Source organism: Macaca fascicularis, chromosome 9, assembly GCF_037993035.2.
Source record: "Macaca fascicularis isolate 582-1 chromosome 9, T2T-MFA8v1.1".
Taxonomy (NCBI): domain Eukaryota; kingdom Metazoa; phylum Chordata; class Mammalia; order Primates; family Cercopithecidae; genus Macaca; species Macaca fascicularis.
Genome location: NC_088383.1, coordinates 59,436,561 through 59,579,968, shown reverse-complemented (window position 1 = coordinate 59,579,968; position 143,408 = coordinate 59,436,561). Strand labels below are relative to the sequence as shown.

The 143,408-nt window shown below is 44.1% G+C and overlaps 4 protein-coding genes across 13 annotated transcripts; 1 reads left to right on the top strand and 3 right to left on the bottom strand.

Moving 5' to 3' along the window:
* Nucleotides 1-22,766: 22,766 nt before the first annotated feature.
* LOC102138698 (survival motor neuron protein-like) lies at nt 22,767-24,255 on the bottom strand. The gene has a single exon (XM_005565121.5). It carries the CDS (start codon nt 24,236-24,238, stop codon nt 23,354-23,356), a length of 885 nt encoding a protein of 294 aa, XP_005565178.4. The 5' UTR covers nt 24,239-24,255; the 3' UTR covers nt 22,767-23,353.
* A 5,104-nt stretch (nt 24,256-29,359) lies between these two features.
* Nucleotides 29,360-42,311, bottom strand: LOC135964895 (WASH complex subunit 2A-like). The gene is made up of 7 exons (XM_065520023.2): nt 42,224-42,311; nt 41,658-41,831; nt 39,352-39,479; nt 37,082-37,168; nt 32,974-33,075; nt 30,654-30,785; nt 29,360-30,276 (listed from the first exon to the last, which is right to left on the bottom strand). Exons 1-7 carry the CDS (start codon nt 42,309-42,311, stop codon nt 30,181-30,183), a joined length of 807 nt encoding a protein of 268 aa, XP_065376095.1. The 3' UTR covers nt 29,360-30,180.
* Nucleotides 42,312-47,114: 4,803 nt separating this feature from the next.
* Nucleotides 47,115-111,815, top strand: WASHC2A (WASH complex subunit 2A). Of its 10 annotated transcripts, none has more exons than XM_065520744.1 (31): nt 47,115-47,197; nt 47,310-47,432; nt 48,910-49,074; nt 58,003-58,065; nt 60,077-60,250; nt 63,401-63,494; nt 64,836-64,897; nt 66,151-66,198; nt 69,158-69,268; nt 69,808-69,895; nt 70,520-70,591; nt 71,628-71,746; nt 72,217-72,274; nt 73,492-73,551; nt 73,940-74,113; nt 75,905-76,032; nt 78,228-78,314; nt 82,311-82,412; nt 84,642-84,773; nt 88,395-88,564; nt 92,164-92,266; nt 96,353-96,505; nt 98,009-98,191; nt 103,425-103,553; nt 103,682-103,762; nt 104,370-104,492; nt 105,473-105,535; nt 105,893-106,105; nt 107,722-108,330; nt 109,178-109,355; nt 111,114-111,815. In XM_065520744.1, the coding sequence occupies exons 1-31, from the start codon at nt 47,195-47,197 to the stop codon at nt 111,251-111,253; spliced, it is 4,008 nt and encodes a 1,335-aa protein (XP_065376816.1). In that variant the 5' UTR covers nt 47,115-47,194; the 3' UTR covers nt 111,254-111,815. The 10 variants fall into 10 exon arrangements, with proteins under 10 accessions (XP_065376816.1, XP_065376815.1, XP_073857741.1 ...); XM_065520743.1 differs by having other exon boundaries at nt 103,682-103,789; XM_074001640.1 differs by lacking the exon at nt 66,151-66,198.
* A 26,111-nt stretch (nt 111,816-137,926) lies between these two features.
* On the bottom strand, nt 137,927-140,645 carry LOC102140335 (protein FAM25A-like). The gene is given in 3 exon segments (XM_074000850.1): nt 137,927-138,023; nt 138,025-138,142; nt 140,542-140,645. Coding segments are annotated over 3 exon segments (291 nt in total). The 5' UTR covers nt 140,618-140,645.
* Between the last annotated feature and the right edge of the window lie 2,763 nt (nt 140,646-143,408).

Genomic DNA, 143,408 nt, shown 5'->3' with positions numbered 1-143,408 from the left:
GTGGGGCGGCTCTGGGGCCAGGGATGACCGTGACCGTGGTTGTGGTAGCTCCAGGACAAGCACGTGGACCCCAGGAAGCACTGTGAAATGGGCTGGCTCTGGAGCCAGCCAGGGGGACAATTGCAACAGATGCTCAGAAGCACCACTGGAAGCTCCAATGTGGGCGCCCCTGCCAGAAGCAGAGAGGGGTACAGAGAAGCTACAGAGAAGCCCTTCTGATGGGCCAGGGAGCAAGCGGACTCCTTCCAGGCTCCAGGAACACCAAGAAGCAATATGAAACCTGTTCATGAGAGGAGTCAGGAATGCCTTCGACCAAAGAAACGAGACCTCCCGGTGACCAGAGAGGATATGGGGAGAACTACCAGCTGCTCCACTAACCACACACCCTCCAGTGATGCCTCTGAATGCTCCCGAGGGGTTGTGGTGGCCGGGCCAAGCCAGGCAGGAGCCGGAGTCAGCCGGGGGGGGCGGGTAATGGAGCTGAGGCCATCACCAGTCTGACAGTGAACCAATATGGCATGCTGTATAAGTGACTATGCTGCCTGCCACCTTCTCACCAACTGGCCTCCCATCTGTGTTGAATATGAGCCCCTTACCCCCGGAAAAAATAAATTGCATATACAGTTCATTAAATGGAATGCTCCATGCAAAAGGGCTGGGCGCAGTGGCTCACGTCTGTAATCCCAGCACTTTGGTAAGCCGAGGTGGGCAGATCACCTGAGGTCGGGATTGTAAGACCAGCCTGACCAACATGGAGAAACCTCGTGTCCTCTGAAAATACAAAATGAGCTGGGCATGGTGGCTCATGCCTATAATCCCAGCTACTCAGGAGGCTGAGGCAGGAGAGTCACTTGAACCTGGGAGGTGGATGTTGCAGTCAGCCGGGATCATGACATTGAACTTCAGCCTGGGTAACAACAGCAAAACTCTGTCTCAAAAAAAAAAAAGAAATGATGAAAATATCTGGACATGGTGGCTCACACCTGTAATCCCAGCACTTTGGGAACCGAGATGGGATGACTGCTTGAGTCCAGGAGTTCAAAACCAGCCTGTCTCACCAAGAAAAAAAATGTATTTATTTATTTTTGAGACAGGGTCTTGCTCTGTCACCTAGGCTGGAGTGCAGTGCCGTGATCTCCACTCAGTGCACCCTCCACCTCCTGGGCTCAAGTGATTCTCCTGCCTCAGCCTCTCGAGTAACTAGGATTACAAGCACCTGCCACCACACTTAGCTAAGTTTTGTATTTTTAGTAGAGACGGGGTTTCACCATGTTGGCCAGGATGGTCTTGAACTCCTGACCCCAAGGGATCTGCCCGCTTTGGCCTTCCAAAGTGCTGAGATTACAGGCGTGAGCTGTCCCGTCAGGCCTCGTAACAGGTTTTTCTTTATGGCTGCTGCCTGCCTCTTTCCTGGCTCACTTCTTCGTGTCCCACCCAGTGTTCCCTGTGCCTCCAGATAAAGGAACTTTCGCCAAATCCTTGTCTCAGGGCAGCTCCTAGGGGAACCCAAACTAGGACATTTCATGCCATTTTTATAAAGCACAAAAATAGGTGAAATTATTCTGTGCTATTAGAAGTCTGGGTGATGATTGCCCTCGGGTGAGAGGAAGGTAGAGACTAGATGGGGACAGATGGGGGTTTCGGGGGTGCTGGTAATGTTCTGTTTCCAGATCTGAGTACCGGTTAAATGACTGTGTTTTATTTGTGAAAATTCATTGAGACATACAGTTATAAAAGGTGCAATTTTTGATTGGATTATTATAACTATATAAAATACTTTTAAAATTATTCAGTTAGTTTTGGTGCAATGCAGTAGTTTTTTGTTTGGTGTTTTGTTGTTTGTTTTTAGAGTGAGGATCTTGCTCTGTCATGCAGGCTGGAGTGCAGTGGTGCAGTCATAGCTCACTGCAGCCTCAACCCCTCCTGTGCTTAAGCAATCCTCCCGCTTTGGCTTCCAAAGTAGCTGGGATTGCAGGCAGGAACCACCACACCTAGCCAGAGTTTTATTTATTTATTATGTTTATTTTATTTTATTTTACGTTTTTTGAGACGGAGTCTCGCTTTGTCGCCCAGGCTGGAGTGCAGTGGCACGATCTCGGCTTACTGCAAGTTCCACCTCCCAGGTTCAAGCCATTCTCCTGCCTCAGCCTCCCAAGTGGCTGGAACTACAGGCGCCGGCACCACGCCCAGTTACTTTTTTTTGTATTTTTAGTAGAGATGGGGTTTCACCATGTTAGCCAGGATGGTCTCAATCTCCTGACCTTGTGATCCGCCCGCCTCGGCCTCCCAAAGTGCTGGGATTACAGGTGTGAGCCACCGCCCCCGGCCCTCAGTTTTATTTTTTACGATGAAGGAATGGTAAAAATTCTTATTCATTGGCTTTTGCAATGAAAATAGAGATCATACATTTGTAGTAAGTAAAACAACAAATGATTTTTATACTTATTTTTCTGATCCACATATGGCCAGAAAATAGGAAGAGACAAAGGCCAGAGGGATGAAAAGATGGTTCCAGGTAGCAGAGGAGAGGACAAAAAAGAGAAGAGGTAGGCGGGGTGCGGTGACTCACGTGTGTAATCCCAGCACTTTGGGAGGCTGAGGCAGGCCGATCACGAGGTCAAGAGATCAAGACCATCCTGGTCAACATGGTGAAACCCCATCTCTACTAAAAATACAGAAATTAGCTACATGTAGTGGTACACGCCTGTAGTCCCAACTTCTTGGGAGACTGAGGCAGGAGAATTGCTTGAACCCAGGAGGCAGAGGTTGCAGTGAACCAAGATCATGCCATTGTACTCCAGCCTGGTGACAGAGCAAGTCTCCATCTCAAAAAAAAACAAAAGGAAAGAGAAGACAGAGAGAGGATATGGTAGACACAGACCAAGGAGAGAGAAAAGAGCAAGTGACAACAAAACATGAATACAGGAAGACAGACTTTTTATCTCCATGCTGTCAGAATGGATGTAAGGATTCCTCTCCAAAGCGGAAATGCATAGGCATTCATGTAATGCCCTCTTTATTCTACATTCAACAAAGACAAATTTCTAAAACCTTGTTTTACATTCAACAAAGACAATCTCTTTTGAGAAAGCAGCAGGGTCAATCCCCGTTTACAAAGGGTAGTGCATCTCTTTTCACAGCATCATGTTTCCATCTGGTGGCCTTTTAGGATATCATGGACAAGGACTCAAGATTTACAGCTAAGGCAGGGCGGATATTTCCTGCTGGCATCTGTCTGGTTTGAGCGTTAAACCCAGGCCTCAGATGGAGAGTCTGCAAGCCTATGGCAGATTGTGAAGAGAGGCGTGGAAGAAGACATCTAAACCAACCCTGTGAATTTCATTTTAGGGTGGACTGAACAACAACATTCACATCAAAAATAAGCATATTATCATGAGATTTATTAACCTTCGTCAGCCACTCCTACTAGGTCTTCCTATAGATATTAATGATTAAAAAAAAAAAAAAAAAAGCACTAACACCCAAAGTAAATTTTTCTGGGAGATTCCAGATAGGCCTATCATGAAGTTGAATTGTTCACTGTAGTGACACTGAAACATTTATTGCAATACATTACAGAACAGGTTTAAACTGCATAGGCACACGTGCACATACACCCACCTACTCCAAACTCATGTCTGAGTTCTCTATTCTTCCTCAATAAAAAACAAAAGCTTTGCTGGTATTTTTTTAAGTGTAATTTAGGGATTTAAGATGGGGCAAGAAAAATATCTGAAAGGCCCTCCACTCCATGCTGTGCCCTTATAAATGATAGAACAGATAGAGAAATTAAATTACTGACTATACCACTTGGCTCGAAGTCATAAAGGGGAGTGCTTGGGATCACAGAAATAAACAAGGAAACTCTTAAGAAGCCATGGGAGAAGCCAAGGCCCAGGTAACCTGAGTCTGCACCCACCTGGGAGTGCTGCTGAATCCTGAGACTCAGGTGGAGAATTGGAAACCAGAAAACTAGTGTGCATTGAAGAAATGCCAGATGTCTGAGGGAGCCCACTGCTATGAAAGAGACATGACAAATAAAGCAAATGAAAAATTTCTATACAATCAAAGGTCAATTAAAGCAAGTACATTTAATACTTTCAGCAAAACAAGGAAAAATGAAACCAAGCAATGATGAAAAAGAACCAGTTAGAGATCTCAAAACTTAAAGCCCAAGTTATTGAAAGAAAAAACTCAAAAGATAGGCTGAGTAACAGCAGAGACACACTGAAGTGTCCTTTAGCAAGACGGAGCATTCAGTTGAGGGAGTCTTGCAGGTTAAAGCACAAAGAAAAAAAGGTGAAAAGGTTAACAGCCATAAAGTCTGGGTGACCGGATTCAAGCTTTTGTCCAGTCAGAATGCCAAAGACAGAGAGAGAATGGGAGAAAGTAGTATTAATTAATAGCTAAAAATTCCCCAGAAGTGAAGAATGCTATGAAAATACAGAGAAAAATGTTAAAAGCTACCAAAGCAAAACAATAGTTTAAATTCAAAGAAATAAGGATCAGATTTTCCTCATTAGTTTCATTAGCAACACTGGATACAGGCCAATGAGGCAATGTCTTCAATGAGCTGTTGGAAAATAACTAATTTATGCTGAATTCTATAACCCAGCTACAGAATCACTTAAGGGCACCCTGAAACAAAGCCATTATTTTCTTTTTTGAGACAGGGTATTGCTCTGTTGCCCAGGCTGGAGTGCAGCGGCATGATCATGGCTCACTGCAGCCTTGACCTCCCTGGCTCAAGCGATCCTTCCACCTCAGCCCCCCAAGTAGCTGTGACTACAAGAACCTACCATCACGCCTGGCTAATGTAGTTCATTTTTGTGTAGAGACGGGGCTTTCCCATGTTGCCCAGGCTGGTCTCCAACTAAGGGGCTCAAGTGATCTGACTACCTTGGCCTGCCAAAGTGCTGGAATTATAGGCATGAGCCACCACACCTGGCCCAAAGGCACTTTTGAACATTCAAGATTTAAGGAAGTTTACCACCAACAGATTCTGTTGAAAAGAACTACTTGAGAAATCCTCCTGCAAGAAATGACATGAATCCAGAGGAAGAAGCAGTGTGACAAAAGTAACACTTCTCTAAGTAATCAGCCAATGCTATTATTTAACACTAAAATATTGATTACCAAGGATGCGTAAAATTACAATTTAGAATTCTCGATTATATCCACAGGAGAGTTGGGGAAAAGAAAAACACTGAGAGGAAGTGAACATTTCTTATCTTGTTCGGAAAGAATCTATATGTACTGTTTACCTTTAGTTTTTGTTAGCCAATATTATGTATGGATATAAAAAATTAAGAGTAACTATTAGAAAAATAGCAATGAAATGTATAAATTTCAAACCAGCAGAGGAAATAAGATGAAACAAAGAAATTTCAATCAACCCAACAGAAAACAAGAATGGGGACAAAAAAAGAAACAGAGCATAATCAATAGAAAACAAAGATAGCCTGGACGCGGTGGCTCACGCCTGTAATCCCAGCACTTTGGGAGGCCGAGGAGGGTGGATCACTTGAGGTCAGGAGTTCAAGACCAGCCTGGCCAATATGGTAAAACTCCGTTTCTACTAAAAGTACAAAAATTAGCCGGGCTTGGTGGTGGGCACTTGTAATCCCAGCTACTTTGGAGGCTGAGGCAGGAGAATCACTTGAACTCGGGAGGTGGAGGTTGCAGTGAGCCAAGATCATGCCATTGTACTCTAGCCTGGGTGACAGGTGAGACTCTGTCTCAAACACACACACACACACACACACACACACACACACACACACACATAAACCCACAAAGATAATAAAGTCGAAACAAAGGAGTGTTCATAATAAATGGGCAATAAGAAAAAAAATCAAATGAATAGCAAATAGGCAATTTATGTGAAAACACTGTTCAAGGAAATTAAAATTGCTAAGAAAGAAAAAATGCTCGATCTCACCATTTATCAAGGAAATACAAATAAGAGGGCATTGAGATGCTATTTTAACTGATTAGATTGACAAGTATTTTTAATGTTGATAACAAATGTTAGCCAGAGTTGGGCAAACGGGTAATCTCATGTCCCACCGGAGGGAGTGCGTATTAGTGCAGTCAATTTGGAGGGCATCTGACATACCCGTTAAAACCAAAACATTTGCATGTGTGTGCAAGAAAGTATAGTCAAGATTATCTTAGCAGCATTACTGGTAGCAGTGAGATATTAGCAATGATCTAAAGGCCCATCAATGGGAGAATAACTACATGAACTATAGTATGTTCCTACCACAGAATACTCTGCAGCAGTTCAAAACAGTAATTTAGAATATTTACTTCCCTTCCTTCCTCCCTCCCTCCCTCCCTCCCTCTTTCTTTCCTTCCTTCCTTCCTCTCTTTTTTTTCTTTCTTTCTCTTTCTTTCTCTCTCTCCCCCCCCTCTTTTTTTTTTTTTTTGATAGAGTCTTCCTCTGTCTCCCAGGCTGGAGTGCAGTGGTATAATCTCAGTTCACTGCAACCTCTGCCTGGTAGGTTCAAGCAATTCTCCTGCCTTAGCCTTCCAAGTAGCTGGGATTGCAGGGACCCACCACCATGCCTGGTGACTTTTTGTATTTTTAGTAGAGACGGGATTTTACTATATTGGCCAGGCTGGTCTCGAACTCCCGACCTCAGGTGATCCACCCGCCTTGGCCTCCCAAAGTGCTGGGATTACAAGTGTGAGCCATTGCACCTCACCAGATTCATTTCTTATAGTATGAGTAGACTTACTGTAACTATTTTAAAATTTTCAGAAGGAAAGGAACAGAAATCTATTTTATATGTGTAAAACCACATAAAACAATACCACCATCTTTTCACAAAGCCCTTTGCCCTTCCCGCTTGCCCTCTTCTTTCTCCTATGCTGTTTGCCACCCTCTTTTTGCCCTCCATCTACCCCAAAACTATTTTCCCCATCATCTTTTTCCCAATCCTCTTTCCTACCTCCTCTTGCCACTCTCTTTTCTCCTCCCACTTGCCACCCTCTCTTCCCTTTCTGTCTACCCAAAAGCTTTTTACCCACCGTTTTTCTTTCTGCACCCTGTTTTCTCACAACCTTCTCTCCCTCCCGCTCGCCACCCTCTTTTTCTTTCTCCGACTTGTCACCCTCTTTCCCCCTCCAACTACCCAAAAACATTTTCCCCCACGGTCTTTTCAGAAAACCTTGTCTCCCTTACTCACCACTCTCTTTTGACCCCTGCTGCTCACCACCCTGTCTTCCCTCTACATCCACCTCAAAACTTTTTTCCTCACTGTCTTTCCCCACTCACCATCTTTTCACAAAGCCTTCTCCCCGCTCCTGCTCACCACCCTCTTTTCCCCACTCCCACCCCTCTCCCACATGCCACCCTTTTTTCATCCTCCATCTACCCCAAAACTATTTTTCCATCGTCGTTTTTCCAAACCTCCTTCCCACCTCCTGCTTATCACCCTTTTCCCCCTCCATCTGCCCAAAAACTTTCCCCCCACTCTTTCCCCACCGTCTTTTACACCTCCTGCTGGCCACGGTCTTTTCCGGCTCCATCCACCCAAAAACTTTTCTCCCCACTCTCTTTTCTCCCCACTGTCTTTTCACAAAACCTTCTCTCCCTCTTGCTCGCCCCCTTTTTGCCTCCTTTACAACTCTCTCTTTATTCCTCCCACCCGCCACCCTCCAGGGTCAGGCCCTGAGTCCTGGCAGTCTGGCCGCACCCCACCCTCAGCAGGGAGAGGCGCAGGGCTGGGAGGGGCCTGGAGTCTTGCCTGGGGCATCACTTTTGCAAATTCATTTTGGGCAGGCCTTGGTTTCCCTGGCAGCGATTCCAATGGAAGCTAGCTTCAAGCCTTGCAACACCTGCATTTCCCGGCCAGGCAGGTGTCACAAAGGCGTCTCTCCTGCCCCAGGACGTGCACGGTGCTTGGCACAAGGGCGGCAGCGATGCCAGCTTCAGCAGCGCAGCATGGCCGCTCAGGTCCAGGCCCCGGCCCGGGATCGCGGGTTCGCGGGTTCGCGTTAGTGCGGCTCTGCCGGGGTGGGCGCAGAGCTTTGGGAGTTCTCCCCAGGCGCTGGTCGGGCGGGGGCTCCCAGGAGCCTCTCGGAGGCCGCAGCGGGCGGCCCATGGGGACAAGCGTCCAGTCAGCTGCAAAGCCGGGGTCACATGTGCGTGCACTAGGGGAAGGCAGCCTGGGGTCGCTCCTTGGGGCCATCTGCCGGCAGGCTTGTTGCTGAGGTGCCAGGGCGTCAGGCAGCGCAAAGCGCCAGGAGAGTGGGGGATCTGCACGGAGGCCCTCTGTGAGGGCACCACCGTCTCCCCAGGAGACAGCCAGGGTGGCACTCTGGCGATGAGGCTGGGGTCCCAGTCATCGCCCGGACACCACTCCCTTCCCTTGTCTCCTCAGCATCATATCTGGGGGCCACCTCCGTGTCTGAAGTTTGCAAGTCTTTCTCCGGAATGGTGAAATTGTGCGCGGGGCTCTCCCTGGGCAGCTTCCTATCGCGGATGCTGCTGTTTCTTGGCTTCTGAGTGTACTGGTCCTGGACATTGGCCCATTCAAAGGCGGCCACGGGGCAGCCCTGGCTCACATCATGCACACTACTGTGCTCCTCCTCGACATCCCCTGACCCATCGCAGCCACCCCAGCACCAGCGCCAGTGCCATCAGCAGCCCCCGCAAGCAACATCAGCGCTGCGTCTCCGTGCCAGCCTGGGACACGCATGTCGTGGGGAGTCCCAACTGTGCGCCACTGATGCACCGTGGTGGGGCTGCTGAATGCACAACCCAGCAAGGAGCCCCGCGGGCTTTGGGGCTGTTGCTGATGGCAGTCCCCTTGTTTTGTTTTCAATCACATATCACTTTTATAAGTACACACACATGAAATATCATTGGAATAACATATTCTTAGAACATTTTTTTAGTTCCAAGTGCATCTTCTGTATCACTTTTGACTTCAAATCATCAGTGCCCTCATTTTTCCACACATTGCTTTCTGTTCCACCAAGAGAAAGGGACAACAGACTATCACCCATGAGCCAAATATGGTCCTTCCCTTGCTTTTGCAAATAAAGTTTTGTTGGAACGCAGTTACAACCCTATGACTGCTTTCAGACCCTGACAGAGTTGAGTGGTTGCAGCTGAGCCTGTATAGCTTACAAACCAAAAACATTCCCTATCTGGCCCGTTGCACACAACATTTGGTGGCCCCTGATTGAGGAGCACAGGAAGTGAAGCGTTTCTTGCAAGCGTGTCCACTCATCCCGGGGATGTTTTGTTTTGGTTTGTTTTCTGAGATGGGGTCTCATTGTTGCTCAGGCTAGAATGCAATGGCACAATCCTAGCTTTCTTCAGCCTGGAACTCCTAGGCTCAAACGATCCTCCCACCTCAGCCTCCTGAGGAGCTGGGACTACAGACACATGTAAGCATGTCCAGGTAATTTTTAAGTTACTTTATTTTTTTGTGGAGATGAGGGAGGGTCTCACCATGTTTTCCAGGCTGGTCTCGAACTCCTGGGCTTCAGTAATCCTCCTGCCTTGGCCTCCAAAAGCTGTGGGATTACAGTTGTGACCCACTGTGCCCGGCCTGCGATGGTTTTTAAGTCCCATTTTTAGGTCCTGTTTTAAGTTTGTAAGTACTTGGTTGTTGCTTTGCAAGAAAACCTGGACTTGCAGACCTCCCTGCAGGGATGAATATGTGTTTGCCTCGCCAGCATCACACAGGCATTCGGCTGCTTTGTTCCCAGCCTTCCTGTGTGCACACTAGCTTTTCAATTCCAAGCTGAATCACAGTCCAATCTTTCTGAAGACATTTAAAATAGCAGCTATACTCCACATGTGAAATAACCACGCCCAAATCTTAATTGAAGTGACAATGCTATGAACCTCTGTGGCTGAGTCTGTATGAGACCAGGTGGGACAGCCATGTCACAGTCGTGATTAGAAGATCCACCTAAATTTCAGGTACATGAAAATGTGAAAAATCAAGATGTGTGTCTTTACATTGATGAAATACTGCAATGCTCCTCCCTTGGGTTATAAGCATGTGTGGTTAAATCAAGACAGTGCGTGTGAAGGCTGAGCCATGTTGGGGACACACTTGGCACTCAGTAAATGTTGTTGAGATGAATTTGATGGAGGGATGGTGACATTGCCCTCCTGGCAAACCCACCTGAGATAAAGCAGGAGAGAAGTCTTGTAGGGAAATCCCATGGAGAAAAGGTCCAGCTGCTGGGAGGCAGGTATGTGGGAGTTGTGGGGAGGAGGTTTCTGGGTATTGTCTGTGGGATGGGCTCTGGAGTTCAGCTGTCATCTCTTTGTCTTATTTATTTGTTTGTTTGTTGATTTATTTATTTATTTATTTTTGATGGAGTTTCACTCTTCGTTGCCCTGGCTGAAGTACAGTGGTGTGATCTCGGCTCACTGCAACCTCCGCCTCCCAGATTAAAGCGATTCTCCTGTCTCAGCCTCCTGAGTAGCAGGGATTACATGTGCCTGACACCATGCCCACCTAATTTTTGTATTTTTAGTACAGACAGGGTTTCACCATGTCGGCCAGGCTGGTCTCGAACTCCTGACCTCAGCTGATCTGCCCGCCTCAGTCTCCCAAAGTGCTGGGATTACAGGCTTTTTGTCTTTTAAGCCTGGCCAAGATAAATGCCTTCTGTTTGAAAAGGATGATTTTCAGAGAGACAGAACTTCCTTCCTGTTTCTAAAGGAAGCTTGGGCCAGGGCCCCTTGAGCTCAGGGGAAGGCATGAGTATGAAAGCGATGGGGGTGGGTGGTTTTCATAGCCGGATGATGTAGAACACATCGTGGAAGGGTGGCTGCAAGTGGCTTTGCTTAGCTTGGCCACCTGGAAGGAGGCTTAGGGTCTTCCATGTGGCCATGGCTTTGAGGGGATTAACCCAGCCTCTTGGTTCCAGTTATGTATGTGTTCTTGAGTCAAATGGGTCTGGGTCTATATCCATGGTGACTCCAGCATCATAGCCAAGCCTGAGTCCTCCTCTGTCTGCAGACGGATGACATAGAGGCCATGCCAGGGATTTCTGTCCCTGCATCACACAGCCAATGTCATGACATTGAAGTGAACAGTGAGCCAGCTGATGAAGGGGTCTGTGGGGGACCTGGACTATAAAAGAGGTAGAGCACTGGGTCTGTCACGCATCTCCTGGGTCCCTTCATTTCCCTTGGCACAGGGAAGTTCCTCTCCTGGGGAGGAGAGGTTTGCACCCTGCCCCTGCTTCTGCCTGCTTCTCTGCCTGGTTGTTATGGCCACTTGGCTCAGCCTCCCTTGCAGCTGTGGCCTCATGGGAAACTCAAAGGCTCAGGAGGATCCAGAAACCAAGACTTTTGGGACATGGAATTTGGCAATGCCCTGGTCAAAACCACCCAGAGGGAGAAATCTTGACAAAGATCTCCTAAGACTGCACATGGCAAAATGTTTCCCAGTCTCCAGCATCCCTTTCCCAGCACTCAAGGGAAGACAAGAGAGGTTAGTGAGTATGTGATCCAGGGCTGCATCTCCTGTGAAATCTTGTGATTTATAAGATCCAGCAAAGGCTTTAGTCACACTGGAAAGAAACTGTGGAACAGGGGATTCCCTGCTGCAGTGCGTGTATTCCAGCACAATCGGGAAAGACTTCAGGAAGAACAAGGAAGCCATGCAGAGGCGTGGCCGACCCAAACACCTTGCGGAGTCTTGGCTGCCGGTGGGAACCAGAAGCAATGGTGTTGGCTTCTCCAAGTCCACATGTAATCGATCTACCTAACTATATATTTACATTTTTTGCTTTTTTAAAGAAACATTTTAGGATATTTTTTTTTTCTTTGAGACAGAATCTCGCTCTGTCGCCCAGGCTGGAGTGCAGTGGTGTGATCGTGGCTCACTGCAAGCTCCGCCTCCCAGGTTCACACCATTCTCCTGCCTCAGCCTCCCTGGTAGCTGGTACTACAGGCACCCACCACCACACCTGGCTCATTTTTTGTATTTTCAGTAGAGGCGGGTTTCACCGTGTTAGCCAGGATGGCCTTGATCTCCTGACCTTGTGATCCACCCACCTCGGCCTCCCAAAGTGCTGGGATTACAGGCATGAGCCACTGCGACCAGCCGAAAGAAATTTTAACCTAAAGATAGACAGAACTCAGGAATCGTCAGCACGCTCTAATGGCCATCAGCCTATCCCTTCTCCCCTGTAATATTAAGCTGAAGCAACATGCAGACATTATATGATTTCATCTGCAAATATTTTAATGTGTATCTCTACAAAAAGGGTCTCTTTTCAAGAAACGTAACCAGAACATTGTTCTTGTGTTCTGTTTAATATGAAGCCTCAGTGTGGTTAACATCAGGACTTGGAGTGATGAATAGTGTTCTCTGAGCTGGTCATTTCCTTTGTAGTGTTTACCCTCTGTGCCCAGTGCTGGTCAGTGGCTGGGACAGTTGGTCAAGGCTGAGCACAATAATTCAGCTCCAGTCAGACTCTGCTGTTTATCTCAATCTCTCTCTGACTTCTGAGACAGGGTCCTGCTCTGTCACCCAGACTGGGGTGCAGTGATGTGATTCCTGCCTCCCAGGCTCAAGCGATTCTCCCACCCCAGCCTCCCAAGTACCTGGGACCACAGGTGCACACCACCACACCCAGCTAATTTTTGTATGTTTTGTAGAGACAGGGTTTCAGCATGTTACCTAGGCTGGTGTCTGTGTCTCTCTCTCTAACATTTTATTTTTATTTATTTTTAATTTTTATTTTTTATAGAGACAAGGTCTTGCCTTCTTGCCGAGGCTGGTCTTGTACTCCTGGCTTCCCGTGATCCTCCCACCTTGACCTCCTAGACTCCAGAGTTTCTAATCAGGAGACACTCACGGAAGATCAGGGTAGGCCTCCTGGGGATGCTCTGGGACTGGAGCCTTGCCTCAGCCTCTTTATTTTTTATTTTTTATTTTTTTTATTTTTTATTTTTATTTTTTTGAGATGGAGTCTCGCTTTGTCACCCAGGCTGGAGTGCAGTGGCACGATCTCGGCTCACTGCAAGCTCTGCCTCCCAGGTTCACGCCATTCTCCTGCCTCAGCCTCCGAGTAGCTGGGACTACAGGCACGCACCACCATGCCCGGCTAATTTTTTGTATTTTTAGTAGAGACGGGGTTTCACCGTGTTAGCCACGATGGTCTTGATCTCCTGACCTTGTGATCCACCCACCTTGGCCTCCCAAAGTGCTGGGATTACAGGCGTGAGCCACCACACCCGGCCTCAGCCTCTTTATTTTAAACCTTGGTCTAAAGTCTTCCGTGACCTCCCGGCTGAGTTCAGATTACACAAGCCCCAAATCCCCTTGTAGCAATAGAAAACTAGTCACAGAATTCTGGGCCTAGCTGTATACCTACCATCTTGCCCTTGAGAACTCAGTGCCTTGAAGGCAAGGGTCCTGTCTTGCTCAAATCTTATCCCCAATACCTGTCACAGCTTGTCGCACATAGTAGGTGCTCAGATCAGTTTTGTGAAATGAAGCAGAGAAGTCAGGGCACCTGGGTTCATTCACCAGAATTTTTTTTTTTTTTTTTTTTTTTTTTTTTTTTTTTTTTGAGACTGAGTCTTGCTCTCTCGCCCAGGTTGGAGTGCGGTGACGCGATCTTGGCTCACTCAAGCTCCGCCTCCTGGATTCACGCCATTCTTCTGCCTTAGCCTCCTGAGTAGCTGGGACTACAGGCATCTGCCACCACGCCTGACTAATTTTTTTTTGTAATAGTTTTACTAGAGACGGGTTTTCACCGTGTTAGCCAGGATGGTCTCGATCTCTTGACCTCGTGATCCACCTGTCTTGGCCTCCCAAAGTGCTGGGATTACAGGCGTGATCCACCAGGACTGGCCCATTCGCCAGATATTTACTGAGCACCCACCTTGTGCCAGCCACTGTGCTAGAATCAAGGAAGACAGCAGTTGTAGAAAAGGGGAGGAAAATCCTTATCTTCTCAGAGCTTACTTTCTGCTGGAAGACAAGGAATAGGCAAGGAGATGGATGAATATATGCTGTGGGACCAAGCATATGCTCCACCCTCACCTTGCTGGATGACCTGGGATATATCACTCCACCTCAGTGAGCCACAGTTTTCCATTTCTGTCAAATAAGGAAGTAGGGCAAGATGGTCTCCTTAGAATTCAAGACATTCCCAGAGGGTCTGCAAGGCTTTGTCAAACATTGAATTGTCTTCCATCCAATATCAATGCTTTAAGCATACTGAGGATCCTGTTTGTTGCTTGGACTTAATTAAGCTCAGGTTGTGTGGGCAGGAAACTCAATGCTCATGTTTCAGGAAAAGCATTGGATCCAGTGATTGCCAAGCCCCGCCCCAGCTCAGTTCAGCTAATCGGGGACCCCATGCTTCTGCATTATCTTTTTTCTGTTTGTAAATGGTCACATCCTAGGTGCTTCAATGTTGAGTTCCAGTTGAATCAGCCCTTCCAAGGTCACTGCCCAGGGTATGGGGCATCCCTAGCCCTGGGCTGTGAACCCCTGTCTATCCTTGTTACTCTCACCGGAACCTAAGGCTCAATGGAAGATAAATGGCAGGGGTCAGAAATGTGGGAGTTTGTGTGTGGGGAAACCCAGGGGCTCCAGCATCACTTCGAGGATGAGAAATCAATGGAGATACATGGGGGGTCTTTGTCTGGGCTGGTGCAGGAGCACTTCTGTTTTTCACAGACAGCCCTCATTCCTGCACAGCCATGATCCTCATTCCTTAGCTGGGTATCCCAATGTTAGAAAGAAAAGATCACCAAAGAGCTGGGCATCGGGGTTCTGGGTCAGGCTGGACTTGCCTCCAATCTCAGCCCTACTGTGGGGAGCAGTGGAACCCTCATATGCTGCTGGTGGGGCAACCGATTTACAAAGACAAGTTTGGCAGTTTTTTGTATAACTCACCCTTATCGTGTGACCCAGCAACTCCACTCCTAGGGATCTACCCAAGAGAAATGAAAACATATTCTCACACAAAAACTTACACACAAATTTTCATAACAACATTATTCATAATACTCAAGACTGGAAACAACCCAAATGTGCACCAACTGAAGAAAGGACATGTAGACATTTGCGGTCCATCCAAGCAACAGAACTTGATTTGTCAATAGACAGGGATGAAGCCACAATGGACATTCCAACATGGATGAACCTCAGAATCATTACATTATGTGAAAGAAGCCAACCACAAAATGCCACATAGTATATTATTTCACTTAGAGGGAATGTGCAGAAAAAGACACATCTGTAGAGTTAGAAAGCAGATTGGTGGTTGCCTAGTGCTGGGGTTGGGAATGGAAGATTGACTGCAAACAGGCAAGAGAAAGGTTTTTAGAGTAATAGAAATGTTCTAAAACTGGCTTGTGATGATGGTTGCCCAAATCTATAGATTTACTGATCTAACTGTACATTTATTGTGAGTAAATTTTATGGTGTGTAAATTATACCTCAGTAAAGCTACTGAAATATGCAAAATAAAACCAAAAACTCACCCCTTGATTCTTCCTAGCTGTGCAGGCTGGGACAATCAACTCCAGTTCCCTGAGCCTCAGTTTATTCATATGTAAGATGGGGGTGTAGTAATGGATCCTCGCAATGAGCATGCCAGGAGGATTCATATAACAGAAAATACATGGAAAGACCTTTGCTGGGAACCTGGCACCTGCACCAGACCCTCACTTATGTGGACTGTTGGTGTCATTTCCATGGAACCAAGGAGACTGTAGCCACAGATCTCCTCCTTGCTGAACGTTGGTGGGGGCTGGTGGTGGCTTTGTTCACTGAGCATTTCCAGTGCTCAGCATTCACTGTGCACTGTAAACATTCTCTGAGATCATGGATAAGTGAACAAAACAGAGCCCCTCTACAGGTGTCCAGCACCCTTTGGGGAATCAGAGGAGAAAACAGGTATTTGCAACGCTGCGTGATGGGCACATGGGGCTGTAGGAGCCCAGGGAGAAACAAACTGGCTAAAATGGGCATGTGAGGGGCTCCTCAGAGGTGGCTACACTTGTGTCCTTGCATGAACCCTGCTGAGCCTGATTCTAAAACGGATCAGGACAGGAAGAGCTTTCAAAGAGTTTCTGTTTCAATATTCTTTTCAGTGCTGAGGAAATAGGCTGAGAAAGGGGTAGGAACTGGCTCAAGCTCTGTGGTGGAAGTGGGATTTGAATGCTGTCTGACCTTGAAACCTGTGTTAGTATGAATCCTCCCAGAAGCAGGCACCAAGTTAGGATGAGATCAGCAGAGATTTACTGGGGATGCACCTATGCAGGTTACAGGAGGGGCCAGGAGTGATCAGGGAGAGCCTTCAGACTGCCATGTGAGAAGGGAGAGGGGTAAGGAAGGAAGGTAGGACAGGAGGAGTCCGAGACATAGCGCAGCTCCAGGAAGGTTTGACCAGATCAGTTGGGAGTCTCTGGTGGACTGTTGACTGTTAGAGGATTACCTTGTCCTCCAGGAACAGGCGGCACTAGTACCCTGACATGCTCGATTCTGGCTGGGAGCAGCCTGTAGGAAGTGTGGCCTCGGTGACCAGGCTGGAGTGCAGTGGTGCGATCACGGCTTACTGCAGCCTTGACCTCCTGGGCTCAATTGATCCTTCCACCTCAGCATCCCGGGTAGCTGGGACCACAGGCATGTGTAACCATGCCCAGCCAATTTTTTGATTTATTGTAGAAGGTCTTGTGTTACCCAGGCTAGACTCAAACTCCTGGGTTCAAGCAATGCACCTGCCTCAGCATCCCCAAGTTCTCAGATTGATGTGAGCCACCGGGCCCGACCACTTGGTTGTATTTCTATTGGATAGTGCTGGTCTAACACAGGTTTTCTCAGCCTCTGCACTGTTGACATTTGGGGCTGAATCATTCTTTGTGTTTTGGGTGGTCTTGTGTATTGTACCATGTTCAGAAGCCTCCCTGGCTGCCAGCTACTAGATGTCAGTAGCACCTAGTTAATCCTCAAGGCATGGCAACCCAAAGTTTCTCCAGACATCGACAGAATCACCCCCCTTGAGAACAGAGCACATGTTGTGTAGCCACAAGAGCCTATGGCTTACCACATGTCCAGCACTGGTATTAAGGACAGGGTGTTAGGGATGCAAACAGGGAACGAAAAGTCCTGCCCTCATGGCACTTACTTTAGTGGGAAGTAGAGACAATGAATAAGTAAATATACAGTGCCCCTGGCAACATGTGCTGTGGTAAACAGTGAAACAGGAAAGGGGACCAGGAGCACAGGGTGGTATGTGCTAGCAGGCTTCCTGTTGTGTGTATTTCATCAGGGAGGCCTCACAGAGAAGTCAAAGAGTGAGGAAACAAGCTGGATTCTGAGACCAGTGTTCGAAAAAGTGGCAGGGGCCAGTGCAAAACCCAGAGGCGCACATCACTGTAAAGAAGGAAGGAGATCTCTATGTAGTGACATGAAAAGACTATTAATCAGTGAAAAATTTGTAAAAGGGGGCCTTGAACTTAAACTAGGAAAAATGATATACATCTTTCTGGTGAGGTGGGTAAACCTTTTTAAAAACAGCTTTATTGAGGGCGAGGCACAGTGGCTTACACCTGTAAACCCAACACTTTGGGAAGCTGAGATAGTCGAATCGCCTGAGGTCGGGAGTTAGAGACTAGCCTGACCAACATGGCAAAACACTGTCTCTACCAAAAAATACAAAAATTAGCCGGGCATGGTGATGCATGCCTGTAGTCCCAGCTACACGGGAGGCTGAGGCAAGAGAATCGCTTGAGTCTAGAAGGCAGAGGTTGCAATGAGCCAACATCATGCCACTACACTCCAACCTGGGTGACAGAGCAAGACTCCATCTCAAAAAAAGAAAGCAAGAAAACTTTATTGAAATATAATTCCCATGCCATAAAAGTCACTCATTTAAAGCCTAAAATTCAACGGTTTTTATTATATACACAGGGTTGTGCAACCATCACCACATTTGCTTTAGAAAATGTTCATCACCTCTAAAAGGAACCCATACCCTGTAACCATCACTCCCAAATTCCCCCAGTCCCCCACTCAACCCTAGGCAACCACTAATCTACTTTCTATCTCCAAATTGGTCTATTCTGGACATTTCACATAAATAGAATCACATATGATTTTTTGTGACTGGTTTCTTTCACTTAGCATAATGTTTTCAAAGTTCATCATGTTCTAAGATATATCAGTACTTCACTCCTTTTTATTATTGAATAATAGTCCCTTGTAGCAATATATCTCATGTTGTTTATCCATCCATCAGTTGATGAGCATTTGAGTTGTTTCCAATTTGGGGCTGTTACATATAATGCTAAGATGAACATTCAACTGCAAGTTTTTGTGTAAACATATGTTTTCCTTTCTCTCTGAAGTAGCTTTGCTGGGTTATGTGGTAACTCTTATGTTTAGCAATTTGTGGCACTACCAAACCCGTTTTCTAAATGGTATGGATCATTTTAGAGTCCCATCAACAATGCATGAGGGTGCCAATTTCTCCACACCCTTGCCAATACTTCTGTCTTTTTGATTAAAGCTATCCTAGTGGGTGTGAAGTAGTATCTCACTGTGGTCTGATTTCCATTTCTCTAAAAACTAATAATATTGAGCATCTTTTTAATGTGATTCTTGGCCATTTGCATACATTCTTTGGAGAAATGCCTATTCACATATTTTGTCTATTTTTAGTTGAATTTTTTATTGAGTTGTATGAGTTTTTATATTACATATTCTAGATAAAAACACTAATGGATATATAAATGGCAAATATTTTCTCTCATTTTGTGGGTTGTCTTTTAACTTTCTTTATGGTATCTTTTGAGACACAGAAGTTTTTAATTTCAGTAAAGCCTCATTTGTCTATTTTTCTTTTGTCGTATTTCAAAAGCTTGGCCTAAGGCACAGTAGTAAAGATTGACTTACATATTTTTCTAAGAGTTGTATAGTTGTAGCTCTTATATTTAGGTGTATTGTCCAATTTCAATTTAATTTTGTATATGGTGTGAGGTAGGGTCTAACTTTATTCCTTTGCATATGGATAACCAGTTGTTCCAGTATCATTTGTCAGGAAAACCATTCTTTCAAAATTGAATTGTCTTGGATCCTCGTTAAAAATCAATTTATTGTAAATGTGAAGGTTTATTTCCAGACTCTTTATGCTAGTGATCTACCTATGCCAGTACCACACTATCTTAATTACTGCAGCTTTGTAGTAAGTTCTGAAATTAGGAAGTGTGAGCCCTCCAATTTGTTCTTCTATTTTTAGATTGTTGGCTATTCTGAGCTCCTTGAATTGCCATATGAATTTTAAGTATGCTCATTTTGCAAAAAGGTTAGCTGGGATTTTGACGGGGATTATATTAAGTCTGTCGATTTGGAGAGTATTGCAATGTTAATACTGACTTCTAATCCATAAATATGTACTATTTTTCCATTTATACCTAATTTATTTCAACAATGTTTTACAATTTTTAGAGCACAAGTTTTGTTCTCTTTTGTTAAATTTATTCCTAAGTATTTTATTCCTTTAAATGGTATTATAAATGGAATCACCATCTTAATTAATTTCAGATTGCTCAATACTAGTGTATAGAAACACAACTGATTTTAATATATTGATCTTTACACTGCAACTGTGCTGAACTGTTTATTTAGTTCATTTAGTTATTTAGATATTCCTAAATATCTTCTAAATAAAAGCTTTATATACAAGATCATGTCATTTACAAATGGAGCTTCACTTCTCCCTTTCTAATCTATATGCTCTTGTATTTCCCCCCTGCTCCGCCATTTTTTTGAGAGAGAGTCTCCCGCGATTGCCCAGGGTGGAGTACAATGGCTCAATCTTGGCTCACTGCAACCTCTGCCTACTGGGTTCTAGCGATTCTCCTGCCTCAGCCTCCCAAGTGGCTGGGATTACAGGTACCTGCCACCACACTAGGCAAATTTTTGTATTTTTAGTAGTGACCGGGTTTCACCAAGTTGGCCAGGCTGGTCTTGAACTCCTGACCTCAGGTGATCCAACCACCTCAGCCTCCTAAGTGCTGGGATTACAGGCATGAGCCACTGTGCCCTTCTTATTTCCCTTTGTTGCCTAATTGCCCTGCTCTAGAACCTTCAGTACAAGATTGAATAAAAGTGGTGAGACTGGACATCCTTGTCTTATTCCTGATTATAGAAGGAAACCTTTAGGTATAATGTTAACCGTGGGGTTTTATAGATATCCATTATCAGGTTGAGGAGTTTCCCTTCTATTCCTACTTTAGGTGGGTTTTCTATTTAATCATGAAGGGGTGTGAATTTTGTCAAATGCTTTCTTCAGTGTCTATTGAAATAATCATGTGATTTTCTTTCCTCTTTTATTCACATATTACATTAATTTTTGTGCATCGAATCAATCTTGCATTACTGGGATAAATCCCACTTGTACGTGGTATGTAATCCTTTACATATGTTGATGGATTTAGTCTGGAAGTATTTCCTCAGGATCTCTGTGTCTGTAATCATAACAGACGATCTACAGTTTTCTTTATGTCTGTCTGGATTTGGTATCAGGGTAATACCGGCCTTATAGGACGAGTTGGGAAGTGTTTCTGACATGGGTAAATTTTTAAATGTATTTCAGGATAGGTAAAGCCTCAGAGTGGGAGAAGGGTATCAGAAAGTAAACCTAGGTGAACAGAGAGTGAACACTTATGGAAGTGCAAGAGTCAGAGAAATGAGCCATACACAAATCTTTTACATTTTTTTCTACCAAAGGATATGAGATATCACTGAACTCACTACAATATAAGCATGTTTAAAGAAGCAGTTGTTTTTAAAGGTGTGGTTTTGTTAGTTATCTCCACTCCATATGCATGATACTCCAGAGGCATCTGAAATCCAACATACTCAAAACTTACCATTTTTCCCACAAACCTCCTGCTTTCCTGTAGTCCTCATCTTGATAAAGAGATGCCTCCTACCATCTCTCAAAATGATCTGTCAATCATTTTGGATTTTCCCCCAACCCCATGACACCTAGAAATGACCAATTCTAGACAATATGACTTCTTAATTTTTTTTTTTCTTTTTGAGACAGAGTCTCACTCTGTCACCCAGGCTGGAGTGCAGTGGCGTGATCTCAGCTCACTGCAACCTCCACCTCCTGGGTTCAAGCGATTCTCCTGCCTCAACCTCCTGAGTAGCTGGGACTACAGGCATGCATCACCACACCCAGCTAATTTTTGTATTTTTAGTACAGACAGGGTTTCACCATATTGACCAGACTGGTCTTGAACTACTGACCTTGTGATCTGCCCGCCTTGGCCTCCCAAAAGGCCGGGATTACAGGTATGAGCCATTGTGCCCGGCCTCTTAATATTGTTTAAATTTGTCACCCATGCCATCTACACTGATTAGGACTTAATTTATGGCTTCATTAGCTCTCAACTGAGCAATTTTCATGGCCTAGTTTTGATCCTCGATTCTTGCCTTTCACTCTTTCAACCCATCTGTCCATGATGCCAATGTTTTTTCTTTCAACTTTGAAAAAAGTTTATGAAAACTAGATTAGGGTATCATATTTTTACATTATTCAGCAATGATGTTTAAGCAAGGGGAGAAGTCACACAAAGTTCTAGAATAATTTTATGTTTGATTTTAGAATGCATTGCCATGAAACCTCAAAAACGAAGGAACTAAATGAGGGAAATGAACTAAGTTAGTCTAAACAGGAAAAATTTCCTTTTTGGATAGATTTCATGTTTTGAGCAGTAGAACTGAGCAGAAATTAGAGGTTCCTATATGCCCCCCACTCCCACAGCCTTCTTCTATCACAACCTGCACCAGAGTAGTACATTTGTTACACCTGATGAACCCCACAGTGACACATCATTTTCACATAAAAATTGAAGTTTGTCATTTACATTAGGGTTCACTCTTGATGGATTTGAACTAATGCGTGATGACGTGTATCCACCATTACAGTACCACACAGAATACATACGCTGTGCTACGATCCCTCTGTGCTTTGCCTATTCATTCCTCTCTCCCCTCAGATCCTGGCAAACACTACACTTTTTACCATCTCCATAGTTTTACCCTTTCCAGAACATAATTCAGAATTTTATAGTTTACAGCCTTTTCAGATTGGCTTCTTTCACATAGTAACACACATTTTTAAGGTTCCTCCATGTCTTTTCATGGGTTGATAGCTCTTTTCTTTATGGTGCTGAATAACAGTCCATTGTCTGGGTATACTACAGAGTTTATTCATACATTCATCTACTGAAGGACATCTTAGTTGCTTCCAAGATTTGGAAATTATGAAAAAAGCTTCCATACACATCTGTATGCAGGTTTGTGTGTGAACATGTTTTCAATTCACTTGGGCAAATTCCAAGGAGCATAATTGCTGGATTATACAGTAAGAATATGTAAGAAGTTGCCAAACAATCTTCCAAGGTACCATGTTGTATTCCCACCAGCGGTGAATGAGAGTTCCTGTTGTTCCCCATCTTCACCAGCTTTGGTGTTGTCAGTGTTTTGGATTTCAGCCATTGTAACCGTCATGTGACAGTACATCACTGTTGTTTTAATTTGCATTTCCCTAATGACACATAATGTGGAGCACAGTTATCTTTTGAAAACGTAGAGCTGATCATGTTATTTCTTGCTTCAAGGCCATATAATGACTTCTCCCTGTCTATAGAATAAAACTCAGACTCCTTAGAAATGCTCCCAATATTATCCATCTCACATTCCTGCCCCATTTTACTTATCTACATACCTCACCTCATCTTTTTTTTAAATTTAAAAAAAATTAAATATTTTTATTATATCCTTTTAAACATACAGAAGATAGAAAAAAGCAGTACAATGAACAGCCATGTCCACCAGTTAGATTCTGTAACATTTTGCCACATATGCATCACATCACATTTTGTTAAACCATTTTAAACACTTTAAGACGCTCTAACACTTCATTCCTAAATACTTAAGTATGCAAATTAAGACAGTCTTTTATAAACTACAACACCCTTCTCATAGCTCATAAAATTACCAATAATTATCCAGTATCATTCAAAATCTAATCCATATTCCAATTTTCTCAACTGCCTCACCACAGTGCTGGCCTCCCACTCTCACCCCAGTCTTTTACAGATGGTTTTTCAAAATAGGGCCCAATAAAATATTTCACATTGCATTTGGTTATTACATAACTTTTAATCTAGAAGAGTTACCCACTCTACTTCCTTTTTTCTTTCCCAACACTGGTATTTTGAAGAAATGAGGCCAGTTATCTTCTATAACGCTTGACATTCCAGATCCGTCTGATTGCTTCTTTAGTGGTGTCATTTAGTGCTGCTCTATGCCAGCATTTCTCCTTAATTTAAGGAATGTGAGCATCTTCCTTCTTTTTGATTTTGTCTGAAACCCATGTAATAGCCAGTATGATAGCCTCTCATGTACCATAAAATTAACATACTTCCCAAAGCATCAGCCTCATCAAGAGAATCTGGACATATGGGAGGTGGTGGGGGAATTTTTGGTGGTCTAGAAGGAAATGGAGGCAGCCAGCATGATAGTAAGTGAGGTGGTGGTGGTGGTGGGGGTGGTGGTGGGCCATTGAATTTTAGACCTGGCTTTCCTGGTCCAAGTCTTGGCCCTGGCATGGGGGGTGGTGGAGGCAGAAAAGAGTTCCACGGAGCAGATTTGGACTTGATGTTATCTGATTTATTTCCAGGAGACCTGGAATTCTCACTTTCATCTGTTGAAACTCGGCTTTCATTTTCATTCTCTTGAGCATTCTGTTCTATATTGTTAGCTACTTCAGAGATTGGGGAAAGTCGATCCAACAGATTTTGCTCCTCTCTATTGCCATATCGAGAGTAAACCACAACACAGGTTTCTCTCTTAAAATCAACTGAAGCAATGGTAGCTGGGTAAATGCAACCGTCTTCTGACCAAATGACAGAATATTTGTCCCCAACTTTCCACTGTTTTAAGGGAGCTGCAGTATTCTTCTTTTGGTGTTTATTCTTCTTAGCAGGTTTTCTTTTAGGTGTGGTTTTTGGTTTACCTGAAGTTTCACAAATGTCACCATTCTTTAGAGCATGCTTAAATGAAGCCACAGCTTTATCATATGCTTTTATCAGTGCCGTATCATCCCAAATGTCAGAATCATCGCTCTGGCCTGTGCCCCGCCCAAACAGCAGGGAATCCTCCTGCTCCCGGACCCCGCCACCACTGCCGCCGCTGCTCATCGCCATGGTAAACTTGCGGGTGCACCTCACCTCATCTTGCAACATCTCTGGTACTTCTATCCTCTAATCACTCGCATCTGCAGCTTCACAACACATCAGCTTCTATGTTGTTGCTCCTGCTCTGCTCTACTTACTGTCACGTGCACACGTGGTTACCTGACAAACACCTAATCATCTTTCAACATTCAGCTCCAATATCAACCATTCCACAGTTTTTATACCTACCCCTTTTACACTACCACCTACATCACATATTGCACCCATCACAATTTCTTTATTTTATTTTATTTATTTTTGTTTTTTGAGACGGAGTCTCCTTCTGTTGCCCAGGCTGGAGCACAGTGGCGCGATCTGGACTCACTGCAAGCTCCGCCTCCCGGGTTCACGCCATTCTCCTGCCTCAGCCTCCCAAGTAGCTGGGACTACAGGTGCCTGCCACCACGCCTGGCTAATTTTTTATATTTTTAGTAGAGACGGGGTTTCACCGTGTGGGCCACGATAGTATGGATTTCCTGACCTCGTCAGCCACCCTCCTTGGCTTCCCAAAGTGCTGGGATTACAGGCATGAGCCACTGCCCCTGGCCCATAACAATTTCATTTTTTCCTAAACTGAAGGGAGCACCTCTGATCTCTATCCCCTACCACAGTGTTTTGCACATGTTGGTACTCATTAAAGCTTTGTTCAAGGAAAGAACAGATAGTTTACTCTTTCAATTGATCCTCAGAGCAAACCTGTGCTATAGGTAAGGTATTATCCAAGTTTTAGACATTAATAAATATTTGGTTACCCTCTGTGTTAGCCAGTTTGTGTTGCTATAAAGGAATACCTGAGACTGGGCAATTTATGAATAAAAGAGGTTTATTTTGGCTGATGGTTCTGTAGACTGTACAAGGAGTATAATGCTGGTATCTGTTTCCGGTGAGGGCCTCAGGAAGTTTACAATCATGGCAGGAGGAGAGGAGCCAGCATGTTACATGGTGAGAGAACGAGAGGGAGAGAGAGAAGGAGGTGCCAGGTTGTTTTTTTGTTTGTTTGTTTTTTGTTTTTTTGGTTTTTTTGAGACAGAGTCTTGCTCTGTTGCCCAGGCTGGAGTGCAGTGGTGTGGTCTCAGCTCACTGCAACCTCCGCCTCCTGGGTTCAAGCAATTCTCTTGCCTCAGCCTCCCAACTAGCTGGGACTACAGATGCATGCCACCACACCTGACGAATTTTTATATTTTTAGTAGAGATGGGGTTTCAAGATGTTGGCCAGGATGGTCTCCATCTCCTAACCTTGTGATCTGCCACGCTTGGCCTCCCAAAGAGCTGAGATTACAGGCGTGAGCCACCGTGCCTGGCACCCAGGTTCTTTGAAACCAGATCTCATGTGAACTCAGAGTGAGAACTCATTCATTACCACAAGGACAGCACCAAGACATTCACAAGGATCCACCCCCATGATCCAAACACCTCCCACTAGGCCCATCTCCAACACTGGGGGTCACATTTCAACATGAGATTTGGAGGGGGGAAAACACCCAAGCCATGTCATGCTCCAAAAGTTTGTTTAGAGGGGTGTTGGCTTCTCACAGGAATCCCGTTCTGATTCACTCCAAATGAAGTCCACCAACGTTTATCCAACTCACAACATACATGCACATACAGGAATCTGCTATGAGTTTTGATAACACTAATAGGAAAGACAATTAATTTGGGAATCTGAATTGCATTGTACAGACTTCTAGTGATCCTAAAAGGGATGGCATTACAGAAAGGAAAGTTGTTTCTTGTAGCACAGCTCTTTTGAGTGTTGTTGCACCATATTTCAAAACAATGAGGAATAGAGTAATACAAGGTGCCAGGCTAGTAATACTGCCGGTGATAGTGGTAAAAGGTCATTGCTATTAAATAAAAGCTAAATTAAAAAGCTGCATTGCTTATATATGACTTTGTATGGAGCTAACCTTAACCCTCTTTCTTTCACTCATTCAAAGAACTGCTTTTATAATTTTGGATAACATGAATTCTTAAAAACATACTTATGCTACATCAAATAAGAGTGTACTATGGAGTTGCCAGTGTGTGTATCCCCGAAGCCAACAGTACTTCTACCTACATAGTTGCAGCTCTAGCAACAGAAGTCAGGTGTCAGGACTGCAAAATGAACAAGACAGAAATAAAGACATGAGTGACTACGCCTGCCCAAGGAATTCAGAGTGTTTCCTTCACCACAGTGTTCTTCCATAGTGTGACCCTGAAAATAACAGGCTGGGGGAGGGTAGAAGGTAACAAACAGATTTGGAAGTTCTTCATCTGTAATGAGAATGGATAACGCAACTGTAAGCCAGAAGAAAAAGAACAAACCCGTTCAGCATTAATTGTGCTGGTGCTTCCACCGTAAGTCTGGGTCCATTCAATGGGGTAATTTCCAATATCCCAAAAGAACCAAGGTTGATAACCCAAAGCGAAAACGTTTCCCTCTAGAAGATAGTTATGCTTCTCCTCAGGAGTAGAAATCACGGTAGCAGAGGACAAAATGAGGCCATGAAATCTGGTTAAGCCAGACTGGATGCCTAGAGGGTAACTGAGGAGCAAATGGAAGCTGCAGCAGGCCAGAGACCTAGCCAGCACTAAAAGCTGGGTCCATGAATGGCTTCTTGAAATGGTGTGTGGTCATGCTTAGCTGAGCATGCTGTGGGACTCATGATGTTGGAAAATGAGAGGGCAATGAAGACTTCAAGATGGGATGGAAAAACAGTAAAAAAAAAACCAAAATAGAAGGGGAACAGGAAACAAAACACAAAAAAAACTGGCCACGGTGGCTCATGCCTGTAATCCCAGCAATTCAGGAGGCCAAGGTGGGAGAATCACTTGAGGCAAGAAGGTTGAGATCAGCCTGGGCAACATAGTGAGACCCTTGTCTGTACAAAAGATTAAAAAAAAAATTAGCTGGGCATGATGGCACACACCTGTAGTCCCAGCTATTCAGGAGGCTAAGGTGGGAGGATCACTGGAGCCCTGGAGTTCAATGGTGCAGCAAGCTATGATTGTGCCACCACACCCCAGCCTGGGCAGCACAACCAGACCCCGTCTCAAAAAAAAAAAAAAAAAAAAAATGGGGGCAGGTAGAGAAAAACATATTTCCAGAATTTTTTACAATTAAAAAATATATCTAGCTATTAGGAGTAATGACACCAAAAAGATTTCTAAATCAATTCCCAAAGCATTCCTCTCATCTCTTCTGAAAAAGAGTCTGAAAAAGTTCTAAAAACACAACTTTCTGAAAAAGTTCTAAAAACACAACTCCAAAGATGAAATTGAAGGTAAACAAGGCAATAGAGCTGAATATGTAATTTCAGTAACTCAGAATTTGCTCCATCCTCTGCTCTAAAAAATCTTAGCTACAGAAGAGCAGTTACCTTTGAAACTTTTGCCCCAACATAAAGATATCCAGAATGTGAAGCTGCCATTAAAAATGTTGACATAGACCAAGTGCAGTGTCTCACGCCTGTAATCCCAGCACTTTGGGAGGCTGAAGCGGGCCGATCATGAGGTCAGGAGATCAAGAGCAACCTGGTTAACACGGTGAAACACTATCTCTACTAAAAATACAAAAAAAATTAGCCGGGCATGGTGGTGGGAGCCTGTAGTCCCAGCTACTTGGGAGGCTGAGGCAGGAGAATGGCGTGAACTTGGGAGGCAGAGCTCGCAGTGAACAGAGATCGCACCACTGCACTCCAGCCTAGGGGACAGAATGAGACTCTGTCTCAAAAAAAAAAAAAAAAAAAAAAAATCCAATGGCAATTTAGATTATAAAACATGGGGAGTAAAATAAAACTTATATTTGTTAAACTAAGTTGTATTTAAACTAAGTATTAAACTTAGTGCGTCAATCTTGAAGAAAGCTCATACCTAAGACTTTTCTTTGAACTCAAATCTAGACAGCTGGGTTCTCTGACCTCACAGAGCTTCTCATGATTTCCTCCTCCAACACCTGCCATGATGTCTCTTCCCACTATTGTTCTGCACTGTGTTACCACAAATGACTTGTCTATTTCAGGGGATCAACATTAATTACAGAGGCTATAAGAAGGAAACCGAATGTAAAAATACCAAGAACTCAAGAACTTCCAACTCCAGAGGAGAATGATATTTTAATTTTAAAAGTCCTAAAGCAGATTGAAAAAAAAAAGTGTCAAAACTCATGCAACACACATGTGAAGAAGACACAATGAAAAACTGCTAGTAATCCTTTTACCACAAGACTGAATGTGGCCTTCAGAAAGCATTTAAAGAAATTCCACTAGGCTATGCTCACACCCCTTCAAATCAAAGAACTCCCAAGCACTTGCATAAGTGCTCTGATCTCTGGAGTCTACAGTCTTGCAAATCCAGGTGGAGGCCACAAGCCAGCAGCAGATTATGCAGAATTTCAGGCCCCACCCCTACTTTCTGAATCAGAACCTGCATTTCACAGGGTGCCCAGGTGATTTCTTAAACATTACAGCTTGAGAATTGCTCGTCAATGTTTAGCAGTGACTAAACACTGGAATCCACTGGAGAGCATCACAAAACTCCAATGACGAGGCTGTACCCCAGACTGATGAATTCAGAATCTCTGGAGCTGGGATCCGCTGTCAGCAATCCTTAGGTCTTTTTTTTCCCCCTCTTTTTTGAGACGGAGTCTCGCTCTGTGGCTCAGGCTGGAGAGCAGTGGCGCGATCTCGGCTCACCGCAACCTCTGACTCCTGGGTTCAAGTGATTCTGCTGCCTCAGCCTCCTGAGTAGCTGCGATTACAGGCACGCGCCACCACACCCGGCTAATTTTTTTGTATTCTTAATAGAGACGGGGTTTCTCCATGTTGGTGAGGCTGGTCTCAAAATCCTGACCTCAGGTGATCTGCCTGCCTCGGACTCTCAAAGTGCTGGGATTACAGGCGTGAGCCACCACACCCGGCCACATAAGCTTTTAATACATTTTTTTTTTGCAATCTGCTTTGGAATTTTTAATTGCTTTCAATAAGAACATGAACATATCTGTGAATTACATATCCACTTCACCTCCTCCTAACTTGCCTGCAATAACACAGGATGATGTTTAATACTCAGGATTTTTAATATCATCATATATATATATATATATATATATTTTTTTTTTTTTTTGAAATGGAGTCTTGCTCTGTCGCCCAGGCTGGAGTGCAATGGCGCCATCTCAGCTCACTGCAAGCTCTGCCTCCTGGGTTCACGCCATTCTCCTGCCTCAACCTCCCGAGTAGCTGGGACTACAGATGCCTGCCACCACGCATGGCTAACTACGTGTATTTTTTAGTAGAGACGGGGTTTCACCGTGTTAGCCAGGATGGTCTCGATCTCCTGACCTTGTGATCCACCTGCCTCGATCTCCCAAAGTGCTGGGATTACAAGCGTGAGCCACTGCACCCGGCCAATATCATCATATTTCTGCACAGCCAAATCTGATTTCCTGCTACTAAATCTGATTGAGTTAGCAAATAAACTAACTTATATTCACTACTGACTTTGATAATAGCTATCCAGATCACAAACAAAAATATTGGTAAGACTCCTTCAAAAAGGAATTTAACCTCAATAGGTAACTCCTACCATGTTTAGCTATAGTTCTAAATTAATGAAACACAGTAGTCATTTAAGAAGATACTACTATATACGGCCATTGGGGTATACGGGACATGCTACCTCAAAATATGACACCTTGGCATCTGAGAAGCAGAAAGGTCTCTCTGACCTTTCCCTGGCCCTTCTCCTCTGCAGCAGGCCATAGAAGAATCCTCCAACCCTCTCGGGAGTAGGTCATAAGACCTTCATTCCAGTCCTCCCTATTCCCAGAGGAAAGGAGCCTCCTTATTTGTAAAGATGCAGAGAATCATCTGACCACACAGGCCTTGCTGAGCTCCCCCAGCTTATTCCCATCAGGTCACACCCCTTTCATCTCATGGTGCTTCTCCAAAACTGTCCGCTTCTTCAACAGACAGCATACAATCGACACAGGATTTCCTGTTGCTCTGAGTCTTCTTTTCTGAAGGCTCCTGTGTCAGGTAAAACTTATCTTCAATAAACTTGCACACTTTTCTCTGGTTAATCTGTCATTTGTTATAGGGGACTTGACCATGAACCTAGCGATGGGTGAGAAATCATTTCTCCCGTAGCCGGCCTAACTCATTAGAAGGAGCATGTATTATCGTGCGGGACTCATATTTATTCCGAACCATTCTGAAGAGATTCATCTTTAAATTATATATTACATTAAATGTCTTCCTTCAGAAAAGACAATCTTGTGAACATCGCCTTTGGTGACTGAATGTCACTAGATATAAAACAGGTAGAAAAAGAAGATACTTGGGATGGCTTTAACTCTTAAATCCCATCAAACACTCCCCTCTTCTTAGGAGAAACCTCGGCTCACCTCCTCATCGCTGCTGAACAACAGGGCAGATGCTTTCTTTTTGGAGAGCTCGGAGGGTTTTGCTTTCTCTTGTCTCTGAGCTTGTAGAGACAATGTCTGCTTCTTAGCAGCTGTACCCCCAAAAAGATTATCCTAGAAAAGCAAATGGCAGAAAGGTAAGACAACTTTATAAACAGAAAACACAGGATGTCTTCCTACATCAAACTGTTAGGAAGTAAGTCTCCAGTCAGGTATACAAATAACACCTCTGGCGGGGAAAACTCACAAAATGCTAGTAAATCCCTAACTACAGCCTTTTCCCACTGCACCCATAGAAGGGAAAGAGATTACCATAGAACTCGAAGGCAGAACAGCTGGGAAGAAGCAAGAGGACAACATGTGAATGAGATCACGGAGTACAAAGAGAAACTGAGCCCCATCCAGTCGCCCTGTGGGCAAGTGCCTCTCTGCTCATTTCAGGGGGTTACAACCTGCAACGGGCATGGGAGCCCCTGCAGCAGCCAGAAACTCACACTGTCCTCTCCACAAATGAGAAACCAGAACAATGGCTCAAAGGAGAGAACTAGGGGTCTGTCTCCACTCCTTTACAGGTAAGAAAGACATACACCTGGGATGGAGGGAAGGCATGCCTTGTGTTTCTCATTAGTTTCAAAGAGATTATATAAAGTGAAGAAATAGTTTACTAAATAAAATTGCTGGTGTACTAGGTTTAAGGGCATTTATAAACTCTTCTGTGGTCAAGCACTCCCCAAAAGTTGTATTTATTAAGGTGCTTTTATTCAGGTAAGGGGAACAAAAGCATCAGAGGGCCTGAGTCTGAGTTCGGATGGACAAACTCTTAACAGCAGGTGAACAGCCCTGGAATGTGAAGATGGATGAAGGGAGTGTCTTCCTGGATGAAGTCTCCTTTAAGGAGAGTGCGGTAATGTAGGACAGGCCAGGAGAGTAATGAGCTGGTGTCCACTGGGGATACTAATGACAAAGCTCACATTCACTATGCACTTACTATGTGCCGGCACTCTGCAAGAGTGTCACACTAGTAGTTACAGCTGCCACAATGACCCTACTCACTGTTAAGCCACGGTGAGTTTAAGGAAGGTTACTTGCTCCAGGTCCCTGGTTTGCCAGTAGTGGAGCTGGGATATGAACCCGGGGTCTGATGGCAAAGCCTATGAGCTCATCACTGCCCAGTACTGCATCAGAGTTAAGGTTTGGGTTGTCTTCTCTCTTATTTCTCTTCCCCAATGTGCTCTCTCCATCCAGGATGGGAAAGAAAGGCCATGGTCAGGACATGGCTGCCATCTCCTTTGTATCTCCACTTGATGCAAGACATTCTTGTAGGTCACTGGGTATAACATTGATCCATCCTCTAGACTAAAGTACAGCTGACCCTGAATGACACAGGTTTGAGCTGCACACGTCCACTTCTGCACAAATGTTTTATTAGTAATATGTTGAAAAATTTTTTGGACATTTGCAACAATTTGAAAAATCTTGCAAACAAACCATGTAGCCTAGAAATATTTAAAAAAACTAAGGAAATGCTAGATATGTCAGGAATATAAAAATATATAAATAGATACTATACTATTTTTATGTTAATCAACTTTATGTTATCCATGAGGCTTCTGGCTAACTGTAAGCTATTAATAGATAAGTTTTTGGGAAGTAAGAAATTATATATGGATTTTTCACTGCAATATGGAAGTCAAAACAACCTCCACACTGTTAAAGGGTCAACTGTATTTCTCAAAGGTGGATTTTAAAAATAAAACCTATAGATTTCACTCCATAAGAACTATGTCAAGAGGCCGGGCATGGTGGCTCATACCTGTAATCCTAGCACTTAGGGAGGCCAAGGCAGGTGGATCACCTGAGATCAGGAGTTCGAGACTAGCCTGGCCAACATGGTGAAACCCTGTTTCTACTAACAATACAAAAATTAGCCGGGTGTGGTGGTGCGCGCCTGTAGTCATAGCTACTCGGGAGGCTGAGGTAGGAGACTCACTTGAATCTGGTTGCAGTGAGCTGAGATCACAGCACTGCACCCCAGCCTGGGTGACAGAGAAAGACTCCATCTCAAAAACAACAACAAAAAGAACTGCGTCAAGAAACTAATGTCTTCTCCATTGCACAGCTAGGAAGATATAAGGAAGAAGTCACTGAAATAAAAGCGGAAATATTTTTATTATATAAACTTCAGGAAGCCTGACCGCTTCCCTACCACCTTTTGCTAGTATATGAGCCTCTGGGTAGAAAGTTAATCAACAACCGTTTTCTCCTAATCTAAATTATCTAGTGTTGCAATAACAATGTTTACCTCTTCGTCTTCATCATCGAACAGGGAAACCGACGTGGGGAGCTTGCTAGGGAGCTGAGACGCACATTTTAACTTACTCGCACTTTGAGAAGAAAACAAATCCTGTTGGATTGAAATTAAAGTTGCTGTTAACAAGAATATCAGTTTTAAAAATATTAGGTGAGTATAAAACACAAGTGACTCAGACATGACGGCTGCCATGTATCTAGGCTTCTTTCCTTAGAGGGAAGGTGGCTCAGACAGAGTCCTTAAAAGGATAGGCCTCAGGGTCTGTGCAGGGTGTGGGCAATGGTGGTAAGGAGGAGGAGAGCCACAGGATCTGATGGCCTTGCAGAGCAAAGAGGCTTCTGTATTCCCACCCCAATAACAGGAGGCAGGAAGAAGTTTTCAAATCAATTTCCTACACCATGCTAAAAAAATAAATAAATAAGAATGGCTTCCCATTACTGTCTAAAGAATCAGAGATTAGACAGGGTCAATAAAGAAACAGGGGCTAGATTCCCAAATTAATGGAGCTACAACTATTTTATTTAGAACACCCTTCTCTCCTAAGATTATGACTTATTTCTTTTTCTTTTCTTTTCTTTTCTTTTTTTTTTTTTTTTTTTTTTGAGATGGAGTCTCGCTCAGTCGCCCAGGCTGGGGTGCAATGGCGTGATATCGGCTCACTGCAAGCTCCGCCTCCTGGGTTCACGCCATTCTCCTGCCTCAGCCTCCTGAGTAGCTGCGACTACAGGCACCTGCCACCACGCCCAGCTAATGTTTTTGTATTTTTAGTAGAGACCAGGTTTCACTGTGTTAGCCAGGGTGGTCTCGATCTCCTGAACTCGTGTTCCACCTGCCTCAGCCTCCCAAAGTGCTGGAATTACAGGCATGAGCCACCGCGCCCGACTGACTTACTTGTTTTAAATAAATAAAAATTAAATTTCTATTTTTAAATGTTTGGTAGTCTATTTAGCTTAACTACAGGTATATGATGTTGCAAACCAGGATAAGACCTGCTAGATTCTAAAGAAACTTTCAGCCTGGCACTGTGGCTCATGCCTATAATCCCAGCATTTTGGCAGGCTGGGGATCACCTCAGGTCAGGAGTTCGAGACCAGCTTGTGCAACATGTCAAAACCTCATCTTTACTAAAAACACAAAATTAGCCAGGTGTGGTGGTGGGTGCCTGTAATCCCAGCAACTCGGAAGGCCGAGGCAGGAGAATTGCTTGAACCTGGAAGATGGAGGTTGCAGTGAGCGGAGATCACACCACTGCACTCCAGCCTGGACAAAAAGATAAAATTTCATCTCAAAAAGGTAAAAAAATGTAAAAATAAAGAAATGGTCAAAATGTTATAAAATATAAGCTTATCCTGCAAAGAAAGACCTGCAAATTGAGCTACATGAAGTAGAAACATAAAATGGGACATCTATTCCCTTGGGAAGAGAAACTTCAATACACAAGAGCCGAACAATTAAATAGGCCAAGAACATATTTTCTAAGACCTATTTGGACAGTTTTTTTTTAAAAAATTATGTAGTCGATGTCTACTCCTCAAATATAGACCTAATGAGTTCACTAAGTGAGATCTCCTCCATACAGTGGTTTTCCCCTGTGCTCTCTGGAGTCCCATGGGTTTACTTAGATTGAAGAGGTCACAAGGGGAATTCCAGGCATCCCGTGCCCCTCCTGCATGTTCCACAATGGCAAGAGAAAGGGTTCTGCTGCTCTAAGAAAATGAAAGTAAACCAAAGCAAACAACACAAACAAATGTCAACATCACAGTTTTGGACCCTTAACTAATACCTTTCTTGGTACTGCAAAAAAACACACTTCCATTACCTCAAATATGTTCCCCCAGAATGACTTCACAGGGAAAGTGTCAGCCTCACACTTGAGATACAGAGAAAGGAATCAGGACTCATTCCTTCGGGTCCAAAGCTTTAACTCTTAGACTGCCTTAGTTTTACTTCTTGCCTCAGAATCCCAACAATATCCAATAAAAACATTCACTCTACGATGACACACAAGGGGCAAAGCCTTTGGGAGGGTTTTCACACAAGTCTGAGAGTTCATTTACACTCCCACCATCAAGAAGGGGAGCCTACGGCCCCTCCCCCATGAACCTGGATGGGCCATTGTGACCATCTTGATCAACAAATGAAGCAAAAGGAACACCATTGACTTCCAAGGCTGGAACACAGAAGGCGACATGGCCTCCATTTGGCTCTCTCTGACGAATCTCCCCTACAGCCCTGAGCCAGCATGGATGAGGCCCGGCTTCCCTGACTACATGCTGGTAGCCACAAAGAGCTAATGAGAGATGTCCCAGGGGCCCCAGTGCCCAGGTACCAGACATAGGAGTGAGCTGATCCTCAGCCCAGCCACCTTCAGACACAAGAGACCCTCAGTGACAATGGCCTAGTTAAGCCCAGTCAACCTCTCGAATTGTGAGACAACAAAACTATTGGTGTTGTAAACCACTAAGTTTTGGAGTTAAGTTGTTTCACAGCAACAAATAACCAGAACACTTCGTAAGTCACTGCAATTGCTCACATATGGTTTTCTTGTCTAGTCGACAATTACTGGATGGCTTATCACATGCCAAGCACTGGTATTAAGGACAGGCTGTTAAGGATACAAACAGGAAATAAAAAGTCCTGCCCTCATAGCACTTACTTTAGTGGGAAGCACAGACAATGAATAAGTAAATATACATTGTCCCTGGCAACACGTGCTGTGGTAAACAGTAAAATAGGAAAGGGGACCAGGAGTACAGGGTGGTAAGTGCTAGCAGGCTTCCAGTTGTGTGTACTTCGTCAGGGAGGCCTCACAGAGAAAGAGTGAGGAAGCAAGCTGGATTCTGGGAACAGCCTTCCTCAGAGTGGCAGGGGCAGGTGCAAAGACCCCGAGGTGCAGGTGTGGGTGATACACGGGATCCATGAGCATAAGATGGTGGAGGCCCCATCATGCTGTTTCTCAGGGCTCAGGGTTGTGACTTAACTGGACTCTGGTTAATTCCCATGTTTTGTACACTAGCCTTCAGTGAAACAATAGCCTCAAAGGTATTCTTTACATCAAGGACAATCACTCTACTTCCAAAGGGTTCCACGTTCATCCTTGCTGTGAGTGCAAAGTCCAACCGTGAGAGCCTAACCTAGAGCCCACAATTTCTTGAAATACGTGTTTCTGCCATGTCCACATATTTTTCTGTAAAAGGGGCTTATTACTTCCCATTACATTCTCATACAGGTCTCTGATCTCCTACAAGGCTAACTTAAAATTAGATCTAAGATGACCTAGGCCTGAGAGACTCAGGAAATGCAGTGAAATTCTAAGAGGTGCTTCTAAGGTGCCTGGAGGGACTGAAGCAACTTGTGAACCAGGTCCCACAGTCTGTTAGCGGTCTCAGTCTCGACAAGACAGATGGCTATGCCAGAATCCTTCCGCTACAGCACTAAGCCATGGTCCAGTTAGTGAGAATGTGAATAAAGGAAGGAGCACGGTGACCTCCACTCTGGTGCAAGCTCCTCATCACATCATGAGCCCATTCATAGTCTAAAAGCTGAGCATCCTAAAGAGAGAGTATTTTCATCACAGGAAATGTAAATACAGTCCAACCCAAAAGTGAAAAGTATTGTAAACATATTGCTTTCTAAAGACCTTAAGCTCTCAAGAGATTATTTTTTTTCATTTATTTATTTTGAGACGAAGTCTCGCTCTGTCGCCTAGGCTAGAGTGCAATGGTGTGATGTCGGTTTATTGCAATTTCTGCCTCCTGGGTTCAAGTGAATCTCCTATCTCAGCCTCCTGAGCAACTGGGATTACAGGCTCGCACCACCATGTCTGGCTAATTTTTGTATTTTTAACAGAGACAGGGTTTCATCACGTTGGCCAACCTGGTGTTAAATTCCTAACCTCAGGTGTCCGCCTGCCTTGGCCTCCCAAAGTGCTAGGATTACAGGCATGAACCACAGCTCCTGGCCTCTAGAGACAATTTTTAAAGAACTGGAGTACTTAACAAAAAGTCTTACAACTCCACTGAGAAAAACCTGATTCAGAAATAGTTTCTATGTCATATTCATAGACCACTACCAACAACTAAGGAAAAGAATACCATACCTCAGAGTCCTCCTCATCTGAAAATAAGCTTTTTTGAGTCTTTGTTTCTGACGAGGGCTTGAGATTTTTGCTGGAAGGTAAGGTAACCTTTGTTGGGGGGGAAAAAAAGAAAAAGAAAAATTAAGCATTAACAAATAAGATACCCAGAAAAGAGGGTTTACTCAATCAACCATTTAGAAAATGCAAGGAGTCTCTGCTATGATAGGCACCAAGCCGAGGGCTCTGTTAAGAGAACAGTAAGACAAACAGAGGACACATCTGGTATATCGGGGGGCAGGACACACTGCCTGGGTAATGGGTGCACGGATGGGACATATGCAGTGAGAGACGGCATGGAAAGGCAGGCTGCCTGATGGGCCTGCCAGGTTCTGAATGCTGGGCCTTAGGTGGTGGGCAGGAGAAAGTCAGGGTTTCGCAGCCAGGACATGACATGATAAGACAAACTGTAGAAAGAGGAGGGATCAGCTGTGTGGGACAGCAGTGAAATATCAAGCAGTCAGAAGGGCTTAAAGACTGCTGGGGACACAAGCACTGGCCAAACTCAGGTCAATCTGAGCATCAAAAGAATGATGGTCCAGCCAACATGGTCAAACCCAGTCTCTACAAAAAAATACAAAAATTAGCCGGGCATGGTGGCGTGTGCATGCAGGCCGAGCTACTTGGTAGGCTGAGGCTGGAGAGAATCACTTGAATCTAGGAGGCTGAGGTTGCAGTGAGCTGTGATTGCACCACTGCACTCTAGCCTGGACAACAGAGCAAGAGCCTGTCTCAAAAAAGAAAAAAAAAAGGAAGAAGAAGAAGAATGATAGTAATGGATTATCATTTACATTGAAGAATGAATCCATGATCCCAAAGAAATACTAAAAGTCGGGGAAGGAGAGGAAGAGGAAACTCTTTATTCAGAAGAATGTCAACCCATAAGAAATACAGAATTAAAAAAGCGGTGGTTTATGCTCCCTAACAGGTTAACCGATTCAGGAAAAGATCATCAATGGATTTTTAAAACACTGAGTGAAAGGCTGGGAGATAACAGATATTCACACTGTGTTCAACTATCACTTTAGAGATCAACTTATCAATGGCAAAAGAGAACAGGATCCTTTCCAGTGAAGCAGTGTGGTGGGCACCCTAACAACCAAGTGACAAACATGTCTGAATGAAGCAGACAGTGGACCTGATGTGTCCTGGGAGATGATCCAATGGGAAGTGCGCAACCCTGTCTGCTTGTACTCTTGCCAAAACTGCTAACCCTGAATCTACTCAGAGGAAAATAATCAAGCAAATTCACAAGACACATTCTACAAGACAAGTGGCTGGACATTAAAAAAAAAAAAAAAAGATGTGGGAGGTGTTGCTCTAGATTAAGGAGACCAAAGAGACAGGACAACCAAACGCAATGCAGACACACTGCCTGAATCCTGGGTTTCTTTTAAAAAAAAAAAAAAAAATCAAAACACACCAAAGAAGTATAAAGCAGGAGTCCCCAACCCTGGGCTGCAGACCAGTCCATGGCCTGTTAGGAGCTGGGCCACACAGTAGGAGGTGAGGTGAGCAGCAAGCATTACTGCCTAAGCTCCTCCCCCTGTCAGATCAGCAGCAGCATCAGATTCTCACAGGAGGGCAAACCCTATTGTGAACCCTGCCTGCGAGGGATCTAGGTTGCAAGTTGCACTCTCCTTACGTCCCTAATGCCAAAAAGGTTGGGGACTGCTGCTATAAACGGCATTTTGGGAACAAGAGAGGAAATTACAATATAAACTATAGGCGAGATAATTTTAAATCTGTATTCTATTTGTTGGGGTGATTTTACAAAGACATTTTGGGGCAAACTGGAGCAATTCTAATACAGACTAGATATTAGATTCTACTATAGAATTACTGTTAGTCTCACAGCTGTTGATCATGGCACTGTGGTTATATGGAAGTCTTTTCAAGAGAGGCTTAATGAAATATTTAGGGGTAGAATGTCACAATGACTACACACAAACAGTTCCATGCAGCAAACAGTTCAAACAACTTGCATGCAAATAGTTCAGGAAAAAAATAGATATGTAACAAGGTTTACATCCGGAAAATATTTGCCAAAACCCTAAGAACTGATCAGTTTGGGTGGTAGTTATTTGGGTGTTCACTGCAATATTCTTTCCACTTTCTGTTTGAAGTTCTTCAATATGAACGTGAAAGGGAACAATACTTCCCTTTGGGTTCCGGATGAATTATTAAAACGCCACAGATCAGTGCTCCTGCGTTAACTCTTCCTTCCTGCTCACCTTTTTTTCTGCTCTTGCTTTATTTTCATCTGTCTGACTCACAGTGGCTTCTGGCAATGCTTGGGCTTTTTCTTTGAACAGATCTCCTTCTTCATCACCAAAGATATTGGCAGCAGATTGAACTTTGCCTTTAAAAATACCAAGGCGTAAAATTACAATAAGGCCAAAAATCCTACCACAAAAAATTCTACCACAAAATTCATAGATTAAAAAATTCTTCTCTCCCGAAGATTAACATAAAAGTTATGTTGTTTCTTGGTTTCTTATAAAGAAATAGTAAGTGAAACTATACTCTTCCCTTGGAATTTTTCAAAGAGCATATTAGCAGCCCAGTTGAAAGACAGAACAAACAGTTTAACCATGAGGCTGATATGCTTGTCCAAGTAGCAGTCTCCTGTGGTTAGAGAAGCTTGGACTAACTTAAAAGGTGAAGAGAAATCTAGAGGAAGAAAGAAACTCAAGAGGACCACCAAGTCAATCATCTAAGGAATCTGAGAAATGAAGGCTCAGCTCCTGCTTTAAAAAAAATCAAATTGGGCTGGGCACAGTGGCTCACGCCTGTAATCCCAGCACTTTGGGAGGCCAAGGTGGGCAGATCACCTGAGGTCAGGAGTTTGAGACCAGACTGACCAAGGTGGTGAAATCCCATCTCTACTAAAAATGCATAAGTTAGCTGGGCATGGTGGCGGGCACCTGTAATCCCAGCTACTCGGGAGGCTGAGGTAGGAGAACTGGTTGAACCCAGGAGATGGAGGTTGCAGTGAACCGAGATCCGCCACAGCACTCCACCCTAGGAGACAGAGCAGGACTCCATCTCAAAAAAAAAAAAAAAAAAAAAAAAAAAAAAAAACCTGTACAAAAGCAAATAAAAGCAAATAAGAAATCCCCTCATAATTCCACCAGTCTACTCAAACAAGACGGACATTGGGAACAGTTCTGCATACATGCTTCCAATTCTCCCAAAGGATGTACTAATGAATTAAATTTAGTTATTTACAAATAAGGCTATAAATAAGAAGATACTCTGAACAATGTGTCTTACCATTTGCGTTTTCCACTTAATGTACCTATAAAACGTTCCCAAGTCAATAAGCGTAGACCCCATTCTTTTTAACAGTCACACAATATTCCACTGAATAGAAGGGCCACAGCTTACCTTACTGATGAATATCTTCACCACCATAAGCACTGCTATACCGAATGGGGCATGTGTTGCTGAAATGAGGTCACTGACTCATGAATGTCTGAAGAGACTAGGAGTTGTCAAAGGAAGCAGCATCAATTTACTAGTGATTCTAAATCAGTTCTCAAAGATATCCACTAAGTGAGAGCCCTGGGGAGCTACAAAAAGCACTACTACCTTCACTCGCTGTCAACTTCACTGAGACCTGGGTGCATTCTGCATCCATTTGCACTCTTTCTAGATTAACTAGGCTATCGTTTTCCCTCACACTTCGGCTTCCATCCTTACTTTCTACATCCAACACTGGAAAAGATTGGTAAGTCCGGACAGCCTGCTTCTAAATGCATTCTGGTTCCATCTATTCCTATGCCATCCTTTTTTATTTTTTCAGCTTGCTGAAATTCATGTGCACCGCAGGGATCTACCTTTCTTTTCTGGAAAAGCAGTCAATGAATCTAAGTCTTTCTATTCCAAGTGTGATCTACAGACCATGAAGCTTGCTGGAAATGTAAATTCTCAGACCCCACCTTGGACCTACTGAATCGGAATCTTCATTTTGACAAAACCCTCAAGGAGATTCATCTGCACATTTAAAAACAAATGATTTACAGGAATGACTTCAGGAACACAGGACTTACATTTAAGAGGAAAAGGAAGGAGAAGGCCAAAGTGGCCAAGGGGATGAAAACCCCATCATCTGAGGAAAGACCAAGGCCACCCGAGCGTTTTGGCAGAGAGAAGAGAAGCTGGGAACTAAACGGCCAGCACACAACATGTTGCTCACGTATTTGACTAAGGTCGGCTGGAAGAAAGTATGATTAAAACTTTATAATTCCCAAGGTCAGAACTAGAAATTAAGCAAAAATTATAGGGAAAAGGATTTCCACTCTCTATAAGGAAAATAATCATACTAATCAGCTTATAGAGCAGAAAAGATTGGTTCACAAAAGAGACCTCCCAGGCACCACACCTATGTAAGTACAGACACAACAGCTCAATGACAGGAATGCTGGAGAAGGGATTCTGGTACTATAAGAGATACAAAACTAGGGGAGCTTAAGTCCTTTTTAGGCAACATTCTTTTTCTGGCTGAAGTCCCAGAAGCAGAGGCGGGAGCAGGTACCTGTTTTGGAAGGTTTGCTGCGGGGTGCCGAGAAAAAGTCGTCGTCATCATCATCATCATCAAAGAGGCCAGTGGGAGGGGGAACGTAGGGGCCTTTCCTTGGAGTGGGCTGCTCAGGCTTCTCGGGCTCCTTCAGTGATGGAACGGAGGCAGCACCAAACACATCCGTGTCTCCTGTGGGCGGAGGGACAAGACAGCCACAGCTGTGAGCCAGTGTGCGCCTGTTGGATTTACAGAAAATAATTATCACCCACCAAGAACTTCTCATTTCAGTTAATCCACAAAGTGCGTTAACAGGGCCAGATAGCCTCTATCCATTACTGCTACAGAACATCTCACCATGGAGAATCACCAGGTCATTCACACACAAAAAAGTCCAAGGCCACTGAGCTCTAGGAGAATAAGAGCTAACATCAGTAAATGAGCTCTTTCTATAAGCTGCTCAAAGCCCTTTGAAGCTCCCAGGTGCTTTCTTGTCCCCAGCCAGGCTTTAGAAAATAATAATTTTGAAAATGAAAAAACAGTATTTGTGTAGTTTTTAGAAAACAAACCTTAAGTTATGTTACCTAAAAATACAGAAACGGCTCCTGCTGGGATTTTCTTTCCAGGTTTGGATGAGGAAGACTCTAGAATGAGAAAGCAAGTGATAACCATTTCACAAGGGAAATAACTTTTCTTGCTATTTTCTTCCTGAAATGTGTGCAATGTAACACACAGCTACTACCAGACCTTTTGAAACTAATTTTTCCTGAACAAGCCATTTTAAAATTCTTTAGTATTTTCTTCTCTCCCGATGTCAGGACATTTTTCTTGGGATTAACAAAATCTGAGCTGTGACTCCAAAGGAAGAGCATGCTGACTGTGATCAAGTCACAGCAGTGGGTCAGCTGGGGGACACCAAGGGAGGTGGTGAGCACAGCTTTCCTTAATATCTTCCTCCTCTTTCTCGGAGTCAGCAAAAAGGTCACAGCCATCATCATCCTCTTCCTCATCACTCATTTGTGTGGTGTGCTGAGTATAAAATACCAAATTAGAACTACTAGTTATTAAGCTAAAGAAGAGATACTGTCACTTAGCGTTTAGGTTCCTCCTTCAAAAAGGTAACAGCTTTTAAAAATAATAATCATAATCATGATGCAGCAAGTTATGAAGCAAAAGATGTGCTGTAACAAATAATACACAAGATTTACTTCAAATCTAAATAAAAATGCATTCTTTAATAAGAATGTAACAAGAATATAAAAAGCAAAATATTAAGATATCAAGATTGTCTGTTACTAGAGAAATGTTTTGATTTATTTATTTACTTTTTTATTTTTGAGGAGTTTCATTCTTGTTGCCCAGGCTGCAGCGCAATGGGGTGATCTCACCTCACGGTAACCTCCGCCTCCTGGGTTCTAACAATTCTCCTGCCTTAGCCTCCTGAGTAGCTGGGATTATAGGCACCCACCATCACGCCTGGCTAATTTTTGTATTTGGTAGAGATTGGATTTCACCATGTTGGCCAGGCTGGTCTCAAACTCTTTACCTCAGGTGATCAACCTGCCTTGGCTTCCCAAAGTGCTGGGATTATAGGCATAAGCCACCATGCCTGGCCTATTACTAGAGAAATATAAACAACATCAGCATAGTCTTACCTTAGTAAGAATACTGAGTAATAGTTAAAAGGTAAAAGCTGTAACAATTAGACAGCCATCCAAGGTAGATCAAGCAAAAAAGTGCCGAATAACAAATCCAGCATGATACGGTGCCCCCTCTATATACAAGCATTTCTATGGAAACATATGTTTATAAAAGCAAAGAAAAAGACGTGGAAAGACACGTTCCCAGAGCATGATCCCAGTTGTCTCTGAAGAGTATGCAGCGAAGGAAAGGACTGGAAGGCTCAAACTTAGCCATATCTGTTAAATTCTAATTTTTCCTAAGGTACACAGTAGTATGTATAATTTAAAAAATTTTTTTTCAATATTTGAATCAGTGAACTGTGCCAGGCATGTTACTAAAAGCACTTTATTATCTGATTTAATCCTTACAACTTTGAGGTTAGCTGCAGCACACAAAATCAACCTGTTGCCTAAGCTAGTGCTTTTAATTACTGTACTGTACTGTTTTGAAAAACTGTTTGTGGCTGGGCGTGGTGGCTCACGCCTGTAATCGGAGAACTTTGGGAGGCCGAGGCAGGTGGATCACCTGAGGTCCGGAGTTTAAGACAAGCCTGGCCAATATGGCAAAACCTCATCTTCACTAAAGATACAAAAACTAACTGGGCATGGTGGCACACGCCTGTAATCCTAGCTACTTGGGAGGCAGAGGTATGAGAATCACTTGAACCCAGGAGGTGGAGGTTGCAGTGAGCCAAGATCATGCTACTGCACTCCAGCCTGGGTGTCAGAGTGAGACCCTGTCTCTAAATAAATAAATAAATAGGCTACCCTATTCAGGAGAAGTTCAGATTTTGAAGTCACAATGTTTCAGTGATAAAGTCCAGGGTGTGGGACATAGATTAAGGGTGTTAAGTACGTGGCCACTGAAGTTGCCCATGACGGTGTTAGATGAAATGCAAGTTTGGTAATTGACTCGCCTCAACTTTACCAACCAAGTTCCAAGTTCTAAAGAGTGTGTGTGTGGGTGTATTTTAATGAATGTGAGGGAAGTGGAAGAGGTTGGTACATGGTGACTTAAAAATGAAGTCCCCTTAAGACACTAAGACTTTTGTTGCAGATAGCAGTCTTACTCTTCGTCCAGGCTGCAGTGCAGTGGTGCAATCTCGGCTGACTGCAACCTTGGTCTCAGGGCTCAAGCAATCATTCCACCTCCATCTCCTGAGTAGCTGGAACTGCAGACCTACGCCACCACGTCCAGCTAATTTTTTTTTTTTTTTTTTGGTAGAGGTGGGGTTTCACCATGTTTCCCAGGCTGGTGTCAAAACTGCCTTGGTCTCCCACAGTGCTAAGATTACAGGTGTGAGCCACCAGGCCAGCCTAGCCTTAGTATTAACAGTTATATGTTACTGTAACATATTGGTTCACAGTGTGGGTTCTTGGGTCTGTCTCTTTCCTGGTTACTTAATCATGAGTAAGTTGCTCCTTTCTGTACCTCAGTTTCTTCAACTATAATCTGGAAACAATATTCCCTCCCTCATAGTCATTGTGTGAATTAAATGAAAAAGGTATAAAGTGGTAAATACTGAACACTTGATAAATGTTAGCTATTACTAAAGGAGAGACCAATATTTAAATGATTACAATACAATGTAATACCTTAGGATAAATACATCAAAAATGACTTTTTTTTTCCTTCATTATTTTACAGCTTTATTACTGATTTCCCTCTAAAAAGAAACCCAAATAAATGTGGAGTTGACTCATTATCTATAGGGTAAGGAATCACAAAGTACCATAGTGACATAACAAAAGCAAAAAAAAAAAAAAAGATAAGCAATTGTTTTACCTTTCAACTGCTGATGTTATGTACGATCTATCAAAAGAAGCATAGCTGTGCATTCATGAGCTGATTGTATTAACCTCTAGAATTTTAGAAACAAGCACATCTAAGCATATGGATAGTCTCTTACCTTACAAAGTAAAAGCAAGCATTTTCTATTTTAAAATTTTTATTTCTGTGTAAAACGAAGAATTCCTAGAGGTCAAATAAGAAAAATATACCAAACTCAAAGCACTATTAAGTCATGAAACAAAGAATACTCTGAGTTAGAAGTCAAGCAATATAATCCACAATTTCAGGTATTCCCAGCAACCATCACATCTCGCAAGTAAGATCTATTTTTTTTAAGTCTCAAATTCCAAAAAAATCAATAATCCATTCTGTAAAATCACATGGAAAACTATGACCGACAGAAGACACCCAAACTTTTGTCATAGTAACAGAGTAAATGCTCTTACTAAAAGCTGCCAACACTTCTATCAGTAGCAACTGTAAGGAGGCCGCTGGTTGTTAACGTTCATATTAGTGGGGATAGTAAGGTTCTTGATTGTGTTGCGGGTAATTGTTATCCCAGAATTGTCCACGCTGCTGATTGGATCGGTTGTCACTTTGCCACTCTCATCTACCGTCCCTGCCTCTGAACTGTTATCTTGCAACCGATTGCCTGTTTATTTGGTTCCCACCAGCTCTGCTATTCCATTACTGAACAATTGGAGGGGACTCAGGAGGGTGTTTCAGGTATTCCTGATACTCCTTGTCATCTTCTGTGAATCTACTAGCAAACATCTCTTCAAAATTTGGAACAGCTTCAGCAGTGTCAGTCATTCTGAAATTCCCAAAGATTTGAGGCAGCTGTATTGTTTAATGTTTAAATCGGTCAACGGCTGTGTCTATCTAGCTTGGGCTGAACGCCGCCGGCGAGACACTGAGAGGCCGCAGGAGAGGTGGCCTCTTGTCCACCACACCGTGGAACTCCAGACCACTCCAGCTCTCCAATGTAGCGCAGTCCCTTCCGCTAGCCATCGAAAATAACGTAAGTCACTTAAGCTGCACTTAGGATAATGAGGTTGTTATTTAAAGAGGTGATAACTGAGGTGACTACAAAAGAAAAGTCGGAGATTGGGTGTGAGCAAGCTGCATGGGGGCAGTAGCATGTTCTAGGTTGAAGGCTCACCCTAGGCCAAGCACCGTGGCAGCTGTTTTACAATATTATCACTTTAATATCACATCCTTGCAAGATACGTAGCTTCGTTTCACTGAGGAAAGCTCAGAAAACTTAAATAACTCGCCCTTGGGCACACATGACTGGAAAGAAAGTGGGATTTTTATTTCAATAAGTAAGTTTGTCTGGCACAAGGGCGACTCAGCAGAGGGAACTTCAAGGAAGTGTGAGACAGAACAGCCGGAGCCCTGAGCTGGGAGAGTGGAGGACGAATTATAAAGAGCTTTATGCCTGTCATAATGAAAAGCTTGTCCTTGAACTTGAAAGCAAGGCTGAGAGGGCAAAGCAGGCCCTACACAGTAGCAGCCAAGCAGGTCATAAAGAGCAAGATGATGCCCAGGCAGATGAGGATTCTCTATCTACAGAGCGCCCGCCTGCCAGCTCCTTCACAGCAGCGGATTTTGCTGCAAGAGAAGAGGCAGCAGGCCAGGCCTTTTCCTTCGCCCACAGCGCCGACGTCGAAGGCTCCCAGACTGGTTGCTCCACTGGCTGCTTGAGGTCCCCTCTCTCCAGACGGGACCCGCCGGACTGCCGGCCCGTGCTGTGGCCGATCCCGCACCGCTGCCTCGGGCCTTAGGCCGCAGCGCCACCCGGCCAACCCGCCTCTGCACCTTTCCCTGGCGTCTTCCCCTCTCCTCCAGCTTCCTCCGCCCCAACCTAGCGTAGAACCCCAAACTCCAGCCCCAGTCCACTTCCGCAGCTTCATCTCCTCAGCATCGCAGGTCGGATCACGTGCAGGCTCTGTCACGTGACATTGGGTCACGTGAGGCCGGCCACGCCCCGGGCAACTTGGCTGGGGCTGGGCTTCCGGGGCTCTGCGGTCCTCTGCGCGTGCGGGTGGCCTCGGAGCCCACCGAGCCGGGCGGCTGGGATGGTGAGGGGTGCGGGCTGAGCTGCGGCCGGGCAGGAGAGGGGCCGGCCTGGGCTGGGGTCGCCGTCCGTGCTGCCCTCAGGCTCAGCCTGTCTTCTCGTTTTTTTCGCTGCAGATGAACCGGACGACCCCCGACCAGGAGCAGGCGCCGGCGTCGGGGCCCGTGTGGGAGCGGCCGTGGTCGGTGGAGGAGATCCGTAGGAGCAGCCAGAGCTGGTCGCTGGCGGCCGACGCGGGCGTGAGAGGCGGGGCCCGGGGACGCGAGGGCGGCAGGGGTGACGCTTGGCCTGCGCGCGGGAGGACCGGGCGGCGACTGCCCCTGCACCTGGCCCGTCCCGTTGCCTGCCCTCTTAGGAACACACGCCCCGCTTAGCCCCCAAGAATGCCACCCTGGCAGTCCCCGGCCCCGAGGGATGGGGCAGACCCTGACCGCGGCCCAGACGCGGCGTTCCCTTCACGGGGTTTCTGGCAATGCACTCAGCTCCATCCAGAGGGGAGATCCGTTTCGGCCACGCTGAGGGATTGCTCGGGCACTAGGGAGGCGATTCCTGTTGGGACCTGGACTAACTGGGGTGGGAGGCAAGCCAGTATGTGGATATCCTTTAGTGGGATTCTTCAAGTCGGGGACCCAAAAAGCTCAGAACTGTTCCAGAGTCCCAGATGAATAGCATTTTTGAATAAGAGTGGTGGTTGATTAGCTCACCCTTGGTCTGTGATCTCTGTAGATTGACAACCAAAGAGGACTTTTAAAAAGAGACAGGGTTTTGCCCTGTCACCCAGGCTAGAGTGCAAGTGGCTCGATCTTGGCTCACTGAATCCTCCGGGGCTCAGGTGATCCTCCCACCTCAGCCTCCTGAGTAGCTGGGACTATAGGCGTCCACCACACCTGGCTGATTTGTTTATTTATTTAATTTTAGTAGAGATGGGGGTCTTGCTATGTTTCCCAGACTGCTCTCCAACTCCTGGACTCTAGTGATAACCCCGCCTCAGCCTCCCAAAGTACTGGGATTACAAGCGTAAACCACCACACCCAGTGCCAGACAAGAATTTTAAATTTTTCCAGAAACAAGATCGGTGTCCCATTAGCTCACTGCCACTCTTTTGATGAGCTTTCTTAGAGTTTTTCAATGTCACGTGGTCTTAGTACTTGTCAAAAGCAGCATTCCGGCCAGGCGCGGTGGCTCACACCTGTAATCCCAGCACTTTGGGAGGTCGAGGCGGGCGAATCACGAGGTCAGGAGTTCGAGACCAGCCTGGCCAACATGGTGAAACTCTGTCTCTACTAAAAATACACAAAATTAGCTGGGCGTAGTGGTGGGCACCTGTAATTCCAGCTACTTGGGAGGCTGAGGCAGGAGAAGTTTAAAGTTAAACTTCCTTTAACAGCAAAGGAGTACTCATGAGTTTGAAAAATAACAAGTATTCGGCCAGGCGCAGTGGCTCACGCCTGTAATCCCAGCACTTTGGAAGGCCTAGGCGGGCAGATCACCTGAGGTCGGGAGTTGGAGACGAACCTGACCAACAAAGCCGAGATGACGCCACTGCACTCCAGCCCGGAGGACAGACTGAGACTCCGTCTCAAAAAAAAAAAAAAAAAAGCATTTCTTTAGCATTCTCACACTCAAAGGTGAAAGGAAATGGGTTCTTTTTTGATATGACATGCAAAATAGATACATGTAACACTGATACTACTGTATGTTTATTTTTTAAAATAGCTACTACAGTTTCTACAGGAATTCTCACAGCAAACTATCTCTAGGACCCATGAAATCAAGAAACAAGTGGACGGACTAATACGGGAAACCAAAGCCACAGATTGTCGCCTGCATAATGTCTTCAATGACTTCCTTATGCTCTCTAATACCCAGTTCATTGAAAATGTGAGTTATTTAGTTATAATTCTTTTTTTGGGAGTAGGAGATACTGTAATTTTAAATAACTTACTGTTAGGTTCCCTCCTAAATTTTGGTGGAAGTATGGTTCTTGGTAATTGCAGTTTTTTTCTCTGGGATTAATGCCTCATTTTTATTTGTAAAGTTTTAAGTCCTTTTTTCCAAGCCTCTAAAAAAGTCTAATGATAAAATTTTCTTATACTTTAGTGCTTCCATCTTTTGTCAGTTTTGAGAGTAGTCAGCAATTGTGCTGAATTTTGTGGCACACTACCTTTGTTGTGGCGTGATCTGTAAGGACAGCTGTATACCTGGTTAGACCCTCTGGACACCAGCATGTGGTTTCAGTTGTTGATTGGGTTCATTATGTTCTGATAAATTATATTCAGGGGATATATATGTCTACTTGGAATATTCTCAACTAAAGTTTATGATGGTTGAACTTATGATATGGAATCAGCTGTAAACAGATTACTGAGCTTAAATCTATGTGTGATTTTTGTCTGTTTACTGAGTTTCTTCTAGATGGTAGGAATACACAGGTAAATTAGATAGAGCCTCTCCCTTGGCAAATAGTGTAATTCCAGCATACAAAGGAAGTAGGTGTGGCTGGAACCGAGTGGAGACTTAAGAGATGAAGATAGAGAGGAAACTTAGGTAACAGACCTGTGTTTCTCATAGGGTGTCCCAGCTTTCTGAATATCAGCGTTCATTTGTGGAAAAAGGATTATTGAAGTAAGCTATCTCCTGAGATTGTTAGATATAAAGTAATAAAATTTTCAGAATCACAAAATTATTTAAAAAGCCTAAGATTTAGAATAGTTAAGAGAACACCAGATAATGCCATGTCGTCAACTTGTGCAGCATGTTTGTGCATTTTTTAGTAGCTCGAGTTAAGTGACACTTCCTGTCTTTTTTTGGAGAGCTATATGTAAAATAAAGATATTAATAAAGGTCTTAGAGATCTCTTTGCCAGTTACTTCCTTTAACAGCAAAGGAGTACTCATGAGTTTGAAAAATAACAAGTATTCGGCCAGGCGCAGTGGCTCACGCCTGTAATCCCAGCACTTTGGAAGGCCTAGGCGGGCAGTTCACCTGAGGTCGGGAGTTGGAGACGAGCCTGACCAACATGGAGAAACCCCGTCTCTACTAAAAAAATACAAAAGTAGCCAGGCATGGTGGCATGTGCCTGTAATCCCAGCTACTCGAGAAGGCTGAGGTAGGAGAATCACTTGAACCTGGGAGGCGGAGGTTGTGGTGAGCCATCGTACTCCAGCCTGGGCAGCAAACGAAACTCCATCTCAAAAAAAAAAAAAAGTATTCAAGTGAAATCAGTAGTTTTCTGATTGTCTACACAGAATGTCCATGCTTGGTCCTGATCATTTATCTTACTGGAAGAGTCAGGGACTCAAGACTCAACTTCTCTGGTGTGCATAGCCCCATAATGTTTTCATCAAGATTAATTTGGTGTCCTTTTAAGCACTCCTGTTCTTTTCATTCTGTACTTTTCTTGCTGGATCAGGTAGTCAGCACTTCCCTACAGTCAGTGCTGCAGCACCAGTCGCAAAGGATATGGGAAGTTTTCTTTTTTCTTTTTTTTTTTTTTGAGACAGAGTCTCCCTCTGTCACCCAGGCTGGAGTGCAGTGGCGCTATCTCGGCTCACTGCAAGCTCCGCCTCCCGGGTTCACGCTATTCTCCTGCCTCAGCCTCCCGAGTAGCTGGGACTACAGGCGCCCGCCAGCACGCCTGGCTCATTTTTAGTGTTTTTAGAAGAGACGGAGTTTCACCGAGTTAGCCAGGATGATCTCGGTCTCCTGACCTCGTGATCTGCCTGCCTCGGCCTCCCAGAGTGCTGGGATTACAGGCCTGGACTACCCCACCTGGCAAGGGACGTTTTCTTTGTCCCCAGTGTGCCTGTACCGGGTTGGTACTAGATTGGTACTAGATTGGTACCAGATCCACACTTCAGTGGGGAGAAATGGGGAACATCATATAGTTTTTCTGAATCACTGTCTTAGGTCCTGTCTTTTCTCCAGCTCTTCTTTTGTAGCCAGGTTTTCGTAGATTCTGAATTTTCCATGATGTAGTTTTTGTGGTTTTGTTTTATTGTGTTTTGGTAATTGTTCTTTATTTCTGTCCACTACTGGGGATTTCCTGTTTTCCTTCCATCTCTCCATCCCTTTAGCCTTGGCTTTTTTTTTTTTCTTCCAAGACAGAGTCTTGCTTTGTCACCCAGGCTGGAGTGCAGTGACACGATCTCGGCTCACAGCAACCTCTGCCTCCCGTGTTCAAGCAATTCTCCTGCCCACGCCTCCCAAGTAGTTGGGATTACAGGCTCCCGCCACCAGCCTGGCCAATTTTTTTTTTTTTTTGTATTTTTAGTAGAGACAGGGTTTCACCATGTTGGTGAGGCTGCTTTCAAACTCCTAACCTCAAGCAATCTGCCCACTGCAAGCTCTGCCTCCCTGGTTCAAGCAATTATCGTGCTTCAGCCTTCCAAAGTGCTAGGATTACAGGCGTGAGCCACTGCGCTCGGCCCTTAGTGTAAAGTCTTGATGCCCCTTCGCCTTCCAGTCTGCTGCCAGAACTCTTCTCTGGATGTGCTAGTTGCCACTGCCAAATCTTAATTACTTCCCAGACCTTCTGTAAGGCCACATGCTATGTAGGTTTTTTTCATTTGTGGCAGAGCATGATGATACTGAGAAAACAGTTGATGCTTAATAAAACTGTGAAAAAATCTACTTGCTGATATATATTTGTAAGTGATCTGGCTTTTTTTTTTTTCTTTTTGAGATGGAGTCTCACTCTGTCACCCAGGCTGGAGTACAGTGGTGCGATCTCGGCTCACTGCAAGCTCTGCCTCCTGGGTTCATGCCATTCTCCTGCGTCAGCCTCCTGGTGGCAGGGACTATAGGTGCCTGCCACCACACCTGGCTAATTTGGCATTTTTAGTAGAGATGGGGTTTCACCGTGTTAGACAGGATGGTCTCGATCTCCAGACCTCATGATCCTCCCGCCGTGGCTTCCCAAAGTGCTGGGATTATGGGCGTGAGCCACCGTACCTGGCAATCTGGCTTTTTAATGTTTTTTTTTTTTTAAATCCTGACATCAGTACTTGGGTATTACAATTCCAGCTTGAATTATGGTGCCATTTGGTTTCATGGTAATTTATCAGAAACATTCAAAGTCAGATAACTTTCTGGGTTTTATTAATTAGCCTCAGAGGCAGCCACAAAGTTGCAAACTGTATTATAAAGTTAGTGAAACAATCTGGACTTTCTAGGGCGAGAACAGTCAGGACTTTCTAGGGCAAGAGAAATTAGTACCATTAGTAAAGGCTCAAGAGGGGACTCGGAGGGAGAAGAAATACTAATTAACATTGGCCAGTGTTCTAGTGTCTAATTAGAAGGCAACACAATTCTAAAGGCTTAATTAATCTGTTAATTTAGGAATTGCATCCTGAAATACCAAGTGCCATAGTTAATGACTTTAGTTTGTTAAATGAACTGGTGAGGGAGGATTTTTTCTTTTTAAAGTCAGTTGTTTCAAAATCTTAGCTTTGTAAAATTAAAAAAAAAAAAAAATTCCAGAATGAAACAAATTAACCCATTTATGCCCAAGGTTAAATTTTTTTTTGTGAGAAGCCAGACCTTGGCAATGACCTTGAGCAGTAAGATATATGTAACTCCCACAAGCTTAGCGTTCCAATAATGGGACACTAGGCATAAATGGATTAATTTTCCAGATCATCTTCCTGTTAATTTATGAAAGGTGAATTTTGGTCATTTTTCCCTCCTTTTCTACTTTTCTATTGAAGAAACAGACGGAGTTGCTGAAACTGTCAAGTACTCAGCAATTAGAGAGAAGGAGGTAAAGCCCAAAAGCCTTATTGGCATATAATTTCCTGCACAGGCTTCTCCCTCACCACCTAGACCTGCTTTGTTTTACATAATGCCTCTTGCTTTTGAGACTCCAGCCTTCTCATTCCTTGGAAATGCCATATGCCCTGCTGCTATGAGGCCTTTGCTTACATTGCTTCCTATGCCTCTACCCTTTGATTGATATCTATCTGTCTTCTAGGTCTCTGCTCAATTATATTACTTCCTCCTGGACCCTCTGCACTAGGCAGACCCCCTGGATAAAAGCACTTGAAGCATCACATTCTTTAGTAGACTTCTTAAAATTGTAATTTTACAGTTATTGATAGGATTTGATGAGTTGAACCCTCCTGCTAAATCAAGCCCCATATTTTTAACAACAAATATATTGAAGGGTCCAGCACAAGCCTGATACTTAGGGACCCAGTGAATACTTGAATGAATGAGAGTACGCATAAATGAAAGGGACCGGGGCTGTGTATAATCTGTTACTCTCCAGCCCTGGTTCCTTTTTCCCCACTTCCCCACTTTCCCCTTTTACCTTGTCTCCCCAGATGAGGATCAATAGCAAAGATACTTAACAGTCCTGGGTATAGCTATCTGACTGTAAATTGATCACAAAACACATGAAGCTATGAGTTTAGCAGGTGAGGATAAAAGAAGTTAGCATTGGTTATCTGCTGGATATAAAGTACTTGAGACTGCATAGTCCTGCTCACCCTGAAAAGACCCCATGGGCTTTAGGTACCATGGGTTTAGGTTTCTTAGATGTCGTGTTTGGCTTTCTAGCTGCAGGCTGCTGCTAGGTGACCTTGGTAGCTGCCAGGTCTTAAAGTCTCACTTTTGAGATTTACTTACCTTTTTGGGGTCCTGACTTTGAAAATTACCAAAGTGATTTCTGATCTATAGAGCAATTAGGAAAAGTAAGAAAAAGAAAAATCATGTGAAATTTCCTCAGCTGAAGGGGAGACTCCCAATGTTTAGTACATATAGTCTAATTCCATTTCCCATGCAGATGTCAGGCTTAAAAGAATTGAACCTACAGTAGGCCGGGCGTGGTGGCTCACACCTGTGATCCCAGCACTTTGGGAGGCCGAGATGGGTGGATCACGAGGTCAGGAGATCGAGACCATCCTGGCTAACATGGTGAAACCCCGTCTCTACTAAAAAATACAGAAAAATTAGCCAGGCATAGTGGCAGGTGCCTGTAGTCCCAGCTACTCGGGAGGCTGAGGCAGGAGAATGGCGTGAACCAGGGAGGCGGAGCTTGCAGTGAACCGAGATCGCGCCACTGCACTTCAGCCAGGGCGACAGAGCGAGACTCCCATCTCAAAAAATGATAATAATTAATAAATAAATAATTGAACCTACAAAAAATCAGCTATTCCAAATTAACCAACCATTGAACTTTTCAGTGTATTTCTTTCTGTTCTTGTTTTGTTTTTTAACTTTAACTTTTTCTAGATGACTGTATGTGTGTGTGTGTATTTGCATTTGCAGCCTACTTTTTTTCTTAATGTGAACTTATTTAACCCGTCTTTGAGACTTTTGTGAACTTAATTTTTTTGTTCTTAAACCATATCATTTATTTAATCTCCCAATATTTATGAAATGTTTCATAAATAACATAAATGTTTCATAAATAAATAGTAAACTTCAGAGAGAAACCACAAGTGCTAAGAAAATGTAACACCTAGCATCAGTAGTTTCATATTTTGCCACGTTTGCTTGAAAGGTGCCAACCCCGCATATTTGTCCTTGACTCTAATCATTTTGGGTGGGGATTCCTTGGTATCTCTGCCTTTTTATTCTTTTTTTATTTTTGAGACAGGATCTCCCTCGATTGCCCAGATTGGAGTTCAGTGGTGCAAACAGCTCACTGCAGCCTCAAACTCCTGGGCTCAAGCCGTCCTCCTACCTCAGCCTCCCGAATAGCTGGCTGGGACCACAGGTCCCAGGCACCACCATGCCTGGCTAACTTTTTATTCTTTTTCCCTAGAGAAGAGATTTCATTTTTATCCCTTATAGATAACCTTTATTGTGTAGTTGTTCTTTTCCTCATTGACTATTACGTATGAATGTTTGTGTGTGTTTATGTGAAAATAAAATCAGGCCTCCATGGAATTGTGGGTCTATTTCTGTCCTCTACTGTTTGTTTTGTTTGTCTGCTATCTGCCAGTATCATAATCTTAAATACTGCAGATTTCTGATGTCTTATTAGGGCAAGTCCCCATATTCTCTTTATTCAGAATTGTCATGGTTGTCAGTCTTTGGCTTTTTACTTTTCTGTGTGAATTTGAGGATTATCTTTTACTTACTTATTTTTTTCGAGATGGAGTTTCAGTCTTATTGCCCAGACTGGAGTGCAATTGCGCTATCTTGGCTCACTGCAACCTCCGCCTCCCAAGTTTAAGCGATTCTCCTGCCTCAGCCTCCTGAGTAGCTGGGATTACAGGCGCCCGCCACCACACCCAGCTAATGTTTATATTTTTAGTAAAGATGGGGTTTTGCCATGTTGGCCAGGCTAGTCTCAAACTGCTGATGGCAGGTGACCCCAAAGTGCTGGGATTATAGGCGAGAGTCTCCCAAAGTGCTGGGATTACAGGCATGAGCCTCCCAAAGTGCTGGGATTACAGGTGTGAGCCACTGCCCCCGGCAGGATTATCTTACTATATTGTGCCACAGAATATTTTATTAGCATTTGATTGGAATTGCATAGAATTATAAATTTGGTATTTGTGACTTTCTGCTGGAAATCATGATACCATGAACATTCTGATGTTTGCATTTATGATAATTTTCATTGGAGCTAAATTTCAAGAAGTAGAATGTTGGGTTAGAGGATATGATCATTTAAAAACAACATTGATCAGATTGGCAGATACTTAAAGATGAGTGGACAGGAGCCATTGCTGGCAAAGATTTGGGTAATGGGCACTTGAGTATGCTGCTGGTGACAGGGAATTCTACACATTTTTGCATAGAATCTGGTAATGGCTATTAAGATTTATTTATTCCCTCTCTAGGTAAAATCCCTCTCTAGGTAAAAAGAATAAATAAATAAATAACCAGTTTCAGCCAGGCACAGTGGCTCACACCTGTAATCCCAGCACTTTGGGAGGCCAAGGCTGACGGATCACTTGAGGTCAAGGAGTTTGATACCAGCCTGGCCAACATGGTGAAACCCCCTCTCTACTGAAAAAAAAAAAAATGCAGGCCAGGCACGGTGGCTCACACCTGTAATCCCAGCACTTTGGGAGGCTGAGGCGGGTGGATCACGAGGTCAGGAGATCAAGACCATCCTGGCTAACACGGTGAAACCCCATCTCTACTAAAAATACAAAAAAAATTAGCTGGATGTGGTGGTGGGGAGGCTGAGGCAGGAGAATGGCATGAACACAGGAGGTGGACCTTGCAGTGAGCCAAGATGGCGCTACTGCACTCCAGCCTGGGTGACAGAGCAAGACTCCGTCTCAAAAAAAAAAAAGGCAAAAACAAATTAGCTGGGCATGGTGGTACGCGCCTGTAATCCCAACTACTCAAGAGGCTGAGGCAAAAGAATCGTTTGAGCCTGGGAGGTGGGAGGTGGAGGTTGCAGTGAGCCAAGATCGTGCCACTGCACTCCAGCTTGGGTGACAGAGCTAGACTCTGTCTCTAAATAAATAAATAAATAAGCAGGAAGGGTAGGAGAGCTCTAAATATGTGCACGTGTTTGCTTATATTTGTGTTAAGAGGCTCAGGAAACGAGCATACACACCAGGCTTAAATTGGGTATTCCAAGGATCAGGCTGGGGGTAGGGAGGGAACTAGTTTAAAATATGTCTCTTTTACATGTGCCTTTATATTGACTTAAAATTTTAAAAATTGAGATAGAATTCACATACCATAAAATTCACTCTTTTAAAAAGTATACAGTTTGGTGGTTTTTAGTGTACTCATAAAGTTTTATAATCACAGCCACTAATGCCAGAAGATTTTCATCAGTTCATTTATATTGACTTTTTATTTCTTTCTTCTTAAGAAATTTTAATTTCATTTCATTTTAGTTTTGAGATAGGGTCTCACTTTGTTACCCAAGCTGGAGTGCAGTGGTTCGATCAGGGCTTACTGCAGCCTTTACCTCCCAAGCTCAAGAGTTTCTCCTGACTCAGCCCCACAAGTAGCTGGAATTACAGGTGCGCACCACCACACCTGGCTAATTTTTCTATTTTTTGTAGAGATGAGGTCGCACTATGTTGCCGAGGCTGGTCTTGAACTCGTAAGCTCAAGTGATCCCCTCGCCTCAGTCTCCAAGAGTGCTGGGCTTACAGGCATGAGCCACTGCACCTGGCCTATACTGACTTTTTATAACATGCGTGTTGTACTTTGGTAGTTTTTAAAACATAAAAATAATTTTAAAAAACAAGAATCACAGTGATCTGGCAGAGCAGTGGGTCTGTTCTGGAAAAGAGAGTCTTGCCTACCCATGCTCTCAGGGTCAGTTAAGTGCTCAGCCTTTCTGGCAAGTCAGTGGTAGATTTTTCTCTCTGCTTTCATACAAATGGGATAATAAACATTTATCAACCATTTTAAGCAACTGAATGAAAATAAGTTTTGCCTTTACCATTTTACTTGTTCAAAATCCTAAAGTTCTTGTTTCCTAGTTGATAAATTATACCAGTTAACATTCTCCGTAACCTGGGGCGAGAATACTGTATCATTGCCCATCAACATTATTAAGTTAAATGAAAAGGTGTGAAAACTGATATCATACTGTTTTTGCAGCTCTTGGTTTACAATGAGGTTAAAGTTTCATCATGTTTCCTAGTCATTTGTATTTAAAATTTTTTTTTTTTTTTTTTTTTGGTGAATGGACTACTCTTTGTTGTTTGTCCATGACCCACTGTTACGGACACCCACTAGTAGTAGTCTCAGCCCTTTGTTGAATAACCATCTCCTTCCCCATCTTTGTCTTTAGTTACTTCGTGTTTAATTCTTATATGGTGATTTATGTCCAATGAGATGCTGACCTTTTAACATTGAGTTTGCTTCCATATTTAGCGTGTATACGATGAAGAAGTGGAGGAGCCAGTACTCAAGGCTGAGGCAGAAAAAACAGAGCAGGTACTTGTATGAAATCACTCTTCAGCTGAGTTTCTGACTTTGAAAAGTGTGATGGAGATCGATGTGTTTTGTGGGAGCTGGGGGATGGTGGGCGGGCGTGGGAAAGGGAGGGACTCCTCCTGACAGCAGCCTAAGAGGGGATTCTTTCTTTTGTTTCTGAAATGTAGTGTATTAACTAATACAGAGATCAAATCCTTGAATTCTGGTATAAGAATAGAGTAGAAGTCAGCAAACTTCTTCTGTAAAGGGCCAGATAGTAAATGTTACAGATTTGGAGGGTCACAGAGGTCATTTTTTTCCTGTGGCTTCCTGAATTACAGATGGACCAACCTTCTTCCTGAGGTCCCCACACCAGAGCCCAAAACATAGCTTAAGAGGTTCTGGGTCACACTGACTTCTTAGCACTCCAGCGGAGATTCCTTTTTCTTCCACTCAGGAAGGCACATGGACTGTGAATAAGTTTATTATTGGAGTAGCTTTGAATTTGTTCTCATTTATTCAGAAAATATGGATTACCTGTGAAGGCTGGTGCTTTGTCAGCAATTATTACTTGTAACAGATGAAGCTGTTAGACTAGGAAAAGGGTATTCGAAACCAGCTATCGTTTTGCCTGTTGCCAGCATTAAAAAAAAAAAAAAAAGTTATTTTATTTTATTTTTTATTTAAAAAAAAATTTTTTTTGAGATGGGGGCTCTCTGTCGCCCGGGCTGGAGTGCAGTGGCACATAATCGGCTCACTGCAACCTCTGCCTCCTGGGTGCAAGTGATTCTCCTGGCTCAGCCTCCTGAGTAGCTGGTACTACAGACGTGTGCCACCACCTCACCTGGCTAATTTTTTTGTATTTATGTAGAGACAGGGTTTCGCCATGTTGGCCAGGCTCGTCTCAAACTCCTGACCTCAAGTGATCTGCTCGCCTTGGCCTCCCAAAGTGCTAGGATTACAGGCATGAGCTACCATGCCCAGCAGATTGTTTTATTTTTAATAGAACTCAAGGATTTGCTAGCCATTTAAGTGCAGTAGTATCTGGTTATACCAATTCAGGGTTTAATTTGAAGGTGATAGGTATTTAGTGAACTATTTTTAAAAACCGCTATATATTTCATACACATTTTCACAAACTCAGTACAATATTAGCTATTCAACTCAGAATCAAGCATATCCAAGTAGAAAAATACACAACCAAGATAAAAAAAGTTCAGTTGGAAAGACTTCAGTACTTGAGATAAAAGACTAAAATACTCATAAAGTTTTTTTTGCCTTTGGCCCTCAGAACAACCTTCTAGAATATTTGTGAGGGGGTGGAAATGACGCTAAATATTTTTCGGTATTTCTCACAACGGCACACTTGTGTCTGCGGGGACTGCCACTGAGAGCTGCTGTTGCAGGAAGAGGACACCTGAGGGAGATTCTCAGCCTGTTGGGGATGTGAACAAACCTTTTTTCTTGAGTGGGGCATTGTTGTAGGGTATACACAGAATATACCAGAGATGAAAATGACCCCTTTTGATGTAGGACAGATTTATAAAATAATTGTAATTGTCCGATTTTTTTTTTTTTTGTCTTTTTAAACTGGTAATTGAAAAATGAGATCTCTGTGACCTTCCTTCTAAGTCTTAACACCTAAAATTACCCAAGGGATAACCAGGGCTTGTGGGATAGTCATGGTGAGTCTGAGAGTCTAGGCCCTCCAGCAGTGGGGAAACAGCGTGCATTCACTGTTAGGATACTTCTCCACACAGTAGTTGTACCTCTGCTTTTGTAGACAATGACCCTGGAGCTCTGGAACCTTGGGTAGTTTGATGCATGTCCAGAAAGGTGCAAACTTGGGATTTAAAACTTGCAGTCTTACTCCAAAGTCTGTGTCAAGGCATTCAGCAGAATTTGACTTTGTTAACATTTTTAAATAAGTTTTTTTGGAGCTTGAGGCTAGGCTTTAGAGAACATTCACAGTATTCTCTTGGGGTGGTATCAGTATGTTGGAGATCCATATTGCACGGTATTTATTTTGTAGGAGAAGACTCGGGAGCAGAAAGAAGTGGATCTCATTCCTAAAGTCCAGGAGGCTGTGAACTATGGCTTACAAGTATTGGACAGTGCCTTTGAGCAACTTGATATCAAAGCAGGAAACTCAGACTCTGAGGAAGATGATGCTAATGGGCGAGTGGAACTGATCCTTGAACCAAAGGTGAAGACATTCAACTTAAATATTTATTGCACACCTGTTATGTTTGGGCTGTGTTACTTGGGCACACGATTAGTAAGTGATGGACTTAACCTCTGGGATGTGAGTATGTCATTTAGTAGTGTCACATTGACTCCACCAGAAAGACACTTTACCCGAGCACTGATGGAGTACTTGTGAGGTGCAAGGCAACATGTCAAGTTGGGGGTGCAAAGATGCAGAGCATGGCCTCTACTCTCAAGGTGTGTGTTGCAGTTTGGTGGGAGTGAGGAGACATTCATATGAGTAACCATTGTAAATGCCCTGAGAGAGAACTGACTTCCAGCTGGAACTTTGGGGCAAAGATGATATTTGAATTGGGGTTTGAAGGGTGGGGAGGCTCAAGAGAGAGAGAGTGTTGGGAACCTGAAATTATGTAGCTTGGACTAAGGAAGACTGCAGAAGAGCTGAAAGGCATTTGGGTTGTTTCCGGTTTGGGCAATTATTAAATACAAATGAAGCTGCTGTGAGCATTCATGTCCAGGCTCCTTCATAGCCTAGTGAGTGTTGGTTGCTTGACTAAGACTTTCTCCCACGTTGTTCAGAGAGAGAATTGGGGCAACACAGAGTCTCTCAGTAGTGAACACGAAGTTACCATGGTGATTTATAGGAAGAGGCCTCGTGACACATAAGGCCTTCCGAATTAAAACATGCCACGGAACCAAACTCTTTTTTTTTTTTTTTTTTTTTTGAGACGTAGTTTCACTCTGTCCTCTAGGCTAGAGTGTGTGATGCAATCTCAGCTCACTGCAACCTCCGCCTCCTGGGTTCAAGCGATTCTCCTGCCCCAGCCTCCCTAGTAACTGGGACTACAGGCACCCACCACCATACCCAGCTAATTTTTGTAGTTTTGGTATAGACAGGGTTTCACCATGTTGGCCAGGCTGGTCTTGAACTCCTGACCTCAGGTGATCCGCCTGCCTTGGCCTTCCAAAGTGCTGGGATTACAGACATGAGCCACCACACCTGGCCTGAACAAAACTCTTCTAGTCATTCTTTAGCTGAACATTTCTCATCCAGTTTGAGCTTTGCTGAGTCACACCAAATTGAAGCAGATCATTTGGCACTGACCGGTACACTTGCTGCTTGGATTTTCACTGTATGTCTTTAAAATTCAGCAGTGGACTCTGGGAAATGTGTTGCCTGGACCACATGTGATACTTCCAAGACAGATAGCACTTTCTCTCTTTTTTTTCCCCTGGCAGAGAAAGTTGTGGAGGTACACTTTTCTTTTGTAGGAGGATCTGGGGATGTCTTCTGAGTCAGTGAGAATTAGTCCAAATTCACGCTGTCTTTGCCTTATACTCCATTGGTTGCTGTGACGTCATTGAACCTTTACATTAACCTTCCCAATCTTTCTGTTGTGTGAAGCATCAGAATTATTCTCCCCTGCCCCAGGGTCCTTTGACAAGGAAGAGAGATCATTGCCGAAGGGCAGTGCCTCACAGGGGATAGCATTTCCTTCAGCGGTGGAGGTAGGAGGCTGTACAAGAGTGGAGCACTTTCTTGACCCTTGACCCTTTTTTTTTTTTTTTTTTGAGACAGTTTCACTCTTGTTGCCCAGGCTGGAGTGCAGTGGTGCAATCTCGGCTCACTGCAGCTTGTCTCCTGGGTTCAAGCAATTCTCCTGCCTCAGCCTTCCAAGTAGCTGGGATTACAGGCGTGCGCCACGACACCTGGCTTATTTTTGTATTTTTTAGTAGAGATGAGGTTTCACCATGATGACCAGGCTGGTCTTAAACTCCTGACCTCAAGCGATCCACCCACCTCAGCCTCCCAAAGTACTGGGATTACAGGTGGGAGCCACTGCATCCGACCGACCCTAAATTTTTAACGTGCGTTTGGTGTGGGACTGACAGGAGAAGATGGCTGACATGGGCAGATCTCCAGCATGTGCTGTTGGGGCTACAGTCTCCTGCACCTCACTCTGTTTTCTCATCTGGTCTTATTTTACCAACTTCACTTTTCTAAATTCAACAGTGTGGAACCATTAGGGGGTATTGTTCTTCTGTTTCTTGGGTTACAATTTTTTTTTTTTTTTTTTTTGAGACAGAGTTTCGCTCTTGTTGCCCAGGCTGGAGTGCAGTGATGTGATGTTGACTCACTGCAACCTCTACCTCCTGGGTTCAAGAGATTCTCCTGTCTCAGTCTCCTGAGTAACTGGGATTACAGGTGTGCACCACCACACCTGGCTAATTTTTTGTATTTTCGGTAGATACTGGGTTTTACCATGTTGGCCAGGCTGGTCTCAAACTCCTGACCTCAAGTGATCCACCTGCCTCAGCCTCCCAAAGTGCTGGGATTGCAGGCATGAGACTGCCCGGCCTAATCTATCTTTATGTTTATATATATATATAAATTATATATATATATAATTTTATATATATATATATAATCTCATTAGTACTATCTTTTTAGAGGATGGCTCGCCAGAATGTTCAGTTTCTTTCCTTGGTCCTCCTCTTGGACCTTATAATAGGAGGTTGTACCCTTTTCCCTGTTTGCTTGCTGCTGATAAACTTTTGGTAGGCTTTTGCCATTTTTGTTAAGTTTTGTTAATTAGGCCCTTGGGGAGGGAGATTCTGTGTGATTCAGCTTTACTTCGGCATGTTTTTTTTTTTTTTTTGAGATGGAGTTTCGCTCCTGTTGCCCAGGCTAGAGTGCAGTGGCGCTATCTCAGCTCACTGCAACCTCTGTTTCCTGGGTTCAAGTGATTCTCCTGCCTCAGCCTCCCGAGTAGCTGGGATGACAGGTGCCCGCCAACTTGCGTGGCTAATTTTTTTGTGTTTTTAGTAGAGACGGGGTTTCGCCATGTTGGCCAGGCTGGTTTCAAACTCCTGACCTCAGGTGATTCACCCGCCTCAGCTTCCTGAAGTGCTGGGATTACAGGCGTGAGCCATGGTGTCCGGCCTTACCTCCTTGGCATCTTTACCTAGGATTTGACTTTTTAAAAAAATCAAATTTTTTTTTTAACTTTTAGTCCTGCTGTGTTTCTTATTCACCTTCGTTATGTAGCTTGTTTAGGATAGTCAGATGGAACAGGGTATCAGGTGGCACATATAAGTTTGTTTTCAGCTGAAACATTTGATAGTTTATTCCTTTCATGATGTACAGGATCTATACATTGATCGTCCTTTGCCATATCTCATCGGGTCAAAGCCGTTCATGGAACAAGAAGATGTAGGTCTTGGAGAGCTGTCCAGTGAAGGTACTTTTCTTCACCAAGTACTTTTGTTCCTTTACATTTATTTTTTATTTTAAAATAATTTCAAATTTTACATTAAAGTTTCAAGAATAGTTCAAAGGACTCTCATATACCCTTCACCTGGGTTTACCAGTTAATATTTCACCACATTTGTTTTATTGTTCTTTACATATACATAATATTTTGTCTTGAACCTATTAGGGAGACATCATGCTCATGCCGTGTTACTTCTAAATGTTTCTCTGTGTGTTCTTTTTTTCTTTTCTTTTCTTTTCTTTTTTTTTTTTTGAGACGGAGTCTTGCTTTGTCGCCCAGGCTGGAGTGCAGTGGTACGATCTTAGCTCACTGCAACCTCGACCTCCCAGGTTTAAGCGATTTTTCTGCCTCAGCCTCCTGAGTAGCTGGGACCACAGGTGTGCACCACCACGCCTGGCCAATTTTTGTATTTTTAGTAGAGACGGGGTTTCACCATATTGGCCAGGCTGGTCTTGAACTCCTGACCGCATGATCCACCTGCCTTGGCCTCCCAAAGTGCTGGGATTATAGGCATGAGCCACTGGACCCGGCTCTTTTTCTTTTTCTTTTTTTTTTTTTTTTGAGCCGGAGTTTCTTCTGGTCACCCAGGCTGGAGTGCAATGGCCTGATCTTGGCTCACTGCAACCTCCGCCTCCTGGGTTCAAGCAATTCTCCTACATCAGCCTCCTGAGTAGCTGGGATTACAGGCACCCGCCACCACGCCTGGCTAATTTTTGTATTTTTAGTAGAGATGAGGTTTTACCATGTTGGGCAGGTTGGTCTTGAACTCCTGACCTCAGGTGATCCTCTGTGTGTGTTTTCTAAGAACAAGGACATCTCTTGTGTAACCACAGTAGAATTACAAAGCCAGGATATTTTCCTGGACATAAGGGTATCATCCAGTCTGCTGCTATGTTCACATTTTGCCATTTGTCCCAGTGACGCCCTTTTCAGTCTCTCTCTTTTGTTCTCTGGTCCAGGACTCAATCCAGGACCAGCCACCACATTTAGTTGTCAAATCTCCAGTTATGTTTTAGTCTGATGCCATTTCTCAGCCTTTCTTTGCTTTTTATGACCTTGACACCTTTAAAGAGTACAAGCAAGTCTTTTTTTTATTTGTAATGAATAATTTTTTGGGAGGGAGATACTTCAAGACTACATAAATATGTAATTCCTCACCATAATGAAGACACTTTCGATTCCAGTAAGTGGGTATAGATGGTTTTATCAAGATCTCTGTGATGCTGTTGTATGGTGGTTTGTGATTTTGAGCTAAGGACATTTTCTTGTGAATATTGGTGTGGTGACCCTTGTCTCTCTTCTCGACAGAAGGCTCTGTGGGCAGTGATCGTGGCAGCATTGTGGACACTGAGGAAGAGAAAGAAGAGGAGGTAAGGGCTGTTTGGTATGACCAGGTCACAGTGGGCAGCAAACTTAAGATGGGCCTAGCAGGCTGAGTAAATAGCATAACTGTGAATTCGTGATCTGCTTCTGTAAAGCTTTTAACAGTGATAGAAGCCACATTCTGATTATTTTTTCCCAGGGATTAGATTTCCTTTTTGTCTTATGTACAATAATAAGGAAAGCTGCTTTAATCTCTTTCACTATTATCCTCTCTCCTACCTTACCACCAAATATCTCTTTCACCCAATGTATTTTTGAGAAGGGCAACTTAGATGTTTTGGTGGAATCTCTTCCTAGGATATAGTCTTAGAGTATATTCTGTCTTTAAATAATTCTAAGGAAAAAAAATCTACATTTAGAATTTTTGTAAACCATAAAACCTAGAGCAGGATATACTGAAAGCAACCACTTACATTCTATTTTGCTGCTGCCTCTAGCGCCTTCATGTCCACAGAGCATAATCTCATTCCCTTGCCTAGAGTTTGAGGTTGTGGGCCTTGACTACAGTTGAATCTGTAGTTGTTCTTTAGATGGGATATTCGTTATTGCAGGGGACACATCCATGTTGCAGGAGAGTCCTCGAGTATGGGATTTCCAAAAGGAGACAGTGTTGTGTGTGTGCTTTTCTCTTCCCATTGGTCCCGCTTTCTGCACTCTCCCTCCCCTGCCCTTCTTCCAGTCCTCCAAAGAAAAACCTAACAGCTGGAAATAAGCTTTTCTTAAGTACCTTCGTATAACAAAAGCAGTGCTCATTAGCGGAATCCCTTGCTTTTAGCCACCGATGTAGCACTTTACCAAGCTGCTGTTAGCAAATATTGATGTTCCCTTCTTGGAGCTAATGAAGTAGTTACCCTAATGAGAGGAAGTAGAGACAGTATAGTCCGAAATGTAAAATAACACAAACTGACTTTCAGTAATTTAGTTAAATGTGCAACTCTTACTTTAAATCCAAAGGCAGGAGTTGAAAGTGCAGGTGATGTGAACAAATTGTCAGAGGCATTTAAGTGAACCACAAAAATTACATGTTAACTGCAACAACCCTTCACAATATTGCCAGCTACCCAGCTTATCTGCACCGTGATACTTAAAGTGACCAGTAGTCAGTACAAAGAGATAGAGTGTCAGAGCTTTTTCTCCACTTGACATAGAATCAGCCCGCCCCAGAGACTTAGACCTGAAATCATTTCTGTGCTTCTGGGTAAAGTCTGTTTAACAACAAAGCCTTTTTTTCCCCCAAAAGGAGTCAGACGAAGATTTTGCCAATCATAGTGACAATGATCAAAACCGGGTAAGGCTCATGTACTCAAGTGACTTCGTTTTTACATTTTAATTGAAGCACAGTATATATACTAAAATTACTTTGGAATGATTTATGACAAAGTAAGGATTTTTTTCATGTATACAATTTATTTTCCTTTAAGCATTTCATGTATTTAGGCTAACTACCTCCTTTGTATATTTTTTTTTCAATTTTGCTTTATAGTTTATTTTTCTTAGAAAACAAAGAAGTAAAAAACAAAATTAGAAAACAGCCTCTAAAAAAAGACTCAGTTACCCAAACTGAACTACTTTGCATGAGTCCCTCTTCTGTTTTAAAATTGGAGACAATCTAGCAGTAACATTAATGAATATTCACAAGATGAAAACTTTGATCCTACTGTCTTAGCACAGTTATCTTAATTTTTGAATATTTGTCTAAGGGCATATTCTTGTCACAGTGTGCATCGTTTATTTTCTGCCGTTTTATGTTAACATTTTATAAATATTTCCTTATTTATTTATTTTTTGAGATGGAGTTTTGCTCCTGTTGTCCGGGCTGGAGTGCAGTGGCATGATCTCAGCTCTCTGCAAACTCCGCCTCCTGGGTTCAAACAATTCTTCTGCCTCAGCCTCCCAAGTAGCTGGCATTACAGGTGCCCACCACCATGCTCGACTATTTTTTTTGTATTTTTAGTAGAGATGGGGTTTCACCATGTTGGCCAGAGTGATCTTGAACTTCTGACCTCAGGTAATCCACCCACCTTGGCCTCCCAAAGTGCTGGGATTACAGGCATGAGCCACCACACCTGCAAAATAGCCTTTGCAGTTTGCATTGTAAACTTCTATACTTTTAAACATACTGAATATGATACTGTCATGGTCTCTAAATGTATAAGGGAAAGAGTTTATTTCTAGAGTTGTACTTTTGATGTGATAATGTATTCAGTATTTTCTTTTTCTTTTTTCTTTTTTTTTTTTTTTTTTTTTTTTTTGAGACAGAGTCTCGCTCTGTTGCCTAGGCTGGAGTGCAGTGGTGTGATCTCAGTTCAATGCAGTCTCCGCCTAAAGGGTTAAGCAATTCTCATCCCTCAGCCTCCCTGAGTAGCTGGGACTACAGGTGTGTGACACCATGCCCAGCTAATTTTTTGTATTTTTAGTGGAGTCGGGGTCTTCCCATGTTTTCCAGGCTGGTCTTGAGCTCAGGCAGTCTGCCCACCTCACCCTCCCAGAGTACTGGGATTACAGGTATGAGCCACCATGCCCAGCCAATATTTTTATATATAGAAATCCTTTGCTTCTGTGAACTGTTTCTTCAGAATAAGGTGGTATAGACTTACGTTAATAACTTAATGTCTGGTGGACATTCTCCATTAAGTATTATGCATGTTGATTCTCCTACAATCTCATCAGTGGGGTGATTAAATATTTTTTAGTTAAAAATTTGCATTTGAATTTCATAACTGGGAAATATTTTTTTCACAAAAATGTTTTAACTATCAAATGATGGATTTTACACTTTCTGGTTGGTACTGTATTTTCCTGGTTGTATTCATAAATGTTGATCTTTATAATTTTAATGATCAGTCTTCACAGGATATTTGTTTCTGTGGAATTTCCTATTAAGATCTGTAAATACAAAGAGTTTTTCTTTTCTTTCTTTTTTTTTTTTTTTTTTTTTTGAGATGGAGTCTCTCTCTGTTACCTAGGTTGGAGTGCAGTGGCACGATCTTGGCTCACTACAACCTCCACCTCCTGGGTTCAAGTGATTCTTGTGCCTCAGCCTCCCGTGTAGCTGGGATTATAGGCATGCGCCACCATGCCCAGCTAGTTTTTATATTTTTAGTGGAGACAGGGTATCGCCATGTTGGCCAGGCTGGTGTTGAACTGCTGACCTCAGGTGATACACCTGCCTCAGCCTCCCACAGTGTTGGGATTACAGGCGTGAGCCACCACGCCGAGCCACAAACAGTTTTTCGAATACAGTACAGTATAGTGAGTAAAAGCACTAGCTTATGCAACAGGTTGGTTTTGTGTGCTGCAGCTAACCTCAAAGTTGTAAGGATTAAATTAGATAATAAAGTGCTTTTAGTAACATGCCTGGCACAGTTCGTTGATTCAGACATTGAGAAAAAAATTTTTAAATTATGCATAGTAGTGTGTACCTTTGGAAAAATTAGAACTTAACAGATAAGGCTAAATTTGAGCCTTCTAGTCCTTTCCTTCGCTGCATACTCTTCAGAGGTAACTGGGATCGTGCTCTGGGAGCATATCTTTCCAAGTCCGTTTCTTTGCTTTCATAAATACATCTGTTTCCATAGAAATGCTGTCGTGTTTGCAGAGGGGGCGTGGTATCATCCTGGATTTGTTATTCTGCTAATTGTTACAGCTTTTACCTTTTAACTATTATTCAGTATTCTTACTAAGGTAAGACTATGCTGATTTTGTTTATATTTCTCTAGTACAAGGCTGCGCGCGGTGGCTCATGCCTGTAATCCCAGTGTTTTGGGAAGCCAAGGCGGTCAGATCACCTGAGGTCAGGAGTTTGAGACCAGCCTGGCTAACATGGTGAAACCCTCTCTCTACAAAAATACAAAAATTAGCCAGGCGTGGTGGCAGGCACCTGTAAGCCCAGCTACTCAGAGGGCTGAGGCAGGAGAATGGCTTGAACCTAGGAGGCGGAGGTTGCAGTGAGTCGAGATCACGCTGATGCACTCCAGACGGGGTGACAGAGCAAGACTCCATCTCAAAAATGTGTGTGTGTATATATATGTGTGTATATATATATATATATTTTTTTTTAATTTAGATTCGAAGTAAATCTTGTGTATTATTTGTTCCAGCACATCTTTTGCTTCATGACTTGCTGCATCATGATTATGATTATTATTTTTAAAAGCTGTTACCTTTTTGAAGGAGGAGCCTAAAGGCTGACAGTATCTGTTTAGCTTAATAACTAGTAGTTCTAATTTGGTATTTTATACTCTTAGCACACCACACAAATGAGTGATGAGGAAGAGGATGATGATGGCTGTGACCTTTTCGTTGACTCCGAGAAGGAGGAGGAAGATATTGAGGACATTGAAGAAAATACTAGACCTGTAAGGAAGACTGGAGTTGCTATCCCTTGGCAGGGTTTTAGAACCAATGACTTGTTTCTTTTATTGTCACTTACTTTGTACCTCTCTCATTTTTGCATATTTGTCATTTCATTTCCACTTTGGAAAATAATGGCAACCTTCTCAAATTGCCTCACAAGTACCACTTTCTTGTCCAGATATTATGGTTTTATGAGTCAGATCATTCAGAATATGTCTGGTTCCAGAGTTTGAAGACTGTAGTGGTCCTGTCTCTCTGCCCCTGCACTTTTTTCTTACTTTCTTATTTGGATTTTTAAGTATTAAAGTGAAGTATTAAAAAAATAAGGAAATAAAGAGCATCTCCCTTTGAAGGAACATTTTATGAGTCCTGTTCCTTGGGTGAGCTGTGTAGGGTATATATGTTTAAATTCATTTAATTAAACTGTTTTCTCCTCAGTTCAATTTCTTTGCTCTTGTATACACAACGTTGTTAGATGTCCAAACTTGAAGTGTACTAGTTTGTTACAAAAAAGCAATTCTTTTGATTTCTCCTGCTGTAGAAAAGAAGCAGACCTACATCGTTTGCTGATGAGCTGGCTGCCCGCATCAAGGGGGATGCCGTGGGCCGAGTGGATGAGGAGCCTACAAGTGAGCCCCAGACGCACTGACGGGGAGTCGGGGAGGGGTAGTGCAGGGCCCTCTGCTGGCTTCATCAAAGGCGGATTTCCCTTTTTATTAGTAATCACTATGGCAGAAGAGGCTTAAATTGTAGCGCTTATTCCTTTTTTGGTTAATGGACTCCTTTTGATAACTAAACACTGTGGACCCACAAGAAAAACGTACATGTACACATGTAGATAACACTTTACATATAATTTCAGGGGATTAATGGAAACCAGAGAACCATGGGTAACAACTTAAGAATTCCTGTCTGAATATTTACTCCTATATTTTAAACAAATAAGAATGTGCTACATAGCATATTCTAGTTATATAACAGAGTAGAAAGATAACATAATAATTCCTTCAACAAATACAATCCTGTTATGCACATGAGCCTGGTATGAAAGCAGAAGCCTTCTGCCGTACAGAGAGGCTCTTGAGTGCCCACTGTGGGCAGGGCAGGGGGTTCAGTGCTCTAGTGGAGCTGAGATGAAAGGCAGATGTCTTGCTCTTAGCTGTGAGTTATGAGGATGACAGATGTGGAAAGAACCAGGATGTGTATACTGAGGGAGGACTTAGTACTATTAAAACTGTGAACTATTCTTCAAGCCTTATCCTCAGGAGAAGCAAAACCTCGGAAGACACTCAAAGAGAAGAAGGAAAGAAGAACTCCTTCAGACGGTGGGCCTTTTCCCTCAATTTTGTTATTTTAGGAGCCCTTTGACTCAAGATTGTTGCTTACATAAATCATAAAGTACTGCTTTACATGCTGTTTTCCCTCTGACAAGTGGGTCTGTCTCCATTTACTTTGCTAAAGCCCCTGGGCTGGGCGCAGTGGCTCACGCCTGTAATCCCAGTGCTTTGGGAGGCCGAGGCGGCCGGATCACGAGGTCAGGAGTTTAAGACCAGCCTGACCAACATAGTGAAACCCCGTTTCTACTAAAAATACAAAAAATTAGCTTGGCGTGGTGGCAGGTGCCTGTAGTCCCAGCTACTTGGGAGTCTGAGGCAGGAGAATAGCTTGAACCTCGGAGGCAGAGGTTGCAGTGAGCCTTGATCACGCCACTGCATTCCAGCCTGGGTGACAGTGCGAGACTCAGTCTCAAAAACAAACAAAAGCCTCGGAAGGCATGTTTTGGAGTGCTGGGAGGAGATGTGGGTGTGGGGTAAAAATTCCTGTAGAGATTTGATTTATTAGATTTTACAGCAATCATTTCTTGTCTTTCTAGAATTCTTTAGAAGTATAGAAACTTAGGGATCTCTAGCTTTTGTTTTCAATAAAGGGTACACCAGGCCTTTTCCTATTGAATAGCCATGTCCATTACATTTCACTTGTCCCTGTGTCAGTCTGCAGATCCCTTTGTTTAGTCTGCCCTTCCTTCCCCCAGATTTGTGGGGAAATGGGTCTTGAATGTGACATCTGACCTGAATGCTTGCTTCAGGGTAAATCTAGATCCAGGGTGCTGACCTAGAGAATGAATGCTGTCTGCTGCAGACATTGACAGACTTGAGAGTGGAGGCCCAGAGAACCTTTTGAGTGTGTCAGTGGACTGTGCCAGGGGTTTAGTGTGAAATTCGTCAGACTGCCTCACGCTTTGTTAAATAGGGTCAGATAAACTCCATGCTAGTTTGGAGACGTTGCAGATGCCAACCCGGGAATTTGAGTTCTAGACCCATCTTTAATGCTCTCTGCAAAACACTGCTTTCTGTTTGCTAGATGAAGAGGATAACTTATTCGCACCCCCCAAGCTGACCGACGAGGACTTCTCGCCATTTGGCTCTCGAGGCGGCCTGTTCAGTGGGGGCAAGGGGCTCTTTGATGATGAGGACGAGGAGGTGAGTCCATGGTACCCAGCAACACTCCCTGCAGCTAGCTGTGTCGGGGGTCCGCAGGGAAGAAATAGGCTTTGTTTGTTTACTGGGGGAAAAACAGCTCAGTTGGAAGTTGCTTCTGGTTTCATATTTTGGGACATTTTGAATTAAGAATCACTGAGTGAAAAATACCATATCCTTCTACCCTTTGTTAGGTGAGGAGAAGATGTGCACGTGTTAGTGTGAATAATTTACTAGGTGATTGTTTCTTGCCTTATCTGTTGTCTTCCGTGTTTGTTTTTAATTCCTGGACAGACCTAAATTATTTTAGGATCTGATTTTACCGTAGTTATCACTTTGCAACTGATTTTCTGACAGAGTAGTAAATATGTAGCTTTAAATCTTGTGGGTTACTTTTCCTTAGAAATCCTCAAATGCAGCTATGCTTTCTCCTGGTTTTTTTAATTCTTTGTCATATACCTTATTACAACCAGAGTGACCTCTTCATGGAAGCCCCCCAGGATCGGCCAGCTGGAGGCTCTGTTAAGGAGGGTAAGCTGGGGCTGGTCAGCTGCGTCTCGGTGTGCAGAGTTCCTTCTCACTAGGAGATGGAACCCCAGGGTTGTTCCCAAGCCTCGTTTCTGTGTTAAGCAGGAAGCTGTTGTTTTTACCTTGGTCCAATTGAAAGTAATTCATCTTCACTAATTGATGTCTTGGAAAAAACAGAGTACCATCTGTAAACCTGTATCACAGTCCTGCCTGTTTGTTAGGAGAGAACTCATAAAAAGTCAGACAAGAAAAGTACCCTAGAGCAGTGTTGAGGATGGTTTTCATTGAATGAAGTTTAATTTCAAGAAACATTTTTAACATTCTCTATAAAAGTTGGAGACCAGTAATTCCCCAACGCAGTGTGCATTAAAATCTTCTGTGCAGTTTTTTTTTTTTTTTTTGGTATTTTTAGTAGAGACAGGGTTTCACCATGTTGGACAGTTGGACAGGCGGGTCTTAAACTCCTGTCCTTAAGTTATCACCCACCTTGGCCTCGCAAAATGCTGGGGATACAGGCATGAGCCACTGCACCTGTCCCATTTGTGCAGTTTTTTAAAAACACAAATACAAATATATTTTTTAACATACAAATGTTACTCAATAGGTTTGTGGTAGTTCTCCGGACTTGGGAATTAGTGATTCTAAGTGCCGAGTCTTCCCAGCACCCACATCAGAGCTGGGCCTTGGAGGCCACTCCTTGTGCTTGCTGTGTGGGCTGCTAGCCTGGCTCTGCTCTGCTTTCTGCTGTCCACGTTTTGGCATCAGTGACTTGCTTGGTTCCCCCCTTTGCTCTTACTGTCTATATTTTTTTACTGACGACTCACCTTTTTGCGGTTCTTTTTTACTTGTTCATTCTCATCCAACTGGAATGGGTAGAGCTGGAACTCTTTGGGGGAGCCCTGGTCGTTCTGTCCCTGCCTCTGCCAGCTGTGTTCACCACCTCCCTTGGTGTCCCCCAGCTGACCCACTGCTGTGACTTGATCACAGTCAGCATGCTCTTCCTTTGGAGTCACAGCTCAGATTTTGTTAATCCCAAGAAAAATGTCCTGACATCGGTAGAGAGGAAAATACTAAAGAATTTTAAGATGGCTTGTTCAGGAAAAATTAGTTTCAAAAGGTCTGGTAGTAGCTGTGTGTTACACTGCACACGTTTCAGGAAGAAAATAGCAAGAAAAGTTATTTCCCTTGTGAAATGGTTATCACTTGCTTTCTCATTCTAGAGTCTTCCTCATCCAAACCTGGAAAGAAAATCCCAGCAGGAGCCGTTTCTGTATTTTTAGGTAACATAACCTAAGGTTTGTTTTCTAAAAACTGTACAAATACTGTTTTTTCATTTTCAAAATTATCTTCTAAAGCCTGGCTGGGGACGAGAAAGCACCTGGGAGCTTCAAAGGGCTTTGAGCAGCTTATAGAAAGAGCTCATTTACTGATGTTAGCTCTTATTCTCCTAGTGCTCAGTGGCCTTGGACTTTTTGTGTATGAATGACCTGGTGATTCTCCATGGTGAGATGTTCTGTAGCAGTAATGGATAGAGGCTATCTGGCCCCGTTAACGCACTTTGTGGATTAACTGAAATGAGAAGTTCTTGGTGGGTGATAATTATTTTCTGTAAATCCAGCAGGCGCACACTGGCTCACAGCTGTGGCTGTCTTGTCCCTCCGCCCACAGGAGACACGGATGTGTTTGGTGCTGCCTCCGTTCCATCACTGAAGGAGCCCGAGAAGCCTGAGCAGCCCACTCCAAGGAAAGGCCCCTACGTTCCCCCTCCCACTGGCCTCTTTGATGATGATGATGATGACGACGACTTTTTCTCGGCACCCCGCAGCAAACCTTCCAAAACAGGTACCTGCTCCCGCCTCTGTTTCTGGGACTTCAGCCAGAAAAAGAATGTTGCCTAAAAAGGACTTAAGCTCCCCTAGTTTTGTATCTCTTATAGTACCAGAATCCCTTCTCCAGCATTCCTGTCATTGAGCTGTTGTGTCTGTACTTACATAGGTGTGGTGCCTGGGAGGTCTGTTTTGTAAACCAATCTTTTCTGCTCTATAAGCTGATTACTATGATTATTTTCCTTATAGAGAGTGGAAATCCTTTTCCCTATAATTTTTGCTTGCAATTTCCAGTTCTGACCTTTTGTATTGTAAAGTTTTAATCATACTTTCTTCCAGCCGACCTTAGTTAATTACATGAGCTACATGTTGCATGCTGGCCGTTTAGTTCCCAGCTTCTCTTCTCTCTGCCAAAACGCTCGGGTGGCCTTGGTCTTTCCTCAGATGATGGGGTTTTCATCCCCTTGGCCACTTTGGCCTTCTCCTTCCTTTTCCTCTTAAATGTAAGTCCTGTGTTCCTGAAGTCATTCCTGTAAATCATTTGTTTTTAAATGTGCAGATGAATCTCCCAGAGGCTTTTGTCAAAATGAAGATTCTGATTCAGTAGGTCCAGGGTGGGGCCTGAGAATTTACATTTCCAGCAAGCTTCATGGTCTGTAGATCACACTTGGAATAGCAAGACAGATTCGTTGACTGCTTTTCTGGAAAAGAAAGGTAGCTCCCTAAGGTGCACAAGATTTTCAGCAAGTTGAAAAAATAAAAAAGGATGGCATAGGAATAGATGGAACTGAATATATTTAGAAGCAGACTGTCTGGACTCACTCTCCTTTTCAAACGTTAGATGTAGAAAGTAAGGATGGAAGCCGAAGTGTGAGGGAAAACGATAGCCTAGTTAATCTAGAAAGAGTACAAATGGATACAGAATGCACGCAGGTCTCAGTGAAGTTGACAGTGAGTGAAGTTAGTAGTGCTTTTTGTAGCTCCCCAGGGCTCTCACTTAGTGGATATCTTTGAGAATTGATTTAGAATCACTAGTAAATTGGTGCTGCTTTCTTTGACAACTGCTATTCTCTTCGGACATCCATGAGTCAGTGACCTCATTTCAGCAACACATGCCCCATTTGGTACAGCGGTGCTTATGGTGGTGAAAATAGTCATCAGTAGGGTAAGCTATGGCCCTTCTATTCAGTGGAATATAGTATAACTGTTGAAAGGGTCTACGCTTGTTGACTTGGGAAGATTTTATAGGTACATTAAATGGAAAACACATAAATAACTAAAGTTAATTCATTAGTACATTCTTTGGGGGAATTAGAAGCATGTATGCTGAGCTGTTCCCAAAGTCCATCTTGTTTGAGTAGACCGGTGGGATTATGAGGGAATTTCAGTATTTGCTTTTATCTGCTTTTGTACAGTTTGATTTTTTTAAAGCAGGAGCCAAGCCCTCATTTCTCAGATTCCTTAGATGAGTAACTTGGTGGCCCTCTTAAATGATCTTTCTTCCTCTAGGTCTCTCTTCACCATGTAAGCCAGTCCAAGCTACTCTAAGCACAGGTGATGTCTGCTTGGATAAGCACGTCACCCACGTGGTTAAACTATCTGTTCTGTTTTTCAACTGAGCTGTTACTATGCTCTTTGAAAAATTCCAAGGGAAGAGTATAGTTTCACTTACTATTTCTGTATAACTAATCAAGAAACAACATAACTTTTTATATTTATTCTTCGGGAGAGAAGAATTTTTTAGTCTATGAATTTTATGATAGGATGTTTGATATTAGTGTAATTTTATGCCTTGGTATTTTTAAAGGCAAAGTCCAATCCACTGCCAATATCTTTGGTGACGAAGAAGGAGATCTGTTCAAAGAAAAAGCCCAAGCATTGCCAGAAGCCACTGTGAGTCAGACAGATGAAAATAAAGCAAGAGCAGAAAAAAAGGTGAGCAGGAAGGAAGAGTTAACGCAGGAGCATTGATCTGTGGCGTTTTAATAATTCATCCGGAACCCAAAGGGAAGTATTGTTCCCTTTCACGTTCATACTGAAGAACTTCAAACAGAAAGTGGAAAGAATATTGCAGTGAACACCCAAATAACTACCACCCAAACTGATCAGTTCTTAGGGTTTTGGCAAATATTTTCCGGATGTAAACCTTGTTACATATCTATTTTTTTCCTGAACTATTTGCATGCAAGTTGTTTGAACTGTTTGCTGCATGGAACTGTTTGTGTGTAGTCATTGTGACATTCTACCCCTAAATATTTCATTAAGCCTCTCTTGAAAAGACTTCCATATAACCACAGTGCCATGATCAACAGCTGTGAGACTAACAGTAATTCTATAGTAGAATCTAATATCTAGTCTGTATTAGAATTGCTCCAGTTTGCCCCAAAATGTCTTTGTAAAATCACCCCAACAAATAGAATACAGATTTAAAATTATCTCGCCTATAGTTTATATTGTAATTTCCTCTCTTGTTCCCAAAATGCCGTTTATAGCAGCAGTCCCCAACCTTTTTGGCATTAGGGACGTAAGGAGAGTGCAACTTGCAACCTAGATCCCTCGCAGGCAGGGTTCACAATAGGGTTTGCCCTCCTGTGAGAATCTGATGCTGCTGCTGATCTGACAGGGGGAGGAGCTCAGGCAGTAATGCTTGCTGCTCACCTCACCTCCTACTGTGTGGCCCGGCTCCTAACAGGCCATGGACTGGTCTGCAGCCCAGGGTTGGGGACTCCTGCTTTATACTTCTTTGGTGTGTTTTGATTTTTTTTTTTTTTTTTTTTTTTAAAGAAACCCAGGATTCAGGCAGTGTGTCTGCATTGCGTTTGGTTGTCCTGTCTCTTTGGTCTCCTTAATCTAGAGCAACACCTCCCACATCTTTTTTTTTTTTTTTTTTTTTTTTAATGTCCAGCCACTTGTCTTGTAGAATGTGTCTTGTGAATTTGCTTGATTATTTTCCTCTGAGTAGATTCAGGGTTAGCAGTTTTGGCAAGAGTACAAGCAGACAGGGTTGCGCACTTCCCATTGGATCATCTCCCAGGACACATCAGGTCCACCGTCTGCTTCATTCAGACATGTTTGTCACTTGGTTGTTAGGGTGCCCACCACACTGCTTCACTGGAAAGGATCCTGTTCTCTTTTGCCATTGATAAGTTGATCTCTAAAGTGATAGTTGAACACAGTGTGAATATCTGTTATCTCCCAGCCTTTCACTCAGTGTTTTAAAAATCCATTGATGATCTTTTCCTGAATCGGTTAAACTGTTAGGGAGCATAAACCACCGCTTTTTTAATTCTGTATTTCTTATGGGTTGACATTCTTCTGAATAAAGAGTTTCCTCTTCCTCTCCTTCCCCGACTTTTAGTATTTCTTTGGGATCATGGATTCATTCTTCAATGTAAATGATAATCCATTACTATCATTCTTCTTCTTCTTCCTTTTTTTTTTCTTTTTTGAGACAGGCTCTTGCTCTGTTGTCCAGGCTAGAGTGCAGTGGTGCAATCACAGCTCACTGCAACCTCAGCCTCCTAGATTCAAGTGATTCTCTCCAGCCTCAGCCTACCAAGTAGCTCGGCCTGCATGCACACGCCACCATGCCCGGCTAATTTTTGTATTTTTTGTAGAGACTGGGTTTGACCATGTTGGCTGGACCATCATTCTTTTGATGCTCAGATTGACCTGAGTTTGGCCAGTGCTTGTGTCCCCAGTAGTCTTTAAGCCCTTCTGACTGCTTGATATTTCACTGCTGTCCCACACAGCTGATCCCTCCTCTTTCTACAGTTTGTCTTATCATGTCATGTCCTGGCTGCGAAACCCTGACTTTCTCCTGCCCACCACCTAAGGCCCAGCATTCAGAACCTGGCAGGCCCATCAGGCAGCCTGCCTTTCCATGCCGTCTCTCACTGCATATGTCCCATCCGTGCACCCATTACCCAGGCAGTGTGTCCTGCCCCCCGATATACCAGATGTGTCCTCTGTTTGTCTTACTGTTCTCTTAACAGAGCCCTCGGCTTGGTGCCTATCATAGCAGAGACTCCTTGCATTTTCTAAATGGTTGATTGAGTAAACCCTCTTTTCTGGGTATCTTATTTGTTAATGCTTAATTTTTCTTTTTCTTTTCTTCCCCCCCAACAAAGGTTACCTTACCTTCCAGCAAAAATCTCAAGCCCTCGTCAGAAACAAAGACTCAAAAAAGCTTATTTTCAGATGAGGAGGACTCTGAGGTATGGTATTCTTTTCCTTAGTTGTTGGTAGTGGTCTATGAATATGACATAGAAACTATTTCTGAATCAGGTTTTTCTCAGTGGAGTTGTAAGACTTTTTGTTAAGTACTCCAGTTCTTTAAAAATTGTCTCTAGAGGCCAGGAGCTGTGGTTCATGCCTGTAATCCTAGCACTTTGGGAGACCAAGGCAGGCGGACACCTGAGGTTAGGAATTTAACACCAGGTTGGCCAACGTGATGAAACCCTGTCTCTGTTAAAAATACAAAAATTAGCCAGACATGGTGGTGCGAGCCTGTAATCCCAGTTGCTCAGGAGGCTGAGATAGGAGATTCACTTGAACCCGGGAGGCAGAAATTGCAATAAACCGACATCACACCATTGCACTCTAGCCTAGGCGACAGAGCGAGACTTCGTCTCAAAATAAATAAATGAAAAAAAATAATCTCTTGAGAGCTTAAGGTCTTTAGAAAGCAATATGTTTACAATACTTTTCACTTTTGGGTTGGACTGTATTTACATTTCCTGTGATGAAAATACTCTCTCTTTAGGATGCTCAGCTTTTAGACTATGAATGGGCTCATGATGTGATGAGGAGCTTGCACCAGAGTGGAGGTCACCGTGCTCCTTCCTTTATTCACATTCTCACTAACTGGACCATGGCTTAGTGCTGTAGCGGAAGGATTCTGGCATAGCCATCTGTCTTGTCGAGACTGAGACCGCTAACAGACTGTGGGACCTGGTTCACAGGTTGCTTCAGTCCCTCCAGGCACCTTAGAAGCACCTCTTAGAATTTCACTGCATTTCCTGAGTCTCTCAGGCCTAGGTCATCTTAGATCTAATTTTAAGTTAGCCTTGTAGGAGATCAGAGACCTGTATGAGAATGTAATGGGAAGTAATAAGCCCCTTTTACAGAAAAATATGTGGACATGGCAGAAACACGTATTTCAAGAAATTGTGGGCTCTAGGTTAGGCTCTCACGGTTGGACTTTGCACTCACAGCAAGGATGAACGTGGAACCCTTTGGAAGTAGAGTGATTGTCCTTGATGTAAAGAATACCTTTGAGGCTATTGTTTCACTGAAGGCTAGTGTACAAAACATGGGAATTAACCAGAGTCCAGTTAAGTCACAACCCTGAGCCCTGAGAAACAGCATGATGGGGCCTCCACCATCTTATGCTCATGGATCCCGTGTATCACCCACACCTCCACCTCGGGGTCTTTGCACCTCCCCCTGCCACTCTGAGGAAGGCTGTTCCCAGAATCCAGCTTGCTTCCTCACTCTTTCTCTGTGAGGCCTCCCTGACGAAGTACACACAACTGGAAGCCTGCTAGCACTTACCACCCTGTACTCCTGGTCCCCTTTCCTATTTTACTGTTTACCACAGCACGTGTTGCCAGGGACAATGTATATTTACTTATTCATTGTCTGTGCTTCCCACTAAAGTAAGTGCTATGAGGGCAGGACTTTTTATTTCCTGTTTGTATCCTTAACAGCCTGTCCTTAATACCAGTGCTTGGCATGTGATAAGCCATCCAGTAATTGTCGACTAGACAAGAAAACCATATGTGAGCAATTGCAGTGACTTACGAAGTGTTCTGGTTATTTGTTGCTGTGAAACAACTTAACTCCAAAACTTAGTGGTTTACAACACCAATAGTTTTGTTGTCTCACAATTCGAGAGGTTGACTGGGCTTAACTAGGCCATTGTCACTGAGGGTCTCTTGTGTCTGAAGGTGGCTGGGCTGAGGATCAGCTCACTCCTATGTCTGGTACCTGGGCACTGGGGCCCCTGGGACATCTCTCATTAGCTCTTTGTGGCTACCAGCATGTAGTCAGGGAAGCCGGGCCTCATCCATGCTGGCTCAGGGCTGTAGGGGAGATTCGTCAGAGAGAGCCAAATGGAGGCCATGTCGCCTTCTGTGTTCCAGCCTTGGAAGTCAATGGTGTTCCTTTTGCTTCATTTGTTGATCAAGATGGTCACAATGGCCCATCCAGGTTCATGGGGAGGGGCCGTAGGCTCCCCTTCTTGATGGTGGGAGTGTAAATGAACTCTCAGACTTGTGTGAAAACCCTCCCAAAGGCTTTGCCCCTTGTGTGTCATTGTAGAGTGAATGTTTTTATTGGATATTGTTGGGATTCTGAGGCAAGAAGTAAAACTAAGGCAGTCTAAGAGTTAAAGCTTTGGACCCGAAGGAATGAGTCCTGATTCCTTTCTCTGTATCTCAAGTGTGAGGCTGACACTTTCCCTGTGAAGTCATTCTGGGGGAACATATTTGAGGTAATGGAAGTGTGTTTTTTTGCAATACCAAGAAAGGTATTAGTTAAGGGTCCAAAACTGTGATGTTGACATTTGTTTTTGTTGTTTGCTTTGGTTTACTTTCATTTTCTTAGAGCAGCAGAACCCTTTCTCTTGCCATTGTGGAACATGCAGGAGGGGCACGGGATGCCTGGAATTCCCCTTGTGACCTCTTCAATCTAAGTAAACCCATGGGACTCCAGGGAGCACAGGGGAAAACCGCTGTGTGGAGGAGATCTCACTTAGTGAACTCGTTAGGTCTATATTTGAGGAGTAGACATCGACTCCATAATTTACAAAAGGGAAAAAAATACTGTCCGAAGAGATCTTAGAAAATATGTTCTTGGCCTATTTAATTGTTCGGCTCTTGTGTATTGAAGTTTCTCTTCCCAAGGGAATAGATGTCCCATTTTATGTTTCTACTTCATGTAGCTCAATTTGCAGGTCTTTCTTTGCAGGATAAGCTGATGTTTTATAGCATTTTGACCATTTCTTTATTTTTATATTTTTTACTTTTTTTGAGATGAAATTTTACTCTTTTTGCCCAGGCTGGAGTGCAGTGGTGCGATCTCGGCTCACTGCAACCTCCATCTTCCAGGTTCAAACAATTATCCTGCCTCAGCCTCCCGAGTAGCTGAGATTACAGGCACCCACCACCTCACCTGGCTAATTTTGTATTTTTGTTATAGATGGGATTTCGTCATGTTACCCAGGCTGGTCTCGAACTCCTGACCTGAGGTGATCCACCTGCCCCAGCCTCCCAAAATGCTGGGATTATAGGCATGAGCCACAGTGCCAGGCTGAAAGTTTCTTTAGAATCTAGCAGGTCTTATCCTGGTTTGCAACATCATATACCTGTAGTTAAGCTAAGTAGACTACCAAACATTTAAAAATAGAAATTTAATTTGTATTTATTTAAAAGAATAAATCGGCCGGGCGTGGTCACTCAACGCCTGTAATCCCAGCACTTTGGGAGGCCGAGGTGGGTGGATCACAAGGTCGGGAGATCTAGACCATCCTGGCTAACACGGTGAAACCTGTTCTCTACTAAAAATACAAAAAAATTAGCCGGGCGTGGTGGTGGGCACCTGTAGTCCCAGCCACTGGGGAGGCTGAAGCAGGAGAATGACGTGAACCTGGGAGGTGTAACTTGCAGTGAGCTGAGATCGCGCCATTGCACTCCAGCCTGGGTGACTGAGCGAGACTCCATCTCAAAAAAAAAAAAAGAAAAAGAAATAAGTCATAATCTTAGGAGAGAAGGGTGTTACTAAATAAAATAGTTGTAGCTCCATTAATCGGGGAATCTAGCCCCTGTTTCTTTGTTGACCCTGTCTAATCTCTGATTCTTTAGACTGCAATGGGAAGCCATTCTTATTTATTTATTTTTTTAGCATGGTGTAGGAAATTGATTTGAAAACTTCTTCCTGCCTTCTGTCACTCGGGTGGGAATACAGAAGCCTCTTTGCTCTGCAAGGCCATCAGATCCTGTGGCTTTCCTCCTCCTTACCACCATTGCCCACACCCTGCACAGACCCTGAGGCCTATCCCTTTCAGGACTCTGTCTGAGCCACCTTCCCTCTAAGGAAAGAAGCCTAGATACATGGCAGCCGTCATGTCTGAGTCACTTGTGTTTTATACTCACCTGATATTTTTAAAACTGATATTCCTGTTAACAGCAACTTTAATTTCAATCCAACAGGATTTGTTTTCTTCTCAAAGTGCGAGTAAGTTAAAAGGTGCGTCTCAGCTCCCTAGCAAGCTCCCCACGTCGGTTTCCCTGTTCGATGATGAAGACGAAGAGGTAAACATTGTTATTGCAACACTAGATAATTTAGATTAGGAGAAAACAGTTGTTGATTAACTTTCTACCCAGAGACTCATATACTAGCAAAAGGTGGTAGGGAAGCGGTCAGGCTTCCTGAAGTTTATATAATAAAAATATTTCCGCTTTTATTTCAGTGACTTCTTCCTTATATTTTCCTAGCTGTGCAATGGAGAAGACATTAGATTCTTGATGCAGTTCTTTTTCTTTTTTTCTTTCTTTTTTTTTTTTTTTTTTTTTTTTTTGAGATGGAGTCTTTCTCTGTCACCCAGGCTGTAGTGCAGTGGTGCAATCTCGGTTCACTGCAGCTGGATTCAAGTGATTCTCCTACCTCAGCCTCCTGAGTAACTGGGACTACAGGCGCGCACCACCACACCCAGCTAATTTTTGTATTGTTAGTAAGACAAGGTTTCACCATGTTGACCAGGCTAGTGTTGAACTCCTGATCTCAGGTGATCCCCCTGCCTCGGCCTCCCTAAGGGCTAGGATTATAGGTATGAGCCATCGTGCCCGGCCTCTTGACATAGTTCTTATGGAGTGAAATCTACAAGTTTTATTTTTTTATATCTGCCTTGGAGAAATACAGTTGACCCTTTAACAGTGTGGAGGTTGTTTTGACTTCCATATTGCAGTGAAAAATCCATATATAATTTCTTACTTCCCAAAAACTTATCTACTAATAGCTTACTGTTAACCGGAAGCCTCACGGGTATCATAAACAGTTGATTAACATATAAATAATATACTATCTATTTATATATTTTTGTATTCCTGACATATCTAGCATTTCCTTATTTTATTTTATTTTTTTTTGATATTTCTGGGCTGCATGGTTTGTCTGCAAGATTTTTCAAATTATTGCAAATGTCCAAAAAAAATTTCAACATATTACTGATAAAACATTTGTGTAGAAGTGGACGTGTGCAGCTCAAACCTGTGTCATTCAGGGTCAGCTGTACTTTAGTCTAGAGGATGGATCAATGTTATACCCAGTGACCTACAAGAATGTCTTGGATCAAGTGGAGATACAAAGGAGATGGCAGCCATGTCCTGACCATGGCCTTTCTTTCCCATCCTGGATGGAGAGAGCACATTGGGGAAGAGAAATAAGAGAGAAGACAACCCAAACCTTAACTCTGATGCAGTACTGGGCAGTGATGAGCTCATAGGCTTTGCCATCAGACCCCGGGTTCATATCCCAGCTCCACTACTGGCAAACCAGGGACCTGGAGCAAGTAACTTAACCTTCCTTAAGCTCACGTGGTTTAACAGTGAGTAGGGTCATTGTGGCAGCTGTAACTACTAGTGTGACACTCTTGCAGAGTGCCGGCACATAGTAAGTGCATAGTGAATGTGATCTTTGTCATTAGTATCCCCGGTGGACACCAGCTCATTACTCTCCTGGCCTATCCTGTATTACCGCACTCTCCTTAAAGGAGACTTCATCCAGGAAGACACTCCCTTCATTCATCTTCACATTCTAGGGCTGTTCACCTGCTGTTAAGAGTTTGTCCATTCTCAGACTCAGGCCCTCTGATGCTTTTGTTCCCCTTACCTGAATAAAAGCACCTTAGTAAATACAACTTTTGGGGAGTGCTTGACCACAGAAGAATTTACAAATGCCCTTAAACCTAGTACACCAGCAATTTTATTTAGTAAACTATTTCTTCACTTTGTATAAGCTCTTTGAAACTAATGAGAAACACAAGGCATGCCTTCCCTCCATCCCAGGTGTATGTCTTTCTTACCTGTAAAGGAGTGGAGACATACCCCTAGTTCTCTCCTTTGAGCCATTGTTCTGGTTTCTCGTTTGTGGAGAGGACAGTGTGAGTTTCTGGCTGCTGCAGGGGCTCCCATGCCCGTTGCAGGTTGTAACCCCCTGAAATGAGCAGAGAGGCACTTGCCCACAGGGCGACTGGATGGGGCTCAGTTTCTCTTTGTACTCCGTGATCTCATTCACATGTTGTCCTCTTGCTTCTTCCCAGCTGTTCTGCCTTCGAGTTCTATGGTAATCTCTTTCCCTTCTATGGGTGCAGTGGGAAAAGGCTGTAGTTAGGAAAACTCACTAGCATTTTGTGAGTTTTCCCCGCCAGAGGTGTTATTTGTATACCTGACTGGAGACTTACTTCCTAACAGTTTGATGTAGGAAGACATCCTGTGTTTTCTGTTTATAAAGTTGTCTTACCTTTCTGCCATTTGCTTTTCTAGGATAATCTTTTTGGGGGTACAGCTGCTAAGAAGCAGACATTGTCTCTACAAGCTCAGAGACAAGAGAAAGCAAAACCCTCCGAGCTCTCCAAAAAGAAAGCATCTGCCCTGTTGTTCAGCAGCGATGAGGAGGTGAGCCGAGGTTTCTCCTAAGAAGAGGGGAGTATTTGATGGGATTTAAGAGTTAAAGCCATCCCAAGTATCTTCTTTTTCTACCTGTTTTATATCTAGTGACATTCAGTCACCAAAGGCGATGTTCACAAGATTGTCTTTTCTGAAGGAAGACATTTAATATAATATATAATTTAAAGATGAATCTCTTCAGAATGGTTCGGAATAAGTATGAGTCCCGCACGATAGTACATGCTCCTTCTAATGAGTTAGGCCGGCTACGGGAGAAATGATTTCTCACCCATCACTAGGTTCATCGTCAAGTCCCCTATAACAAATGACAGATTAACCAGAGAAAAGTGTGCAAGTTTATTGAAGATAAGTTTTACCTGACACAGGAGCCTTCAGAAAAGAAGACTCAGAGCAACAGGAAATCCTGTGTCGATTGTATGCTGTCTGTTGAAGAAGCGGACAGTTTTGGAGAAGCACCATGAGATGAAAGGGGTGTGACCTGATGGGAATAAGCTGGGGGAGCTCAGCAAGGCCTATGTGGTCAGATGATTCTCTGCATCTTTACAAATAAGGAGGCTCCTTTCCTCTGGGAATAGGGAGGACTGGAATGAAGGTCTTATGACCTACTCCAGAGAGGGTTAGAGGATTCTTCTATGGCCTGCTGCAGAGGAGAAGGGCCAGGGAAAGGTCAGAGAGACCTTTCTGCTTCTCAGATGCCAAGGTGTCATATTTTGACATAGCATGTCCCGTATACCCCAATGACCATATATAGTAGTATCTTGTTAAATGACTACTGTGTTTCATTAATTTAGAACTATAGCTGAACATGGTAGGAGTTACCTGTTGAGGTTAAACTCCTTTTTGAAGGAGTCTTACCAATATTTCTGTTTGTGATCTGGATAGATATTACCAAAGACAATAGTGAAAATGGTTTAGTTACTAACTCAATCAGATGTAGTACCAGGGAATCAGATTTAGCTGTGCAGAAAAAGACTTTAAAGATGATGATATTAAAAATCCTGAGTATTAAACATCTTCCTGTGTTATGATAATTCCTCTTTATTTTAACATTGTAGGCAAGTTAGGAGGGGGTGAATTGGATATATAAGTTCATGTTCTTATTGAAAGCAATTTTAAAATTCCAAAGCAGATTGCAAAAAAAAATGTATTAAAAGCTTATGCAGCGGGGGGTGGTGGCTCATGCCTATAATCTCAGCACTTTGAGAGTCCAAGGTGGGCAGATCCCCTGAGGTCAGGAGTTTGAGACCAGCCTGAACAACATGGAAAAACCCTGTCTCTATTAAAAATACAAAAAAATTAGTGAGGTATGGTGGTGCATGCCTGTAATCCCAACTACTCGGGAGGCTGAGGCAGGAGAATCACTTAAACTCAGGAGACGGAGGTTGTCAGCTGAGATCACGCCATTGCACCTCCAGCCTGAGCAACAAGTGAAACTGTCTCAAAAAGAAAAAAGCTCATGCAACACACATGTGAACAAGACACAACAAAAAATTGCTAGTAATCCTTTTACCACAAAAGTCTGAGTTTGGCCTTTAGAAAGCATGTAAGGAAATCCCACCCAGCTATGCTCACACCTCCACATCAAGGAACTCCCAAGCATATATAATTTGTGTTTTCTACTCAAATGTCTGAATTTATGATGGATTATCCAGTTTTTTCTTTTAAACATTGTCAGTGGTTGTTCCCTCTGTAGTAACAGCTGGACATCAGCGTAGTTGCCTCTGCTAGAGTATGAAAGTGGTTCAGGGAAAATAAAAACATTAGCTAAAGCTTGGAGCAAAAAGACATGCACAGGAAAGATAACCAAGGTTCTAGAACAGGGGCGTCCAGTCTTTTGGCTTCCCTGGGCCCCACTGGAAGAAGAACTGTCTTGGGTCACACAGAAAATGCACTAACAAAGCTGATGAACTAAAAAAATAAAAAAAAAGTTCATGCATAAATCCCGTAATATTTTAAGAAAGTTTACAGTTTTGTGGTGGGCCGCATTCAAAGCCATACTGGGCTGTGTGTGGCTCTTGGGCCATGGGTTGGACAAGTTTCTCCTAGAACAAAGACTCTCAACTTCGGCTGCTCACTGGGATCCATGGGGAACTTAAAAGAATGCTGACTTGACAGGCTGGGCACAGTGACTCACGCCTGTAATCCCAGCACTCTGGGAGGCCGAGGTGGGCGAATCACCTGAGGTTAGGAGTTTGAGACCAGCCTGGCCAACGTGGCAAAACTCCGTCTCTATAAAAAATACAAAAATTATCCAGGCATGATGATACATGCCTGTAGTCCTAGCAACTCGGGAGGCTGAGGCAGGAGAATCACTTGAACCCAGGAGGCAGAGGTTGCAGTGAGCCAAGATCGCACCACTGCACGCCAGCCTGGGCCACAGAGCGAGACTCCATCTCAAAAAAGAAAAAAAAAAAAAAAAAGACCTAAGGAGTGCTGACAGCGGATCCCAGCTCCGGAGATTCTGAATTCATCAGTCTGGGGTACAGCCTCGTCATTGGAGTTTTGTGATGCTCTCCAGTGGATTCCAGTGTTTAGTCACTGCTAAACATTGACGAGCAATTCTCAAACTGTAATGTTTAAGAAATCACCTGGGCACCCTGTGAAATGCACGTTCTGATTCAGAAAGTAGGGGTGGGGCCTGAAATTCTGCATAATCTGCTGCTGGCTTGTGGCCTCCCCTTGGATTTGCAAGACTGTAGACTCCAGAGATCAGAGCACTTATGCAAGTGCTTGGGAGTTCTTTGATTTGAAGGGGTGTGAGCATAGCCTAGTGGAATTTCCTTAAATGCTTTCTGAAGGCCACATTCAGACTTGTGGTAAAAGGATTACTAGCAGTTTTTCTTTGTGTCTTCTTCACATGTGTGTTGCATGAATTTTGACACTTTTTTTTTTTGTAATCTGCTTTAGGACTTTTAAAATTAAAATATCATTCTCCTCTGGAGTTGGAAGTTCTTGAGTTCTTGGTATTTTTATATTCGGCTTCCTTCTTATAGCCTCTGTAATTAATGTTGATCCCCTGAAATAGACAAGTCAGTTGTCGTAACACAGTGCAGAACAATAGTGGGAAGAGACATCATGGCAGGTGTTGGAGGAGGAAATCATGAGAAGCTCTGTGAGGTCAGAGAACCCAGCTGTCTAGATTTGAGTTCAAAGAAAAGTCTTAGGTATGAGCTTTCTTCAAGACTGATACACTGAGTTTAATGCTTAGTTTAAATACAACTTAGTTTAACAAATATAAGTTTTATTTTACTCCCCATGTTTTATAATCTAAATTGCCAATATACTTTTGTTTTTTTGAGTTGGAGTCTTGCTCTGTTGCTCAGGCTGGAGTGCAGTGGCATGATCTCGGCTCACTGCAAACTCCGTCTCCCGGGTTCACGCCATTCTCCTGCCTCAGGCTCCCGAGTAGCTGGGACTACAGGCGCCCTCCACCACGCCTGGCTAATTTTTTTGTATTTTTTGTAGAAACGGGGTTTCACCACGTTAGCCAGGATGGTCTCGATCTCCTGACCTCATGATCCGCCCACCTCGGCCTCCCAAAGTGCTGGGATTACAAGCGTGAGCCACCACACCTGGCCTGGAGTTTTAATATATATTTTATGTTTTAAGGACCAGTGGAATATTCCTGCTTCACAGACCCACTCAGCATCTGACAGCAGGTCTAAAGGAGAACCCAGGGATTCTGGGACCCTCCAGGGCCAGGAGGCCAAGGCTGTGAAAAAGACAAGTCTCTTTGAGGAAGACGAAGAAGATGATCTGTTTGCCATTGCTAAGGACAGGTGAGATAGTCATCATAAAGAATCCCTCACTCTGTGTCTGTGGTAACAAGAAGAGGAATTGGATGCACAAACTAGTTCCTTGGGTAATTGCTAATCACAGATCACATAGTCATTGCACCAATGAGAATGTCTTTGCTTTTCACTGGCACCATCTTTTCCCTCAGTACCCGGAAATGTTTGTCTTCGTGGATCCTTATCTGATTTCTTCCCCCATCTTTTTTTTTTTTTTTTTAACGTTAAAGTATTCTTTTTCTTTGTTTGTCAGGGATTTGAGTATAGTTTGGTATCTTTCGTTTGTGATTTTTCTCCAGGCTACTCTAAAATCTGTCAGGTTTGGTCAGGATTACTTAAAAGTTTGTTATTTGAGGCGCATTGCGGTGGCTCATGCCTGTAATCCCAGCACTTTGGGAGGCCGAGGCAGGTGGATCAGGAGGTCAGGAGTTCAAGACCAGCCTGGCCAATATGGTGAAACCTGGTCTTTACTGAAAAAATATAAAAATTAACCGGGCTTGGTGGCACGTGCCTGTAGTCCCACCTGCTCAGGAGGCTGACGCAGAAGAATTGCTTGAACTCGGGAGGTGGAGGTTGCAGTGAGCCAAGATTGCACCACTGCACTCCAGCCTGGGCAACAGAACGAGACTCCATCTCAAAAAAAAAAAAGTTTGTTATTTGAATAGAAATCTGCTCAGCATTTAACACACCCTGTTAGGAGGAAGTTCCCTGCAGAGCTTTGCAGTATCCCATCAGGGGCTGATAATCCATAGCTGGCCACCTAGGTGCCTCTCCACGTTAATGCTGGAACTGAAGCTGGCAGAACATTCAGAGTGAGTGTGGGCTGTGAGTAACATGCTGCCAGATTAGTTTACAGTAATTACTTCCTGCAAATACTTTTTTTTCCTTTTGAGAGCCTTACATGATTGCTTTGAAAGTCAACTGAATGTTATTAGCAGAAAGAAGTAACTGATTGGACATGTAAATCCTATGCTTTGGTGTGGTTGTCATTTGATAGATTCAGAAGTACCTCAGGTTTCTGTCTCCAAATACTGGGATCTTGTCAAACATTACCATTTCTGCATTAGGCCTCTGTAACTTGACACTCAGGTGCATCTTTGGCTTCTGATTTAGAATATAGGCTCTGGAAACTTGATATTAAATTCTGATTCTGCTGGTTCCTGTCTGAATCACCTTGGGCAAGTTACCTAACTTCCCTGTGCCTCAGTTTCTTCATTTGTTAAGCAAAAATTGAAATAGTACTTCTCTCATGGGTTTGTTGGGATGATGAGATGGAATTTAAATGTGAAATGGTTAGCACAATAGCTGGCACATTCTGAGCATTCAGGTGTTACCAGTTAGCACCGTGAGTGCAGGGAAATAGTACATTCCTTTATTTTTGTTGCTCTCTCCTGGGACATTCTTCTTTCTATGTTGCCTGGCCACCTTCTCCAAACCTTAGTGTAAGTCTTGTTTCTTAAGAAGTCTTCCCAGCCGGGCACAGTGGCTCACGCCTGTAATCCCAGCACTTGAGGAGGCTGAGGCGGGCGGATCACAAGGTCAGGAGTTGAAGACCAGCCTGACTAACATGGTGAAATCCCATCTCTGCTAAAAATACAAAAATGAGCAGGGTGTGGTGGCACGCTCCTGTAATCCCAGCTACTTGGGAGACTGAGGCAGGAGAATCGCTTGAACCTGGAGGCAGAAGTTGCAGTGAGCTAAGATCTTGCCACTGCACTCCAGCCTGGGCAACAGAGGGAGACTCCATCTCAAAAAAAAAAAAAAAAGATTGCCTTCACTAACTTTAAACAGATGAGAAAGAGAAGAAATAGGGAGTGGAGGGCGGACGTGGCTCCACCTTCATACCCCCACACCCTCAGCTGAGCATTTTCTACACTGTATCGAGGTTAGCTTGCTCCCGTGAGCACTCCCTACCCCTACCCCACACAAGGTCATAAATCTGGCAGTCTGAGTCCCATCTTGTTTGTGGGTCCTGGTTCCAGCCACACACCATACCTGGCTTTCAGGAATGCTTTCTCTGCTCCAGATATATCCTACCTCCTATTGTTCCTGAAGTTCTCTGTCAAGTTTTATGTATGGAAAATAATTCATACCTTCATCAGATCTCAAAAGAAGCTTTATACACACAAGAAGAAATTTGCTTGAGGATGTGGAGGAATTGGAACCCTCATACACTGCTGGTGGGAATGTAAAATGGTATAGTCACTTTGGAAAATGGTTTGACGTTGCCTCAAAATGTTAAACATAGGTCACCATATGACACAATAGTTTTATTGCTATGTATATACATAAGAGAAATGAAATCAGTTGTTCATGTAAAAACTTGTACATGAGTATTTATTGCAACCTTAGTCATAACAGCCAAAAGTGTAAACAACCCAAATGTCCATCAGCTGATGACTGGATAAAAAAATGTATAACCGTACAATGGACTGTTCTTCAGCAATAAAAAAGAGTAAGGTAGTGATGCATCCTAGAACATGAATGAACCTAGAAAATTTTATGTTACTTGAAAGAAGCCGGTCACAGAAAACCACATATTGTATTGTTCCATTTATATGAAATGTATAAAATAGATAAACCATAGAGACAGAAAGTAGATCAGTGGTTGCCAGGGCCTGTGGGGCTGGGGGAATGGAGAGTGATTGCTCATAGGCATGGTGTTTCTTTTTGGGCTCATGATAATGTTGTGCACTTAGGTTGTAGTGATAGTTGCACAACTCGATGAGTATATTGAAAATACCACTGAAGTATGCACTTTTAAAGGGTGAATTTGGCCAGGTGCAATGGCTCATGCCTATAATCCTGACTGATTGGGAGGCCAAATGGAAGGATCTCTTGAGGCCAGGTGTTTGAGACCAGCCTAGGCAACACAGAGCAACCTCACCTCTCCAAAAAAGTAGAACAATTAGCCAGGCATGGTGATGTGTGCCTGTAGTTGTAGCTATTTGAGAGGCTAAGGCAGGAGGATCACTTGAGTTCAGGAATTTGAGGCTGCAGTGAGATATGATTGTGCTGCTGCTCTCCAACCTGAGCAATAGAGTAAGACCCTGTTTTAAAAAGTAAAATAAATATTAAAAATAAATAAAAGGTGAATTTTATGGTATATAAATTATGTCTCAATAACACTACTAAGAAAAAGAAATAGAAGCCAGGCCACAGGGTCATTTCCCAGTGCTGATTCTGGCCCTGTGATCTCTCTTGGCAACCGTCTTCCTGACAGTGCTGGAAATAGACATGTCCTCTCTGGTTCTTTTTGTGCTATAGGAAGTGGCAGAGAATGTTCTGCTTAGGAAGGCTCAGGCATCATGTGCCTTGCAGAGGTAACAGCTGGTGCACCTGCACTGGATAGTAAGAGGAGAGGGGCAACCTGAGACGTGAGGGACAGAGGCTGGTGATTTGCTGGAGACAGATTTCATCTATTTCAAAGGTCTTTCTTGTTTGCTTTCAACTGTGTAAGGTCAACTGATGGCTTTCGTGTTTGGGTGGTAGGTGGGTTCCTGTAGGTGCAGTCTAAAAGAAATATTGTTATGTTTGTTTTTTTCATCACACTTTTCCTTAATTTGACCTTTTGTTTGTTTGTGTAGCCAAAAGAAGACCCAGAGAGTGTCACTCCTCTTTGAAGACGATGTTGATAGCGGAGGCTCTCTGTTTGGCTCTCCTCCTACATCTGTTCCTCCTGCAACAACGGTATTCTTCATCTCTTTGTCCCAGGAAATGTCCTTGAGTTTATGCTGCATCAGTAGTGGTGCTTCCCCGAATCAGCTCTTCATGCCTAACCTTGGAGGCTGAGTCTTATGGAAGACCTTATTTGCCTAGTTTCAGAAAGAGATCTTCTGATTAATAGTATTCTACAGAAGAAGCACATGTGCAAAGCCATCATTCAGTGTCAGGTGTAGAAACAAGAAACTGGATCTTAGAAGAGTCTTGTCCCCATTGGCATGGAATTCTGCTAACGTTAGACTAGGCTAGTTAAGGCAAAATCATTCTTTTTATGAGTGTGTGTCAAGTACTAACACTGGTTTATATTAGCTAATCAGTAAAAAGAAAGGAAATTCTCACATGTGCTACAAAACGCATGAACCTTGAGGCCATTATACTCCATCAGTGGAGAAATGGTCACACAGGTCCTAGTATAATTAGACTGTGGAATACTATATAGTGGTGAAAAAACCCAAGGTAGAGCTTATGGGATGAAAAACTACTGCAGGCCAGAAAAAAAAAAAAAAAAAAAAAAGAGGAAGAAGAAGAAGATACATAAACACGTATAACATGGTGTCATTTAAATTAAAAAAAAAAAAAAAGAAATACATGTGAATGCTTGGAAACCAGCTTGAAAGGATTGACAGCACATTGTTACTGGTGATTATACCCAGGGAAAGGTATGGAATGGGGGACTTTATACTCTCAATGCCTTTTTAAAGCCTTTTTAAAGAAGGCATTTGTGCATTACTGTGGAATTAGAAATAAACTCCAAACAAAAAATATCTAGGAGATGTGGAAGAAGACTCTTCCTGTTAAATGGAGTTGCACAGCTTATGCCAGAAGCTCTCAGCCCTGGACCAGCACGCTGCCCACCCTGGGCCCCAGGTTCCCTGCTGCTGCTTCTATGGGGCTCCTGAGCCTTTCCTTGGGTCTTGCCCTTTGAGGACATCCAGTAGCTGTACAGTTAAGAGTCAGGAGATCTGATTGGTTTTTCTTTGTAAATTATAAATAACCTACTCTGGAGGATAACTGAACAATAAATTAATGAATTTTGCAGCCTCTGGAGCTATAAAACTTCTTTCAACCTATTGGAAATTATGATTGTTAAATAAAACAAAAGGTCAAGACACACAGCTTAAGTAGCTGAATAGCCTGCACGTTTTTGATAATCATCTTAGGCAATAGTAAATAAAAGATATTTCCGTGTAAGTTAATTGTGACTTGGTTGTAAGCCTATGTTGACCAAAATGTTAAACAACAGGCAGGAGAACTTAAAAAATGTAATGGGAGTTTTGTTCTGAGCCAAGCTTGAGAACTACTAGCCCAGTAAAGAGACTGCACAAACTGAGAACGCATCCCAGAGCGTGCCACATGAGACACAGCCTTTATACATTTCTGTTACATAGAAAATGGGGGAAGGGGGCAGTGAAGCAAAGGTGGTGTTCTTAACAGTTCTGATTGGTGCTCAGTGACATTGTATATAAGATAAAATATGTGGTTAACTTATTTTACTCATTAGCCTTTTGCCCTAATGAGTACATAGGGGTCCCAGGGTCAGGAGAGGGATGGTTGATTTTATGCCGCCTTTGTGCTTCATCTGATAGGCAGGTTGTAATCGGTACATGTCAGTGAGATATTCGACAGACTCTGGCCTTGCAGGCGAGGTTCAGCTTTCGTTCATAGGCCCGGTTTCTATTACCCATATGGCCAAGATGCAGCCATTTTAGACAATTGCTTTTTTTTTTTTCCATCAGACTTTCCTTATTTTCTGATACCTATCAAGAAAGTAAATTTGGCCAGGCGTGGTGGCTCACACCTGTAATCCCAGCACTTTGGGAGGCCGAGGTGGGTGGATCACCTGAGGTCAGGAGTTTGGGACCAGCCTGGCCAACATGGTGAAACCCCATCTCTACTAAAAATACAAAAATTAGCCGGGCATGGTGATGCACACCTGTAATCCCAGCTACTAGGGAGGCTGAGGCAGGAGAATCACTTGAACCCGAGAGACAGATTTTGCAGTGAGCTGAGATTGTGCCAGTGCACTCCAGCCTGGGCAACAGAGCAAGACTTCATCTAAAAAAAAAAAAAGAAAAACAGAAAGTAAATTTCATGACAAGGATGAGTAGTTAGTTTGCCTTCAGGAAGATGAAAATTGGTACTTTGCGTAGCATTTTCTGTGGTTTAAGGACCTTAGTTGTATATGAAGGAAGAATATGATTTGCCATACTTAAGTCTCTTTTTGTCTCCCCTATCAACTAGTTGCATTGAAATTTTTTTTTTTTTTTTTTTTTTTTTTTGAGACGGAGTCTCGCTCTGTCGCCCAGGCTGGCGTGCACTGGCGAGATCTCGGCTCACTGCAAGCTCCACCTCCCGGGTTCACGCCATTCTCCTGCCTCAGCCTCCCGAGTAGTTGGGACTACAGATGCCCGCCACCACGCCCGGCTAATTTTTTGTATTTCTTTAGTAGAGATAGGGTTTCACCACGTTAGCCAAGATGGCCTCGATCTCCTGACCTCGTGATCTGCCCACCTCGGCCTCCGAAAGTGCTTGGATTACAGGCGTGAGCCGAGATCCAGTGAGCCGAGATCTCGCCAGTGCATGCCAGCCTGGGTGACAGAGCAAGACTCTATCTCAAAAAAAAAAAAAAAAAAAAAAAAAAAAAAATTTCAATGCAACTAGTTGATAGAGGAGACAAAAAGAGACTTAAGTATGGCAAATCATACTCTTCCTTCATATACAACTAAGGTCCTTAAACCACAGAAAATGGTTTCAACGCGCCTGGCCTGCATTGAATTTTTATGTAGTTTTCAGTGAGTCCAGGATGTTCCACAAAAGCGTTTTCCTTTAATCACTTCACTGTTGCTTTATCTCTTCTGAAATTCTTCATGAGCTTCCAGTGTTCTTTTATGTCAAGTTCAATGGTTTTGCACTTTACTTATCTCTTCCTAACTAAAAATTCCCTTGCTCTCTTCTTTCTTCATTCATCACATTTTAAAATCATGATTAGCAATGTCCTTCCTTAGTTTCCCAAATCTGCCTTCCTAACTTAATTTAGGCATTGCCTCAAAGCACACTTCCTCATGTCATATGGTATGATTTGTATCTGTACTGTACTATGATAGAGCTTTAGTTTTTTCTCAAGAACTTGTTGATAAGTCACTTGCCCCAAAGATGCCATGAATTCCGGGTAAGTCACAAACCTCAGTTTCCTAGTCCCCAAATCCCTGCCTCTCTGATAAGGAAGAGATGAGAAATGGGCTAAAGTGCTTGCAGGCTTGTATTGAACACTGAGTTGGTATAAAACGCCGGGACAGGCCGTGGAATTATAGTGTATAGTCCTTTCAGATGAACGGACAAACAGATGTGTGCTAGCTGTTATATAATTAGGAAGAAAGTCAAGGAAGAGTCACGTAGAGAGATAAATATGCTTATTCAACAAAGCAACTTGACACTTAAGAGAACAGAGACCATGGGTGACATCTGAGTGGGGGCCTTGCTTGAAGGATGAGGAGGATTTGCTTCTACAGACATCGAGGGCAGCGTGACATGGGAGTTTGAAAGTTTGCAGTGACTTTAAGGAACAGTAAAGAATGAGGAGATGCACATGAGTAGAGGGATAGAATGGGGTGTCTGCTGAGTGTCATTTGCTTCATGCAAGGAGTGCAGGTTTGGGTTGGGAGAGGACGTGATCCAGCAGGTGTCTTGTTTTAGCAAGACAACTCTGGGTGATGTCTTCTAGTTGAAATATAAGAGGAATGAGGCAGAGAGAGAGAGACTCATAATCGTCTGGTAGCAGAGGTAAGGATCTGAGTGAGGGAGGCATGGGGGTTGACAGACACGAGTAGACAGATACAGGTGATGCGATGGTGTGAAGTGCCCTATCCCCAAGTCCCAGGTGATGATGTTTGTTGCTTCTCCCTTTTGGTGCCACCTTCCCTATCCTGTCCTCTCTTCCTTCATCACATTTAGCTGAAGCCCTAAGAGGATGGTTTGGGCTTGTTCTGTATATGGCCATGCTGGTCAGACACACTTTTTTATTGTTGTGGATGTCATGTACTCTTCTTTTGGTAGAAAAAAGAGACTGTCTCTGAGGCACCACCTTTGCTGTTCAGCGACGAAGAAGAGAAGGAGGCACCACTTGGAGTAAAGCCTGTGGATAAGAAGGTTGAGAGTGCCAAGGAGTCGTTAGAATTTGGGAGAACTGATGTGGCTGAGTCAGAAAAGGTGGACTTTTTTCTCTTGTATACTTGAATGCATTTGTCTCTCGTATGTTGTTTTAAACACACAAAACCCCTTAAGTTTTTTGACCACAGAAAATAAATGGCCCATTTGTAGACAGACTTGAAAACACAGACAAGCAGTCTGTCCCCACAGTGCAGGAAGTCTCTGCAGGGCCTTTCCTCCCGGCCGTTCTCCAAGACACGTGCGCACTGCGGTGTGCCTGCTCATGTCTCTATGGTTACTGTCATGTCATGGCATCTTTGCTTTCTAACTTGTTCTCTTCTGTGCAGTGTTCCTGTTACCCTTGGTCCTCCTTTGGTCCCCAGCTGTACTTGAATTTAAATGTCAGTTTTAAGGAGATCTTAGTTTAGCATCCTTTTACTTTTAGATGATATTGGCAAGGAATTACAGAGTAGAGCGAAGTGTCTACTCTTTCTAAGACACTAGCTTTCATGTCCTGGACTGTCTGCCGTCTCTTGCAGGAGGCCCATGGGTAGTGCTGTTGACCACGCCTGGGCATTCAGCCTTGTGGTTGCCTTCAGCCTCTATATGCCTTTTCTCTTTCTCTTAACTTTTCTTATACACTGTCCAGCTGCTTAGGTCTAAAATCTCCCAGGGCCTGTGTGAAGAGCGTTGCATTTGCATTTACTGCTGAGGCTCCTTGGAGCTACAGTGATACAAGCATTTCATTTGTACCTGTATTCCTGTGTGACATTCTCTTCCCAGTGGCTGTGTGTGGACCCCTGTCCTATTCCAGTCCCAGTCCACACTTGACTCTGACTGGTTGCTATACTGCCCTCTCCCTCACTGAGTGTAAGCCCCTTGCGGACTAGGCCCGGTTTGTTTTGCTCACCATTATATCTGTAGTACTTGGCATATTACCTTGCACACAGTAGGCACTATGTTATAAATTATGTATTTCTTTAAAGAAGCATTTTTTAAATAGTTTGAGTACTCTGAAATCAGGATGTACCTCAATCAATGGTATCTTACCTGAAATGTGCTACTTGTTGAATGAATAAATGCTGCATTTTAGAATTATTTGAGAGATTCTTCTTCAATTGTCTATACAGTGTAAGCCTTCTACAATTTGAGGGTCGGATTTTCCCGATTAGATTTCCCCTTGAGGCTTATGTGTTAGTTAAATGCTGCGAATTCATGGTCCACTCCCAATGATTTGCACTTGTGTTATCTTTGTCACTTAGAAGTTCTTCCTAGTTCATGATCAACCAGTGTGCATCAGGATCATAGCTGTCCTGTCACTGGGTAGGAGAGAGGGACCCATGGTCTTAAACTGCTTGGAAAAATTATCTTTGACTATGAATGATTGTACAAGACCGTCTCTTGGAGCAGCTAATCAAGAGTTGGGAGCAGATGTGATTCACTGTGCCCTGAGTCATGCAAATGTGGCAGTTACTGAATTAATGAGGAGCTTGGCATGCTCCATGATAGGATTTATATTTCCAGGTGTTACTTATTTTTCCCCCCTATTATTTTCCTTTTCAGGAAGGACTTTTGACTAGATCTGCTCAGGAAGCAGTCAAGCATTCTGATTTATTTTCTTCATCATCCCCATTGGACAAAGGAACCAAGGCTAGAACCAAAACTGTTCTTAGCTTGTTTGATGAGGAAGAGGATAAAATGGAAGATCAAAACACTATCCAGGCTCCCCAGAAAGAAGTAGGAAAGGTAAGCAAAAAGCAATAGCAGTTCAAGTCTCTAGATGAGATAAAAGATTCTCATCTCATGGTGGTTGTTCTGTCATTTGAGTTTCTGAAGGAATCTTAACCTTCATTGTAGCGTGTTAATGATTCTCTGCAGTAATTAGATATTTGGGAATCTTAATCAGGAACTCTTACCTCAGGTAGCAGTGTTAGGATAGGGGATTAGAACTTCACCCACCTCTTCCGGGATTTACAGACCTTGTTGTTCCTTCTAGCAAAGCTTTGCCCCTTGGCCAGTTGTGGGATGTAAGCAACAGGAAAGGGAAGTTAGGCTGGAGCTGTACAGTTAAGTATTTCTAACATTCAATTTAAGAAAAAGTGTTGTAGATGAACCTTTCATACTGATTAGGTGTCAGCAGACTTTTTCTATAAAGGACCGTATAATGACTATTTTAGCTTTTGCAGGCTATTTGGGCTCTTTCATAACTGCCTAGCTCTGCCATTGGCAGCATGAAAATGGCCCTAGGAAGCATGAAGATGGATGGGCATGCCTGTGTTCCAATAAGTTTTATTAATAAAAATAGGTGATGGTCAGGCGGGCATGGTGGCTCATATCTGTAATCCCAGCACTTTAGGAGGCTGAGGTGGGTGGGTGACAAGGTCAAGAGATCGAGACCATCCTGGCCAACATAATGAAACCCTGTTTCTACTAAAAACACAAAAAATAGTTTGGCATGGTGACACGTGCCTGTAATCCCAGCTACTCGGGAGGCTGAGGCAGGAGAATTGCTTGAACCGGGAAGTTGGAGGTTGTAGTGAGCCGAGATCGCGCCACTGCACTCCAGCCTAGTGACATAATGAGACTCCATCTCAAAAAAAAAAAACAAGTGATGGTCATTCTGTAAGGTTAAGTATGACTGTGATATTAAAACTAGACAGAGACATCACCAGAAAGCTACAGATATCCTTTACGAATGTAGAGGCCAAAATCTTCAACAAAAAATACTACTAAACCCAGTTTAGCAAAATAGAAAAAGGATTGCACATTATGAGAAGTGAGATTTATTCCTGGAATGCAAAGTTTGTTGAACATCTAAAATCAATTGATATAATACACTGTATCAATAAAATACAGAATTAAAAGGCACATGATCATCTCAACAGATGCAGAAAAAGCATTTAATAAAATCCAAACCTTTTCATGATAAAGCACTCAATTAGTTAGGCATAGGAGGGAGCTTAAGGGACTTGATAAAGGACATCTACGAAATCCCACAGCTGACATCACACTTAATGGTGAAAGACTGCATGTGTTTCAACCCTAAGATCATGAACAACACAACGATGTCCACCCTTGGTAATTCTAATCAACCTTGTACTAGGGATTCTAAGCAGGGCATGTAGGTGAGAAAATGAAATAAAAGGCATTCAGATTGGAAAGGAAAAAGTGAAGTGAAACAAACTGTTTGCAGATGGCATGATCTTTTATATAGAAAGTCTTAAGGAATCTACAAAAACATCCATTGGAAATAATTATATTCATTAAGATTGAAGGATGTAGTAAGATCAATATGTGAAAATCAGTTGTTCTATAAACTAGGAATGAACAGTTACTAGCTTATGAAAGTTACTACTAGTGACTTTCTTTTTTTTTTTTTTTTTTTTTTATGACAGAGTTTCACTCTTGTCCCCCAGGCTGGATTGCAATGGCACAATCTTGGCTCACTGCAACCTTTGCCTCCTGGGTTCAAGCGATTCTCCTGCCTCAGCCTCTCGAGTAGCTGGGATTATAGGCACCCACCACCATGTCCAGCTAATTTTTGTATTTTTAGAGAGATGGGGATTCACCATATTGGCCAGGCTCATCTCGAACTCCTGACCTCAGGTGATCCACCTGCCTCAGCCTCCCGAAGTGCTGGGATTACAGGCATGAGCCACCACACCCGGCTTACTAGCAGTAACTTTCATGAGCAATTACTAGCTTATGAATGAAATTAAGAAATCAGTTTCTTTTATAGTAATACCAAGAAGGGTAAAATACTTAGGAGTAGATTTAGCCAAAGAAGTACAAGACTTGTAAACTAAAATCTACAAAACATTGAAAGAAATTAAAAACCTAAAATAGATGGAAAGACATCTCGTGATTATGGACCAGAAACCTTAATATTGGTAACATGGCAATACTTCCTTCCCAGATTGATTTATTGTAATCTCTATCAAAATTCCAGCTTGCTTTTTGCAGAAATGGACAAGCTGATCCTAGAATTTTTACGGAAGTGTAAGAAACCAAGAATAGCCAACAGTCTTGGGAGAACAAAGTTAGAAGACTCACACTTCCTGATTTCGAAACTTACTTTAAGACAGGGTGGTATTGGCATAAGGTTAAAATGTGTAGATCCGTGAAGCAGAATTGAGAGTCTAGAAATAAACCCTCACATTTACAGTCAGTTGCTTAAGGTGCCAAGATATTTCAGTGGGAAGAGAATAGTCTTCAGCAGATGTGCCAGGATGCTGATTATCTACATGCAAAGGAATGAAGTTGGACCCATTAATAAACAAACTCAGATCCAATGTAAGATCCAAATGTAAAAACTAAAACTGTACAACTCCAAGAATCTAGAGAGTATGTGAATAAATTATCATGACCTTGGATTAGGCAAAGCCTTCTTAGATAAGACACCAAAAGCACAAGTGACAAAAATAGCTACCTTGGACTTTATTTAAATGAAAAACATTGTGCTTCAAAGGGCACCATCTGGAAAGTCAAACGACCACCCACAAAATGGGAGAAAAGATTTGCAAATCATGTATTTGATAAAGGACTTAGATCTAGAATATGTAAAAGACTTATAAGTCAATATTAAAAAGACAAATAGCCCAGATGAAAGAAGGGATAGGGCAGAAGGGATAGGCCAGGCATTGTGGCTCGTGTCTGTAATCCCAGCACTTTGGGAGACCAGGGCGGGAGGATGGCTTTAGGCCGGGAGTTCACGACCAGCCTGGGCAACATAGCGAGATCCTGTCTCTACAAAAAATATTAAAAATTAGCCAGGACTGGTTGTGTGCTCCTATAGTTCTATCTCCTTGGGAAGTTGAGGCAGAAGAGTCCTTGGAGCCCAGGAATTCAAGGCTGCAGTGGGCTGTGATCACACCACTGTACTCTAGCCTGAAAAAAAATAGATAGGACAGACACCTGAATAGAGATTTTACTAAAGAAGATAGACAAATGGCCAAAAAGCATACGGAAGGATGCTCAGTGTCAGGGAAGCCAAAACCACAGTGACATACCGCTTCATACCCGAGAAGAGGACCATAATAAACAAAAAAGGGAAGTAACGAGTGTTGGTAAGAATGTGGAGAAATGGAAATTCTCCTTACTGCTGCAAATGTGGAACAGTACAACCACTTTGGAAAACAGTTTGCTGTTCTTCAAATTCTTGTAACATAGAGCTACCACACAATCCAGGAATTTTATTCCTGGGTATATACCCAAGAGAAATAAAAACATATGTTCACACAAAACTTGAATGTGATTGTTCCCAGCAGTGTTATTCGTAATAGCCTTAAGATGGAAACAGTGGCTAAACATAATATAGTATATCCATACAATGGAATATTATTTGGTAATAAAAAAGGCAAAGTACTGATACATGCTGCCACATGGATGAACCTTGAAAACTTTCTAAATAAAATAAACCAGTCATGAAGGACCACATATTATGTGATTCCATTTATATGAAATGTCCAGAATAGGCATATCGAAGGAGACAGAAAGTAGATTAGTAGGTACTGGGGGCTGGGAGTGGCAGTGAGCAGGAATGGATAATTACTGCTAATGGTTTGGGGTTTCTTTTGGAGGTAATGAGAATGTTCTAAACTTAGATTGTGGTAGTGGTTACACAAATCTGAATATACCAAAAAATCATTACGTTGTATACTGTAAATGGGTAGATTTTATGTTAGATGAATTTAATCTCATTGGTGATGTTATGCAAACGAGGTTGGCAGGTCATAGATTGCCAATCCTTTTTATAGATCTAACCAAAGAAATCGTCTATATTTATTTCTACAAAAAGTGTGTTATGAATTTTTTTGTTATTCTAATACTACAAGCCTATTTATAAATGAGAGCTGCACACAGTGAACATGATTAATTCGATGTATATTCTCCCAGTTTCTTACTGTGTATGGTTTTGTAATGTTTGTCCATGGCTGTGAAATGTTTAACCTTACTTGCTGTGTTAAACTCATTTTTATGTATGACAATAATAATTATTGCTAATGTGATTTATTTTGTTAGAAGTAAGTTTTTGGTTAGTTGGTTTTTTTGGTTTGTTTGTTTTTTTGAGATGGAGTCCTACTGTGTTGCCCAGGCTGGAGTGCAATGGCGTGATCTTGGCTCACTGCAGCCTCCGCCTCCCAGGTTCAAGGATTCTCCTGCCTCAGCCTCCCGAGTAGCTGGGACTACAGGCACGCGCCACCATGCCTGGCTAATCTTTGTATTTTTAGTAGAGATGGGGTTTCACCATGTTGGCCAGGCTGGTCTCAAACTCCTGGCCTCTGGTAATCCGCCCGCCTCGGCCTCCCAAAGTGCTGGGATTACAGGCATGAGCTACCACACCTGGCCTTTTTGTTAAGTTTTAATCTGTGGCTGTGATACTAAAGAAATAGGGATAAAGAATGTCAGGTCTAGAGCATTATATTATCAAACCAATAATGTTGATGGTAACTTTTAAATGTTAAATATGTAGTAAACAAAAAGGGATTCACTTGGAGTCTGAAAGTAGGGCAGAAGTGATGGATGGGCATGGGAAGGCTTGTGGTCGCACCTGTGCCAGGTCTTTGGTCTGCAGTGCTTACAGGTGAGGAATACATACTTGACCACTCTGTGTAGTTTGTGCGTGAGTCAGCTGCTGTCTCTTCTTCCCTTTGGGAATGAGATGGAGAGAATTCATTCAGTTGCGTGTTTCTTATCGTCAAAATGTTTCTCATTATGGAACTAACAGATTGCTTTGTGTGTATATATATATAATTTTGTATTTATAAATATATTTTCTGCTATTTTTGGAAGCGCCATAGTATTCCATTTTGTTAATGTTTCATGCCCCTACTGAGTGGCTTTTAGGCTGTGGCCAGCCTTTTGCTAATATAATACAGCTGCAGAGGACATCTTTGTTGTGTCCATCTTTACATGTGTAACTTCCTTGAGATAAGTTCTTACAGCTCTAATCACATGTGACCTTCCTTCCTATTCCCAGGGCCGCGATCCTGATACCCGCCCCAAGAGCACAGGTGTCTTCCAGGATGAAGAGCTCCTTTTCAGCCACAAACTCCAAAAGGACAATGACCCAGATGTTGACCTTTTCGCTGGCACCAAAAAACCCAAGGTCAGTTCCAAATGGTTCCCCACATTATGGCTGTGTTATTATATTGGGTACCGTCTCAGCAGCTCACCTAGTTCTCTTTGTAAATTGTTTTGCTTTTGGATATTGAACTTGAGTCTTGTTTATTCTAGCTGTTAGAGCCAAGTGTTGGGAGCCTGTTCGGGGATGATGAAGTTGATGATCTTTTCAGCTCTGCCAAGTCCCAGCCTTTGGTACCAGCCTTTTGTTCTCAATACCAGGTTGTGTGGGAAAGATTCCAGGAAAGGAAACTAACGTCCAGTTAGGTGATTAAGGAAAATCCTAGGATAGTTGTGGTGCTTCCTACTAAATGAATGGCAAATAACATGCGGAGGGGGGCATGTGTGGAGGATGCAGTGCTTAGTTTCTGTTGTTCCCCATCTTAGGTTCCCTATACTAACATTAAAACATTAACAATCCAGGCTGTCTAACTGTACTATACATCTGTGTGATGTTTAAATGGTTGATTGAAAGACCATTGCATACACTGGGGTGACTAAATATTCATGCCTTTCAGGTGCAAAGCTTTCAGTCTGAGTTTTAGCCTTCCTATGTCATTTTCTCCCCCAGCCCCAATAGGTTTTTGTAAGTACTCTGTTTTCTTTTTATCATAGAGAGAACTCCTGTGACAGCCGCAGTCTTCAGAATGCTATTTCTGAAATGCTACCTTTGAGTTGGTTCAGCCCTCATTTGAGAAAGTATTTTTAAGACTCAGAAGCCAGGATTGTTTTTTGCATTATGATTTTTCCTTACATTTGCTAAGATATTTGATGGATTTTGGTATTTTTTTTTCTTTTGAAGGTACAAGAGAAAAAGAGAGTAGTGAAAAAAGACCACTCTGTTGACTCTTTCAAAAACCAGAAACATCCTGAATCCATTCAAGGTAGTAAAGAAAAAGGCCTATGGAAGCCGGAAACACCTCAGGTTAGAAATGCTCTTTAAGGATTTTCAACTCTTGTTTGCATCCCAGTACAGAGAAATTCCATCATGCAGACCCACAGTTATTCAGACTTGTCTGCATTAAGGAGGGAATAGCAACCAGGGTTACCGCTTTGTCTTCACTGCACTCCCCGCGAGTCATCTCCCCTCTCCTCGCTCGACACCTCAGAGTGTCACAAATCTGTATTTTAATAGTTAGTGTTTTTTGATGCCATGCCAGATTTGACTCTAAAGTGGAGTTAAGGTAGGATGAAGAATCTTCTTCCCACTAAAGCATTTATTTCCCCCTCTGGATTTCCTTGGAATGGAATTAAAATAGAAATAAATATAAATCACATCTGATTTCTTGGCTGCTCTCAGTGTTGCCTCTTCCGAGGTCATTGCTGTTGGGCCCTACTCTGCAGCAGTCTTCTCAGAACGCTGTGAAGCTCCTCCTGGGAACAGACCAGGACTGGAGAGCAAGTGCCAGTTCCATGTGCAGGTGTCCCAGGGTGTCTCACTGAAGCCTTAGTGTCCTGAGCTGTAAACCTGAGGCTCTTGGACCAGCACATCACCACTGACCCTTCCTGGGGCTCAGATCTTTTGCTTTTAGGACCAGTGCATTAGGCTATGGGTGAATTTCTGTGTGCTCCTTGAAATTTGTATTTGATAACCAACATGGTAATTTTGCCTGCTGGTCAGTTTTAGGTGCTCTGATAAACTGTGATTCTTGGGAATCTTACTCATCCTGTGTTCCTTGACTCTATATCTGATCTGAGAGTTTTCCACTTATGTGACAGAGGAGGAGGCATACATGAAGCAGTGCTAGTGAAACGACAGACCCCGGGAGAGATTTGAATGCCTTTCCCATTAAAGAGCTACAGAAAGTGACAGTTCTGCTCCATCACAGATTTATTTACAGGCATAAGAAACACTTGTCTTTCTGTTTCCCCAATGGATTTTTAACTGGATGTAATTTCACACAGGAATCATCAGGTCTCGCTCCATTTAAAACCAAAGAACCATCCACTCGGATCGGGAAAATACAAGTAATTAAACCACTGGAATCTTCATTGCCTGCCCTGTGGCATCTATAAACTTTTTTGGGTTTCCTACTTTTGTCAGCTGCTGCCAAGCATCTTCTCATCTCTTCCCCCGCCTCCCCTCCCCCGCACCTAGTTGTCTCTTGTGTGCTGCGTCTTTAACATCTATTCTTTGAGCCCAGTGGTGGGCATAGGTGTAAGACCCTCTGTTTTAATTCTGAGACTAGATGAGGCGATTTTCCTACGTTTCTCTTCTCCTCTCGTATTATACATTATGTGCACCGAGTCTCGTCATGTGTCAGAGTAAAGATAATAGACTGCTGTGTTGAAGAACAAATACAGAGTTTCATTTTTCTTCTTTAGGCAAATTTAGCGATCAACCCCGCGGCCTTGCTGCCCACAGCGGCTCCCCAGATCTCTGAAGTAAAGCCTGTTTTGCCAGAATTGGCTTTTCCTTCATCTGAACACAGAAGGAGCCACGGTCTGGAAAGTGTGCCTGTTCTTCCCAGGAGTGGGGAGGCCGGTGTGAGTTTTGATCTTCCAGCTCAGGCAGACACCTTACACAGTGCAAACAAGGTGATGAAACCATCTTTGCTTCCTTGCTGTCTTCTTTTAACCGGAATATGCATCTGCTTCTTTCTAGTTTATCGATTGCATACACAGCAGTCTTTGACTCTCCTTTTGAATGGGGTGCCTCATGCTTCCTTCAGCCGCTCCCTCCATTCTCCCCACCCCCTCTCATCCTGCACCTGCTTTTCCATGGCCTGTATTTGATACATTTGCATTCTGCTCAGTAGCCACAGTAATGTCTCACCACTTTGGCTGGTGTCTGACACCTGCAGGTTTCCAGCACTGCCACCTGGGGGTCTTCTAACCACAGAGCAGATCATGCCCTTCCTGCTGGTGCTTCCTCACTGCTCCGAGGAGAGCATTCAGGCTCCTAGGTTTGGTATGAAACCCCTTTACAATCGGTGCCAGCCCATGTATGCAGCTTCCTCACCAGTCACTGCACACTTTCCAGCCTGACTTCAGGCATACCAGGTGCCACTCCCTGAACACACATGGTCTGTTCTGCTGCTTCCCAAAGCTTCTGCTGCCTCCTCACCAGGAATGCTCCTCTCCATCCACACCTGTGCTTCCACATCCCCACTTCTGTCACTGTGCCCTGCACTCCCCGCACAAGTTCCCACAGCAGCGACGCTGTTTCATGGGATCTCCTCAATGAACTGTGAACTCTTTGACGTTTTCCTTTCATTTTAGTTGGGTTTCTTGTTTCTATCCAATCTCCCTTCTCTGGAAAGCCTTAATTGATCTCCAAGTAAGCGACAGGACACAGAATGACCTAACCCTGGCAAATAGACTCATTTCAAATGTTTCCAAACCTGTTTCGTTGTGCAAAACAAAACAGCCTTCCTTTTGTGACAGTTTTCGTTGGCTTTTTTTTTTATTATGTCACAACTAAAATTGTGACATTCCCCTGAAGCTGGGAACACGATCATACTTTGCCCAAAGTAGGTTGTAGCTTCTCAAAATTCTACTTGATTGTATATTTTGGAAAATATCATAAACACTGCATCATTGCTACTAAGTGATTTGTGTTTTGAGATTATATTAAAAGTTCTGATTCCTAAACCGTATTTCTTATGTGGAATACTTAACGTTTGAATTTAATGTTTATTGACTTGAAGAAAACAGCACCTTAGATTACCTCTCTTTATTGTCTTGTATTTCTCCCTGCTCCTGGAGCCAGAATTTAGACTAGCCCCCTAACAAAGGTTAGTACCAGAATTCCCCGATTCTTTCTTGTTTGGAAAGATACCCACGTTTCTATTGAAGGCAGAGTAGGGGCCAAGGGAGGGGTTGTGAGACACAGAGAGCCAACATGCCTACTTTCCAGGTTTCCAGCAACAGATGAAGCTTTTTGTGTCAAACTGAACTGAAACTGCCCTGAAAATATTAAAAAATGGAGAACTCTAAAGGATTAAGAATGACTTAGTGTTGGAGTACTAGGAGCTATTAAACACCTTCCTTGGAAATCATTAAGAAATAACCTCTTCTGTGTTCTTCAATAATATCTTCCTTGAAGTAAACCAGATAACCTTACAGTATTTTGAGTCACTGATTCTTTGCCATGGTAGCTTTGAATACTTTATTTTATCATTAGATCAATGTGTGGTTTTTTGCCATTGCAGAGCCGTGTCAAGATGAGAGGGAAGCGTAGACCACAGACCCGTGCAGCTAGGCGGCTGGCTGCCCAGGAGTCCAGCGAGGCTCAGGACATAAGTGTCCCCAGAGGACCCATTGCACAGTGGGCTGATGGTGCCATTTCCGCAAATGGCCAACGGCCACAGCTCAGAGCAGCCAGTGGAGAAGACAGCACTGAGGAGGCCCTGGCAGCTGCCGCTGCACCTTGGGAAGGTGTTCCTGTGCCTGGAGTGGACAGAAGCCCCTTTGCAAAGTCCAGAGGGGAGGCTGACCTTTTTGATTCTGGGGACATCTTTTCCACGGGCACTGGATCTCAGTCCACGGAGAGAACAAAACCCAAGGCAAAGATAGCAGAGAATTCTGCCAACCCGCCAGTGGGTGGTAAAGCAAAAAGCCCCGTGTTTCCTGCTCTAGGCGAGGCCAGCAGTGATGATGATCTCTTTCAGTCTGCGAAACCAAAACCAGCAAAGAAAGCAAATCCCTTTCCTCTCCTGGAAGATGAGGATGACCTCTTTACAGATCAGAAAGTCAAGAAAAATGAAACAAAATCCAGTAGTCAGCAGGATGTCATATCAACAACACAAGATATTTTTGAGGTAATAGGACTTAACACGTTTTTGTGTCTAAGTTAAGGAGGGTATCTGATTGGCTTATTTGAGCCATGGATTATGTTTAACTTGTTGCATGCATACCCCATAGCCATCTGCTTAGTAATTATAATTAGGCTCTTTTATTAATAAGTCTAACATTGTTTCAGAAGTGGCTTTTTGTTTTGTTTCATGTAGAATGTATTTCTTGGCTGGCCACAATCGTTGATGCAGGTCTTGGTTTGTCTAGTTTTTACAGTTTTTTAATTTTTATAGAATATTGTAATCAGCTTCCTGGGCATGCCACTCGGTGACATGCATATAGCTCCACCAGTCCAGCTTGAGAGTTTAACCTGTGGTTCTGGGGACATTGGCCCTGGCTGGAGCTGACAGTTTAGTGCAGGCAATAAGACTTTCAGTGGCATTTGCTCAGCAGATGTTTATTGAGCACCTGGGGCCTGCAGGTACGAGGTGAGCTCAGAGAAGTGCTAGGCTCCTCAGAGCTCTCTGGGAAGATAATGAGATACAAACAGGGCAATGGAAAATTAAGATGTTTTCAAATAGTACTAAGTGTCATGAAGAAAATAACCTGGGGCAGAGTGGTTGGTAGGGGTAGGAGGTGCTCCTTTAGGCAGGACTGGTAGAGAAGGTGTCACTGCAATGCCAGCATTTGAGCCGGGGTGAGATGGGTGGGCCAAGCTGTGCAGACATCTGGGGTAGTGCATCCCAGGCAGAGGGGGCAGTCTCAAGGCTGTTCCACAACACCCTGGCCATTTGCATTTCCATAGCTTGTTGACATGTTTGAGTTTAAAAAGAAAAATTGATTTAACATTGTATGTATTTTTGGCTTAACAAGGATGATATATTTGCTACGGAAGCAATTAAACCCTCTCAGAAAACCAGAGAGAAGGAGAAAACATTGGAATCCAATTTATTTGATGATAACATTGATATCTTTGCTGACTTAACTGTAAAACCAAAAGAAAAGTCCAAAAAGAAAGTGGAAGCCAAGTCTATATTTGATGATGATATGGGTAAGTTTGGTTTTCTACGTCTGACCTAGAGAATCCTTAACTTTCTGTCACTTGGTATTTTTCCTGCTACCTTTTCTTGGCCCTTTTCTGGAAAATGCACCCCAGCAGGTTCACATCAGTGTAATCCTGAGTTAGGCTGAAGATAGGTAAGAGATGGACTAATTATTTTAGTGAAGTAACTCTTTCCTATGTTGGTCATCAAATAATTTGAAGGCACCCAGAGTTTGACGTTTTAGCATAATTTAACTTTGATCTCAGTGCACCTCACCAATCGTCTGTGGCACACCCTGATGTTATGAAAGGAGGTTTGGTCAGAAATGACCTCACATGCTAAAGTAGGCTGAGGGGACTGCCTTGGGTGTGATGTGGTTGGTTGAGTCAGAGCTCCAGATGGAGAGGGAGTGTCCGTGGTTCTGTGCGAGAAGAGAGCAAGACTAGACCTGGGGGTAGGCTCTACCTCAGGCGTTGCATCTCACTGAGGTCTTTGGTGTTTGGGAACAATATCGTCTTCTTTATGTGGCACAACTTCTGCTTTGTTGGTAAACAAGGCAAATGTGCGAGAACCCTAAATATTGGACTTTTGATCAATCCCGCGTTGGTAGAGAGCACATGGGCTGAGGCCACATACACATTTCCTACACCCCCAATCAATCTAGACCTTGAGGCTAACTGGGAGACAGCTGGTGCTGGAGAGTCACACTGGCTCTGTGCCTCGAGCAAGCACATGGAGGGCAGAATAACTCATTCATTATTTTAAATACAGAAAAGTCATACATGCTTATTGTAATAGATTCATGCAATTCAGAAAATGTACAAAGTGAATAACCCCTGGAGGTAATAGTAACAGTTCGGTGTGTATCCGTTCAGACACAGTGATATTAATATATGTTTGTGTACACATCAATATATAACCACCTTTTAAAAAAGAATGTATTTATAAATATATATAAGAATATATTTTTAAAAGTAAGGCTATATTTCTGGAAAGTAAGAATGTATTTCTGCTCTTTGAGTCACTTCATGTCTTTTCATGTCAGTACATAGAGATCTCCTTCCTTGTTTTCAGTGATGTGCACGATTTCTTTGTGTTTAGCCATTAGCCTGTTGACTGAGATCCTGATTGTTTGTTTTCTTTATTACAAATAATGCTGTGGTCTTTACCATTTGTGTACACCTAACTTTATGTATATATGCTAAAATCATGGTTGGATAAAACCCTAGCAGTAACATTACTGGGTATGTACCATAATTAGGTAAGACAAGCTTTTGAGTCAGTGAAACATTAAACGAATGCAGCGACAGAGGCTTACGGTCTTACATGAAATGCCTCAAATCAGTGCATTTATTCTGAAAGAAAACAGGTGGGTCCTATGTTGGATTTCCCTTTGCATATTTTTATTGCTCTTTTAAAACCCGGTGTGAAAAGAATGTCTAAATAAGTCCGTTGTCCCCGATGGTAGGGGCGTGGTCTGGTTTGGAGATCAAGTTACCCTTCCCTTTTGTCTGTCCTGCACACGCACATACAGACACTTCTGTTGCTGAAGGAATTGTGCTCCAAGAGGAACCTGTGTGTGATCATAAAACTTAACGAGTAACAAACACAGGACCAGAATCTAAGAGACTTGAGTTCTAGATTAGTGTTTTGGGGTACTCCATACTGTTACCACAGCTGGGTCTTTGGTGGTTTGCTTGCATGTGTTTTAAAAGTACCTTTCCCCACCCCTCTTCAGCAACTGTTTTTCTTTTTTCTTTCTAAAGATGACATCTTCTCCTCTGGTATCCAGGCTAAGGCAACCAAACCAAAAAGTCGATCTGCACAAGCCGCACCTGAACCAAGATCGGAACACGAGGTGTCCAACATCTTTGATGATCCCCTGAATGCCTTTGGAGGCCAGTAGAGCATACAGGGTATCCACATGTTATCCTGCAGCTACACTGTTGAGTTAGTGATGATGTTGTATATGCTTATGGTCTTAACTGGGTTACAAAAAGCAAGTATTAGAAGAGCTAGCTCATCTTTTACCCAATGTACTTAGTATTTTTCTGCACTGGTTTAATCACGCTTAATACTACAAAACAAAAATAAGTATTTCACAGTGGTTGGTTGGTTTTGTTTTTAAAGCATAGTTTGGTTTAGTTAGCCTTGCTGGGGCCATAATATGCTTCAGGATGTGTAAAAGAAGCAATCTCCTTGTGGCTTTCATGGGTAGTCAGGGAATCTCAGAGATAGCAAATGCCACATGACCAGGAGTCTTTGTTATATGGATGGGAACCCTAACTTAGGGCCTGGGCAGGTGAAAGAGAAAGAAGGTGAGAGATTATACTCCACGAGTCTTAGCAATATGGGAGCAGGTTTTCACTGAATTCTGAAGGTGCCTCTGCATGTCCTCCAAGGCAGGGTTTGGCAAACTATGGCCCCCCACTGTCGTATTTTGTTAATAAAATTTTATTGGAACACAACCACATTCATTTATTTACTTACTGTCTATTGCTACTCTCACCCCACCTCCAATGTAAGAGTTGAGTAATTGTAACAGAGACTAGATGGCTCACAGAGCCTCAGATGTTTTCTATATGTCCCTTTATGTAAACAGTTTGCTGACCGTTGCTCTAAGGCATCCTTTTCCATCCTTGTGTTATGGAAGCAGCAGAATGAACCTAGGTAATAGCGGGGGGAAGTGCTGAGGATGGAAATGTCAGCCTTTAGAGCATCACTGCCCCATTGAACTCTGCAGTAATGAAAATGTTCGTTATCTGCATCAACAAAGGCAGTAGCCACCAGCCACCTGGATGGCTGACCCCATTCTAGTCTGTGTGTTTTGGTGCTCTGTCTTCTTGCTGTCTTCTTGCTGCTAAGTATGCAGCCTGTCACCACGGCACAGTCTTGTAGGCCACCCAGGTTGGTCTCAGCGATCCTGGAGCTACTAACTTCTTCCTTGGACACTATAAGATTGGAAGGGGAATTACTCATACCCAGAGTCAAAGATTTTCTACAGCTCCCACAGGTCAACCGTTTGACCAAGTCTGCTGTGAGTGACGTGATGACAGATGAGGGCACTTGCTAGTTACCCACTCCTTTCCCCTCTTCATTTTATGCATCTTCCTTCTGTCCTTAGGTTGAGATCTCCGAGTCGCTGTTGTCAGGCAGACTGCTGTCCTCCAGATTCAGGCCCGTGGGCGTGAGGAGCCTTGGTTGGTCTTGGAGGAGCAAGGGCTGCGCAGGTGACTCGGTGGCCTCAACTGTGTAGGTACCTGGATGGTGCGAGGAGATGCTGGCTCTGAAATATTTCCTAATCCTGCTTGCAGATCAACTGCCGACTAGCATTTAGGCTACAGACGTATTAGATGGTTGATATGATTCTGTAGCTTGCCTTTAGAACTTTAGGGATGTTTTCACATATCAGTAAATTAAGATCTGTGTCAACATTTTTTTCTTTTTTTGGGAGATGGAGTCTCGCTCTGTCACCCAGGCCAGAATGCAGTGGTGCAATCTCGGCTCACTGCAACCTCCGCCTCCTGGGTTCATGCCATTCTCCTGCCTCAGCCTCCCAAGTAGCTGGGACTACAGGCACCTGCCACCATGCCCTGCTAATTTTTTGTATTTTTAGTAGAGTCGGGTTTTCACCGTGTTAGCCAGGATGGTCTCAATCTCCTGACCTCATGATCTGCCCGCCTCGGCCTCCCAAAGTGCTGGGATTACAGGCGTGAGCCATTGCGCCCGGCCTGTGTCAACATTTTTAATGGCAGCTTCACATTCTGGATATCATTATGTTTGGGAAAATGTTTCAAAGGTAACTGCTCTTCTGTAGCTAAGCTTTTTTAGAGCAGAGGATGGAGCAAATTCTGAGTTACTGAAACTACATATTCAGTGCTATTGCCTTGTTTACTGTTAACTTCCATTTCATCTTTGGAGTTGTGTTTTTAGAACTTTTTCAGAAGAGATGAGAGAAATAGAGAAATGCTTTGGGAATTGATTCAGAAATCTTTTTGGTGTCATTACTCTTAATAGATATATTTTTTAATCGTAAAAAATTCTGGAAATACTTTTTTCTCTACCTGCTCCCCTTTTTTTTTTTTTTTTTTTTTTTTTGAGACAGGGTCTGGTTGTGCTGCCCAGGCTGGGGTGTGGTGGCACAATCATAGCTTGCTGCACCTTCAACTCCAGGGCTCCAGTGATCCTCCCACCTTAGCCTCCTGAATAGCGGGGACTACAGGTGTGTGCCATCATGCCCAGCTAATTTTTTTTAAAAGGTTTTTGTAGAGACAAGGGTCTCGCTGTGTTGCCCAGGCTGGTCTCAACCTTCTTGCCTCAAGTGATTCTCCCACCTTGGCCTCCTGAATTGCTGGGATTATGGGCATGAGCCACCTTGGCCAGCTTCTTTCTTTTTTTTTCGTTTCGTCTTCCCCTTCTATTTTCTTTCTTTTTTTTCTTTCTTTTAGCTGTTCTTGCATCATTTTCCATCCCATCTTGAAGTCTTCATTGCCCCCTCATTTTCCAACATCATGAGTCCCACAGCATGCTCAGCTAAGCATGACCACACACCGTTTCAAGAAGCCATTCATGGACCCAGCTTTTAGTACTGGCTAGGTCTCTGGCCTGCTGCAGCTTCCATTTGCTCCTTATCTACCCTCTAGGCATCCAGTCTGGCTTAACCAGATTTCATGGCCTCATTTTGTCCTCTGCTACCGTGATTTCTACTCCTGAGGAGAAGCATAACTATCTTCTAGAGGGAAACATTTTCGCTTTGGGTTATCAACCTTGGTTCTTTTGGGATATTGGAAATTACCCCATTGAATGGACCCAGACTTACGGTGGAAGCTCCAGCACAATTAATGCTGAACGGGTTTGTTCTTTTTCTTCTGGCTTATAGTTGCATTATCCATTCTCATTACAGATGAAGAACTTCCAAATCTGTTTGTTACCTTCTACCCTCCCCCAGCCTGTTATTTTCAGGGTCACACTATGGAAGAACACTGTGGTGAAGGAAACACTCTGAATTCCTTGGGCAGGCATAGTCACTCATGTCTTTATTTCTGTCATGTTCATTTTGCAGTCCTGACACCTGACTTCTGTTGCTAGAGCTGCAACTATGTAGGTAGAAGTACTGTTGGCTTCGGGGATACACACACTGGCAACTCTATAGTACACTCTTATTTGATGTAGCATAAGTATGTTTTTAAGAATTCATGTTATCCAAAATTATAAAAGCAGTTCTTTGAATGAGTGAAAGAAAGAGGGTTAAGGTTAGCTCCATACAAAGTCATATATAAGCAATGCAGCTTTTTAATTTAGCTTTTATTTAAGAGCAATGACCCTTTACCACTATCACTGGCAGTATTACTAGCCTGGCACCTTGTATTACTCTATTCCTCATTGTTTTGAAATATGGTGCAACAACACTCAAAAGAGCTGTGCTACAAGAAACAATTTTCCTTTCTGTAATGCCATCCCTTTTAGGATCACTAGAAGTCTGTACAATGCAATTCAGATTCCCAAATTAATTGTCTTTCCTATTAGTGTTATCAAAACTCATAGCAGATTCCTGTATGTGCATGTATGTTGTGAGTTGGATAAACGTTGGTGGACTTCATTTGGAGTGAATCAGAACGGGATTCCTGTGAGAAGCCAACATCCCTCTAAACAAACTTTTGGAGCATGACATGGCTTGGGTGTTTTCCCCCCTCCAAATCTCATGTTGAAATGTGACCCCCAGTGTTGGAGATGGGCCTAGTGGGAGGTGTTTGGATCATGGGGGTGGATCCTTGTGAATGTCTTGGTGCTATGCTTGTGGTAATGAATGAGTTCTCACTCTGAGTTCACGTGAGATATGGTTTCAAAGAACCTGGGGGCCGGCTGTGGTGGCTTATGCCTGTAGTCTCAGCACTTTTGGAGGCCAAGAGTGGCGGATTACGAGGTCAGGAGATGGAGACCATCCTGGCCAACATCTTGAAACCCCGTCTCTACTAAAAATACAAAAATTTGCCAGGTGTGGTGGCATGCATCTGTAGTCCCAGCTACTCAGGAGGCAGAGGCAAGAGAATTGCTTGAACCCAGGAGGCTGAGGTTGCAGTGAGCTGAGATTGAGCCACTGCACTCCAGCCTGGACAACAGAGCAAGACTCTGTCTCAAAAACAAACAAACAAAAAACCTGGCACCTCCTTCCTCTCTCTCTCTCTCTCTCGTTCTCTCACCATGTAACATGCTGGCTCCTCTCCTCCTGCCATGATTGTAAACTTCCTGAGGCCCTCACCAGAAACAGATACCAGCATTATACTCCTTGTACAGTCTACAGAACCATCAGCCAAAATAAACCTCTTTTATTCATAAATTGCCCAGTCTCAGGTATTCCTTTATAGCAACACAAACTGGCTAACACAGAGGATAACCAAATATTTATTAATGTCTAAAACTTGGATAATACCTTACCTATAGCACAGGTTTGCTCTGAGGATCAGTTGAAAGAGTAAACTATCTGTTCTTTCCTTGAACAAAGCTTTAATGAGTACCAACATGTGCAAAACAATGTGGTAGGGGATAGAGATCAGAGGTGCTCCCTTCAGTTTAGGAAAAAATGAAATTGTTATGGGCCAGGGGCAGTGGCTCATGCCTATAATCCCAGCACTTTGGGAGACCGAGGAGGGTGGCTCACAAGATCAGGAAATCGATATTATCCTGGCTAACACGGTGAAACCCTGTCTCTACTAAAAATATAAAAAATTAGCCATGCGTGGTGGCAGGCGCCTGTAGTCCCAGCTACTTGGGAGGCTGAGGCAGGAGAATGGCGTGAACCCGGGAGGCGGAGCTTGCAGTGAGCCGAGATCGTGCCACTGCACTCCAGCCTGGGAGACAGAGCAAGACTACGTCTCAAAACAAATGATAATAAAATAAATATAATAAAATAAATTGTTATGGGTGCAGTATATGATGTAGGTAGTAGTGTAAAGGGCGTAGGTATAAAAGCTTTGTGGAATGGTTGATATTGGAGCTGAATGTTGAAAGATGATTAGGTGTTTGTCAGGTAACCACGTGTGCACGTGACAGTAAGTAGAGCAGAGCAGGAGCAACAACATAGAAGCTGATGTGTTGTGAAGCTGCAGATGCGAGTGATTAGAGGATAGAAGTACCAGAGATGTTGCAAGATGAGGTGAGGTATGTAGATAAGTAAAATGGGGCAGGAATGTGAGATGCATAATCTTGGGAGCATTTCTAAGGAGTCTGAGTTTTATTCTATAGACAGGGAGAAGTCATTATACGGCCTTGAAGCAAGAAATAACATGATCAGCTCTACATTTTCAAAAGGTAACTGTGCTCCACATTATGTGTCATTAGGGAAATGCAAATTAAAACAACAGTGACGTACTGTCACATGACGGTTACAATGGCTGAAATCCAAAACACTGACAACACCAAAGCTGGTGAAGATGGGGAACAACAGGAACTCTCATTCACCGCTGGTGGGAATACAACATGGTACCTTGGAAGATTGTTTGGCAACTTCTTGCATATTCTTACTGTATGATCCAGCAATTAGGCTCCTTGGAATTTGCCCAAGTGAATTGAAAACATGTTCACACAAAAACCTGCATGCAGATGTGTATGGAAGCTTTTTTCATAATTTCCAAATCTTGGAAGCAACTAAGATGTCCTTCAGTAGATGAATGTATAAATAAACTCTGTAGTATACCCAGACAATGGACTGTTATTCAGCACCATAAAGAAAAGAGCTATCAACCCATGAAAAGACATGGAGGAACCTTAAAAATGTGTGTTACTATGTGAAAGAAGCCAATCTGAAAAGGCTGTAAACTATAAAATTCTGAATTATGTTCTGGAAAGAGTAAAACTATGGAGATGGTAAAAAGTGTAGTGTTTGCCAGGATCTGAGGGGAGAGAGGAATGAATAGGCAAAGCACAGAGGGATCGTAGCACAGCGTATGTATTCTGTGTGGTACTGTAATGGTGGATACACGTCATCATGCATTAGTTCAAATCCATCAAGAGTGAACCCTAATGTAAATTACAAACTTCAATTTTTGTGTGAAAATGATGTGTCACTGTGAGGTTCATCAGGTGTAACAAATGTACTACTCTGGTGCAGGTTGTGATAGAAGAAGGCTGTGGGAGTGGGGGGCATATAGGAACCTCTAATTTCTGCTCAGTTCTACTGCTCAAAACATGAAATCTATCCAATAAGGAAATTTTTCCTGTTTAGACTAACTTAGTTCATTTCCCTCATTTAGTTCCTTTGTTGCTGAGGTTTCATGGCAGTGCATTTGAAATCAAACATAAAATTATTCTAGAACTTTGTGTGACTTCTCCTGTTGCTTAAACATCATTGCTGAATAATGTAAAAATATGATACCCTAATCTAGTTTTCATAAACTTTTTTCAAAGTTGAGAGAAAAAAACTGGCATCATGGACAGATGGGTTGAAAGAGTGAAAGGCAAGAATCGAGGATCAAAACTAGGCCGTGAAAATTGCTCAGTTGAGAGCTAATGAAGCCATAAATTAAGTCCTAATCAGTGTAGATGGAGTGGGTGACAGATTTAAACAATATTAAGAGGCCTGGCACAGTGGCTCACGCCTGTAATCCCAGTCCTTTGGGAGGCCAAGGCGGGCAGATCACAAGGTCAGGAGTTAGAGACCAGTCTGGCCAATATGGTGAAACCCTGTGTGTACTAAAAATACAAAAATTAGCTGGGTGTGGTGATGCATGCCTGTAGTCCCAGCTACTCAGAAGGCTGAGGCAGGAGAATCCCTTGAACCTGGGACACAGAGGTTGCAGTGAGCCAAGATCACGCCACTGCACTCCAGCCTGGGTGACAAAGCGAGACTCCGCCTCAAAAACAAAATACAATATTAAGAAGTCATATTGTCTAGAATTGGTCATTTCTAGGTGTCATGGGGTTGGGGGAAAATCCAAAATGATTGACAGATCATTTTGAGAGATGGTAGGAGGCATCTCTTTATCAAGATGAGGACTACAGGAAAGCAGGAGGTTTGTGGGAAAAATGGTAAGTTTTGAGTATGTTGGATTTCAGATGCCTCTGGAGTATCATGCATATGAAGTGGAGATAACTAACAAAACCACACTTTTAAAAATAACTGCTCCTTTAAACATGCTTATATTGTAGTGAGTTCAGTGATATCTCATATCCTTTGGTAGAAAAAAAATGTAAAAAATTTGTGTATGGCGCATTTCTCTGACTCTTGCACTTTCATAAGTGTTCACTCTCTGTTCACCTAGGTTTACTTTCTGATACCCTTCTCCCACTCTGAGGCTTTACCTATCCTGAAATACATTTAAAAATTTACCCATGTCAGAAACACTTCCCAACTCATCCTATAAGGCCGGTATTACCCTGATACCAAATCCAGACAGACATAAAGAAAACTGTAGATCGTCTGTTATGATTATAGACACAGAGATCCTGAGGAAATACTTCCAGACCAAATCCATCAACATATGTAAAGGATTACATACCATGTACAAGTGGGATTTATCCCAGTAATGCAAGATTGATTTGATGCACAAAAATTAATGTAATATGTGAAAAAAAAAGAGGAAAGAAAACCACATGATTATTTCAATAGTCACTGAAAAAAGCGTTTGACAAAATTCACACCCCTTCACGATTAAAAAGAAAATCCACCTAACGTAGGAATAGAAGGGAAGCTCATTCATTATTGATGGGACCGTAAAATGATCCATACCATTTAGAAAACAGTTTGGTAGTTCCACAAATTGCTAAACATAAGAGTTACCACATAACCCAGCAGAGCTGCTTCAAAGAGGAAGGAAAACATATGTTTACACAAAAACTTGCAATTGAATGTTCATCTTAGCATTATATGTAACAGCCCAAAATTGGAAACAACTCAAATGCTTGTCAACTGATGGATGGATAAACGACATGAGATGTATTGCTACAAGGGACTATTATTCAATAATAAAAAGGAGTGAAGTACTGATATATCTTAGAACATGATGAACTTTGAAAACATGCTAAGTGAAAGAAGCCAGTCACAAAAAATCATATATGATTCTATTTATGTGAAATATCCAGAATAGACTAATTTGGAGATAGAAAGTAAGTTAGTGGTTGCGTAGGGTTGAGTGGGGGACTGGGGAAATTTGGGAGTGATGGTTACAGGGTATGGGGTTCCTTTTTAGAGGTGATGAACATTTTCCAAATCTAATGTAGTGATGGTTGCACAACTCTGTGTACATAATAAAAACTGTTGAATTTTAGGCTTTAAATGAGTGACTTTTATGGCATGGGAATTATATTTCAATAAAGCTGGGATGCTGAGGTGGAAGGATCAATTGAGCCCAGGAGGTCAAGGCTGCAGTAAGCCGTGATCACACCACTGCACCCCAGCCTGGGCACCGAGGCCACACTTCCTATAGGCTGCTCCCAGCCAGAACCGAGCATGCTAGGGTACTAGTGCCACCTGTTCCTGCAGGACAAGGTAATCCTCTAACAGTCAACAGTCCACCAGAGACTCCCAACTGATCTGGCCAAACGTTCCTAGAGCTGCGCTGTGTCTCGGACTCCTCCTGCCCTACCTTCCTTCCTTCCCCCTCTACCCTCTCACATGGCAGTATGAAGGCTCTCCCTGATCACTCCTGGCCCCTCCCGTAACCTGCATAGGTGCATCCCCAGTAAATCTCTGCTGATCTCATCCTAACTTGGTGCCTGCTTCTGGGAGGATTCATACTAACACAGGTTTCAAGGTCAGACAGCATTCAAATCCCACTTCCACCACAGAGCTTGAGCCAGTTCCTACCCCTTTCTCAGCCTATTTCCTCAACACTGAAAAGAATATTGAAACAGAAACTCTTTGAAAGCTCTTCCTGTCCTGATCTGTTCTAGAATCGGGCTCAGCAGGGTTCATGCAAGGACACAAGTGTAGCCGCCTCTGAGGAGCCCCTCACATGCCCATTTTAGCCAGTTTGTTTCTCCCTGGGCTCCTACAGCCTCATGTGCCCATCACGCAGGGTTGCAAACACCTGTTTTCTCCTCTGATTCCCCAAAGGGTGCTGGACACCTGTAGAGGGGCTCTGTTTTGTTCACTTATCCATGATCTCAGAGAATGTTTACAGTGCACGGTGAATGCCGAGCACTGGAAATGCTCAGTGAACAAAGCCACCACCAGCCCCCACCAGCGTTCAGCAAGGAGGAGATCTGTGGCTACAGTCTCCTTGGTTCCATGGAAATGACACCAACAGCCAACATAAGTGAGGGTCTGGTGCAGGTGCCAGGTTCCCAGCAAAGGTCTTTCCATATATTTTCTGTTATATGAATCCTCCTGGCATGCTCATTGCGAGGTTCCATTACTACATCCCCATCTTACATATGAATAAACTGAGGTTCAGGGAACTGGAGTTGATTGTCCCAGCCTGCACAGCTAGGAAGAATCAAGGGGTGAGTTTTTGGTTTTATTTTGCATATTTCAGTAGCTTTACTGAGGTCTAATTTACACACCATAAAATTTACTCACAATAAATGTACATTTAGATCAGTAAATCTATAGATTTGGGCAAAAATCATCACAGGCCAGTTTTAGAACATTTCTATTACTCTAAAAACCTTTCTCTTGCCTATTTGTAGTCAATCTTCCATTCCCACCCCCAGCGCTAGGCAACCACCAATCTGCTTTCTGACTCTACAGATGTGCCTTTTTCTGCACATTCCCTCTAAGTGAAATCATATACTATGTGGCCTTTTGTAGTTGGCTTCTTTCACATAATGTAATGATTCTGAGGTTCATCCATGTTGGAATGTCCATTGTGGCTTCATCCCTGTCTATTGACAAATCAAGTTCTGTTGCTTGGATGGACCGCAAACGTCTACATATTCTTTCCTCAGTTGGTGCACATTTGGGTTGTTTCCAGTCTTGAGTATTATGAATAATGTTGTTATGAAAATTTGTGTGTAAGTTTTTGTGTGAGAATATGTTTTCATTTCTCTTGGGTAGATCCCTAGGTGTGGAGTTGCTGGGTCACACGATAAGGGTGAGTTACACAAGAAACTGCCAAACTTGTCTTTGTAAATCGGTTGCCCCACCAGCAGCATATGAGGGTTCCACTGCTCCCCACAGTAGGGCTGAGATTGGAGGCAAGTCCAGCCTGACCCAGAACCCTGATGCCCAGCTCTTTGGTGATCTTTTCTTTCTAACATTGGGATACCCAGCTAAGGAATGAGGATCATGGCTGTGCAGGAATGAGGGCTGTCTGTGAAAAACAGAAGTGCTCCTGCACCAGCCCAAAGACCCCCCATGTATCTCCATTGATTTCTCATCCTCCAAGTGATGCTGGAGCCGCTGGGTTTCCCCACACGCAAACCCCCACATTTCTGACCCCTGCCATTTATCTTCCATTGAGCCTTAGGTTCTGGTGAGAGTAACAAGGATAGACAGGGGTTCACAGCCCAGGGCTAGGGATGCCCCATACCCTGGGCAGTGACCTTGGAAGGGCTGATTCAACTGGAACTCAACATTGAAGCACCTAAGATGTGACCATTTACAAACAGAAAAAAGATAATGCAGAAGCAGGGGGTCCCTGATTAGCTGATCTGAGCTGGGGCGGGGCTTGGCAATCACTGGATCCAATGCTTTTCCTGAAACATGAGCATTGAGTTTCCTGCCCACACAGCCCTGGGCTTAATTAAGTCCAAGCAGCAAACAGGGTCCTCAGTATGCTTAAAGCATTGATATTGGATGGAAGACCATTCAATGTTTGACAAAGCCCTGCAGACCCCCTGGGAATGTCTTGAATTCTAAGGAGACCATCTTGCCCTACTTCCTTATTTGACAGAAATGGAAAACTGGCTCACTGAGGTGGAGTGACATACCCCAGGTCATCCAGCAAGGTGAGGGTGGAGCATATGCTTGGCCCCACAGCATATATTCATCCATCTCCTTGCCTATTGCTTGTCTTCCAGCAGAAAGTAAGCTCTGAGAAGATAAGGATTTTCCTCCCCTTTTCTACAATTGCTGTCTTCCTTGATTCTAGCACAGTGGCTGGCACAGGGTGGGTGCTCAGTAAATATCTGGCTAATGGGCCAGTCATGATGGATCACGCCTGTAATCCCAGCACTTTGGGAGGCCAAGACAGGTGGATCACGAGGTCAAGAGATCGAGACCATCCTGGCTAACACGGTGAAAACCCGTCTCTACTAAAATTACCAAAAAAAATTAGCCAGGCGTGGTGGCGGATGCCTGTAGTCCCAGCTACTCAGGAGGCTAAGGCAGGAGAATGGTAGGAACCCAGGAGGTGGAGCTTACAGGTAGCCAAGATCGCATCACTGCACTCCAGCCTGGGCGACAAAGCAAGACTCAGTCTCAAAAAATCTGGTGAATGAACCCAGGTGCCCTGACTTCTCTGCTTCATTTCACAAGGCTGATCTGAGCACCTACTATGTGCTACAAGCTGTGACCGATATTGGGGATAAGATTTGAGCAAGACAGGACCCTTGCCTTCAAGGCACTGAGTTCTCAAGGGCAAGATGGTAGGTATAGAGCTAGGCACAGAATTCTGTGACTAGTTTTCTATTGCTACAAGGGGATTTGGGGCTTGTGTAATCTGAAATCAGCCGGGAGGTCACAGAAGACTTTAGATCAAGGTTAAAAATAAAGAGGCTGAGGCAAGACTTCAGTCCCAGAGCATCCCCAGGAGGCCTACCCTGTTCTTCCGTGAGTGTCTCCTGATTAGAAACTCTGGAGTCTAGGAGGTCAAGGTGGGAGGATCACGGGAAGCCAGGAGTACAAGACCAGCCTCGGCAAGAAGGCAAGACCTTGTCTCTATAAAAAATAAAAATTAAAAATAAATAAAAATAAAATGTTAGAGAGAGAGACACAGACACCAGCCTAGGTAACATGCTGAAACCCTGTCTCTACAAAACATACAAAAATTAGCTGGGTGTGGTGGTGTGCACCTGTGGTCCCAGGTACTTGGGAGGCTGAGGTGGGAGAATCGCTTGAGCCTGGGAGGCAGGAATCACACCACTGCACCCCAGTCTGGGTGACAGACAAGACCCTGTCTCAAAAGTAAGAGAGAGATTAAGATAAACAGCAGAGTCTGACTGGAGCTGAATTATTGTACTCAGCCTTGACCAACTGTCCCAGCCACTGACCAGCACTGGGCACAGAGGGTAAACACTGCAAAGGAAGTGACCAGCTTAGAGAACACTATTCATCACTCCAAGGCCTGATGTTAACCACACTGAGGCTTCATATTAAACAGAACACAAGAACAATGGTCCGGTTACGTTTCTTGAAAAGGGTCCCTTTTTGTAGAGATACACATTAAAATATTTGCAGATGAAATCATATAATATCTGCATGTTGCTTCAGCATAATATTACAGGGGAGACGGGATAGGCTGATGGCTATTAGAGCGTGCTGACGATACCTGAGTTCTGTCTATCTTTAGGTTAAAATTTCTTTCGGCTGGTCGCAGTGGCTCATGCCTGTAATCCCAGCACTTTGGGAGGCCGAGGTGGGTGGATCACAAGGTCAGGAGATCAAGGCCATCCTGGCTAACACGGTGAAACCCGCCTCTACTGAAAATACAAAAAATGAGCCGGGTGTGGTGGCGGGTGCCTGTAGTACCAGCTATCAGGGAGGCTGAGGCAGGAGAATGGTGTGAACCTGGGAGGCGGAGCTTGCAGTGAGCCACGATCACACCACTGCACTCCAGCCTGGGCGACAGAGCGAGATTCTGTCTCAAAGAAAAAAAAAATTATCCTAAAATGTTTCTTTAAAAAAGCAAAAAATGTAAATATATAGATAGGTACATCGATTACATGTGGACTTGGAGAAGCCAACACCATTGCTTCTGGTTCCCACCGGCAGCCAAGACTCCGCAAGGTGTTTGGGTCGGCCTCACCTCTGCATGGCTTCCTTGTTCTTCCTGAAGTCTTTCCCGATTGTGCTGGAATACACGCACTGCAGCAGGGAATCCCCTGTTCCACAGTTTCTTTCCAGTGTGACTAAAGCCTTTGCTGGATCTTATAAATCACAAGATTTCACAGGAGATGCAGCCCTGGATCACATACTCACTAACCTCTCTTGTCTTCCCTTGAGTGCTGGGAAAGGGATGCTGGAGACTGGGAAACATTTTGCCATGTGCAGTCTTAGGAGATCTTTGTCAAGATTTCTCCCTCTGGGTGGTTTTGACCAGGGCATTGCCAAATTCCATGTCCCAAAAGTCTTGGTTTCTGGATCCTCCTGAGCCTTTGAGTTTCCCATGAGGCCACAGCTGCAAGGGAGGCTGAGCCAAGTGGCCATAACAACCAGGCAGAGAAGCAGGCAGAAGCAGGGGCAGGGTGCAAACCTCTCCTCCCCAGGAGAGGAACTTCCCTGTGCCAAGGGAAATGAAGGGACCCAGGAGATGCGTGGCAGACCTAGTGCTCTACCTCTTTTATAGTCCAGGTCCCCCACAGACCCCTTCATCAGCTGGCTCACTGTTCACTTCAAGGTTATGACATTGGCTGTGTGATGCGGGGACAGAAATCCCTGGCATGGCCTCTATGTCATCCGTCTGCAGACAGAGGAGGACTCAGGCTTGGCTATGATGCTGGAGTCACCATGGATATAGACCCAGACCCATTTGACTCAAGAACACATACATAACTGGAATCAAGAGGCTGGGTTAATCCCCTCAAAGCCATGGCCACATGGAAGACCCTAAGCCTCCTTCCAGGTGGCCAAGCTAAGCAAAGCCACTTGCAGCCACCCTTCCACGATGTGTTCTACATCATCCAGCTATGAAAACCACCCACCCCCATCGCTTTCACACTCATGCCTTCCCCTGAGCTCAAGGGGCCCTGGCCCAAGCTTCCTTTAGAAACAGGAAGGAAGTTCTGTCTCTCTGAAAATCATCCTTTTCAAACAGAAAGCATTTATCTTGGCCAGGCTTAAAAGACAAAATGCCTGTAATCCCAGCACTTTGGGAGACCAAGGCGGGCAGATCACCTGAGGTCAGGAGTTTGAGACCAGCCTGGTCAACATGGTGAAACCCTGTCTGTACCAAAAATACAAAAATTAGGTGGGCGTGGTGTCAGGCACTTGTAATCCCAGCTACTCGGGGGGGCTGAGACAGAAGAATCACTTGAACCTGGGAGGCAGAGGTTGCAGTGAGCCGAGATCGCACCACTGTACTCCAGGCAGGGCAACAAAGAGTGAAACTCCGTCAAAACTAAATAAATAAGCTCCAGGGCCCATCCCACAGACATTATCCAGAAACCTCCTCCCCACAACTCCCACATACCTGCCTCCCAGCAGCCAGACCTTTTCTCCATGGGATTTGCCTACAAGACTTCTCTCCTGCTTTATCTCAGGTGGGTTTGCCAGGAGGGCAATGTCACCATCCCTCCATCAAATTCATCTCAACAACATTTACTGAGTGCCAAGTGTGTCCCCAACATGGCTCAGTCTTCACACGCACTGTCTTGATTTAACCACACATGCTTATAACCCAAGGGAGGAGCATTGCAGTATTTCATCAATGTAAAGACACACATCTTGATTTTTCACATTTTCATGTACCTGAAATTTAGGTGGATCTTCTAATCACGACTGTGACATGGCTGTCCCGCCTGGTCTCATACAGACTCAGCCACAGAGGTTCACAGCATTGTCACTTCAATTAAGATTTGGGCGTGGTTATTTCACATGTGGAGTATAGCTGCTATTTTAAATGTCTTCAGAAAGATTGGACTGTGATTCAGCTTGGAATTGAAAAGCTAGTGTGCACACAGGAAGGCTGGGAACAAAGCAGCCGAATGCCTGTGTGATGCTGGCGAGGCAAACACATATTCATCCCTGCAGAGAGGTCTGCAAGTCCAGGTTTTCTTGCAAAGCAACAAGCAAATACTTACAAACTTAAAACAGGACCTAAAAATGGGACTTAAAAACCATCCCAGGCCTGGCACAGTAGCTCACAACTGTAATCCCACAGCTTTTGGAGGCCAAGGCAGGAGGATTACTGAAGCCCAGGAGTTTGAGACTAGCTTGGAAAACATGGTGAGACCCCCCTCATCTCTACAAAAAAAAAAAAAAAAAAAAAAAAAAAAATGCTTACATGTGTCTGTAGTCCCAGCTCCTCAGGAGGCTGAGGTGGGAGGATCATTTGAGCCTAGGAGTTCCAGGCTGAAGAAAGCTAGGATTGTGCCATTGCATTCTAGCCTGAGCAACAATGAGACCCCATCTCAGAAAACAAACCAAAACAAAACATCCCCGGGATGAGTGGACACGCTTGCAAGAAACGCTTCACTTCCTGTGCTCCTCAATCAGGGGCCACCAAATGTTTTGTGCAATGGGCCAGATAGGGAATGTTTTTGGTTTGTAAGCTATACAGGCTCAGCTGCAACCACTCAACTCTGTCAGGGTCTGAAAGCAGTCATAGGGTTGTAACTGCGTTCCAACAAAACTTTATTTGCAAAAGCAAGGGAAGGACCACATTTGGCTCATGGGTGATAGTCTGTTGTCCCTTTCTCTTGGTGGAACAGAAAGCAATGTGTGGAAAAATGAGGGCACTGATGATTTGAAGTCAAAAGTGATACAGAAGATGCACTTGGAACTAAAAAAAGTTCTAAGAATATCTTATTCCAATGATATTTCATGTGTGTGTACTTATAAAAGTGATACGTGATTGAAAACAAAACAAGGGGACTGCCATCAGCAACAGCCCCAAAGCCCGCGGGGCTCCTTGCTGGGTTGTGCATTCAGCAGCCCCACCACGGTGCATCAGTGGCGCACAGTTGGGACTCCCCACGACATGCGTGTCCCAGGCTGGCACGGAGACGCAGCACTGATGTTGCTTGCGGGGGCTGCTGATGGCACTGGCGCTGGTGCTGGGGTGGCTGCGATGGGTGAGAGGGTGTCGAGGAGGAGCACAGTAGTGTGCATGATGTGAGCCAGGGCTGCCCCGTGGCCGCCTTTGAATGGGCCAATGTCCAGGACCAGCACACTCAGAAGCCGAGAAACAGCAGCATCCCCAATAGGAAACTGCCCAGGGAGAGCCCCGCGCACAATTTCACCATTCCGGAGAAAGTCTTGCAAACTTCAGACACGGAGGTGGCCCCCAGATATGATGCTGAGGAGACAAGGGAAGGGGGTGGTGTCCGGGCGATGACTGGGACCCCAGCCTCATCTCCAGAGTGCCACCCTGGCTGTCTCCTGGGGAGACGGTGGTGCCCTCGCAGAGGGCCTCCGTGCAGATCTCCCACTCTCCTGGCGCTTTGCGCTGCCTGACGCCCTTGCATCTCAGCAACAAGCCTGCAGGCAGATGGCCCCAAGGAGCGACCCCAGGCTGCCTTCCCCCAGTGCACGCACATGTGACCCCGGCTTTGCAGCTGACTGGACGCTTGTCCCCATGGGCCGCCCGCTGCGGCCTCCGAGAGGCTCCTGGGAGCCCCCGCCCGACCTGAGCCTGGGGAGAACTCCCAAAGCTCTGCGCCCACCCCGGCAGCGCCGCACTAACGCGAACCCGCGAACCCGCGAACCCGCGAACCCGCGAACCCGCGAACCCAGGCCGGGGCCTGGGCCTGAGCGGCCATGCTGCGCTGCTGAAGCTGGCATCGCTGCCGCCCTTGTGCCAAGCACCGTGCACGTCCTGGGGCAGGAGAGACGCCGCTGTGACACCTGCCTGGCCGGGAAATGCAGGTGTTGCAAGGCTTGAAGCTAGCTTCCATTGGAATCGCTGCCAGGGAAACCAAGGCCTGCCCAAAATGAATTTGCAAAAGTGATGCCCCAGGCAAGACTCCAGGCCCCTCCCAGCCCTGCGCCTCTCCCTGCTGAAGGTGGGGTGCGGCCAGACTGCCAGGACTCAGGGCCTGACCCTGGAGGGTGGCAGGTGGGAGGAATAAAGAGAGGGTGGTAAAGGAGGCAAAAAGGGGGCGAGCAAGAGGGAGAGAAGGTTTTGTGAAAAGACAGTGGGGAGAAAAGAGAGTGGGGAGAAAAGTTTTTGGGTGGATGGAGCCGGAAAAGACCGTGGCCAGCAGGAGGTGTAAAAGACGGTGGGGAAAGAGTGGGGGGAAAGTTTTTGGGCAGATGGAGGGGGAAAAGGGTGATAAGCAGGAGGTGGGAAGGAGGTTTGGAAAAACGACGATGGAAAAATAGTTTTGGGGTAGATGGAGGATGAAAAAAGGGTGGCATGTGGGAGAGGGGTGGGAGTGGGGAAAAGAGGGTGGTGAGCAGGAGCGGGGAGAAGGCTTTGTGAAAAGATGGTGAGTGGGGAAAGACAGTGAGGAAAAAAGTTTTGAGGTGGATGTAGAGGGAAGACAGGGTGGTGAGCAGCAGGGGTCAAAAGAGAGTGGTGAGTAAGGGAGACAAGGTTTTCTGAAAAGACCGTGGGGGAAAATGTTTTTGGGTAGTTGGAGGGGGAAAGAGGGTGACAAGTCGGAGAAGGAAAAAGAGGGTGGCAAGCGGGAGGGAGAGAAGGTTGTGAGAAAACAGGGTGCAGAAAGAAAAACGGTGGGTAAAAAGCTTTTGGGTAGACAGAAGGGGAAGAGAGGGTGGCAAGTGGGAGGAGAAAAGAGAGTGGCAAGAGGAGGTAGGAAAGAGGATTGGGAAAAAGATGATGGGGAAAATAGTTTTGGGGTAGATGGAGGGCAAAAAGAGGGTGGCAAACAGCATAGGAGAAAGAAGAGGGCAAGCGGGAAGGGCAAAGGGCTTTGTGAAAAGATGGTGGTATTGTTTTATGTGGTTTTACACATATAAAATAGATTTCTGTTCCTTTCCTTCTGAAAATTTTAAAATAGTCACAGTAAGTCTACTCGTACTATAAGAAATGAATCTGGAGGGGCGCAATGGCTCACACTTGTAATCCCAGCACTTTGGGAGGCCAAGGCGGGTGGATCACCTGAGGTCGGGAGTTCGAGACCAGCCTGGCCAATATAGTAAAATCCCGTCTCTACTAAAAATACAAAAAGTCACCAGGCATGGTGGTGGGTTCCTGCAATCCCAGCTACTTGGAAGGCTAAGGCAGGAGAATTGCTTGAACCTACCAGGCAGAGGTTGCAGTGAACTGAGATTGTACCACTGCACTCCAGCCTGGGAGACAGTGGAAGACTCTATCAAAAAAAAAGGGGGGGGGGAGAGAGAGAGAAAGAAAGAGAAAGAAAAAAAAAAAGAGAGGAAGGAAGGAAGGAAAGAAAGAGGGAGGGAGGGAGGGAGGAAGGAAGGGAAGTAAATATTCTAAATTACTGTTTTGAACTGCTGCAGAGTATTCTGTGGTAGGAACATACTATAGTTCATGTAGTTATTCTCCCATTGATGGACCTTTAGATCATTGCTAATATCTCACTGCTACCAGTAATGCTGCTAAGATAATCTTGACTATACTTTCTTGCACACACATGGAAGTGTTTTGGTTTTAACAGGTATGTCAGATGCCCTCCAAATTGACTGCACTAATACGCACTCCCTCCGGTGGGACATGAGGGTACCCGTTTGCCCAACTCCGGCTAACATTTGTTATCAAAGTTAAAAATACTTGTCAATCTAATCAGTAAAAATAGCATCTCAATGCCCTCTTATTTGTATTTCCTTGATAAATGGTGAGACAGAGCATTTTTTCTTTCTTAGCAATTTTAATTTCCTTAAACACTGTTTTCATATGAATTGCCTATTTGCTATTCATTTGATTTTTTTTCTTATTGCGCATTTATTATGAACACTCCTTTGTTTCGACTTTATTATCTTTGTGGAGGTTTTTTTTGTTTTTTGTTTGTTTGTTTGTTTGAGACAGAGTCTCACCTGTCACCCAGGCTAGAGTACAACGGCATGATCTCGGCTCACTGCAACCTCCACCTCCCAAGTTCAAGGGATTCTCCTACCTCAGCCTCCAAAGTAGCTGGGATTACAGGTGCCTGCCACCAAGCCCGGCTAATTTTTGTACTTTTAGTAGAGATGGGGTTTTACCATATTGGCCAGGCTGGTCTTGAACTCCTGACCTCAAGTGATCCACCCTCCTCAGCCTCCCAAAGTGCTGGGATTACAGGCGTGAGCCACCGCGCCAGGCCTATCTTTGTTTTCTACTGATTATGCTCTGTTTCTCTTTTTGTTCCCATTCTTGTTTTCTGTTGGGTTGATTGAAATTTCTTTGTTCCATCTTATTTCGTCTACTGGTTTGAAATTTACACATTTCATTGCTATTTGTCTAATGGTTACTCTTAATTTTTTATATCCGTACATAATGTTGCCTAACAAAACCTAAAGGTAAACAGTACATATAGACTCTTCCCAGACAAGATAAGAAATGTTCACTTCCTCTCGGTGTTTTTCTTTTCCCCAACTCTCCTGTGGATATAATCGAGAATTCTAAATTGTAATTTTACGCATCCTTGGCAATCAATACGTTAGTGTTAAATAATAGCATTGGCTGATTACTTAGAGAAGTGTTACTTTTGTCACACTGCTTCTTCCTCTGGATTCATGTCATTTCTTGCAGGAGGACTTCTCAAGTAGTTCTTTTCAACAGAATCTGTTGGTGGTAAACTTCCTTAAATCTTGAATGTTCAAAAATGCCTTTGGGCCGGGTGTGGTGGCTCACGCCTATAATTCCAGCACTTTGGCAGGCCAAGGTAGTCAGATCACTTGAGCCCAGAAGTTCAAGACCAGCCTGGGCAACATGGGAAAGCCCCGTCTCTACACAAAAATGAACTACATTAGCCAGGCGTGATGGTAGGTTCTTGTAGTCACAGCTACTTGGGGGGCTGAGGTGGAAGGATCGCTTGAGCCAGGGAGGTCAAGGCTGCAGTGAGCCATGATCATGCCGCTGCACTCCAGCCTGGGCAACAGAGCAATACCCTGTCTCAAAAAAGAAAATAATGGCTTTGTTTCAGGGTGCCCTTAAGTGATTCTGTAGCTGGGTTATAGGATTCAGCATAAATATGTTATTTTCCAAGAGCTCATTGAAGACATTGCCTCATTGGCCTGTATCCAGTGTTGCTAATGAAACTAATGAGGAAAATCTGATCCTTATTTCTTTGACTTTAAACTATTTTTTTGCTTTGATAGCTTTTAACATTTTTCTCTCTATTTTCATAGCATTCTTCACTTCTGGGGAATTTTTAGCTGTTAAGTAAATACTACTTTCTCCCATTCTCTCTCTGTCTTTGGCATTCTGACTGGACGAAAGCTTGAATGCGATCACCCAGCTTTTATGGCTGTTAACCTTTTCACCTTTCTTTCTTTGTGCTTTAACCTGCAAGATTCCCTCAACTGAATGCTCCGTCTTGCTAAAGGACACTTCAGTGTGTCTCTGCTGTTACTCAGCCTATCTTTTGAGTTTTTTCTTTCAATAACTTGGGCTTTAAGTTTTGAGATCTCTGACTAGTTCTTTTTCATCATTGCTTGGTTTTATTTTTCCTTGTTTTGCTGAAAGTATTAAATGTACTTGCTTTATTGACCTTTGATTGTATAGAAATTTTTCATTTGCTCTATTTGTCATGTCTCTTTCATAGCAGTGGGCTCCCTCAGACATCTGGCACTTCTTCAATGCACACTAGTTTTCTGGTTTCCAATTCTCCACCTGAGTCTCAGGGTTCAGCAGCACTCCCAGGTGGGTGCAGACTCGGGTTACCTGGGCCTTGGCTTCTCCCATGGCTTCATAAACGCTTCCTTGTTTATTTCTGTGATCCCAAGCACTCCCTTTTATGACTTCAAGCCCAGTTGTATAGTCAGTAATTTAATTTCTCTATCTGTTCTATCATTTATAAGGGCACAGCATGGAGTGGAGGGCCTTTCAGATATTTTTTCTTGCCCCATCTTAAATCCCTAAATTACACTTAAAAAAATATCAGCAAAGCTTTTGTTTTTTATTGAGGAAGAATAGAGAACTCAGACATGAGTTTGGAGTAGGCAGGTGTATGTGCACGTGTGCCTATGCAGTTTAAACCTGTTCTGTAATGTATTGCAATAAATGTTTCAGTGTCACTACAGTGAACAATTCAACTTCATAATAGGCCTATCTGGAATCTCCCAGAAAATTTTACTTTGGATGTTGGTTCTTTTTTTTTTTTTTTTTAATCATTAATATCTATAGGAAGACCTAGTAGGAGTGGCTGACGAAGGTTAATAAATCTCATGATAATATGCTTGTTTTTGATGTGAATGTTGTTGTTCAGTCCACCCTAAAATGAAATTCACAGGGTTGGTTTAGATGTCTTCTTCCACGCCTCTCTTCACAATCTGCCATAGGAGTGCAGACTCCCCATCTGAGGCCTGGGTTTAACGCTCAAACAAGACAGATGCCAGCAGGAAATATCTGCCCTGCCTTAGCTTTAAATCTTGAGTCCTTGTCCATGATATCCTAAAAGGCCACCAGATGGAAACATGATGCTGTGAAAAGAGATGCACTACCCTTTGTGAATGGGGATTGACCCTGCTGCTTTCTCAAAAGAGATTGTCTTTGTTGAATGTAAAACAAGGTTTTAGAAATTTGTCTTTGTTGAATGTAGAATAAAGAGGGCATTACATGAATGCCTATGCATTTCCGCTTTGGAGAGGAATCCTTACATCCATTCTGACAGCATGGAGATAAAAAGTCTGTCTTCCTGTATTCATGTTTTGTTGTCACTTGCTCTTTTCTCTCTCCTTGGTCTGTGTCTACCGTATCCTCTCTATGTCTTCTCTTTCCTTTTGTTTTTTTTTTTTTTTTGAGATGGAGTCTTGCTCTGTCACCAGGCTGGAGTGCAATGGCATGATCTTGGCTCACTACAACCTCCCCATCCTGGGTTCAAGCAATTCTCCTGCCTCAGCCTCCCAATAAGTTGGGACTACAGGCGTGTACCACTACACGTGGCTAATTCCTGTATTTTTTGTAGAGACGGGGTTTCACCACGTTGGCCAGGATGGTCTTGATCTCTTGACCTCGTGATCGGCCTGCCTCGGCCAAAGTGCTGGGATTACAGACGTGAGTCACCGAACCCAGCCTATCTCTTCTCTTTTTTGTCCTCTCCTTTGCTACCTGGAACCAACTTTTCATCCCTCTGGCCTTTGTCTCTTCCTATTTTCTGGCCATATGTGGATCAGAAAAATAATTATAAAAATGATCTGTTGTTTTACTTACTACTAATGTATGATTTCCATTTTCTTTTCAAAAGCCAGTGAGTAAGAATTGTTACCATTCCTTCACTGTAAAAAATAAAACTGAGGGCCGGGGGCGGTGGCTCACGCCTGTAATCCCAGTACTTTGGGAGGCCGAGGCGGGCAGACCACAAGGTCAGGAGATTGAGACCATCCTGGCTAACACGGTGAAACCCCGTCTCTACTAAAAATACAAAAAAAAAAATTAGCCAGACATGGTGGCGGGCGCCTGTAGTTCCAGCCACCTGGGAGGCTGAGGCAGGAGAATGGCTTGAACCTGGGAGGCGGAACTTGCAGTAAGCCGAGATCGCGCCACTGCACTCCAGCCTGGGCGACAGAGCTAGACTCCGTCTCAAAAAATATAAAATAAAATAAAATAATAATAATAAATAAATAAAACTCAGGCCAGGTGTGGTGGCTCCTGCCTGTAATACCAGCTACTTCGGAAGCCAAAGCGGGAGGATTGCTTAAGCACAGGAGGGGTTGAGGCTGCAGTGAGCTATGACTGCACCACTGCACTCCAGCCTGCATGACAGAACAAGATCCGCACTCTAAAAACAAACAACGAAACACCAAACAAGAAACTCCTGCATTCCACCAAAACTAACTGCATAATTTTTAAAGTATTTTATAGAGTTATAATAATCCTACCAAAAATTGCACCTTTTATAACTGTATGTCTCAATGAATTTTCACAAATAAAAAACACAGTCATTTAACCGGTACTCAGATCTGGAAACAGAACATTACCAGCACCCCCGAAACCCCCATCTGTCCCCATCTAGTCTCTACCTTCCTCTCACCCGAGGGCAATCATCACCCAGACTTCTAATAGCACAGAATAATTTCACCTATTTTTGTGCTTTATAAAAATGGCATGAAATGTCCTAGTTTGGGTTCCCCTAGGAGCTGCCCTGAGACAAGGATTTGGCGAAAGTTCCTTTATCTGGAGGCACAGGGAACACTGGGTGGGACATGAAGAAGTGAGCCAGGAAAGAGGCAGGCAGCAGCCATAAAGAAAAACCTGTTACGGGGCCTGACGGGACAGCTCACGCCTGTAATCTCAGCACTTTGGAAGGCCAAGGCGGGCAGATCCCTCGGGGTCAGGAGTTCAAGACCATCCTGGCCAACATGGTGAAACCCCGTCTCTACTAAAAATACAAAAATTAGCTAAGTGTGGTGGCAGGTGCCTGTAATCCCAGTTACTCGAGAGGCTGAGGCAGGAGAATCGCTTGAGCCCAGGAGGTGGAGGGTGCACTGAGTGGAGATCATGGCACTGCACTCCAGCCTAGGTGACAGAGCAAGACCCTGTCTCAAAAATAAATACGTACATTTTTTTTTTTTTTTTGGAGAGAGGCTGGTTTTGAACTCCTGGACTCAAGCAGTCATCCCATCTCGGTTACCAAAGTGCTGGGATTACAGGTGTGAGCCACCATGCCCAGCTCATTTTGTATTTTCAGAGGACATGAGGTTTCTCCATGTTGGTCAGGCTGGTCTTACAATCCCGACCTCAGGTGATCTGCCCACCTTGGCTTACCAAAGTGCTGGAATTACAGACGTCAGCACTGCACCCAGCCCTTTTTCATCATCCCTAATAGCCATGGAGCATTCCATTTAATCAACTGTATATGCATTTTATTTTTTCCAGCGGTAAGGGGCTCATATTCAACACAGATGGGAGGCCAGTTGGTGAGAAGGTGGCAGGCCGCATAGTCACTTATACAGCATGCCATATTGGTTCACTGTCAGACCGGTGATGGCCTCAGCTCCATTACCCCCCCGGCTGACTCCGGCTCCTGCCTGGCTCGGCTCAGCCACCACAACCCCTCAGGAGCATTCAGAGGCATCACTGGAGGGTGTGTGGTTAGTGGAGCAGCTGGTAGTTCTCCCTATATCCTCTCTGGTCACCGGGAGGTCTCGTTTCTTCGGTCGAAGGCATTCCTGACTCCTCTCATGAACAGGTTTCATATTGCTTCTTGGTGTTCCTGGAGCCTGGAAGGAGTCCGCTTGCTCCCTGGCCCATCAGAAGGGCTTCTCTGTAGCTTCTCTGTACCCCTCTCAGCTTCTGGTTGGGGCGCCCACATCTGAGCTTCCAGTGGTGCTTCTGAGCATCTGTTGCAATTGTCCCCCTGGCTGGCTCCAGAGCCAGCCCATTTCACAGCGCTTCCTGGGGTCCATGTTCTTGTCCTGGAGCTACCACAACCACGGTCACGGTCATCCCTGGCCCCAGAGCCGCCCCACACCCCTGTATATGCAATATTCGTTAACCAGTCCCTTTTGGTGTCCATGTAGGTACAGGTCTCATTTTTCGAGCTAAAGTATCTATAATACACTGGAAGTGATAGATGTCACCTCCATATTGTACACCAAACCTAATAAGCAGAGTAAACCTTTTTGACTTGGTTAACATTCTAGGATGTTTCTAATCGCTTGATAAAACAATTATGCTACAATAAATCTGTGTGTTTATCCTTTGGGCACCTGTGTGTACCTGTGCACACCTGGAGAATAAAGTCCTGTGTGAGGCACTGCCATCCAAAGAGGGTGTTTCAGTCTGTACTGCCACCAACAATGTGCTCGTGCTTCTGTGCTTGTGTTTGGATCAGGAGAATTTGAAAGTCATCAGGAACCAAACCAAGATATAAGATCCAGCTGTAGCTGGAAAGTGGCAAACGTTCCAAAGCTAAAACACTGGCTATTCCTGGGCTGTTCACAAACTGTGAGGCCAATTCTAGATGAGATCCAGAAATAGGGTGAGAAACTCACTTATTTTTTAAGCAAAACACCTTTTCTTCTTATTTCTGCTAAGAACAAATAGTTTCCAGCAAGATAAATAGGGGATGCAATATTTTTATAAATTATTTCTCTTTTTATGTTAAAAAATTTTTTTAGGTTAAATGCTACTTAAAGATATATTTAACCTGTATGATACTGACTTGCTCATGAGAAGAAAGAGAGAGAGCCAGGCATCTGCCCACTACTACCCACTATCAACACGTAGCCCTGACATCAGTCTCTGCATAAATATTCTGGGCCAGGTGCGGTGGCTCACGCCTGTAAATCCCAGCACTTTGGGAGGCCAAGGCAGGCGGATGATGAGGTCAGGAGACCGAGACCATCCTGGTTAACATGGTGAAATCCCGTCTGTACCAAAAATACAAAAACTTAGCTGGGCATGGTGGCGGGTGCCTGTAGTCCCAGCTATTCAGGAGGCTGAGGCAGGATAATTGTTTGAACCCAGGAGGTGGAGGTTGCAGTGAGTCAAGACCATGCCACTGCACTCCTGCCTGGGCAACAGAGCGAGACTCCATCTTGAAAAAAGAAAAGAAAAGAAAAAATCAACAGCAGCTTCTAGGATGACTGAGCAGTGACTCAGTCTCTCCTTGACCAGATTCTGTAACTGTCCAGCAGAAATGCTTATCTGAGCTCTGGGAGAACAGGAAGCAGCTCAGTGGGGGCCTGCCTTGCTAAATTCTTCATCAAGCTGGTCTGTTATCTGCCCTGAGTTCTGCAAGAATATCTCAAGAAAAATACAAAAACATGCAAGACAAATGAGGGTCCCCCCTTAGCGTGTTCTTGAAACACTGAGGTGGCTGAAAACTATGTATAGTTTCTGGGGAAACAGGTTTTTAGGAAACATAGCACAGACACTATTCATCCAGAAGAGCCCCTTCCTGACATGAAAGATCTTAGTGTGAGAGAGAAGCATCTGATTCATCATGGGGACCTATCCAGCCAGCAGCAGGAGCCCCAGTGCCAGTGTCCGCCTCAGCAGAGGAGACAAGGGGGACATGCAAAGGGTTTCTGTTGAAAAATACTTCACGTAGGGTGACTATACTTAGCAGCAATGTATTGTATATTTCAAAGTAGCTAGAAGGCTAGGCACAGTATCCCATGCCTATAATCCCAGCATTTTGGGAGGCCCAGGCAGGCAGATCACTTGAAGTCAGGAGTTCGAGACCAGCCTGGCTAACATGGTGAAACCCCGTCTCTACTAAAAATACAAAAAATAAAAAATAAAAAATTAGCCAGGCATGGTGGCCTGCGCTTGTAGTCCAAGCTACTCAGGAGGCTGAGGCAGGAGATTGCTTGAACCTGGGAGGCAGAGGTTGCAGTGAGCCAAGATCACACCATTGCCCTCCAGCCTGGGTGACAGAGCAGGACTCTGTCTCAAAACAAACACGAAAAAACAAAGTAGCTAGAAGAGGGGACTTGAAATGTATCCAACACATAGTAATACCAAATGTTCAAGGTGATGGGCACCCTAAGCACCCTGATTGATCACCACACAATCTGTGCATGCAATAAATACTCAAATATACTCCATACATATGTAAAATATTTTCTATCAACAAGAAAATACTTTGCCTAGTGTTTCTATCCAAATGGGAATAAATCCAGAGCTCGATGTACTCATTTCACTACTTTTTATTGGGACTCGGGCAGGGTGGGCCGTGGTAGCAGGTGCACTCAGTGTCCAAGTTTGCCCAGACTCTCTGCTGCATGGGTGATGGCATTTGTGACTGTGTTGGTCACTGTCTCAGTGACTTCCTTCATCTTTTTGTCCCGACTCTTGGTCTTTCTTTACGGCTTCAGCAATGGCTGTTGGAAAGAAAGAGGAAGAATGTCCTAGTGATCCACCTGCTGAACTTGTGTCCTCTTGAGTGACCTGTGGGATGTGGCCATCTTAATGGATTAGTCCCTGGAGTGGCCCGACAGGACCAAGGGCAGCAGGACTCCTGGCAGAATGAATTTGAATTTGGTTTTAATTTCCCCAACAACTTGTATTTCTTCAACTGAGAGTGAGACTGAGCATCTCATGGGTACATTGCCTGCTTGTCCTTTTTTCTGGAAAATGCCTGCTCATGTCTTTTGCCCATTTTTATATTGGGTTGTTATATTGGATTATCATTTTTATTACACATATTTTTCATTAGTTTGTGATTTTTCTTTTGGCTGGGTTTATAGTTTTTTTTTTTTTTTTTTTTGGCTACAGAAAATTTCGAAGTTTTGTATTGTCCAATTTACTTAGTATTTCCTTTATGGCTGCTTTTTTTTGTTTGTTTGGTTGGTTTTTTTTTTTTTTTTTTTTTGTCATAGTTCTAAGGATTCTCCCCTCTCCAAGATTAGGCCAAAGTTATTACTATGTCTAAATGTTTATGATGTCTTCCCCCTCAAAACGCTTATGTTGAAATCCTCAGTCCTGGCTGGGCGCGGTGGCTCAAGCCAGTAATCCCAGCACTTTGGGAGGCTGAGATGGGCGGATCACGAGATCAGGAGATCGAGACCATCCTGGCTAACACGGTGAAACCCCGTCTCTACTAAAAAATACAAAAAACTAGCCGGGCGAGGTGGTGGGCGCCTGTAGTCCCAGCTACTGGGGAGGTTGAGGCAGGAGAATGGCGTAAACCCGGGAGGCAGAGCTTGCAGTGAGCTGAGATCCGGCCACTGCACTCCAGCCCGGGCGACAGACCGAGACTCTGTCTCAAGAAAAAAAAAAAGAAATCCTCAGTCCTAATGTGATGGTATTCAGAGGTGCGGCCTTTGAGAGGTTGAAATTAGCACCCACATAAAAAAGACCACAGAGAGCTAGCTCCTCCCACCATGTGAGGACACAGCTAGGCCCAGCCACGAACCAGGAAGACGCCCTCACCAGATGCCAAATCTGCCAGTGCCTTGACCTTGCACTTCCCATCCTCCAGGAGTGTGAGAAATGAATTTATGTTGTTTCTAAGTTACCCAGTTTACGGTTTTTGTTTTTGTTTTTGAGACAGAGTCTTGCCATGTCACCCAGGCTGGAGTGTACTGGCGCAATCTCAGCTCACTGCAACCTCCGCCTCCCAGGTTCAAGGGAGTCGCCTGCCTCTGACTCCTGAGTAGCTGGGATTACAGGCATGTGTCACCATGCCCCCCTAGTTTTTGTATTTTTAGTAGAGACAGGGTTTCACCATATTGATCAGGCTGGTCTTGAACTCCTGACCTTAGTTGGCCCACCCGCCTTGACCTCTCGAAGTTCTGGGATTGCAGGCATGAGTCATTGCGCTTGGCCTATGGTATTTTATAATAGCAGCCTGAGCTAAGATGGTTATCTCCTAGTAAGTTAATAGATTCATTTATGTAAATTTAAGTCCTTCATCTACCCAGAATCTATTTTGTTTAAAAGGAATGAGATATACACTTGCTTTGTACATAGTTCTACTCATAGCTCAAACACATCAATTTAACATTTAACATAGAATTTTACATGTTATTTTGTCCCAGTGTGCTGTCACATAGTCTTTCGCGACTTTGTCTTCTTACCATTCCACAGAGAGAACCATCTAGACCATGCCCTAACGCAGTATGTTCTGTGGTTAAAGCAGGTGGTCCACACCATCCGCAGAGTCAAAAACAAATTACGCGTCTGCTGCCATTTAGAAAGAGGACACAAAATCAGGCAAGACCGTTTTTCACACGATGACCCACGGGTGGGGCCTGGCTGGGTCTCCCCACGCACAGCTGCGGGCACCTGTAATCCCAACCACTCAGGAGGCTGAGGCCCAAGAATCATTTGAACCCAGGAGGCAGAGTTTATAGTGAGCCGAGATCCCACCACTACACTCCAGTCTGGCGGACAGAGCAAGACTCCGTTTCAAATACAAATACAAATAAAAATAAACATGCTGTAGGGGACTTGGATGAAATTGAAAATGTCCTTTTTGACTTTGAACAGATCAGACTTGGTGACTTGTTAAGAAATCTCTGAAGCTTTAAAGTTATGGTAAGAATAAAAATCCATCTTCCTTTTCCTGCATAGGTTATTCAGAATAGGCTGTTTTGACAAGAAAGGTTCCCCAGATTTCCAGAGGGAAGGGTCCAAGCTGCCAGTGTTCACCCAGCATCCAGACTCATGCCCTGCCCCCAGGAGACCTCCCCAGCTCTGCACCCCTCAACTCTGTGCTGTCCTGGTGGGGCTGGAGACCAGGGTTCCTGAGGGGCCAAGGCCTCCCCCCAGGTCCTCACCTGCCCACTAAGATCCGCCTCCAACAGACCCAGTCTGCCCCAGATCCCCCCAGCCCAGGTAGAAAGGAGCCCCAGGTCCTCACTGACTCCCTCGGTGGCCTTCTCAGTGCGGTGGGCCAGGCCCTTGGCGGCCAGCTTCCCCAGGCCTCCCAGCATCATGTGGCAGCAGCTGGTGGTCAACTAGGATGCTGAGGACTGGCCCAACATGCTTTTATAGCTGCCTCTGGTGCCTCTCTACGCTCTGGGGCAACAAGCCCTTGCCCCAGCCCAGTAGGAGGCTAGACAGGTGAGTCAGAGAGGGCGGCAGCAGGAAGGGGCTGGGCGGAACCACCCCGGCACTGGGGTGGCAGCATCCCCTGACAGCACGTGACTTCTGTAACCCCGTCCTAGGGACCCCGTGAAGGATAGGGGCAGGGAGCAGGGCTGAGGCTGGACAGGAGAGATCTGGACATGCCCCTTCCTTGAGGCAGAGGGCCTGAGTCCCAGCCCCCCTGAAACCAAAGCTTCCCAAGCCTGGGCACGGATATGTACCTGGAGACAAGGCCTAGGATTCCAAGCCTGCCGCTCAAGGTCCCCAGTGTGGCCCGGTAAGGGGTTTGGGGGTTCTATGGGCCTGGAGACCTGGGCAGTGCTTTGGGTCATGAACACAAGTGGAGTGAGGGTGACTGTCCTCCCCATTCCTGGAGACCCTGGCTCTGCAGAGCAGTTTGCAGCCTCCATGGGATAGGTGGTGCGTTCAGGGTGGTGCCTTGCCCAAGGCAGAGGGGGGACAGCACTGAGCAGAAGCGTAGTCACCTGGCGCCGCTCAGCTGATGCTCACTCACCCTAGAGGCTCTGTGACGTCAGCGGTGCCCTCCTATCCCCTGGCAGTCCTGGAGGAGTAGACAGAGGCCTCCACCACCACTCAGGGAGATGCTTCTGGCCCTAGTTAGAATCCCCAAGAAAGCAGCTTCCCTGGCTCCTGGCACATCGCATGAGGAGTGGCAGGGCTGCTCCCTAGTCACTCATGATGGACAGAGATGCCTTAAGCCACCTGCCACACGCTGCTTCCCTTAGTCACCAGCCCAACCTGAGCCTCCGTTTCCTCATCTGTAAAATGGGGATAGCGTGCCTTCCTGGCTGTGTCACTACTCATCCCTGAGACAAAGCGTGCCAGCTCCTGGTAAACACCTGTTCCCTCCACTCGTCACTGAGGAGCTGGGAGGTGCCCTTGGGCAGTGAGCTCTGACCAACCAGTGAGGTGGGCCAAGGAGTGACTGGGACATGAGGCTGCCTGGAGCCAGAGGGCTGGGGATGTGACTTCCGCTGGCCGGGAGCCAAGGAGAGGTGTTCCCGTGCTCCTACTTCTGGGGTGCAGGCCTGGGGCAGGGGTCTGAGGCTCTCTCCCCAGTGCAGGCTCCCGGAGCTGCTCTCCTGGGTGTGGCGGAGCTTGATTAGTTTGCTGGACTGTGGGCCCTCCCAGCCTGGGACTCAGGAGCTAAGACCCTCTTGCATTCCTGCATGGTATTTGGGGGCTCCAGGGCTATGGCCAGTCCCCCTAGAGTGGGCAGTGGGTATCGTGGGCAGCAGGACCTCTGGGTCTCAAGGCCACGGCCCCACACATGCCATTGCTGTCTCCTTTGGGCAGGGGTGAATCGGGGCTTAAACAATTTAGGGGGGCCCTCTTTATGAAAGGGAACAATCATATGATTCCTACACATTTTTCATTGATATACGTATGAACTTCTGGACCCAGACGGGGCTGTGAAAGTCGGGGCCCTGGAGCTCGGGCGGGTCCAGATGACCCTGTCCTCCTTTGTAACAGCCAGAGTCCAGGATATTTTGCTCAGGGCATTGGGCTGGCACTGCAGAGGGTTGGGGGCAGGGGGACCCCTGGGACATGGCTGGTGGGAATTGTGCTAGGAAACCTCAGGGATGCTCCCTGGACCTGTCAAAGCCCCTTCCCTGTTCTTTCTGAGGCTGTGTGTCCCCCACCCCCACAGGGGTCCTTTCTATGCCTGTTCCCCTGACAAGTGTCGTCTGCCTGCTCTAGAATGGTTTCCAGACCCCACAGACCCCTCCTCGTGAGCTCCCACCCTAGGGTACTCTGCTCCAGTCCCCTCTCTCAGGAGCTCACCAGCCCCAGACAGCCTGTGGTCAGAGCTCAGCCACACAGCAGACCCTGGCCCACTGCCCAGCCCAGAGCCAGGCCCACTACAGCCTCTGGGGACAACTGCCCTTCCCCCCACCCCTCCACATGGTCCCTGCCCATGAGACCCTGCCCTGCTAATTCAATGCACTGCCTTGGTGTGAGCACTGCGATTCTAATGACAACACCCCATGGCCCTAGACCTCCTGGGCAAGGCTGGGTCCAGACACAGATCCCGAATGCCCGCGGGGAAGAAGACAAGAGGCCTGGGGAGGCCCAGGACCAGACATGGGCCCCAGGCCCTGGTGCCCTCCCATTGGCCTTCCAGCTGCTGCTGCTGTGACCAGATCCCCGTCCACCCAGCCCAGCCCATGGGCCCCAGCAGGCCCTCTGTGCCCCACCTCTGGGGCAGACCCCTAAGACTGGGACCCCTTTGTAGCCAAAGAACCTGAGATAGCCCCAAATCCTCCTAACCATGATGGATCCTGGTCTGAGGGGCTGGGCTCAGGTGACTCCTGCGGGGAACTTCACCTGCCTGGATGAGGTCAAGGGTGAATTAGGTGGGGCCTGCCCCCCCCCACCCCATCGTGAAAGAGGTCCAGCCCACAGTGGGCCCAAGGGGGCTTCCCTTGGACCCAGGGACCCCAGTCAGCATATCCCGAGTCAGAAGGTCAAGTCCAGCCTCAGACAGGGAGAATCTGGCTTTGACAGGAGCAGATACATTCTCAAGGTGGGATTTGCCCAACAAACTAGCTTGGCAAGGGACTAGCTGGCTGAATCACTGAGTCAAGGAGAGCCAGTGTTTCAAATAGCAATTTGCCA

What these genes read in the sequence shown, in the direction of transcription:
- LOC102138698 (XM_005565121.5), bottom strand. Translation starts at nt 24,238, where the DNA reads ATGGCGATGAGCAGCGGCGGCAGTGGTGGCGGGGTCCGGGAGCAGGAG.
- LOC135964895 (XM_065520023.2), bottom strand. Translation starts at nt 42,311, where the DNA reads ATGGTTATCACTTGCTTTCTCATTCTAGAGTCTTCCTCATCCAAACCT. An exon ending in AGCCGTTTCTGTATTTTTAG is followed by an intron (nt 41,832 to 42,223) that starts GTAACATAACTT and finishes CTCCGCCCACAG; the next exon opens with GAGACACGGATGTGTTTGGT. An exon ending in TCGATGATGAAGACGAAGAG is followed by an intron (nt 30,786 to 32,973) that starts GTAAACATTGTT and finishes TTGCTTTTCTAG; the next exon opens with GATAATCTTTTTGGGGGTAC.
- WASHC2A (XM_065520743.1), top strand. An exon ending in AAGCAAGAGCAGAAAAAAAG is followed by an intron (nt 76,033 to 78,227) that starts GTGAGCAGGAAG and finishes CCCCCAACAAAG; the next exon opens with GTTACCTTACCTTCCAGCAA. An exon ending in TTTGCCATTGCTAAGGACAG is followed by an intron (nt 88,565 to 92,163) that starts GTGAGATAGTCA and finishes TTGTTTGTGTAG; the next exon opens with CCAAAAGAAGACCCAGAGAG.